The sequence below is a fragment of the Myotis nattereri genome, assembly GCF_964212035.1.
Source record: "Myotis nattereri genome assembly, chromosome: X".
Classification (NCBI taxonomy): Eukaryota; Metazoa; Chordata; class Mammalia; order Chiroptera; family Vespertilionidae; genus Myotis; species Myotis nattereri.
In genome coordinates, this window is record NC_138078.1 from 51,366,753 (window position 1) to 51,473,698 (window position 106,946).

General features: G+C 44.3%; 1 protein-coding gene across 4 annotated transcripts; it reads left to right on the forward strand.

Moving 5' to 3' along the window:
• Positions 1-1,414: 1,414 nt before the first annotated feature.
• DLG3 (discs large MAGUK scaffold protein 3) lies at positions 1,415-57,839 on the forward strand. 4 transcript variants are annotated; one of them, XM_081080847.1, is made up of 20 exons: positions 1,415-1,876; positions 5,176-5,226; positions 5,647-5,771; positions 5,985-6,154; positions 6,434-6,570; positions 6,911-7,055; positions 7,637-7,796; positions 9,397-9,553; positions 9,975-10,077; positions 33,173-33,287; positions 47,638-47,814; positions 48,058-48,133; positions 48,919-49,018; positions 52,855-52,896; positions 54,188-54,238; positions 54,808-54,909; positions 55,433-55,605; positions 56,018-56,127; positions 56,433-56,524; positions 57,569-57,839. In XM_081080847.1, exons 1-20 carry the CDS (start codon positions 1,520-1,522, stop codon positions 57,673-57,675), a joined length of 2,550 nt encoding a protein of 849 aa, XP_080936973.1. In that variant the 5' UTR covers positions 1,415-1,519; the 3' UTR covers positions 57,676-57,839. The 4 variants fall into 4 exon arrangements, with proteins under 4 accessions (XP_080936973.1, XP_080936974.1, XP_080936975.1 ...); XM_081080848.1 differs by lacking the exon at positions 48,919-49,018 and adding an exon at positions 51,108-51,153; XM_081080849.1 differs by lacking the exons at positions 48,919-49,018; positions 52,855-52,896 and adding an exon at positions 51,108-51,153.
• Positions 57,840-106,946: the final 49,107 nt, after the last annotated feature.

Genomic DNA, 106,946 nt, shown 5'->3' on the forward strand with positions numbered 1-106,946 from the left:
GAGTTAGTGTGCAATGATTATCTGTTGAACTGAGATCTAAGTTCTGAAGAAGAACCTTAGAATGGACCTGTTGTACTGGAGTGGTTTGGAGCATAGACTCTTGAGGCAAATGGCCAGGCTTTGCATTCTGATTCTGTCACTTCCAACTGTGGTACCTACCCGAATTAACACCTCTGAGTCTCAATTTCTCATTGATGAAATTAAGATAATAATAACCTTCGTAGGGTTTTTGTCTGCACGTGAAAAGCACTTAGGATTTTGTAAAGACTCAATACTTGGTAGCTAATGACAAAACAAGAACAGCAAAAAGATAGTCTGGACATGTCATCCTACTTCCATCCTCCAGCAGGCTGAGCCAGGAGAGGCTAAGGAGATTACCAAGTTCTTCAGACCCCTGAAATGGTTTCTCTTACTTCATATCTCTATTTGCTTTTCCTCCTGCCCTGTATTCTCTTTCCTCTTGCACCCTGAAGCTCTTTCCCCCATCATAACCATGAGGAAGTTGGGTGGAGGATACAGGAGGAGTCTGTGGGCCAGGGACAATAAGTTAGAGCTTTCTTTTCCTCCTGTTCTAGGCTTAAGTGCCTCACTGGTAATGGAAGCAGGTTAAGTGGGAGGTTACTGGCATTTCAGGGCCTAGAGATTGAGAGAACAATAGTACTGGAGAGGAGGCACTCACATGAGAGAGGCCTCCTAAGCTGCCCTCTGCCCTGATCCCCTGTTAGGAGAGAGCACTTCCCCAGCATCTCTTCAGTCCATTCTTCTACCTTAAGTCTTTATTCCTGGTGGCCTCAGCTCTGAGTAAGCCGGGGGACCCATTGAGCATCTTTCTGCAACTCCCTCTTGGAAGTGGGGTGGGGTGGAGTGGGCGAATGGGCTGAAATTTGGAACATGGGGGCATGAGATTGGGGGCTGAGCTCACCTATGGCCTAAGTCCTCTGCCTCAGCCGTAGGGTTGTCGGTACCCCAGTTATCTGGGGAGCTGGAGCTGAACCTGGGGGCGACACTGCCTCTGTTTCTTTAAGGAGCTGCTGTTTAGCATTCCTGCCGCTGCTGCTGCCTGACTCTGCACGCTGATTGGCTGGAATCAACTGAGAAAGGAGCCAGGGAGAGATGCTCTTGACTCCACTCAGATCCATCCTGGGGACCAGTGCAGGAGCGGTCCTCGCAGCACCCAGCCTCTGCCCAGGCTCCTGCTTCTTCTTTGCCGCTGGGCCTAGGCCCAGGAGCCACTACGGGCGACACGGAGCCACCAGTGCTGGAGGGGGAGCCGTGGGTGCGGGGCAGCGTGGGGGCAGAGGCCCCGGGACGCCCGCCCGGCCCCAGGCCCCGCTCCGCTCGGGCGCCCCCACGGGTGCCCCCCCCTTCCTGGTCGGAGCAGTGTGAGTGTGCCCGGGAACCTGGCGGCGGCGGTGGAGGCGGCGGCGGCGGCAGCGGCGGCGGCGGTGGCAGTGGCGGCAGCGGCGGCAGCGTGGAAACCGGCGTTGGCTGGGGGGTTCGGGCCGCGGGGGGCAGTGCCATGCACAAGCACCAGCACTGCTGTAAGTGCCCCGAGTGCTACGAGGTGACCCGCCTGGCTGCCCTGAGGCGCCTCGAGCCTCCGGGCTACGGGGACTGGCAGGTGCCAGATCCCTATGGGCCAGGTGGGGGAAATGGAGCCAGTACGGCATATGGGGGCTACAGCTCGCAGACCCTGCCTTCGCAGGCGGGGGCCACCCCCACCCCACGCACCAAGGCCAAGCTCATCCCCACCGGCCGGGATGTGGGGCCAGTAACCCCTAAGCCAGTCCCAGGCAAGAGCACTCCCAAACTCAACGGCAGCGGCCCCAGTTGGTGGCCTGAGTGCACCTGTACCAACCGGGACTGGTATGAGCAGGTATGAACCAGTAGGGGGGAGGGGAGGACGGCGGTGGGGCAACTGGGGGGGGGGGAGCGGCTGGGGAGTGAGGGCCTAGAGGCCTGGGGTGCAGCACGGGTTCGTGGGGCTCCAAACCAGTGGACCCTAAGCCCTAGCATTGCAGCTGGGCCAGGAGAGATGGTAGGAAATGTATGCTTCACAGTGTGTGTCTGTTTGGGGGTCTCCGTTTGGAGGGGGTTGTGAGGAGCTGTGTGTGTCGGGGGGTGAAGGTATGGCGGAGGAGCACATTTTCCTGTGTGGGGAATTGGGTTTGTCTCAGTGCGGGGGCTCAGCAGTGTCTCTGTGTCTGGCAGGGGCGGGAGGTTCTGCGGGAGCTGTGTGTGGTGTGTCTCCGCGGGAGGGGAGGAGGGGGCATGGTGCTCTGCGTAGGGGGGACATGTGACATGTGTGATGTGTGATGTGTGTGTGTGTATGTTGAGGTGTGTGAAGAAAGGCAATGAAGCTCCTGTGAATCTATGTAGAGCCCATGTGCCCAGCTCGCTGAGCTTCATCCCTCCATGCCATGAGTCCCTCTCCGTCCCAGTCCCTTTGTGTGTGAATGTGCACATGGACGTATGAGAATGTCTGACCGCGGAGGTGTTTCTGTATATGAGGCTTCAGGGACGGCTGTGTTTCCCCGTGTGTGTCGCTACATGTATATGTGTGTGAGCATGTGGCTGCAAGTGTGTGCACATATGTGCCTCTGTGTGGTGTGTGTGTGTGTGTGTGTGTGTGTGTGTGTGTGTGTGGTGTGTCCCTTTGAAGAGGTGCTTGACAGGCAAAGGAGGGGAAGGAGAGGAAGAGAGAGACACGTCCCAAGCAAGGCTGAGAGGATGCCGAGAAGGACAGACTCTTTTGTCCAAGCAGCTCTGAAGTGTGTGTGTGCTGGAGGGGGGACTGAAACAAGCTTCCTCGCTCCAGAACAGGCATGATGCCTGGAGCCGGGCACAAGACATCTGCTCTGGTGTAAGAACTGCCCCCAGTGGGGCATGCCCCATTAGGTACCCCCAGACGTGGGAGAACTTGGCCCCCCAGGTATGGCTTACAGCTTGGGAACCCCTGGGTGCAAGGCACAACTCTGTCTTCCACTCCCAGCCTAAACTGCCAGCTTAGAAAATGGAAGGAGCATCTGTGGGAGAAGCAGCAAAATGGAGGCTGGGCCGGCAGAGCCAGGTCCCTGGCACACATGGCGGAGGGCCTGCCTGGTTATTTGGCTCTGCAGTCCCTAGGGTAGAGAGAGAGGAGGAGGTTTTGCTGTCGAGAGCAGGTAGTGACCATTCTGGCCACCTCTGTCCTTCTCTGGGGATAGGATGTGCTCTCACTCAGAAGCAATGATGGGGACTTCCTGGGGAGAGGAGTCCTTTCTTGGTTCTGCCCTTCTGTCTGTCTACACTTACTATTTCTTGTGTCTCTTTCCTTGGCCCCTTGCCTTCTTCAGCGAGTCTAGCTCTCTCCTTTTCCTCTCTATCCAGGGGTCCTATCCTTGCAGACACTCTCTTACGCTTGTCCTGCTCAGCTGGGAGATGGGTGACAGTTGGCAATGTTTCTTTGCTGGGGCTGATCTCTGGATGCCTTTTGGCTCTGGGAGCAGAGTCCCTGAGGGGGGCAGTGGGAGGGTGGACCAGTTGGGAGCAGGAGCCTCTGGATCTCACTGGAGCTGGACTGGAAGCATGGCTTATAACATGTGGGCACACATGGTACCCCAAGTGCATGCAAGAGCTGCATGTGCAGTTCTTTCCGCTGCGTTTCTGTTGCATGGTACTTCAGGCAGCTGTGTTGGTTTGGGGACTCTGAAGAACCATCAGTTCCTCCTGGGATCAGGGACCAGAGTGGGGCTGCAGCTGGCGTCCTCCCACCAACTCCTAGAGCTGCAGGGCATAAAGTCTTGGAGTCAGGTCCAGAAAAGGTAGAGTCATGACTAGCCAGTCCTCTCCTCATCTCATCCTCTCTGCTTCTCAAAGCCAAAGGTGTGTGGGGTGAAGGTGGGAGAGAGAAGCAGAACAGGCATATGGAGGAACCCCCACCCTGGGTTCCCAGGTCCCCTTTTCAGAGGAGATTAGGGGTAAGGCAAGAGCCAGAAAAAGATGGAGAAGGACTGTCAGGTTACCTGGGGAGAGAGGCAAGAGGGTTTCTCCGTTTGGGGGGATGATGAGAGTGGGAGCCAGAAAGCAGATGCTACTTGTCTGTCCAGAATCAGATTTTTACTTGACAATGGCTATTAGTATGTGCCGTCTGGGAGGCCACCTCTGTGGGCTGGTCAGACTAACCCTGTGTTTCTGTCCCCTTCCCTTGTGTCTTCTCCCATGGCTATTGCATGTTGAAGGCCATGGACTTTGCTGCCAATCGGTCCATGGTCATCAGCTTCTCCCTCCTGGGGAATATTGTCCATTCTGCTCCTGTAGCATCTCTGGCTTTGCCTCTGACTCCCAGCCAGATCCTACCCTGGGCCTTCCTGCTGGGAAACACAAAGGGTTCCGTACTAAACACCTCTTGGTTGAAAATGGATTAGGACTTTCACTCCTTCTACCCATGTAGACTTGGGTTCCTGGGGACACATTAGGAGATGGAGAATGAGGGTTTATAAGGTACTCTGAAGGAGGCAACTTCCTTTTTCCCCATGAGCTCTGCTGGGGAAAGGGATAAGTGGCCAACACATCAGTGGCCTTGGCAGCTTGTTTTAATCCAGATTCTAGTCTCTGCTCTGCCACTAACTCCCAGCGTGCCTCTAACACAATCTGTGTCCTCTCTGAGCCTCAGTGCCACCATTTATCATATGAGGGAGATTGGACAAGATGGTATCTGCTGTCTTTCTACCTCTGACACAGTGGGAGTCTGTGATCTGCACCATGGAGAGCTGTGGTTAAGAAGGCAAGCAGGTCCCTGTCCAAGTCCTGGGTACCCCCATGGATGCTGGGCATGGCTTGGTTTATCTACCATGTTCCATTTTTGCCACCCCGCTCAGGCCAGCTCCACACCCCTCCTAGTGAACCACAAGGCCCTGGAGCCCAGTCTCTCCTTGAGTGCACCACTGGCTGGCTCAGTCCCAGACCATTGATCTGAGCTAAATGAACAGCTGAGTTTGGCATGATATAGCTGGAAGCAAGGTGAGGAGGTGGACTCCTCAGGGTCAGCCTGTCCCCATCTGTGGCCAATAGGTGTCTGGGATCTATTTGGGCTCTTCTACTCTGTGGGGAGTGTGGAGGAGCAGGTTGACCAGGGGGCAACTGGCTGGGGGGTGTACAGAAGGCATTTAGGGAACTGCCTGTGTCTTCCCCTAGGTAAATGGCAGCGATGGCATGTTCAAGTATGAGGAGATAGTGCTGGAACGGGTGAGTTTGTCAGTGGGATGGGATGAAAATGGAGAGGAGGGATTAAGTCAAGAGAGAGGAGGGCCTTGAACCTCACTCTTAAGACTCAGAGGGGGACCTGCATTGAGAGGATGGGGAAACAGCGGCACTCAGAGGCCACATCACTGCATCAATCAGTGAACCGACTAACAAATATTAATTGACCTTGCTTGCTGAAGCCTGGGGAATTGGGGAGGGGGTGGCTTTGCTGAGGCCTCTATGCCAAAATGATCAGCACAGGCTGGGAAGCCACCAGGTTTCTGACGAATGTGCCCTGGTCTGCCCTGGCCCCTTCTGAGGCCTGGAGCACCTGGCCTGGGGATTAGGCGAGGTTGGGGAACCAGGAACCCTTCCTCATGCCCTCTGAGTGAGCAGACTGTGCCCCTCCACTCCTTTCTGCAGGGCAATTCCGGCCTGGGCTTCAGCATCGCAGGTGGCATTGACAATCCCCATGTCCCTGATGACCCTGGCATCTTCATTACCAAGATCATTCCTGGTGGAGCAGCTGCCATGGACGGGAGGCTAGGGTGAGGTGGCCTGGAAGCAGGGCTGGGGGAGGCAGGGGGAGGATGGAGATGAGGGGAGGAGGACTGCCTGGCAGGATGGCCCTTTGGTTCAATCTGAGAGGAGGAGGGGGAAAGGAATGAGGAGGAGGAGGTTGGGGGAGAGGAGCAGAAGGAGGGGAGAGAGGGGTGGAGAGGTTGTGTCACAGTGTCATGCCTCTTGGGCTTCCCCCACAGGGTGAATGACTGTGTGCTGCGGGTGAATGAGGTGGACGTGTCAGAGGTGGTGCACAGCCGAGCTGTGGAGGCGCTGAAGGAGGCGGGCCCTGTGGTGCGGTTGGTGGTGCGGAGGCGACAACCCCCACCTGAGACCATCATGGAGGTCAACCTGCTCAAAGGGCCCAAAGGTGTGGCCCTCTGGGTTCCTATGCTCTGGCCAGAGGTCCCTGGTTGGCTATGTAGGAAATGGAAGGGAATAGCCTTACTCCTTGCCTGACTCCCCATACCAGCTCACAGCCTTCTTTCTTGACCTCATGTTTCACCCTACTGACCTCGGGATGGCAGCCTAGTGTTTGGGATCCCCAGGGGAGTGTGTTGGCTGGGGGCAGGCGTTGGGTTTTGGATTGAATTGACTGAGCACTCTAACTTCTGTGTCCTTCTCCCACTCCCTGCTGGTTCCTGCCCAGGCCTGGGTTTCAGCATTGCTGGGGGCATTGGCAACCAGCACATCCCAGGAGACAACAGCATCTACATCACCAAGATCATTGAGGGGGGTGCTGCTCAGAAGGATGGCCGCCTACAGATCGGGGACCGGCTGCTGGCGGTGAGACAGTCTTCACAGAAATGCCCAAATGGTAGGGTGGGAAGGTGGAGCTCTAGCAGCCTCTCACTCCACCTGAACCTCATTCAGGTATTAGGCATTGTGGGGAATTTCAAGAGCATCATCGGAGTTGGGTGTATCGGATACCAAGGCCCTACTTCTTTTCATGGCTGGGAGTCCCTTATCTTCCCTACCCCTATCCCAGGCTTCTCTGCTCTTCACAGCACTGTCCTTGGGTCTCTGTGAGAGCACTGTTGAATTTCACTGAAAGGGCCCCTCTCGGGAGTCCCTGAGATGCCCTTCCTTCTCTCAAGTGCTAGCCTGAAGGCCTCTCCTCTTCTAGGTGAACAACACCAATCTGCAGGATGTGAGGCATGAGGAAGCTGTGGCCTCACTGAAGAACACCTCTGATATGGTCTATCTGAAGGTGGCCAAGCCAGGCAGCCTTCACCTCAACGACATGTACGCACCTCCTGACTATGCCAGCAGTACGTACCCATCTGCCCTGTCCCTGGGCTGAAGCCCCTGCCCCTGGTTTCTGGAGGGGAAGAATTGCATACCCCTTGTTAATATGGAGCGAGAACAGAGGACTAGTGCTCAGGAGAACTGAGTCCACACCTTATAGCTGGTCCCTTGGGCAAGTCCCTTTCACCTGTCTTTAGTTTCCGCTTTGGCAAAAAGGAGCTAAGCTAATGATATGTGTGCTGCCTTCTTCATAGGCCTGCTGCAAGGTTCAAATGGGATCATGGACGAGAAAGCCCTTGGAAAACTGTATTAGGCTATAGAGATGTGAGGGATTATTATTAGTTACACCTCCAGTCATGCCTTTCTTTGTAGACTGCCTTGACTTCAGCTCTTTCTAAGACTCACAGGATTGAGCCCAGGATTCAGAAAGGGACTGTGGAGGAGGAATCCTTGGGGTGGAGTGGGGCAGAGAGGCCTGAGGAATCAGCAGCCCTTGGTGCTGAGGTGCATCTGAGGTGGGGTGTGAGAGACAGTCCTTGGGGAGGAGAGGAAGGTACCTATGTGGAATGGTCTCTGAAATTTTCTCGCCCTTTCTTGATTCCAGCTTTTACTGCCTTGGCTGACAACCACATAAGCCATAATTCCAGCCTGGGTTATCTGGGGGCTGTAGAGAGCAAGGTCAGCTACCCTGCTCCTCCTCAGGTTCCCCCCGCCCGCTACTCTCCAATTCCCAGGCACATGCTGGCTGAGGAGGACTTCACCAGGTGAGACTATCCCACCCCCAGTATAGGGGTGGGGAGGAGAGGAATCCGCTTCTGGCTGGCCACAGGCCTAGTGTAGTATGGCAAAGAAGAGGACAAGGCCCTCATCGCTCCCATCTTTGGGGTCTGAGGCCCTCTCTCAACCCTTGGGGCCCTAAGAAGGAACAGAAGAGACTGCAGGGACAAGTTCTACCATCAGGGGGAGTGCCAAGTGTGTGGCCCCGATCCAAAGTGCAGAGAAAGGGTGGGGTGGAGTGTTTTGGGGACCGAGGAGGTGGAGGCTGCGGGGTTCCTGTCCCGAGACAGTTGCCGCCCCCTCTGCTGCAATCATGAAGAATTACAGAAGAAAGCCGCGCGGCCAGTGGGGTTGGGTGGGACGCAGGGAGGCCGGCGGGCCAGGTGGCTTCATAGGGACCGGCCCCGCCCCACTCTGGCGGCGGCCTCTGTGGAACTGGTCAAGCCGGCCAGGGTTCCGGGGGACAGGTTTGCCGTGGGGTGGGGCCTGCTAGGCTGCTAGGCTGGCTGCAGTGGGGCCCCTGAAGGATAGGCGGACGGGGGAGAACCGCAGGAGCCATGGAGAGGGCGCTCAAGTTCTCCGGCTCAGGCTTAGCCCAGGGCTTGGGCTCGGCCTCAGCCTCGGCCTGGAGGAGGGCTTCGCAGAGGTGGGCTTGGCCGCTCCGCTCCCTACGACCTGGAGGGGATGCCAGGTAGGAGGAGAGGAGGGCTTCGAGCAAGAATATCCGGGACTCACTAAGGAAGCCTAGGGCCTAGACCTGGAGCAAGAAAGGAGGAATCTTGGACTTGGGGCTCCTCTGATGAAAGATGCTTAAAAGTGAATGTGGTGGGCCTTAAAGTGCTGGGAGTCTGTATATGGATATACCTGAGTGGCTGTTGCCCTCATCTGGTGACACTGTGACCATTTACTGAGGGATTTCTTACACATGGTTAGTTGTAGTCCAGGTTTTCTATGTATTTGTTCCCTTGCTTCAGTTAGGCTCTCGTGCCCCCTTGGGGGACCTGGGAACTCTTTATCTCTGTCTTCCACATCACTTAGCCAGGGTGCATAGTAATTGGTAATTACATCTGTTATTGGGGAAGGTAGGAGGGGTCAGAGTTGGGGGTGGAATTTTAAAAGAGCAGAGGAGCATGTGGAAAGTAAGTATGCACATTTTATGGATGGAGAGTGCAATCAACTCCAGAGTGATTCCACTGTTCCTAACTGGCTCCCCTTCTGTGGCCCCAGCTCCATCACACCAGTTGGTAGGATAGGAGAATCTGGGGAGGAAGAGGACCAGTGAATGGGCTCTGAACTATAGTGTTTAGAGTCCAGGCTAGGGCTTTGCTGACCTGAGAGAGTAGGGGACTATCCACTGGGGAGCTGACTCCAAGCCCTCAGGAATAAGGGAGGGAAGAGGAACTGAAACTTGGCACCTGGCAGAAAACAGCAGCCAAGCAGGTTCTAGGAGAGAAAGGGAGGAACAGGGTATCATACATAGGGACTCAAGTCCTTCTGCAGTGATATGGGACTTGTTCCAGACAGGCCCTCGTAGGGATGCCAGATAATATCTACCTTGTTCTGACCCTTCCACTGCTTTCCCACCAGAGAGCCCCGCAAGATCATCCTGCACAAGGGCTCCACAGGCCTGGGCTTCAACATCGTGGGAGGAGAGGATGGAGAAGGCATTTTTGTCTCCTTCATCCTGGCAGGAGGCCCAGCTGACCTGAGTGGGGAGCTGCGCAGGGGAGACCGGATCTTATCGGTGAGGAGACAAAGGCGAGGTGGGAGGATAGGAGCCGTGCCGGTCTAAAAGGGAGGAGAGGAGACCTTGCTTTCTCTAAGGAACACTTCTTGAGATGGATGAAAGGCTAAGAACTGGAGAAAACTTATATTTTCTTTTGTATGTCTTTAGTGAGGAACAGGGACTGAGATGAGATTTATCCTTGAGGAGGAAATGAATGTTCCTTTTATCTTAACCCTGGTTGGCATTTGACCTCATAAAGATAATTACTACACTAGGGATGCCATATCCTTTATGTCTCCTCTTAGGGGCAAGGGTGGGATATTGAGAAAGGCATCTGAGTAGGCTTAGGGATGGGTACCCATCTCCCTGTCCTAACTGCTATGACATAGGACTCTCGTTCTTGCTTTAGGGGTGGCTCATAGCTCCTCTCTTTCAACAGGTGAATGGCGTCAACCTGAGGAATGCAACTCATGAGCAGGCTGCAGCTGCTCTAAAACGGGCTGGCCAGTCAGTCACCATTGTGGCCCAGTACAGACCGGAAGGTAGGAGAAGGAAGGAGGGGCAAGATAATTTGAGGAGTTTACACTTTCAAGTATCGGCTTTTTGCCATCATAGGCATCAAAGCCACTAGCCAAGGTCCTTTCTGTTTTAGTGCAGTAACCTCTTGCTCTCTGGACAGGGGTAGGTTTGGGCAAGTCAGGGAGCATCTATGAAGGCTATATATACTCAGAACCTGCTGATCAGGGCTGCAGTACAACAGAAGGCCAGTAGTGGGCAGCAGCCTACGGGAGGAAGCACAGAGATTGGGGAGGCTGGAAAAAGGGGAGGGGAAGGAATGGGGCTCGGAGGGCTCAGAGACCAAGACACGGAACTGTGTGCCCTGGAACGGAGGAGGGTAGCTTGGTTAGAAGTACTTCAGGGAGAAGTGATCCGACTTAAAACATCTTGGGCCAAAGCTCTATGACCCCCCACACCCCGCCTTCTCTTCCCATATCAGGGTGACCATGAAAAACCCATAAGCGCGCCGAAAAGGTGATGCCAAACCCTCGGGGTAGGGAATCAGGAGTGGACCCTCTCCCCCTACGAGGGCCTTCTTTGTGTTCTCAGAGAGCTTCCCTGGGCTGGGGCGAGTGGGCGGGGCCAGATATGCAAATTAAGGCCTTTGATTGGCTAGGACCCACGGAGGCCCAGGTGCGGAGGTGAGCCTCTGGCCGGCAGGCGCGCCTGCCGGCCGGCAGAGTAGCCATTGGCTAGTCAAGCGAGGCCTCCAGCCGCACGCCCCTCCCCCTGACCCAGGCGGCGGGCGTCCCTCCTACCCCCTCACGCGCCTCAGGCGTCTCCTCCTCCTCCCTGCCGTCCCTCTCCCCCTCCTCCCCTCCTCCCCTCCTCTAGCGCGCCCCGCTTTGTGTCCGTGGTCTCCCGCGCGGGACGTAGGGGCAGCCGGAGCTGGCGCTTTCTCAGCACTAGACCTGGACTCGGACCGGCGCCAGGTGAGGTGGGGCGGACGGGGGCGGGGGTCAGGTCCCCTCCCTGTCCGCCTGAGCCTCTCTACGATTCTGTTCTCTGACTCTCTTTTCTAACACTGCCCCCCCCCCCTTTGTACTCTTCCCTCAGCCCCTGCGGGCACAGCTTGGGTCCCCTATTGGGGGTCCCTCCCGGGCCCAGGGAGCGACCCTCTCCCGTTCCCAGGCCCCTTCTACGGCATCTCTTTGCCATCACCTCTCCCAGCCAGTTCTGCCCGCTTTGTGCCTCAGGGCCTCAGCCCTCCCGTAGCAGCTCCCTAATCCCTAACCTCTGAGGAATTTTCTAAAGCGCCCCTCCCCCGCGCTCTTGAATCCACCAAATCCTGCTACCTCTGGGAACACCAGAGATAGACTTGGCCTTTTCAGGGCCCCCAACCCACGCTTTTGTTTGCACCGACTTCGTTTGCCTCCCCCTCCTCTTTGTTAGCCCAGCTTTTGTCTCTGAGGGCTGCAACTCTCAGGCTCTTCGGACATCTAGGCCCCATGGACCAGTTACTAAGGTGGAGGAAGGGACCTCTCCTGGGCAGGTGCGTTGGTTGTGTGATGAGAAAGGGAGAGGCTGGGAGCCCTATCCTCAAGCCCAGGGATCTAAAGCGCCTACCTTTGTCCTTTCCGCCCTCCCCCCACTCTGGTTCAGTACCTCCAGCCAAGAGCCTGAAGGGAAAGAAGAGAGGGGCCTGCACCTTCTGCACTAGTGTAGGGAGGTAACTAACAGGAGAGCTGGCTGGGTTGAGGTAATGGGAGAGATGCAGATGGACACTCTGAGTCATTTCTCTCCATGTTTGGTGTTCAGCTTAAAGATAAGAAACACACCTTAGGGTTATTGTTTTTATGATTTCTGTGTTTGCTGTTTGCTTCTTAGTGTAGAGCTAACCATCTGATTTTTATTAGCAACCGGTGTGTATCTATTTCATGCCCACAACTTTGATAATGTAGGTTCTGCAAAGAAAATGGTTTTGTCGTGTGTGTGTGTGTGTGTGTGTGTGTGTGTGTGTGTGTGTGTAGGAGAAATTGATGTGTTTCTTTCAGTTTTGCTCTCTGATGTTTGGCACATGGAAACAATACTGTGAATTTGTCTGGTGGTAGGGTGTTGGGAACTGGTGACGACATATTTTTGTGAGTTTTGTTGGGGGAATGTAACTGGTTTCCATACAAAGCTGCAAGTTGTCCAGGGTAAAAGGATTCCTGCAGTGTTTATTGCTCTCAGACTATTTCTGAGAGTGTATAATGTATGTTGAGGTGCTGTCTTATGTTAGGTCTCTCTACCACTTGCTACACAAAGCCTTTCTTCTCTTAGGATTCAGTTGAGCCATTGCTGTTAAAGCTCTGTCACCCCAATTTTCTTTCTTCGGTTTGGTAAATCCAACAGGATCCCAACATGCAAAAGCTCCTTTTTTTTCTCATTCAAAAATGAACCCTTGGAGACAAGTCTATAGGGACTATCAAGCATTCTGTGTTGGGCTCTGAATTTTCTTTGATAAAGTGGTAGTTTTTAAAAATATGGACTCCATGTTGATCATTTTATAAATATATTAAACACTGTTCATTAAAAGATTGTATCATATGGGCATTTACAAAATGAATAATCCAAACATATGTCTGTTGGCTAAAATGGCAGAGATCACATGTTATTGGCCAAGTAAGTGTTCATTTTTTTTTACATGGAATATGGAAGCTGGAAAGGATTATATAGTCCAAACCCTCATTGTGCAAACCGGAACAGCGACAGTAGCAGAGGGACTTGACTTGCCTAAGGTCATGAAAGGAAAGTTGCTGAGGGTCAGCAAGTGGGACCAATTGTGCTTGGGAATACCTGAGAGACCTAAGACCTAGCTAGAGCAGAGGAACACCTGGAAAGGAACTAGGGAAAGAGAGATGAGGGGAAAAGAATGAGGGAATGAGAGATGTATGCGCAAGGGAAGATTAATCTCCATTGTGGCTACTGAGGCAGCATTGCCAAATCAGTGTAGCCTTTAGCTAGATACCCTTTAGTATGAGAGCTTTGAAAAAATAGCTTTGACTAATTAGAACAGAATAAGAACAATTCTTCCTTTTTAAATGGCTTAACTGAGATATAATTCACATACCATAAAATTCACCCATTTAGGTGTGCAACTCAGTGGCTTTTAGTGCATTCACAGAATTGTGCATCCATGGTCAGTGAATTTTAGAACATTTTCATTACTCCTCTCCTTTTAACACATAGAGAGGGTGCAATTATTGGAATTGCCTGGACATTTAGAGGCTGGATGGCAGCTCAGTGGAAATGCTCTTAACTTTGAGATTTTTTCATATATCTGGGTTGCTTAATGTAAACCCATAATGAAGATAGAAACTGTGGCTATCTATTTGAACTTTGTACTGTGCCTAACATGGGTGCTTTACACGTATTTTTATGACGGAGCTTTGGAAAATACTAAAATAGAAGTACTGTGATAAAAGTGCCACAGTGAGAGATGCTGTTTAATAGTTTCACTCCTGATTGCTCTAAACTGTCGTGGACACAGCAATCCTACCTATTAGCTAAAAATACCACTAGCATGATGTTCTTGGGCATGTATAATCCTGCTTTAAATTCAAATTGAAAATTTAAACAACTGGCTCTTGGCAAAGGCTCTTTTCCAATCTATTCTAAAATGAAAAATATTTTTCTGTGACTTGTGGAATTGCTCCACCAAGGGAAGGATGGGATTCATGTTAATACATTTTGATTTAGAAACTATCTCCTGCATTTTCTCCTCTAGTTACTTGGTGATAGCCTCTGTTTATAAACTGAACTAGTGTTTTTCTGGAAAGCCCTTTGTTTATAGAGTAGAACCTGAACCCTAAATCAGGAGGTGAGCCAGAAATTGGTCACCAAGTTAGTTAAACTGGGAACTGATTCTTTGTGACCAATCTTTTCAACTGGAATATAAATCCAGAAAGGCTGGGGTTAACAGGGAGTAAGAGAGAATGAGAGTTTTCTATATTTATTTTAAAGTGCTGAATAAGCACACTTTCACCGTGGAAACATCTTCAGGTAAGGCCTGGAAGAGTTAAGAATCAGTGTTCATAATAACTTGAAAGTATAAAAGGGATATTTCCCCATAACTAATTAACCGTCAAGGATGTAAACATAGCTGCTACCCTATCAGTGAGATCTCTCTTGGGAGCACTGAGGTGAAAGTTTATAAAGGCAAAGAATAAAGTCTTGAACTGTCTGTTGCCGTCCTAAAAGAAGGCTAATGTGAGGAAGGAAGAAAATGAATGCCTGTTAACAGTGTTTCTATACTGAACAATTTGAAGGCAGCTGGTACTGTATTTATCTGTATCCCCAGCACCTAGTCCAGAGCATGGCTCGTGTTTTGTTGAATTGAATTATTGAGTATCTCTATGTTCCAGATGGCTTTGTGAGCATTTTGGATATCCCTGTGGGATAGACAGTATAATCCCCATTTTACAGATGAGGAAAATGAAGCTTAGAGAGGTTGAGAGACTTGCTCAAGGCCACACGGTCAGTAAGGGGCAGAATCAAAAATTGAAGTCAGGTTTTCTGAGAACTTTGGGTCCCAGGCTTTTGCTACTAGGTCACAACTACCACCCACCATAGCAGAGAAGCTGTGAGCCTCCCCCTCTATCTATCTAAATACATCTGGACATAGCAAAAGATACTGCTCTGAGACTCTTGAGGTGCCAGAGGCTGTTAGCAAATGGAGTAAAACCAACTCCCAAATGTCAGCGTTTTAGTCTTGATGGCTACCAACTCCTGCACCAAAGGAAGAAGTAACCTGGAGGTAGAGGGGCTACCAGAAGCCTGAGGGAGACCCCCTTCTCCTTCAAAAGGAAAGTGGGATTAGGAAGACTATCACAGCATAATACTGTGGGGGGAACCAGAGAAGGAGCCAAAAATTGGGAGTTGGTTTGCTTGACTTAATGGCAGAGTGTGCAGGCTTAAGAATGTTAATGTAGTAAGTAGGCATTTCTAATTTCTTCAAGTGAAATGGAATTGTATTTGTCACTCATTTGTTATGACCTTATAATTCACTCATTAAGGGTGCAATTTGGTGGTGTTTAGAATGTTTATAGAATTGTGCAACCGTCACCACAATCAATTTTAGAACATTTCCACCACCCCAAAAAGAAACTGCACCATTTAAGTGTCACCCTCCCATCCCCCCTCAGCACTAAGCAACCACTAATCTACTTCCTGTCTCTATGGATTTGCCTATTCTGGACATTTTGTATAATATGCAGGGGTGGGCAAAAGTAGATTTACAGTTGTGAGTATGGGAAACATAATTTATTCTTGTATTATTTATTAATGATTGTATTATTTTCCATACAGACAACTGTAAAACTGCTTTTGTCCCACCCTGTATGGTCTTTGTGACTGACTTCTTTCACTTAACATAGTGTTTTCAAGGTTTATCCATGTTGTAGCATGGATTAATACTTCATTTCTTTTTATAGCTGAATAATATTCTGTTATATGGATATATCACATTTGTCTATCCATCATCAGTTGATGAGCATTTGTCTTTTTCTCACTTTTGGAGTATTATGAATAATGCTTCTTATGAACATCTGTATGCAAGTTTCTGCATGGACATTTGTTTTCATTTCTCCTGGATATATATATATATATATATATATATATATATATATAATCATATGGCAACTCTATATTTAACCTATTGAGGAATGGCCAGGCTGTTTTCCACAGAGGTTGCACCATTTCACATTCCTACCAGCAGTGTGAGGTTTCCAGTTTGTCCACATCCTCACCAACCCTTCCTTGTCAATGACAGTCTTTTTTATTATAGCCATCCTGGTGGGTGTGAGGTGATATCTCATTGTGGTTTTTACTTGCATTTCCCTGATGGCTAAGATGTTGAGCATCTTTTTATGTGCTTATTGTTTGTCATTCAATTTTGTTTTGCTTGGTCCCCTAATTTGATTCTCATAGTTTCCAAATTGACTTGAGCCCAGAGCAGGCCAACTATGTTATTATTCAGGTGATTAGAGGGACCAAGAGGATAAGGGACGTTTTACTGTTAACACTGTGCTGGAGGGGCTTAAAGATTGGGTGTAGATAGATGACTTTAGCTATAAATGCTTACCTGATAAAAATGATAAAGCTCACCTTTTTTTGTTTTTTAAAAACAGCTTATTCACATACCTTACAACTCACCCATTTAAAGTGTACAATTCAATGGTTTTTAGATTGTTTAGAGTGGTGCATCTAGCTCCACAGTCAATTTTAGAACATTTTTCTCACCCTAAAAAGAAACCCTGTCCCATTAGCAGTCACTCCTCCATCTCCTCCCAATCCCTCCCCTCCCCTAGCCCGAAGCAACCACTAATCTTTTGTTTCTATAAAGTTACATTTTTCTGGATGGTTCATATAATTGGAATCCTACAACGTGATCTTTTGTATCTGGTTTCCTTCACTTGGAATACTGTTTTGAATGTGCCAGTACTTCATTCATTTTTAAGGCTAAATAATACTCCATGCTATGGATACACCACATTTTGTTTATCCATTCATCTGTTGTTGGACTTTAGGGTTGTTTTCACCTTTTGAATATTGTGAATACTGCTTCTATGAGCATTCATGGGCAAGTTTTTGTGTGGTCATATGTTTTCAATTCCTTTGGGTATATATACCTAGGAGTGGAATTGCTGAGTCATGAGGTAACAACATTTTCAAACTGTTGGACTTTTTCCCAAAGTGGCTGCACTGTTTTAGGCCCACTCTGTTTTTTAAACTTAGAAGAGAAAAAAATTAACCTTTTGTCCAGTTTTGCCTCCTGGGACTGAACTTCATATAAGTGGGTGAGCTGGCCTTTTGTGTCTTCCATGTAGCCCAAGGACATGGTAGCTAGAGTTGACAATGATTTCTGAACCTAGTGCCACAGATGCTTTCTTGTCCTTGTTAGGTGGTTTGAGGCAAAATCATAGGAGCTTTGGTGTCTGCAAAACATTGTTTCTCCTGAATGGTTAGAATAATGTATGACCAGGAGAATGAGTTATTTCTTATTTAGTTAGAGCAGGGGTCCTCAAACTTTTTAAACAGGGGGTCAGTTCACTGTCCCTCAGACCGTTGGAGGGCCGGACTATAGTTTAAAAAAAACTATGAACAAATTCCTATGCACACTGCACATATCTTATTTTGAAGTAAAAAAACAAAACGGGAACAAATACAATATTTGTATTTGCATGTGGCCCGCAGGCAGTAGTTTGAGGACCCCTGAGTTAGAGCTTTTGGGGATTTCTTTTTACTCTAATATGTTGCTTGTTGAAAACTTTACCCTTATATTTACACTGTTGCTTTGTTTAAAGTTTTGGACTCTTTTCCACAATTCTATGTTAGATAAGTGGAAGTGAGTTGTGAATTCAGTTTATTCAGTGTATAAGTTCCTATTTGTACCTAGACTGTTACTGAATCACATAATCTTGAACTAATACTAGTCTTGGTTTAATAGGGCCTTGTCTCCTTTCTTCCTGTGATAAGGCTTTCATCCTCTTGAAATGGACCTTTGTTTGCTTTTCACTGAATTTAGATATCTTAAAAAAGCAAAGGCCTTAGAGATTTGGGGATTTTTCTACTTGATAAAATTAAATGATAAAAAATTTTAATAGACTCATAGAAGAAGAGTAACATAATTTATCTAAATTTGTACATTAGGAATCCGGATACATGTCCTTCAAAAAGGATAAAGAGAATTTTTCAAATCCAGACTATATTATTAAGAGTTATTTGTAAACACTGAGAAAAAGAAGTGGTGAGCACAGGAACCAGTATTGGTTCACCAAGGTCAAACAAATCATGTCAGAATGAGCAGATTGCTTTCATGGACTGGTAGATCAGGGAAATATGGTAGATGTGGTATATTTAGATTCCAATAAGGCACTGCAAGGCTTCTTAGATCCACTCTTGACCAGGTGACAATAGTGTTGATACATTTAAGTGGATTTGTCTGTAACTGGTTGAATGCTCAATCCTAGAAGAAAATGCTGAATGATCCAGGAACAGTGTGGAGGGGAGTTTCTAGTACATGTGTGTCCTAGCTTTGTCCATGACCTATCTTGTTCATTTTGCCTCCCTACTCCCCTCAAGTTGTATTTATTTACCCCTGGATAGAAAAGTATTACATTTAGATTTGTATAAAATTGGAAAATACAGAAAAATACACAGTAAAAAAAAATTCAAATCACCTGTAATAATCTCCAGAAATAACCACTATGTATAAGACTTAAATTTTCTGCCAAATTTGTATAGTATATCATCAAGATTAGGATCATTGTATTTAAACAGTTTTATATTCCTTTTTAAAAATATTTTTATTGATTTCAGAGAGGAAGGGAGAGGGAGAGGGAGAGAGAAACATCAATGATGAGAGAGAATCATTGATCGGCTGCCTCCTGCACACCCCCTAATGGGGATCAAGCCCACAACCTGGGCTTGTGCCCTTGACTGGAATCAAACCAGGGACCCTTCAATCTGCAGGCTGACGCTCTATCCACTGAGCCAAACCAGCTAGGGCTCCTTTTTTTTTTTTAACTTAACATATGCCACAATTAAAATGGTTTTTTAAGCCTGGCCAGTGCAGCTCAGTGGTTGAGCGTCAACCTGTGAATCTGGAGGTCATGGTTCGATTCCTGGTCAGGGCACATGCCCTGATTTCGGGCTTGATCACCAGTGGGGTGCATGCAGGAGGCAGCCAATCAATGATTCTCTCTCATCATTGATGTTTCTATCTTTCCCTTCCTTTCTGAAATCAATAAAAATATATTTTAAAACATGGTTTTTAATAGTTATGTAATATTGCATTGTTGTGTCATAATTCATATAACTTCCCTTATTGGTGGACATTTAGGCATTTCCATTTTTTAAAAATCTTAAATAACTCTTTGATGGATGTTCTTGTATGAGGCTTTTTGTGACTGCTTGCTCAGAATGAATTCTTTGGAGTGGAATTTTTGGGTCAAAGGGTATAAACATGTTTAAGACTTAAATTTTTTTTTTATTAATTTTTAGAGAAAGAAGGAGAGAGAGGGAGGGAGGGGGAGAGAAAGAAACATTGAGGTGAAAGCCAAACATCGATAGGCTGCCTCCTGTACTGGGGATTGAGCCTGTAACCCGGCCACCCGGCCATGTGCCCTGACTAGGAGTGGGGGGCGGGGGGAAGGAGAGCAACAATGCCCAACCAACTGAGCCACACCAGCCAGGGTGTTTAAGGCTTTTGATATATTTGTTAAATTATTCTCCACTTCCACCAACAGTGTATATTTTGAGATTCTTGTTAACATGGAGCATTCTTTTTTAAAATCTTTACAAATTTGATAGGTAAAAATGTTATTTAATTTGTATTTTAATTTGTATTTCTTTGTTTAATAATAAAATTGAACATTTGTGTGTGTTTGTAAGTGTGTATATGTCATTGGTGATTTTTTTGTAAATTGCCTGATTATGTCCTTTCCCTGTTTCCCTGTTATGGTGTGTTCATCAGTTATTTTGTATTAAATATATTTTTGTTGATTTCATAGAGGAAGGAGAGAGAAAGAGAGAGAGAGATCAATGATGAGAGAGAATCATTGATTGGCTGCCTCCTGCATACCCCACACTGGAGATTGAGCCTGCAACCTGGGCATGTGCCCTGACTGGGAATCGAGCCACAACCTCCTGGTTCATAGGTCGACGCTCAACCACTGAGCCACACCAGCTGGACTGTTCATCAGTTCTAATTGATGTGTAAAAGTTTTAATGCAGTTAGAATATTAACTCTTGGTCAAATATACTGAAAAGATTTTTCCCAGTTTGTAGTTTGCTTTAAAAAATGTTTTTATGTAGCCAAATCTCTCATTGTTTTCTTTTGTGTATTATGCCTCTGCCCATAGGTTTGGAAGGGCCTGCCCTACTGTGGGAGCAAATAAATATCTGTCTTTGTTTTATGCTAGTTATTTAATGCTTTTATTTTGCATTTAAAAGCTTTACCTGCCTGGAGTTTATTTATGATATAAGGTAGGATACTATCTTATTTTTGCTCCAAATGTTTAATGAATCACCTCAGTAACATTTATTAAATATTTCCTTTTCCTACTGTTTTGAAGTGTCACCTTTATAACACACAGACACACACACACACACACACACACACACACACAATTTGGATTTTGTGTTTCTTTTTCTGTTCTGTAATATTTTACTCTGAGATTGTCAGTTACTGAAAAATGACCACAGATATTTGGACAAATAACAAGAAGAGTCTTTTCTTTCTCTAGGACCCATTTTCTGGGTTCCTTCCATGAAACTTTACTCAAAGGAGATTCAGTTGATAGCCCAATAAAGATTGTCAGATAATATATGATCCTATTGGAGTGACTACTGTGAAGAACATTTGAATCTAGACTTTCAACTGATGTGATAAAACATAGAAATTACGTTAACTCAAGTTAGCAAGCTTAGTCATAAGATGTTTCAGTCACTATATTGTGGCATCTCTGTTAAATGAAAATGATTGTTAGGAATAAGAGTACCCACTATCTTGAGAGCAGAGAAAGGTATAATTCTGTCTTCATTCCAATGTTTTCTGAATGAGCTGTTTTGTCTTGGGGTTAAAGATGCTAAATGGTTTGTTAATCTTGCATATGAATATGCTATATGAAATTCCTTTGAAATAGAGAAAAGGCCCTATTTGAGGCTTTTACCCTGATCTGCTTGGTGATCTGGAATTGGTGAGAAGAACCAATAGCAAGTCCTGTGGATAACTTTTTTTTAGCTTGATATGAGATCAAAGCATTTTTCATTCTATTTATTTCAGACCAGGTGGCTGAGTATAATGAAATCTGTATATACTATAGTATTTTTGCTCAGTAGTTCTTCCCACATCCTCACTGAGCTCTTGGGGGGACATAAATATCTCCCCAATAGGAATAAACTGGAATCTTTTATGGCATGCTAATCTGGCATGTCTTGTTTTCTGTTTCATTCCCAGTATCAGGGTGCTATCCAGAACCCAGGCTATGTGTGTATGGCTGAGGAAGCACATTGTGACAGTGCAGGGACCAGAACAATGACACTGAGGTTTCTGTTCTGGGTCAGTCAGAATTCCAAGCCCATTGTTCTAAAAGTAAAGCTGACATTATTTTTCTTCAAGCAGTATTTGCCCATATTGAGCCCTGTTTGTCACGCCTCTGCCCTCTCACATAGCCTTTAGAAATGTTTTTGGGTTGTTTTTTTTTTTTTTTGCAATTTATGCTCATTGATTTGGTATTTTTTGACCCAAAGAGCTTAGGATTATTTGCAGATGTGAGGATTTCCCTCTTCTAGATCATATTTTAAAAAATTAAGTTAGCTCTGGCCAGTTTTTGCTCAGTGGTTAGAGGATCCAAGGGCAAATACCTCAGTTGCAGGTTTGATCCCAGAATGTGCAGGAAGCAACCAATTGATGTGTCTCTCTCACATTGATGTTTCTCTTTCTTTCTCCTCCTCCTCCCTTCCACTCTCTCTAAAAATCAATGGAAAAAATATTGTCGGTGAGGATTAAAACATTTTTTAAATTAAAGTAGTCCTAGGTTTGATACCTTATGGAACTTAGAAATTGTCCAGTTTTAGATGTGTCAGAGTCTTTAAATTGTGGGTCCCATAATTAGAAACTAACCCAAGTGATACACTTCATATTCTTTTTATATAGATAAGTTTGTGATTTTTAGAAATGTTGTGCTATTTGGTGATTCATATACATATCTCCACACTGGCAGGTATCTTCTCGATGGACTCATTTTTCTTTCATCTCCATTTCTTTTGAAAACCTGAGCTATACTGTTGGGACAGATGCTTGTAATTCAAACACATCCTGAGGGTTTGCACTCCAAAAGGAACTATAGAAACCTTAAACATAATTCATACTCATCAAAATCTGTGACTCTCTCATGAGATTGTCACTTCATTTCCACCAGAGTTCTGTATACATTTTCACAGTGGTTGATTCCTTTGAGTTCAGGGCAGCTCAGCAATGGCAAATGAGGGCTGTATGGGTTTTGAGATTAGAACACCTGCACTTCTGTGAGAACAAATGAGTCTTTGGGCAACTATTGACTTCTTTTGAGTTTATAAGCCAACCCAGATGTGCTATTATTCAGGCTTGTCTTCCCTACTTAGTATTTGTGTGGGGACTCAAGGTCAAGAAATTAGATCTCTCTTTTTTTACTTTATTTTTATTTGTGTTTTCCCATTGTTTCCCTGTCACAATCTGTGTCTGAATTTTGTGATCCAGTTGTCTCCTCAGCTTCATTGTCATTTCCAAATTTGGTAAGCATAGTTTCATTTTATTGTGTAGCATTTCCCTTTTTTAAATCTTTATTCAAATCATTGGTAATCTGTATAGCATACAGAATACATACCCTTTGTTGCTACCATTTGTTTCTTATCTCTACAACATTTTCCTACCCAGAATTAAATAGGACCAAATAAACTTTATATGGGTTGAGAGCCTGAGTCTCTTTCATCTTTGTCAAAAATGACCGAGAAGTGTCACTTTTAATTCTGAGGAGACAGTTTTTTCTATCATTAGGAAGGTAGATAGATCTGAGAGTGGAGATGGATTTGGAGGCTTGGATGAGTGCCCAGTTTTTTTTTTTTATTAATTTGAGAGAGGAAGGGAGAGGGAGAGATAGAAACATCAATGATGAGAGAGAATCATTGACCACCTGCCTTCTGCATGCCCCATACTGGGGCTCGAGCCCACAACCTAGGTATGTGTGCTGACCGGTAATTGAACCGCGACCTCCAGGTTCATAGGTCGATGCTCAACCACTGAGCCACACCGGCCTGGGTGAGTGTCCAGTTTTTATTAGTGGACATTGTAGTTTCAGGCCCTTTTGATATGTTATTAGGCTATCAAGTGGTTTGTGTTTTTTTGTTCGTCAGTTTTTAGCATTTTGGGGGTGGATGGAAGGAGGAAGTTTTTTATTATTTTTTCTTACATTAGTTCATGATGAAGCAGAACTTGAGAATTGTAGTGTCCAGGTTTTTCCTGTAGGATCTTTATAGCAAGTTAACAGAGTCAATAAAAGTTTATTGACCCAACAGGCGTGCCATGCTAACCTTTGAGAAAGAAACAAAAACCACATCAAGGAGCTAATAGTTTTGTAAAGGAAATGACATCACCACAAATGCTGGGCACTAGATTTTAAAAGGATGAGGTAGTAGAGGATCTGGAAACCATGTTAGATGAAGATTGATTAAGGAAGTAGGAATATTTAGTCTGGAGAAGAGATAACTTATTTTGAGGATATGATGGCAATTCTGGTTAATCCTCACCTGAGGATATTTTTCCATTGATTTTTAGAGAGAGTGGTGAAGGGAGAGGGAGAAACAGAGAGAAACATCAATGTGAGAGAGACACATCGATTGGTTGTCTCCTGTGAACCCAGGACCCTTCAGTCCGCGCCTGACGGTCTATCCAATGAGCCAAACCAGCTAGAGCATGATGGCCATTCTGTATTATGACTGATGTTATCCTGCCTTTTCCTGGTCTTTTAGGAAAAACCTTAGAAGTTGCTTTTAGTCTTTTTCACCCTATATCCAATCAGATATAAAATTTTGTCTCTTTCTAGATCTAATGTATTTCTTGATTTTTGTCTCTTCTTTCTATTCTCAGTTGCTCCAATACTATGTCAGGCATCTGAAGTCATTGTCTGTAGTAGAATCGGTTCCTAGTCTCTATTTTCTTCATCTCTGTCCTCCATTACATTCTCAGAATAATCTTCCCCCAAACATAGTTCTAATTGTATCACTTTCCTATTTAAACTTCAGTGGTTCTATCTCAAACTCTTATAATCTTGCCCCCTCCCCTTCTCCTGTTAACACTTTACTTTTTAGTCAATCTTATTCAGTAGTCTTAGAACCTGCTCCAGGCTTTCTTAGTCCTTTAACCTTCTTTAAACTATTTCTTCACACTGTTATGAAAAAGAGAACCGATCATGTTTTATGTTGCTTTAGATACCAAAATTAGGATCAGCTGGCCAAAGAGCCCCAAAATTTTCTCTTGAATAGTGTTGTCTAATAATTAAAGGATAGAGAGCTTCCAAACATTGGACATACTTGAGTAGAGGCTAGGGAGCTAGCTGGTTTGGATGCAGTAAAAGCAGGGGTTACTTATTTTGGGGGCTATAGGGCCCAGACAGAAAGAGAAAGCATGGTTCTCTGCTGTCAAGGAACTTAAGTTTACATGTAAGGCACCACACTTATTTGGCCAACAATAGCCAAAGTGACACACACACACCTACCCACCCACCCTGATCATGTCACTCCTTTACTTACAATCTTTCAATGACTTCTTAGGATAGAAGTAACAATCCTTACTATAGTTCATAATCCCTTGCATGATCTGACACCCACCTACCTTCCTTGCATGATCAGCCAGTATCCCCTTTATTTGCCCACTAGCGGCCCGGTGCACAAAAATTTGTGCACTCGCGGGGGGGGGGGGGGGGAATGTGGGCGTCCCTCAGCCCGGCCTGTGTCCTCTCGCAGTCTGTGACCCCTCGGGAGATAACAACCTGCTGGCTTAGGCCTGCTCCCAGGTGGCAGAGGGCAGGCCCAATCCCTAGGTGCAGCCTCTGGTCAGGCTCAGAGCAGGGCCGATTGGGGAGTTAGGGCACCGCCCCCTGTCACGCACAGAGCAGGGCCCATCAGGGGGGTTGGGGCTCCGTACCCTGTCACGCACAGAGCAGGGCCAATCAGGGGGTTGGGGCGCTGCCCCCTGTCACTCACAGAGCAGGGCCCATCAGGGGGGTTGGGGCTCCGTACCCTATCACGCACAGAGCAGGGCCAATCGGGGTTGGGGAGCTCCCCACTGTCACCCACAGAGCAGGGCCGATCAGGGGGTTGGGGCGCCGCCACTGTCACACTCAGGGCAGGGCCGATGGGGAGGTTATGGCTCTACCCCGTCACACACAGAGCAGGGCCCGTGTGTGTGTGTGTGTGTGTGTGTGTGTGTTGGGGGGGTTGGGGCGCCACACCCTGTCACACACACAGCAGGGCTGATCAGGGGGTTGGGGCGCCACACCCTGTCACACACAGAGCCGCAGGGTGATCAGGGGTTGGGGAGCTCCCCCTATCAGGCACAGAGCAGGGCTGATCAGGGGGTTGGGGCGCCTTCCCCTGTCAGGAACAGAGCAGGGCCAATAGGGAGGTTGTGGCCCTGCCCCCTGTCACACACACAGCCTCAGGGCGATCAGGGGGTTTTGGCGCTGCCCCGTCACGCTGATCCCGGTGGCGGGAGGCCTCTCGGCGCCGCTGATCCCACTGGGGTGCCTGGCCAGCCTGGGTGAGGGGATGATGGCTGTTTGCAGCTGGTCACACACCCTTCAGGGTGGGGGTCCCCACTGGGGTGCCTGGCCAGTCTGGGTGAGGGGCTGAGGGCTGAAGCTCCCAACTGCTCCTTTTTTTCTTTTTTATTTATTCTGGGTCAGCTTTAGCTCTAGCTCCAGCTCTGAGGCCTCTGCTGCTGAAAGCAGGTATCTGGTTTGTTTGTGTTCTTTAATCGAAACAATGTATAACTCCAGCTCTGAGATCCCGGCTCTCTGAAAGCAGGTTTCTGGGGTTTTGTTTAGCTTCTGTATTTGTTACAGTGTTTCAAACTGCAGGTTCAGAGGCCGGCAAGGTAGGTGGGGAATGTTGGTTTCCTCCGTCACTGAAGCAAGCAAGCCTCATGTTAGTTTCAAGCTGCCTGGCTGCCGGCTGCCATCTTGTCTGGCAGTTAATTTGCATATCGCCCTGATTAGCCAATGGGAAGGGTAGCGGTCGTACACTAATTACCATGTTTCTCTTTTATTAGATAGGATGATCCAAATATTTTGTACCCTCACTGTGCTTTTATCCACCCCTCTTCCCCTTGCTAACTCCTCATCCTCAAAGGGTCAGCTTAAATGTAACTTCCTCAGGGAAACCTTTGTTAACATCTCCTTCAAGGCCCCCTCCCCCCCACCCCTCGCCACTCCACAGTAGGTTAGGCCACTCTGTTAGTTTCTCTCTTAGCATTTTCTTCATAGCATTTGTCACAGTTATAATTAAAACTAAAGGCCCGATGCATGAAATTCATGCAAGAGTAGGCCTTCCTTCCCCCAGCTGCCAACACCGGCTTCCCTCTGGCACCCGGGACCCAGGCTTCCCTCGCAGCCCTGGCTTCGTCTGATTAGCATATTACACTTTTATTATTATAGATTGTAATTAAAGAGTTGTTTGTTTCATGATTGTAATTTCTAGGAACTATTTTGATTACCATTATATATCCAGCAATTCTCACAGTGCCTGGCACACAGTGGACATTCAGTAAATGTTTGAATAAATAAATGAATGAATAAAACTTCTAGGATGAAAAAGGTGGTTCAGTGTCAGGCAGGGGAGAAAATTCTAGGAGAAGGTAGTAACAGGTAGGAATTACCACATCAAGAGTTTCAGTCAGAAAAAAAAAAAAAAGAGTTCCAGCCAGGCTAGCTCACAAGAGGATCTGTGTAATGAGAGATGGGATACAAAGGCTGGGAGTGAGGGGAGGATGGTTGTAGCCATCTTTAAAAGTTTAGTTGAGATATTAAAGTAAAATACTTCAGTTGCTGTTATTATAGATACTTGAACAGGGAGGCTACACGTTGAAGTTTTAGGAAGGCTTTCCAAATAAGAATCTAAGCTGTACTGGAATTTGAAGAGCCTGGGGGCAGAAGCCCAGTTCGGGTAGTACAGCAGTGGTCCAGAGAAGAGATGACACAATGTTACTTAGATCAAGGCAAGAAGGAAAATGAAGAGGCAAAATCAACATGAAGGCAAGGAGATAAAGTTAGAAATAGATGGATTGAGGAAGCAATTAGGATGCAATGCAGCAAAACTTGAAGAAACACTTGTTGTGCCCATTGTGCCCAGCGAAGCGGGGTGGGAGATAGAAGAAAGTGTCATTTACAGTAACAGGGAGGTTTGGCCTGAGGTTATCAAGTAGGGGGAGGCAGAGTGGTCAGATCTAGAAGTAGATATTTCTGGAGGAAGATGGAGTTACGTGTTAGGACAAGCCCTTTGAACCAGCAACTCCACCCACAGAAGGACCTTTTCTGTGCTTATGCAGAGAGAACATTTGAGGCTCCTCTTTGTCTTTGTCTACTCCAGAATACAATCTTGACTTGACTTTGTCATAACTAGAAGGCTCATTAGAGTGTTTTTCCCCAAACAATAGATCAATCTGTCCTCAAAGGTAAATTCTGCCTCCACTTCCTCAGAAATTCTAGGAGAAGGTAATAACAGGTAGGAATAAACAAGTTGTGTTCAAGAGTACTGGAAGTTTTAGAATAGCAGTTTATCCTCACTTCCAGTCATAAAGGTTACAGAATATTGGGGTTCAATGTGGTAAGGCCAATCAAATATTTTCATGTGAATATAATTTGACCCTGCAGTTTCACTTCTAGGAATCCATGCTATGATAATACTCAGAAATATATAGTGCAGCATTGTTAGTAATATAAAAAAATTGTAAACAATTTAAATGTGTGTCAGTTGGGATATGATTGAATAAATTATGGTCTATCCACAATATGGAATAAATACTATGCAGCTGTTGAAAAGAATGAGGTAAATATCTATGTACTGACATGGATGGGTTTCCATGACATATCAGAGTATAGAAAAAAATAGGTACATGTTGACCCTTGAACAATGCAGGGGTTAGGGACATATAACTTTTGACTCTCACCAAACTTAACTAATAGCCTTACTGATAACATAAATAGTCAATGAACACATGTTTTGTATGTTATATGTTTTATATACTGCATTCTTACAATAAAGTAAACTAGAGTAAAGGTTATTAAGAAATCATAAGGAAGACAAAACACACATATAGTATTCATTGAAAAAACTGTACAAGTGGACCTGTGCAGTTCAAACCTGTATTGTTCAAGTCCAACTATATATGGAAGTAAGTCTGGAAGGATGCATACGAAAAATACTAACTCATTACTTCTGGGTAGTGGGATGGGGAAATGATACAGGAGTTTCTAAAGAAAAAAGTTAAAGATTTGTAAAAATCATGTGCTACTTTTATAATTAAAAAATTGTAAACTCATTAACTTTCTTTGCAGGCACATTGGACAGAGGCCTGTTTAGCACTTTCCTTTCCTGTGGGATTTGCAATTATATTGTCAGGGTTGTGTGTTTTTTGTTTTTTTTTTTGAGAGGGTAGGGCAACCCTCTTGTCCTACCTTTTGAGACACAATGTACTTATCTTTTCTCTGAATACAACAAAACTCAATTTTGTAAGTCAAGACCAGCAGTTTCAAGCTTTATTGGGCATCAGAATCACCATATTTAATAACTATTAATGCTTGGTAAAAATGCAGATTCCTGAGCCTGCTCAGTAAGTTTTGAGTCAGTGTCTGTGGTAGAGTCCAAGAGGCACCCCAGTTGGTCAGTGAGAAACCCTGTGTTTGGGGAAATGACCACTAATTGTGCCCCCTCCCTCTCATTCTCTGTGATAAGCAAAGGGGATGAGGGATGCGATGATTCACCATGGACATCTTTGTGGGTCACAAATGATTGGGTTCATCTGAATGGGAAAAATGAATAAAACACAGTTAAGTAGTCGAGATTTTAGTAATAAGTGTTGTTTTAAAGTACCATATTTGAAGTGGGCCCTTTGAGTTGAGGCTGGTCTGGTGGGCTTCCTTGGCAGTGACTTTCACACCTTGGCAAATTGTGAGGCCTTAGAATTCAGATGATTTTTTTAAATCCTCACCTGAGGATATGTTTTCCATTGATTTTTAGAGAGAGTGGAAGAAAGGAAGGTAGGAAGGAAAAGGGAGAGGAAGAGGGAGAGAGGGAAAGAGAGGGGCCTTCTTTATCTCTTGCATTGCTGGTTTGGTTGTAATTCACCATAGCTAAGATTTGGAAACAGCCTAAGTGCCCATCAGCAGATGAGTGGATTAGAAAACTGTGGTACATCTACACAATGGAATACTATGCTGCAGTAAAACAAAAAGGAACTCTTGCCTTTTGCAACAGCGTGGATGGAAATGGAGAGCATTATGCTAAGTGACATAAGCCAGTCAATGAAGGAAAAATACCACATGATCTCACTCATTCATAGATAATAGAGACCATTATAAACTTTTGAACAATAATAGATACAGAGGCAGAGCTGCCTCAAACAGATTGTCAAACTGCAGCGGGAAGGCCGGGGAGGGGTGGGGTGCAGGAGGGAGGGGGGTAAGAGATCAACCAAAGGACTTGTATGCATGCATATAAGCATAACCAATAGACATAAGTCACTGGGGGTTAGGGGAGGCTAGGGGACTGTCTAGGGCGGGGGGAAAATAATGGACACATATGTAATACCCTTTATAATACTTTAAGCAATAAAAAAAAAGAAAGGGGGGGAGGGGGAAGGAGGGGGAGGAGAGAGAGAGAGAGAGAGAGAGAGAGAGAGAGAGAGATCAATGTAAGAGAAACATTGATCAGTTGCCTCCCATATGCGTCCTGACTGTGGATCCAACCCACAACCCAAGCATATGCCCTGACCAAGGAATCAAACTGCAACCTTTTTGGTGTACTGGACCCAGCTCCAACCAGCTGAGCCACCTGGCCAGGCTGAATTCAAATGATTTTTTTTAATATGCTGTTATTGATTTCAAAGAGGAAGGGAGAGGGAGAGAGAGATAGAAACATCCATGATGAGAGAGAATCTTCCATCGGCTCCCTCCCACATGCCCCCTGCTGGGAAGGAGCCAGCAACCCAGGCACGTGCCCTGACTGGGAATCAAACCTTGACCTCCTGGTTCATGGGTTGACACTCAGCCACTGAGCCACACTGGCCAGGTGAAATTCAGATAATTTTTAAGTGAAGCTTCTGTTCTTGGAAATGGTGCCTCTAAATCAGGGGTCCTCAAACTTTTTAAACAGGGGGCCAGTTCACTGTCCCTCAGACCGTTGGAGGGCCAGACTATAGTTTAAAAAAAACTATGAACAAATTCCTATGCACGCTGCACATATCTTATTTTGAAGTAAAAAAACAAAACGGGAACAAATACAATATTTGTATTTGCATGTGGCCCGCGGGCCGTAGTTTGGGGACCCCTGCTCTAAATATTAAGATGAGGTACTATCTAAAGACTATTTTAAACAGTTTTTTATGTTAGAATTGTTTTTTTCCCTTTATTATAAACAAACTCTCTTAATCAGATGCCCACTGTGGGTTATTAACATCTCAGAAGGATGTTTAGAAAACATCCCAATTGCTCCCAACAGTTAACCCTGGTAAGGAAGTAAATGGGAATACTTCTTAACTACCTTTCCAAGCCCTCAGTGAAGCTGGCAGCCATCAGTTAAATAAACCATTATGTTTATTAGTTTGAGAACAGAAGTGTCGACTTGGGCAGTTTTCTAATTTGCTCATTTACCCAACAGTCATTTATTCAGAGGCTACTCTGTGCCTACTAGACGTTAGATAACTCTACAAATAAAAGCCGAGACCATCTGAAACTCAAGGGGATCACCTGAATAGGAAAAAATGAATAAAACACAATTTAATAGACTTGAAAGCTTAGTAGCAAGTAGAAAACAGAAAGTGGATTCCTTAAAGCAATAGCCTTGTTCTCTTTCTGTAGTCTATTTTAAGTGGGCCCTCTGGCCCAGTATTATCAACCTTGGAGTAGGAGCTTTGAGGAAATGGTGGTTTGGTGGTTGTTGCTTTTTTTTAAAGGATTTTTTAAGTAATGTAGTTACTAAGCAACTGCCATGACCTGCTGCTAAGTTGGAGTTCAGCAGGCAAGTCAATTCCAAAGAAGGGAATATATAAACAAGTTGTGAGAGAGGGAAAACGGCTTAAGGATAGGTTTGGTGTATTTTTTTCTGGGTTCAAGGCATATTTCTGCCTTTTACTTATCTTCCTCAAGAAAGGGCTGCCTTGTCAGAAATCTCTTTGTCTCACCCGGTTCTCCTCTTAGACCATCAGTGAGAAGCACAGCCAGAAAGGAGCCAACTAGAGAGGGCCAGGATGGAGGGCCAAACCGTGGGATGGGGCCAGTGCTCAGGCGGCTCTAGAGGTATACAGTCCTGCTGCTGCGCTCTTGGGCAGTCCAGGGATTCTATGACAGATCAGTCACCACCCTCTACCTTTAGATTGGGATGCCTCATTGAAATTAATGTGTTACCAGGTAATCCTCAGAACAGGGACATTGTCCTGCTGATGTTTCTCTCCCCCCCACACAGCATTTAATGGGTGAGTCAGTGATTTAACTACTTCCTGTAGGATTTCAGGGACCGGAGTAGGTAATGAGGACAAATCACTATAACACCAGTGCATGATGAATGAAAGCACATGAACCTAAGCAGTTGGCTTCATTGGTATCAGTGTGAACAAAAAGAAACTGTTGAGAAGAGATTACTTTGAGAGTTAAAACCCCATTCCCTCCCCTTTAGGCTTTTTAACATTTCCCTTTATACCAGCGGTTCTCAACCTGTGGGTCGCGATCCCTTTGGGGGTCGAACGACCCTTTCACAGGGGTCGCCTAAGACCATCAGAAAACACATATATAATTACATATTGTTTTTGTGCTTAATCACTATGCTTTAATTATGTTCAGTTTGTAACAATGAAAATACATCCTACGTATCAGATATTTACATTACGATTCATAACAATAGCAAAATTACAGTTATGAAGTAACAACGAAAATAATTTTATGGTTGGGGGTCACCACAACATGAGGAACTGTATTAAAGGGTCACGGCATTAGGAAGGTTGAGAACCACTGCTTTATACCTAGCTGAAGGTCAGGTTGCTTTGCTGAGGGAAGTGGGGTGTCAGGTGTTGGAACAGGTGTTTTGTTTTCTGCAGGTACAGTCACAAAGACTACATGGGGGTGCTTCTTGCCAGCACTCCATGGTGCATGAAAATGCTTTTGTGGAATTTTCCCCCTCCACCCCCCGGAAATGTGTTTATGTTTTAGAGCAATTCCCCACCTTCAATCCCTAGAATAAATTTTGACTTCTTTTAAATTCAGCTGGTCATAATGAAGCATGCCTGTTTTCTACCATTTCCACAGCCTGTGCTTTATATATATCCATTTCATGTAGCAATTAAAGACTTGAAAAATGTTGTGGAATTGTGTGTGTGCAATGAGTATCATGATTTAAATGTATTAGGAAAATGTCACAGTAAGGCAGTCATATAAAAAAGCCTTTTATAATAAAGTTATAATGGCTATAGTTTTCCTAATCAGGTTTTCTTAAATTTGGTGTAAACCTATAGTTACTTTCACAGAGTGATAAGGTGGTTCAGTGGTTAAGATGGTGTCAGCAGTCCTCCAAGCTGGGCCTGTATTTATGATCCTACTGACTAGGTGATTTTGGAGGAGGGAGGTATTAGCAGACTTCTAGGATTGAGTGAATTTAGTTTTAATGTTTAATTGATACTGAAGCCAAAGCCCCTGTTTGTTAAATGGGAAATAACTAGAGAATTTGTTTTAATGTTTAATTGATACTGAGGCCAAAGACCCTGTTTGTTAAAATGGAGATAACTCAGGGGAGCTTTGTGATCTCCTTATCTGATTGTGAGGTTTGTTTGTTTTTACTTTGGCACAGGGTTCCAGTATTCCCCCTCAAAAAAGACACCTAGAAACAAATCGGCTCCCTTGCCTAACAATAATTTAATGGCCTCGGGTCCTTTCCAGCCCCTCCACCCTGCTCTCATGGCCATCTGTTCCCTGCAGTCCTCTTTTTGGGAAATTCTTTTCCATCTGCTCTCCTTGGGCCTTAGCGCCTGCTCTAAAGATTTATGAAAGCCACACTGGAACCTCCTTCCAGTTTTCATTTAAGGATTTCAAGGCAGATAAAAACCTTTTCCATTTGATACATCAAAATGTTACTCCTTTTCCGGGTGTGTTCTTTCCTTCTATGAGTGTGTAGGGTGGAGGGGAGTCTGCCTTTTTGTGCCTGGAGGAGGGACTCTGCCTATCCAGGCAAAGATTGACTGGGCTGGCTCTGGCTGCATGAAGCCAAGTGTCCTCTGGCTCGGGCCACGGGCGTGCAGGTTCAGTGCCTCTCCTTGGCTTCATTTTTTTCCTGCCCTTTTCCTTGTCTTCCTGACAGAGTACAGTCGCTTTGAATCGAAGATACATGACTTGCGAGAACAAATGATGAACAGCAGCATGAGCTCTGGGTCTGGGTCCCTCCGAACAAGTGAGAAGAGGTCCTTATATGTCAGGTGAGTCCCACTTCCAAGCCGTAGGCCTTGTGCTACACAAGGGGAGTCTGGTCCAACCCAGCCCTTGTTTACCTAGTGGGGTAGGGAGTGTGTACTCCCAGCACTACAACAACACTTCCAACTCTATGCTCAGATTGTGTACTTTCTGGCCAGTACTATCTCCTCCGGGTCAGGAGCTGGCTTGGCTTCTTTTTTTTTGTTCATGAATGACTCAGTATGGGAACTTTTTAGTGTGTGCCAATCAGAAAGGGCTATTGGGTGATTGTTGCTAGTCAGCATTCAAATAGCACTGGTATGTTCAAAGTATTTTGCTTATAATTTGTGATTTGAGGGGGAAACTTTGCATCCCTTCTCCCTTTCACATGTGCATAATACACCCCAGGCTTTATATCTGAGCGTATCAACTACCACTGTGTTCTGGTCCAGGGTCTCTTTTAAGAGACCAAGGAACTGAGAGGTTGTTGCATTCTTTTTTTCTTTTTTTTAATTGTGTTTGCTTGCTCCCTGCTGCACTGGTCTGCTGTATCTGAGTCATGGGACATGGGGCAGGATGGTGTGCATTCCCCAGGAAGGGCGGGTGGATGTGCAGCTTTGTGTGTATTGCTGCTGAAAATTATTCCAAGATATTGTCCAAGGTTGAGCTTCTGACCCTCAAGGCATATTGTCATACTTTGTCAGGTCAAAGTACAAACCTCCTGGGGAGTTGGACTGCTAAATGAACACTATGGCCTCCTGGTAGAATTAATTTCCTTCTTCCTGCCTGGGCTTCTTGGCAAAACTCCAATAGTTGGTGCAAATATGTTGTATCTCTCCAAGGTTAAACTCCTTAGAGAAAGAGATGGTGGGATTACTCCCCTGAGCCGGCTGCCTCCTTCCTCCCTCCCTGGGTGTTTAATACTTACATATGGGGTTGTATAAACCTCTTGGGTTGAACTTTTTCTAGTGGCCTCTGATACCAGCTGGGAGGTTAGGAGGTGAGGTTGCATATGCTAGTTGCCCGGCAACATGACAACTGTTCTGTGCTTGGGATTGGAAATGAAGATAGCCAACTGACAGAAAAGCTAATTGCAGCTCTTTTCAGGGTAGTTGATTTTTTTTTTCTTCAGTTGGTCATTTATCTGTGACCCTACTGCTAGGAGTGGGGCAGAGGGAGCCCCACTTTGAGCCTGAAGCCCACTAACCCCTTAATGGTTCTTTTCTAAAATAAGCACTTAATTCCACTCCTTGTGGAGCAGCTTTCTTCACATGTGCTGTGCTCACCTCCCGCTGAGAAAGGAGGAGAGCAGGAAGGCTGGAGCAGTCACCGTGATCTTTTCAGTCTCCTGACACTGGGGCACTGATGGGGAGGATCAGCAATGCACTGTGGCCCCCTTCCCGCCCCCCGCTAAAGGGTAGTACTTACGTGACTTGGTCAGGATTGTTCCGTTCTGTGCTTTCAGCCCCCACAGATGTGGCACTACAGAGTGCGTGGGAAGCTACTCTTTAGGCAAGACAGTTTTTTCAGAGAGCTTTATTTTTAGATTTTCCCTCTCTGTCTATCTTGTGCTAGAGCTCGCCCTGCCTGAGCAGGAGCAGTGGGGCATTAGCTCCCAACCTGGAAGACCTGGAGCCCTCTTTTCTGGCCCCAGCCAGGAAAACTCTGGGGAGGAGGGTGGAGATGCACTCTGGTTCTAGCTAAGCAGTTTATCCAGTTTACATAATCTGTCCTTAACCTTATCTTGATAACATTGTATCATCTGAGCAAAGCAAATATGGTTTAGGATAGTGAACATTTGTGATCACTAGATTTAATTAAAAAATAATGTTTCCTGGCTGAAGCAGTGACCTGAGGTCCTTCGCTAAGCTAACCCCTCTCCTGGAGCCAAGCTTGCTCTATTTCCTTTTGTGCTTGTTTTGAGCCTTTCACTCTACACTTGGTTCCCTTTCTTCCACATGTAAACATATTCAACTTTCATCCATTCTTAAAAGAAAAAAATTCCCTTGATAGCAGTTGTCCCTTAAACTCTCATCTTGTCTCTCTCCTTCTGTTTCCCACATTTATTTGCCCAATTCTGTGCTAGGAAACACTAGTTCCTGGAGAGGTTGGTAGTATTATGTAAAAAAAAAAAATGTTTCAGGAAGTTGAGCAAGTGCAGAATTAAAAAGAAAAATAGGATTCTTCTCTGTGATTAATCTCCAGGACAGACTTACTAGGCAGTTTCTCCAGTAGATAGGAGGGAGCATGAAAGCCTTATTTGGAGAAACCCGTCTTACCATGCAGGTTGGGAAGTGTTAGAGTCATCTGTCCTTGCTGCTGCTATTTCTCCAAATTACCTCTCTTTCAGTAGGAGGGGAAGTGTGCATCTGCTTTTCAGTTTGGTGTTGTGATCCCAGCAGCTCCAGCGGAGCAGATGCCCAGGTCTGTCAGGAAGCAGTGGTGACCGCTTAGTCGTCAAATTCAGTGACTGGTTTACTGATCCTCTGCCTTCTTCTTCTTCACCACATTTGTTTCCATGGCTTACTTGTTTGTTTTTTTCTTTTTTAAATATATTTTATTGATTTTTTTTACAGAGAGGAAGGGAGAGGGATAGAGAGTTAGAAACATTGATGAGGAGAAACATCGATCAGCTGCTTCCTGCACACTCCCTACTAGGTATGTGCCCACAACCAAGGTACATGCCCTTGACTGGAATCAAACCTGGGACCCTTGAGTCTGCAGGCCGACGCTCTAGCCACTGAGCCAAACCGGTTAGGGCTGTTTTTTTTCTTTAAAGGCTCTCTTCCTACCTCGCTGAGCATTCCTCAATCCTGTTCATTACCTCTGTCCCTAAATGGCAATGTCATTTACTTTCTTTTTTTAAAAAATTTTGTTTTATTACTTAAAGTATTACAAAGTATTTCACAACTTCAAATCATGTCATTGTGTAAGTGATGCCCCGGATCTCTTTACTGAACTGCAGACATGCATAGCAACTACTTGCCGGGCATAGGCCTGAACTGGCCCTCCCAGTGCAGGGTGTTCAAAATGGACCCCCCACCCCACTACTCCTCACTTACCTTATCTAGGTTAATTGCATCAGCCTATCATGTGGAAAAGGAATTAAATTTGTTCTGTCACCCAAGGCAGATCTCAGCTCAACAAGAGGAAGAAATTGCTAATGATTAAAGTTGTCTGCCAATGAATGGTCTGCTTCCAGAGATAGTAAGTTTGATCTTTTGTCACTGGAGGTGTTGTGGAATAGGCTAGGCAGCCATTTGCCTGGGTGTCCCAGAGGGACTTGAAGGTAAGGCAACAATCTGGACATGATCTGCTCAGAAGCTTTCAGTAGTTCCCTAGTGTTTTCTGGATAAAGGGGAACGGACCTTTAGAAAAAACCCACTACACATCAGGACCTTTGTTATTCTCTTGAAATTGCTTTTAAAATCTTTTTAATGATGTTACAAAATAGACATCATTATTCTCATTTTTCAGATGAGAAAACTGAGATTCCAGTTAGCCAAGCCCGGCCAGCGTGACTCAGTGGTCGACCTATGAACCAGGGGGTCACGGTTCGATTCCCGGTCAGGGCACATGCCCAGGTTGCAGGGTCAATCCCCAGTGGGGAGCATGCAGAGGCAGCCAATCAACGATGCTCCGAGTTAGACAGCCAAGAAGTTCCCAAACTGGAATTTGCCCCTGGTTGTTCAGACTACAGAGGGTAGTTCTCCCAGCATTTCCCAAACTGCTAGGAATCAGCTGTCATGCTAGTGAAAGTACAGATTCACAGGCTCCTCTCTGTCAATTGGATTCACCAGTTTGGGGAAATGTATGTTTTTAACAAGCAATCAGGATACTCAGGAATGACCACTTGTGTGTCACAAGAGACATTTATTTGTTTCACTCAAACTATTACACTTTCTTTAGCTCTTACTGCATGGAAAGTAGTAAATAAAGCACAGGGCTAAGAATATGGGCCTGGTTGTGGGGATAGATTCAAGGAGGCAGCAGCTGTGGTTCCTGCCCTCCAGCAGCTTGCTGTCTATATGGAAGGCACTGAGCCGCAAGTGATTTAAGTGAAGGAACTCTTTTCAGGTGGGGTTTCACCTCATTCTTCTTGCTGTTGTTTCAAACCCTTGTGATATGTTTCTCCTGCCTTCCCTTCCCCTTAGTCTCCATCTTCCTCTGGTGTGTATGGGGTTGCAAATCTGTTTTGATGCAAGTAACACCCTGCACTGAGACAGGTGAAAGCTTAGGGAGCTGTAGCTCTGTATGAACCACAGGGGAGACAGGATTTGGGAAGCAGGGAGAAGGAGGAAGAAGGAGAGATAATGGTGTTTGCAAAACAAAACTCGGTTTTAAAGTCACTAGTAACTTAATGGAAAGGCCTTTCCTACCCTTTACCATACTAGGATCATCTCTTAAATGATACAGGCAGATGAGCAGAGCCCCTCTTTCTGCACAGTGTAGGGCCTTTGGTGAATTTACCTTCCACACTGGAAAAGCCCGCAGAAATCTGCCTCTCTTGAGCCTCTTGCTCAGCAGCAGGGTGGCTATGTATTTAACTCAGGGACTTCCAGGGACTTCCAAATTCTATACTCATATTTTTTTAATTTATCTATAGAAGGAATGAATGAAAGACCTTGTACTCCAAAGGTTGCCAAAAGGCTTGGTAGTACATTTGTAGAAATAGCTTTTGAAAGTCTGTTCTGGCTAGCGTGCCTGCATTTTTGCAGCCACAGGACAGCATCAGGCATTTTGGGAATCCCGGCTGGCCATCTGCCATCCCAGTCTTCTTTCCACTCTGGGAAGGAAATCATGTTGGGGCATCTGTAGTCTCGAGTCAAGAAATAATGTCAGAAATATTGGCTCGATCATCAAAGGCAGCTAGAGAATGCTGCTTGTCAACAAGCAGACATGACTTGTGCAACTACCCTGTGCTTTAGCCCAAGGTGGTGCTTGGGGGAGGCTGACTTGGTGTTACTCATTAATGCGTTTCCATAGTGGATTAAGATGACAACAAGGTAATATTGGCAGGCTTCACTATCAGATAGGATTTTTGGGGTGATGGTGATATGCATCTGGAAAAGCCATAACCATTTAAGATGTACATGATTTTGAAATGTATTAAATGTCAAAGATAATAATTTAATCTCTTCTTTTGAGTTCTTTTTAGGGGGAGGCAACCCATTATCTAAATACATTGAAGAGGCAAAACTGGCTATTTATGTAGAGTGATTCAGACAACATCAGCTACCAGAGGGCAGGGCAAAGTTTCCACTATCAGCGATTCTGGAACTGCCTGTTGCTAAGTCATATACCCTAAATGCCGGTCCTAGACCTCTGTTTAGAATCCCCTTAGCTGAGTGCCCCTGTAACTTCAGAATTGCCCTCAGAAGTCTGACACTTTGAGACAGACTAAGGAGGTGTCCTTCCATGTTGTCCATGGACCCTTCCTCAGGGTGCGCAGAGAGGTGTGGTGTGCTGTCAGCTGTGCTTGCACCTCTTATGATGACCCATCTTGTGTCTACTTAAGTAGTCAAGTTTGGCCTTTTTGGTTATTGTTCAGAAGCTGCTGGAAATTTTAACTATTAACACTGAGGTCAGGGGTTGAGTTGTTGCTGCTTTATAGCTCTCTGCATATTTTATATTGAGCAGGCAAGAGAAGGGCTGCTCAGTTTTCAAGTAATATGTGCCTATTATCTGGTACTTTCTGTCTCGGATAGCTCAGGCCACTTTAACAAAATACCACAGACTGGGTGGCTTAGAGAACAGACATTTATTTCTCGCAGCTCTGGAGGCTAGGAAGTCCAAGATCTAGGTGCTGGCAGATTCAGTGTAAGGTTTGTAGATGGCCATTTTCTTGCTGTGTCTTCATGTGGCCTTTCCTGGATGTGTGTGAAGAGAGGGGGGAAATGGAGGGAGGTGGGCGGGGAAGAGAGAGAGAAAATTCCTGTCTTTTCTCATTAGGACACTAATATCATGATCAGAGCCCCTCCCTCATAACCTCATCTAAACCTAATCACTTCCCAAACGCCCCACCTCCTGATACCATCACATTAGGGACTGGGGACTTCAGCATATGAATTTTGGGGGTACACATTCAACCCATAATACTGACCAAAGGAAGAAAGCAATGTCTTAGACTCCAGCTGATAATGAGAGGGAAATACAGTGGGAGAACACTGGGAGGTTGTTCTGTGCCCCCCACCTCAGTCTGGTCTCATCTGTCATTTGGGAGCAGTAGATGCAGCCTTGGTCCTCAGAGGGCTTCTCCTTTGGTGATAAAATATAAAAGATTAAAAAACTGCAAGAGTTAAATAGCAATAAATGGAAAATAGAAAGGTCACTGCTAAATATATAGTATGAATTTGGAAGAAGGAAATTTGTAGTGGGTAGGGTCACAGAGAAAGGTGGGACTTGCATTGGGCCTCAGAGGAGTGGCTGAGGGCATGAGGGGACAGGCAGAGCCTCCCAGGCCAGGCAGAGAGCTAGAGCCACAGGCAAAGAGCTGGGCATTTTGGTGGTTGAGTGCATTTGAAGTAGCCACTTGGCCTTTGAGGCTGAAGGGCTCTTGTTTACTTTGCTTTGAGAAACCTGCCTGACCAGTTTTCTTGAGAGTTCCCATTTTCTTGGCATTCCTGTTCGCTAAGATACCAGGCTGTGCCTGATACTTGTGATTTCTTTGGATCTTGCATATCCATCCCTCACAATTTAGGATCAGAAGTGTAGAGACTGTGGCCTGGTAATCTATTTACTTTGAGCTGATTATATTCCTGCTTTCCCATCAGGCAGTGGGGTCCCAGTTAAAAGGAAGATTAGGCCAAGTGCCCCAGAGCACGTGCATCAGCCCTGTGAACAGGCACACAGTTCTTAGTGGATACTGTTTGAAGGTCACCACTTCAACAACATGTCTTGCTGCTTTCTCCTTGGGAAGACAGACAGCAATATTTACAGCTGCCATGCCGAAGCTTAGCTTGGGACCTCCAACCTGCAGACCCTAGGAAGAGCACATCTGCTTTTAGTGCTGCTGTGACTCAGCTCCAGATTGCCTACTTTCTCTTTGTTTTGACATGCCACGTTCCAAGAATTTCATGGAGGACTGGTCAGGTCTGAGGGAGCACTGTGTCAGGAGAGAACAAAGCGTATGGAAATATTACCGTCCACAGCCTAAGGTCACAGTGAGCGATTACATGAAAGATGATTGTCTAACCCTGAATATGTTCCTCCTTGGTTATGGCCATGCACCTCTGCGAAGCCAGGGAGAGTCAGATCCTGGGTTTTCCTGCCACTTCACAAACATGGTGGCTAGACCAGAAAAATACTAACTTATCTTAACAGCTGGTAATGATTAAAAAAAAAAAAAAAGCCAAGGCAATGAAACTAGTCACACAAGGCCTACTGAATGAATGCCAGACTTCTCAGGGGACTGAGGCTGTCCAGGTCCAGCTCGCCACTCTCCTGAGTGCCCTGCAGTACAGCCAAGTGCGGGCACTGCTGGCCCCGCAAGCACGCCCATGCATGCTGGCTCCTTGCCTTTGTTCACTCTGTTCCCTCTAGCCGGAAGGGCCTCTCCCTATCTCTATCTTTTGAAACCTTGAACCTTCGTTGAACTTCAGTTCAAAAGTCAGCACCTTATAGCGTCCCCAAGCTAGACATGATCTGTGCTCTTAAATGCTTTTAGGCCTTGGTTTGTCCTGCTTTGTGCCTTTCGCTACAATAAGCTCTGCCAGATAGCATACTCTGCAGGCCAGAGTCACTTTGCTTCTGGATCTCCCATCTGGATGGAACACAGTTCCCCCCACAGAGTGGACTCATTTAAATAATGGAAGAAAGGTATTTTCTAGTCATAGCCAAGTGGAGCATTAGCTTTATTTCTTTTTCTTTTCTTTCTTTCTTTCTTTCTTTCTTTCTTTCTTTCTTTCTTCCTTCCTTCCTTCCTTCCTTCCTTCCTTCCTTCCTTCCTTCCTTCCTTCCTTCCTTCCTTCCTTCCTTCCTTCCTTCCTTCCTTCCTTCCTTCCTTCCTTCCTTTCTTTCTTTCTTTCTTTCTGTCTAATTGTGACTGAGACCTCATGACATTTTTCTGAGGTTTAAGAGCCCAGGGCTGAAAATCACCTACCATCCAACTCTCCATGAACTCTCTAGGCCAGATTTTCATCATCTGTGAGGAAGTTTTCTAGCTCATCAAACAAAATTTCAGCAGGAAAAGAGACAAAGTAGGTTTAGAGAGAATCCATATCATGGATTTGGAAACAAATCAAAATCATGACAATGGCAGGACCAGTGAGGGAATTGGGAATGTTTAGCCTGATTGAGAAGAGCTAGGAAAGACTCAGAGACATTAAATGTTAGAGCTGGAAAGAAACTTAGAGAAGTTTAAAGGATTTCCTTTAATAGATAGGAAGTGGGACAAAGATGACCTCTGAGGCTCCAATGTTCTACAAAGCTCTTTTTCCATTTGCAGTTCTGATTGACAGAAAAGGAATATCTTGTTATTCATCTTCCACATTCTCAACTGAGAATGATCTTATAGTTCAGAATTTTAATTTTAAATATTATGCTGCTATGTCTTTGACAAAATCACAGTGTAAAAACCATTGTCAATTCTGTTGTTCAGTATTTCTTCTTCACAAATTCGTTAGGTAAAATCCAGACAGATTTGGGTACCACTTTTTAAAAAATATGTTTTTTAATTTATCTCAGAGAGGAAAGGAGAGGGAGAGAGAGATAGAAACATCAATGATAAGAGAATCATTGATCAGCTGCCTCCTGCACGCCCCCTACTGGGGATCAAGCCCGCAACTCCGGGCATTTGCCCTTGACTGGAATCGAACCTGGGACCTTTCAGTCCACAGGCCGATGCTCTATCCACTGAGCCAAACCAGTTAGGGCTTGGGTACCACTTTTTATTAGGAAATTGCCTTTTTGATCTTGTTTGCCAGGGAACTTAGACCGATATTTATTTCTCATCTGAAGTAAATGGCTCAATCCAGGTGCTTGGTATATCAATTTCTGCACTTTGTTTAAGTGCCTAGGAGAGTGCCTGGTCATATTAGATGCTCATATTTATTTAATTAATGAAGATCCTTAAGAATAGAATATTGTATCAATATTAAAAATATTAGTTTTAAGGAATATTCAATTATATGTGAAATATTAATGATATAATTTCAAGTGACAACTAAGGTTGCAAAATTATGTATGCACAGCATGTTTCCAACTTAGTGAAATATGTATTTTTTTGTTTGTGTTTTTATTACACAATATTACACGATACCACATAAATGTGAAGAGTGGTTATTTCTTTTTTTAATTTACTTTTTTTATTGTTTAAAGTATTATATATGTCTCCTTTTTCCCTGATTGACACCCCCTGCCACTCCCATCCCTGAAGGTAAGCCCCCACTGCCTCAGTGTCTGTGTCCATTGGTTATGCTAATATGCATGCATACAAGTCCTTCGGTTGATCTCTTATCCCCCACCCGCCATTTGTCTCTGGATCTATTTTTGTTCATTAGTTTACATTGATCATTATATCCTACATATGAGTGAGATCATGTGATATTTATCTTTCTCTGACTGGCTTATTTTGCTTAGCATACTGCTCTCCAGGTCCATCCATACTGTTGCAAATGGTATAAGTTCCTTCTTTTTTATAGCAGCATAGTATTCCATTGTGTAGATGTACCACAGTTTTTTAATCCACTCATCTGCTGATGGGCATTTAGGCTGTTTCCAAATCTTGGCTACTGTAAATTGTGCTGCTAAGAACATAGGGGTGCATATATCCTTTCTGACTGGTGTTTCTGGATTCTTGGGATATATTCCTAAAAGTGGGACCACTGGGTCAAATGGGAGTTCCATTTTTAACTTTTTGAGGAAACTCCATACTGTTTTCCGCAGTGGCTGCACCAGTCTGCATTCCCACCAGCAGTGTGCGAGGGTTCCTTTTTCTCCACATCCTCGCCACCACTTGTTGTTTGTTTATTTGTTGATGATAGTGATTCTGATAGGTGTGAGATGGTACCTCATTGTTGTTTTGATTTGCATCTCTCAGATGATTAGTGATTTTGAGCATGTTTTCATATGTCTCTCGGCCTTCTGTATGTCCTCTTTTGAAAAGTGTCTATTTAGGTCCTTTGCCCATTTTTTGATTGGATTGTTTATCTTCCTTTTGTTAAGTTGTATGAGTTCTCTGAGAAAGAATAACAACGTTGGAGGGATCACAAAACCAGATATCAAGCTATATTACCAAGCCACAGTACTCAGAACTGCCTGGTACTGACACAAGAACAGACATGTAGACCAATGGAACAGAACAGAGAACCCAGAAATTGACCCAAGCCATTATACCAGCCGTGGGCAAACTACGGCCCGCGGGCCGGATCTGGCCCGTTCGGCTGTTCTATCCGGCCCGCAGAGCCGAAAGAGCGGAGGGTTCTCTTGCTCTCCCCTCCGCTCCTTCACCAGCAGCAGTGTTAACATGGCAACGTCGGGAAACACAGCCGCAGCTCCTTCTTCTGAGTCCAGTTTAAGAACCCATTGTGGCCCTCGAGTCAAAAAGTTTGCCCACCCCTGCATTATACTCAATTAATATTTGACAAGGAGGCAAGAGGATACAATGAAGTCAAGACAGCCTCTTTAATAAATGGTGCTGGGAAATTTGGTCAGATACATGCAAAAAATGAAACTAGATCACCAAAACACAAAAACAAACTCAAAATGGCTAAAGGACTTAAATGTAAGATGGGAAACCATAGCCGAGACCGGTTTGGCTCAGTGGATAGAGCGTCGGCCTGCGGACTGAAAGGTCCCGGGTTCGATTCTGGTCAAGGGCATGTACTTGGGTTGCGGGCACATCCCTGGTGGGAGATGTGCCGGAGGCAGCTGATCGATGTTTCTCTCTCAGCGATGTTTCTAGCTCTCTATCTCTCTCCCTTCCTCTCTGTAAAAAATCAATAAAATATATTAAAAAAAAAAAAAGATGGGAAACCATAAAACTCTTAGAAGAATCCATAGGCAGCAAAATATCAGACATTTGTCGTAGCAATATCTTTACAGACACAGCTCCTAGGGCAAGGGAGACTAAGGAGAAAATAAACAAATGTGACTACATCAAAATAAAAGGCTTCTGCACAGCAAAAGAAACCACCCACAGAACAATAAGAAAGCCCACTGCATGAGAGAACATATTTGCCAAAGAGTGGTTATTTCTAAGTAATGTTAAATGTGATTTTTCTTTTCTTAGACCTGATATTTTCCTTACCTTTTGCAACAGCATGGATGGACCTGGAGTGTATTATGCTAAATGAAATAAGCCAGTCAGAGAAAGATAAATACCATATGATTTCACTTATATGTGGAATCTAATGGGCAAACTAAAACAAAATATGAACAGATTCTTAGAGAGCAGACTGACAGCTGTCAGAGGGGAGGTGGTTGGGAGCTGGATAAAAAAGGTGAAGGGATTAAGCAAAAAGAAATACTCATAGACACAGACAGCCCTTTATGATGATTGCTAGAAGGAAATGGGTGAGAAGAGGTAGAAGAGGGTATAGAGGGGATAAATGGTGGTAGGAGACTTGACTTAGGGTGATGAACACATAATACAATATACAGATGATGTATTATAGAATTCCTGAAACCTATATAATTTTATTAACCAATATTACCCAAATAAATTAAATAAATATTTAAAAATAGTTAAACAAGAAAAATATTTTAAAGTATACTATAATGAGCTTATTATTTTAATTTAACTTTTAATGAAATCAATGAACAGTTTAAAATCTCAAATATTATAATAGCATATATAAAAATATTAATTCCTTGCCTATTCACCCCTTTTCTTGTGCTTTAAACTTGTAGCCAGTAAACTCCCTTCTAATCTTCTGTAACCTCATCCCAATTTCTCTTTTTTAAAAAATATATTTTTATTGATTTCAGAGAGGAAGGGAGAAGGATAGAAACATCCATGATGAGAGAGAATCATTGATCAGCTGCCTCCTGCACACTCCCTACTGGGGATCAAGCCCAGAACCCAGGCATGTGCCCTTGGCCGGAATCTAACCTAGGACCCTTCAGTCCGCAGGCCAACACTCTACCCGCTGAGACAAACCAGCTAGAGCCCAATTTCTCTTTGTCATTTTAACATCTTGCTTTAGTCCCTCCCCAAACTAATTGGGGCTTCATCCAAGTTCTGTTGTTTTCTTTACTACATTTGTTTTGACCTTTGAAGCTCATAATGCCATTTAGTGTTTTTCATTGTCACTTAGAATAACGTCTTCACCGTGCTCATCTTTGTAGGAACAACTTCCAGAAAGCCTTCCTTGCTTCAGGAAATGCAGTCTCAAGTGTAGCACAAACACATTCAGATTTGATTGTGTCACACAGAACTCAGAACTTTGAAACAGAGCAAGCACCTCCTTCACCCTGCTGGCCTTGGCCTCTCTCCTTACTAGTCTAAATGTGTAACTTGACAAGGGAGATAAAGGGCTTTTCTTCAGAGTTTGGGTATTATCATTTTTAAATAATCTGACACTGATTTCTTTTTTTAAAATGTTTTTAAATTGATTTTGGAGAGAGAGGAAGGAAGAGGGAGAGAGAGATAGAAACATCAATGAGAGAGAAACATCATCAGTCACTGCCTCCGGCAGGCCCCTAGTGGGGATTGAGCCTGCAGCCCGGGTATGTGCCCTGACCAGGTATCAAACCAGTGACCACTTGATGTATGAACGATGCTCACCCAGCTGTGTCACACAGGCTGGACTTGACACTGATTTCTTAAGGATTCTGTTTCAAGAAGTTTCAAAAGTCAGTGGGTATTTCACTCTCCACAGTTTTTTTTACTATATTCTCTATTCCGTTTGGGCCTGCATGTGAGGAAATAGTGTGTTTTTCTTGGCAGCTTCCATCTGAGCCCTAGCATAACTTATTGCAGGTAGATGTCTAAGTCTTGGACTAGTTCTGGGAAATCCACCAGGCTGTGTGTGCAGAGGTGTTAATGGGAAAATGAAAAAGACAACCAGAGCCTAGGTTGCAAGTAGAAAAATACAAACTTCTCACTGAAGTCACCCATTTGTGGGAACTCCATTTGAGGAGAGATGCAGTGGAGGCTAAAAGGAGACACTTTCAGGCAGGTGAATTGTTCCCTGGGCAGGAGCTCTGGTGTAAAAGACCAGCTTCATCAGAGCCCAAGTCAGCTGTGGATCCTCAAGGATTGAGTTTGTAGCTTCAGTCTAAATTTGCCTTCAAATCCACCTCTACCCTGTTATCCCATTACATATGAAGTCAGATTTATGTTCTTAAGTCTGTCTTGAAGTATCACTTCCCTACTCTCAAATCTTCAGAGGCCTTCTAAAATGTGCCTTCGATCTTTATTTCCAACCTCATTTCCTATGACTTCCAGCTGCACCTCCTCTTTCTCAAGCCTGCATGGTATAGCTCCCTCCCAACCTTCTCCCATTGTCCCCTTTATCTCTTCGCTCTGCATGGCTTGTCACAGGACCTGACTTCTGTCCCACGTTAGTTAGGTGTGTAATCTATATCAAATTCTTCTTCCTCTCAGAGCCTCTATTTTCTTATATGTATATATCAGACAGAGAGACAGACTGAACTAGGAGACTTCTTCTTAGGGTACCTTTCAACTTTATCATCATGTGGGTCAACATCAGCCTTAACTTTTTCCTTGGCTGCCCCAGGACACAGGGCCCTTTTCTCATTTGTGTTTCTACAGCATCGAATACCATTCTATACCATTCATTGTTTTGGGTTGTAGTTAACATTTTTATGTCCTATCTTCAACTGCTTTTTGAGGATACATTTGTAAATAGAGAAAGCCCATTGGTAGAGCTAATTTGTTTCCCTAGGACAGTGATGGCGAACCTTTTGAGCTCGGCGTGTCAGCGTTTTGAAAAACCCTAACTTAACTCTGGTGCCGTGTCACATATAGAAATTTTTTGATATTTGCAACCATAGTAAAACAAAGATTTATATTTTTGATATTTATTTTATATATTTAAATGCCATTTAACAAAGAAAAATCAACCAAAAAAATTAGTTTGTGTGTCACCTCTGACACGCGTGTCATAGGTTCGCCATCATTGCCCTCGGATGTGGGTGAGGGAGAGGTCTATTGAGTGTCTTCTTGTGTCTAGAAGCTGGGAAGAGATGGGAGTCAGAAAGATTGTCCCATGATGGGGAACGAAATGTTTGTTTGAGAACCTGGCACATATTAATGTTGGGCTGACAGAAATAATTTTTTCTGGGCTACTGTGAGGCTGTTGGATCTGCGCTGACCCTATGGGTTGGCTTTTCAATGCCATCCTTTCAGAGTGTCGGCTACCTGGCATTGAGGGTTACAATGATCACTTCATCTTCCACTGTGCGTTTCAGGGCCCTGTTTGATTATGACCGGACACGGGACAGTTGCCTGCCAAGCCAGGGGCTCAGCTTCTCCTATGGTGACATTCTGCATGTTATTAATGCCTCTGATGATGAGTGGTGGCAGGCAAGACTGGTGACCCCACATGGAGAAAGCGAGCAAATTGGTGTGATCCCCAGTAAGAAGAGGTGAGTTGTCATGATCACAAGAGAGGCCTTCCTTATCCTTTCCTTGGTACTGATTTCTTTTTTGCTGATTATACTGTAAGTTGCTTGCAAAGGGTTTGCTTCATTATTCCTTTTTGGTAGAGAGTTGGTACTCAGGACATGGTTATGACTCAATGAACCAAAAGGTGGCTGCTGTGTCCATTGCAATCCACTGCTGAGACTATGCACTGGCAGTAATAGGACTTGTTTCTGTTTCCAAAACAGGGTGGAAAAGAAAGAAAGAGCTCGATTGAAAACCGTGAAGTTCCATGCCAGGACAGGCATGATTGAGTCTAATAGGGTAAGTGGGGATCCCCAAGGGAGTCAGCCAATATGTGAAGAGGAGTAAGAAGCTTGGAGTCTGTGTGGTGGATAAGAGAACTGGGGACAACAAAAGAATCCCTTTTTTCAGGGGCTGGCTCTGTCCTATCAGCATACTGACTGCTTTTCTGAGAACAGAGAGAGGGCCCTCAAACTCCCCAGCCTGTGTGTGTGCTCCTTTTCCCGGGGAACTGGTTCTTGATGTGGTGGAGTCGGAGTGTCTGCAAGGCTGACTGGCTTGGGGCACATGAAACAACTGTGGGTGTCTCCCTGGCTGCAGACACTGTTGGAGCTGTGGGGACCCTGAACAGAATCTGGCCTCATCATCTAGCCAGGGAGGCAGCCCCACAGCTCTGACTGCCCTTCAGACCAAATGAGGATCGAGGGCTCTTTCCATTCATTCCTGTTCTTCTATGAGCTTCACAGGCCAAAGAAGTTCCGATGGTAGCAGTAGAGGGAAGTTATCAGTAGCATCTTAGGGCATGTGTCCAGGTGGCTACAGTGACCTTTGTGCTTTAGGAAGTACCAGTGAGTGCTGTGAGTCTGGATTAGGTAGAAACGTCTAACATCCCTACAACATTTTCCTGTAAACATAATTTTCCTCTTACATCAACTTTCATTTAATCTCATAGACTCCATTTGTGAAAAATGGTCTTTTATTTAGCTCACCATTGTCTCCATTTTAGTTTTTCTTGCATGCTTTAAAATCCATTGTTTTGTTTTTCTTCTTCTGTCCTTCCCCTCCATCTTCATGTTCTTTCACAGTCGATCAAAACGAAACGTAAAAAGAGTTTCCGCCTCTCTCGAAAGTTCCCATTTTACAAGAGCAAAGAAAACATGGCCCAGGAGAGCAGCATACAGGAACGTAAGTAGCAGCAGGGTACAGAGAGCAGCTGGCGTGCAGCCCCGCCCTCTTTCTCATTTGCACCTCCCCTTGTGAGAGGACTGGGAACGTGTGTGTGCTGGCGTGTCCATGTGTGCATGCGTGTGCATGTGTACCTGCTTGTTGGCAGAGTCAGGGTAGCAGTTGGTCTGCACAGGGAGACATTGAGTCTTTTTGTCCAGCTCGTCACTCTAAAGGAATGTTGGAGGCTCTGAGTAGAAATGGTTCCAGGGCTGGCCTCCTAGAAAGTCCTGGTGCTGGTATTGGGAGTGCCAGGCTGAGCTCTGCTGTGGTGGTGATGAGCAGTTCTCAGCCACAATGCCAGCTTTGGAAAACTGGATTTTCAAGAGAACCAGGTCTAGGGACTCAGTGTTGCTCTCCTTGGCTTCCTCCTCTTGTGTTTTCTTTCCCTTAACTTCACTTGCCTATGCCAAGAGAAGAGCCTTTTCTTCGCTGGACACCTGGAATTGGGCCTACTTCTTGAATCACACACACGTGCATTCACACACAGGATGTCCACGTGGCTCTAACAAACCCATATTGTCCCAGAGTGATTACAAAGCCAGCTTTCAGAATAAAAACCTTCCTGAAGGAATTGACATAGAAGGGGGACTACTCAGCATTGTCCAAATAAAGATTTATTGAGAAATATGAATCTGCTTTGGTAGAAAAGACCATATAGCTGAGCTAAATGAACTTTAATAAAAATTTTCACCTGAGGATATGTGTTGTTGTTGGTTGGTTTTTTTTAATTTCTAGAGAGAGAGGGAGTGAGGGAGAGAGAAAGAGAAACCTTGATGTGATAGAGAAACATTGATAGGTTTCCTGCACGTGCCCCAACCAGGGATTGAACCCACACCCTTTTGGTGTAAAGGATGACGTTCCAACCAACTGAGCCACCTGGCCTGGGCTAACTGAACTTTTTATGAACCAGTTTAATCCTGAGAATATTCATATTCTGACATATGCCTTAGAAATTAACTGTTCTGACCTGTCAGGCTGGTGAAATATTTCTCATGTGGTTCATGGTGAATTATAAACCTCTCTTCTGCCTCACAAGGAGGGGTCTTGGGGTCCTGGGCTATTGGGACTGGCTAGTTCAGATAGGGAATGCCCTTTTTCTAGGCTAACCTGATTCATGGTCATGGTATATGTAGGTCATTGCCATCTAGGGTAGTTGCTAGGAAAGACAAGGACACCTTCATCCAGATGAAGGGGATGGCTCACAATCCCAGGGAGCTCAGTAAGAGCACTAGGTGTAGTTGGTTCTGCTTGTGAGCAGTAGGAAATGGTCACCACAGTTCATCAGATGAGTCCCAGAACCTCTGCATTGAGCCTGGAGGGGTGCACTGTTGAGTGGCCCAGCTGACGTGTAGTTTACCTGTTGGGTAAGAGATGAAGCTGCCTAGTGCTTATCCTCTGAAAGCTGAGCTCAACCCCTATGGTCTACACAACTCAGGTCAGCTGTGAAGGCCACTCAGACTGCATGAAGCTTTCCCTGAAGGCTTTGGGCAGAGGGAATCAGTATTGGGGGAAAGCTCCTTGGGATGATGACAATTCTGCCTGCCTCCCTGCCAAACATAGGTGTTTGCTCTTCATGCACTACAGAGGGAAATGGTGATTTCAGGGGCAAAGCAGAGACCTAACTCTATAAAGACAAATTTAGTTAAGGCATGTGCTCCAAGCCTTGAAATGTCACCTGCCCTGTTGGCCTGTAGGCTGTAGACCACCTGAGATAGTCCCCTCCAAGTCCCTCTAGCAGCAAATGAAGTCCAGGTATCTTATTTGACCTGGGACGTTCTTTCTATAGCAAAGTTCTTAACCTCACTATAGCTATAGGTCTTCATAGTGTTTCATACTTCTGTCACTAATGCTCACCTGGCTCTGTATTCTTCCTTCCCCTGTCTTTTTTCTCTATTTTCTCCCTCCCTCCCTCCCTCCCTCCCTCCCTCCCTCCCTCCCTCCCTCTCTCTCTCCCTCTCTCTCCCTCCCTCCCTCCTTCCTTTCCTCCCTCCCTCCCTCCCTCTCTCCCTCTTACCGCTCTCTTTTTCCTTGCTGTCTGTGAAATCAGGACTTCCCTGGGTTAAGTGACGATTATTATGGAGCAAAGAACCTGAGTAAGTCAAACGTACACACCGTATTCTGGGCATGAATGGTGATGCTGGGGTTGGGGGTGTAGGGGATGTGGGTGTGGGTGAGGGTGAAGGGTGAAGGGAGGGCAGTATTTGTGAGAACTCTAATGCCACAATAGGAGGAAGTAGAAGTGGCTGTGAATGTCATACTTCTACTCTGGGTCCCTGGTACCGTAATAAAAGCCTGTCATTCATGTCTGTGTTTTCCTTTTATACCTTGAAGTGGTGGGGAGCCCAACCCTTGTCATCCCACCTTGTAAGTGAGGTGGGCAAAAGTACTTCTCCAGGGTGATTACTCAGCTCATCTATAGCCTATTGTTGAGGTGAGGGATGCCTGCTGGTTGGCGTCTTCTCCCAGTGACCCAGCACTAAAGTATTGGGCTTGAGAATGAACTGATTCACTCTAACTAGGGACAGGAGCACTGTGAAGCCCTTTACCCAGTGTGCATCTGGGATCTTCCAGCTGGTCCAGGAACTCAGCAAACAGATGTAGGCTGGCTTTCTACAGAGCATTTTTAAGGGGCTGAACTGGAGGGGGTTGCAGCAGCATTTGCGGACCATCTATATCTAGTGCTTTAACTTGTGAGAATCCTGACTGGCCTCTCCTCTCTGAAAATAATTCTAGAGTAGAAAATGAAGGGATACAGATGGCAGGGCCATAGTGCCCCCACTGTGCACAGAGGAGCACATACATGCAGCCATGCCAGGCAGCTTCCGTGAGCATACCCTCTCCCTCAGTAAGCCCTAAAGGCGAGAAGGTGGAGGAGCTTCCTCAGGATTGCTCAGGAACTAGCTGTGGCTGCTGAGTCAGCCAGTCCTTCCTGGGGGCCACAGCATATCACGGTCTGGAAAAGTGTCATCTTGGCTGAAATGAGCAAAGTCTCTCTCCATAGTTTGTTGTGTCCATGTTTCATCTTCATTTGCCTGTTGTCTGGGGAGTGGTGGGTGGGCTTTGTTTGGGCCAGACTGCCTTGTGCCTCCTGTGTGTGTGCCTCTTCGCCCACGCCCGGATGTGGGCAGGTCCCAAGGCTCTGAGACAGGAGAGCTGTCTTGTCCTCCAGGTGTTTTTTGTTGTCTGTATTTTGCCATGTCTGTCGGGTGGATGGAGGAGCACCCCTCACCACTCAGGCCACACCCTCCCTTCTAGGTAGTGGTGGCAGGAGAGCTGCTGGTCCCACCAAGTGGTCAAAGCATTGTTACCTGGTGACTGTGCAGCCTGCCCAGTGCTTGGCCTTATCATTTAGGAGCACCGCGCAGTTCTGTATTTTGGGGCCTCTATCTGGGAGGAAAATTCAAGAGCAGCCTGGTCCCTGGACTTTTCTTTGCTACTGTCACTGCCTTTCCTTTCCTATTGGTAGCCTTGGGAGATACATTTTGACATAGGAGTTGGAAGCCATCCATTTCAGGTCTTTGGATTCAGATGAAGAGGAAGCTGCCAAGGAATGGAGGGCTTGTGGTGTAGAGGGAGGGACTTGGCAGACCAAGAGGCTCTGTGGACTAGTATGAGGTAGCCGGGCTCAGGGTTGGAGGTGTGCCTCCCAGTTGGTAGCCTGGATGTGGCAGGTCTCCTGTGGCCGATTAGGCTGATGGCTCAGTGTCTTGCTCCTGGAGCATTTGAGTGTTGTGCCACGTGTGACCTGTCAGGGGTGTGTTCTGAATCGGAGTCTCTTTCTTGTTGGCTTGCAGAGGGAGTGACATCCAACACCAGTGACAGCGAAAGCAGCTCCAGTAAGTGTGTGTCATTCTCCCCCATGTTGTGTTGCTCCACCATGTGTCCCAGCCACCCTCATTCCAGCATCACAAGGCTGCCGTTTCTGTTGAGAGGCTAGTGCTTCTTTCAACCATGTGCACTTTCAGATCCTGGACATGCTGTGGCCATTTTGTTCTTCTGGGATGGGCTTCAAGCCGCGGATTAAAGGAGATTAGAAGCCTGCTGTCCTACTAGGGACCTCACTTAAAGCATCCCTGGGGCCCTGGGAAGGGTGAGCTGCCAGTGAGGAAATCCCTGCCATGGGACATTATGGGCTGTAGATGCTGCCAATTTTATATCTTTGCTCAAAGACAAAAAAAAAAAAAAAAAAAAAAAGATGGCTCCTGTGGGATAGTGTCCTGAATTGCCTTGCCAGGTCACCAGGCCCTCCTGGGTTAAGGCTTGGTGTCCTTGCCTTTTAGTGGGTTAAATGATCAGGTACCTGTCCCATTTGCCTTCAGAGATTCTGTGACTAAGCTAGAGAAGCCACAGAACAAACTCCATGAACTTTAGGTGCACTGGCTTCTTGGCAGTTGTGGCTAGAGGCCTTGGACAATCTGCCCAGGAGACTTCAGCTCAGAGGAAGCCTGTGAACAGGCATCCTGGGCTTGATGCAAGCTTTGCTGCCTTCCCTGGCACTGCCGCCAGCTGCTTTGGCACCTCTAGGCACTCAGCACCCAGTGACTTGGCAACTGTTTTGGGAAAAGCTCATTACTAGGATACAGTGAGGAGAGTGCAGGCCTCAGCATGGTCTTAAAGGGCACTGGGGACCTTACCCCAGTCTTATGCCATTTTTCTGGATGCTTCTTCCAGTGATTGGGGCAATAGATAGACCCTTAAAAGGCCAAAGTTAGGCTGCAGCTCTGGGGACCTGCAGAGACAGGGGCAGGAGTAGTGTGTCTTGACCAGTTGTAGCTTCCCTGTAATTCTTATCAGAGCAAGAGGGCAACTGAGCACAGGTGACTGTCCTTAAGAACAGTTCCTGAAAACTTGGGGTGGTTTCTGGTGCAGGCTTCATGATTTCTGGGTCACGCCTCTGCTTAGCTATATTTTGCTGAACAAGAAGACTCTGGCTCCTGCCCTGGTGGTGAGGGCTTCCTGTGCTTTTTTTGCCAACAGGAAGCAGACAGACCCATGGGTCAGGTATGAGCAGGCACAACTTGACCAGGTTGTTTTGACACATGTAGGAGTGATGTGAGTGTTTGTAGGAAGATAAGGATGTGGGGAAGCAGATTAGGGAGTGTTAACATGTCTCCCTTTTTGTTGCAGAAGGACAAGAGGATACTATTTTGTCATATGAGCCCGTGACTCGGCAAGAAAGTAAGCTATTCTCTGAGAATCTTGCCTTCCAACCAGTCTTGGCAGATATGGGGCCCAACACAATGGTGACAGGGAAGAGTGTAGGGGAGCTGGAGGGCACATGTAGCCCCTGGGGTCTCGTCCTCTTCCCCTTCTTCCTTTGTTAGAGAAAGGGTGGCCTTCCAGTGTGCACACCCCCACCCCCACCCCGCCTCACCTGTGCTCGCTGCCAGGGTGCCTTCCAAAGGGTAGGGCGGATTTACAAGAATGGCAGAGGGAGATTTCAGTGGCTGTGACCGCTGCTAAAATGGAGGTCCTGGTCATGTCCCTTCGGTGGCTGCTCTGAAAGAGCCCTGCTCTGCCCATGCAGAGATTTCTCCTGAATCTGATGGGAGGGGAGGTGCCTCGGACTTAGATATTCTCAAAGTAAAGGCTCTTTGATGTCTTTGTAGTTAAAAGCCAGTGAAGGGCTGTGGACACTGCCCTGCCTGAGTGGTGGCTCCAAGCCTCAGTGTTATGGGCAGACTTGCAGGTAGAACAGGCCGTCCAGTCGGGGCCTCGCTCACTATCTTCATGCGCTCTCTCTCCAGTTCACTATGCAAGGCCCGTGATCATCCTGGGCCCAATGAAGGACAGAGTCAACGATGACCTGATCTCAGAGTTCCCACATAAGTTTGGATCCTGTGTGCCACGTAAGAGCCCAGGAAGACCGTGGGTATTGGTGTTGGTGCCCAGTGATTTGTTGCTCTGATGTATTATGGAAAGGGTGCATTGAATACCCTAGCAGAGATTAGGCAGCACTGGATTCCCCCAAAGCTGATGGGGTTGGGAGGACTAAGACGTCAGAGCAGCCTGCTCGCTCCTTTGGGAAATGGTTGAGTGCCAATGGTTAGGAATCATTGGACAAGCTCTGGGCCCAGCCCAAGTGGGTCAGCATGGCCCACTGGATAGCTTGTCATGTTCACTGGCTCCTGTACCACCTCTGGTATCCCTGTCGAGCCTTCATCTGAAAAACCCCACCTTTCTGGTCCAGTTGAACCTGAAAGAAATAGCCCCTTGTGTATGAGAGTTGAGGTTAGAGGAGAAGTAGGCAAGACAAACTTCTTCCCGCCTGCTTTCCCCACTCATCTTGCCACTGGAGTGCCCTCAGCACCCAGGTGAGAGAGGAGCATGTCATTCTCCTTGGGCTTCCCAGCATTTTCTTTCTTCCTTCAGATACTACGCGGCCTCGGCGTGAGAATGAGGTGGATGGGCAGGATTACCACTTTGTGGTATCTCGAGAACAAATGGAGAAGGACATTCAGGACAACAAGTTCATCGAGGCAGGCCAATTCAATGATAATCTCTACGGGACCAGCATCCAGTCCGTGCGGGCAGTTGCAGAGAGGGTAAGGGCAGGAGATGGCCCTGCTAGAGACGTACTGCACAGAGGGCGCACAAAAGGCTTCCTGCCACAGGTCCACTGGATCTTCCTCCCCCTGGCACAGGGCCCACCATGTGGCACTGTAACCAAAGCCGTACCCACCATGTACATTCCCATCCCCTGGATGGTGGGGTCTGTCTGCCTCCATGCAACTCACTCCATAGTGTCACCAACCTGAATAGGGCCCCCTCTGTGGACCTGGCCTTTTCTGGGTAGTAGAAAATGTGGCGCCTGGGAACCTCTGGGGTAGAATCTTCTAGGCTAGAATCTCCTGTCTTCCCCCCGCCAGGGGATGTTGCGGTTGCTAACTGGGTAAGTACTTGGGGTTGGGCTGAGACAGGGACCAGGAGCACTGATGCAAGTCATTGCTTTTCCAGGGCAAGCACTGCATCTTAGATGTTTCTGGCAATGCTATCAAGAGGCTGCAGCAAGCACAACTTTACCCCATTGCCATTTTCATCAAGCCCAAGTCCATTGAAGCACTTATGTAAGTATTTGCTGAGACTCACTCCTGGCTGGGAGAGAACCCTGCAAAGGAAACAGAAAATGAAGTGATTGGTCGGGCCAGTGGGTGCCCCAGTGGAAGTACAAAGGGAGACCTGCACCGCAGCTCTGGTCCCCAAGGGCTCCTGGTGTGAGTGCCCACGTGTGTGTTCCCAGGTGCACTTTTAGACCTGGAAGGTTTGAGGAAGATGTAGAGCCATGGGCCGTGCTGCTCTCAGAGGGCAGCTGAGCAGGTGTTCAAGGAGCCTGGAATTTAGTTCGGCACTAGATTTCTTCTGTCGTTGACAGGGAAATGAACCGACGGCAGACATACGAACAAGCAAATAAGATCTATGACAAAGCCATGAAGCTGGATCAGGAGTTTGGAGAGTACTTCACAGGTAAGGACCAATCCAGCTCATGTGGGACCAGCCAATATCTGTTCTAGAAGAGTCTCCATGAGGCTTAGTCACCTCACACAGAGTTTCTGGGGGCTTTTGAGCTCGTACCTTTCCAAAGTACTAAAGTGCCCTGCAGCCCACCAGAACAGTTAGCCAGTTTATAGTTTCCACCACCATCACCGATGCTGCCTTAGATCATTTTGTTCTTTTTGTCTTCGTGTGCCTACTAGAGTGGATGCTCCTTACAGTACTATGCTGCCCTCCCCCCACTTCCAGGACTTGGCCTTGCATGTTTTAGGTGCTGAAGAAATTGTTGTTGCTGAAGATTCCTTGGTGTGGTGTTCAAGTTGTCTGTCAGTGTGTGTGTGCATGTGGCCATAGAGGTCAGTTTCTCAGAGGTTGGCAGAGTGTCTGTAGCATGTTGCTTACCTTTTCACGTGCAGTGACATGTATGTGCAGGTTTGTGCAGAGTAAACTCTAGCAGGGACACTACTAGATGAACCAGGACAGGATCTGTAACTGTCCTGTCATCTCTTGGGTTTCAGAGCTCCCTTTACTGTGAGCATCTGTTCTGTGTGCTGTGCTGACCTCTGAAAGAGCAGATGTGACAGCTCCAGGAGCACTTTCTCTTGCCAGAAATAGTGGGTTCCAGCTCTTTCTCTGGATAACTGGGATTTCCCCAGTCTTCTGCTTATGACTGCTTGAGAACTGCCAACTGCTGGCCTCATGTGGCCAAGGGCAGCATGAGCTGCAACGCCTGGCATCTAATGGGCGTACAATGAAAGTTTGTGAGCAACACATTTTCCTATTCATTGCTGCTTAGTCTCACGTCTCAGCAAATTTACTTCAAGCCCTGGGCTTGGAGCACCTGCCAGTTTCCCTTGCTGCACTAGGCTCACAGATAGCGATATAGTGACACCAGTCCCATGGCCATGTGGTCGCTGCATGCCAGGTTGAGCTGTAGGCGTGTTGGGACAGGCCAGATTGCGGGGGTTTGGGGGTGCTGTGGACAACAGTAATAATTCTGTTTTCTCTTCACTTCAGCCATTGTACAGGGTGACTCACTGGAAGAGATTTATAACAAAATCAAGCAAATCATTGAGGACCAGTCTGGGCACTACATTTGGGTCCCATCCCCTGAAAAACTCTGAAGAAGCCCCTCCATCCTTTCTCTTGTGAACAGAAGAAGTCAAGCCCCTCTTCCCTCCTCCCTCTTCATTCCTGACCCCATGGGGAGAACAAATGACTACTGTTCTTGTCCCCTTTTTTAGATATGTCAAAAAAAAATGAGTTTTCTAGTCCTGTTCTGTTTTTTAAATTTTTGTTTTGTTTGAGTTTATTTTGGGGGGACGATGCCATCTCACTCATCATGTGACTGTGCCCATTCCTGCATGGACCTTTCCCAAGCGCTAGCACAGGTGCAAATCCTTCAGAGTCATTGTTTTCATAAAAATTGAGCAGACACGAAGAGAAGAGAGGAGAGGAGGACTGATGGAAAGATAGACTCTGGACAGCCGCACAGCTTTGACGTGAGCTCAACGCGCCTCGCGATGAGGTGCTCCTGGCATCTCTGCCTATCTGTACTGCTGCATGCAGTTCTGTATGGTGTGACATCATGGTGACAGAAAGTACCTTATTTATATACAGATATATATATATATATATATACACATATATATATATATGTGTGTAATTTATCTAAAATATACAGAAATTATATATATATATATTATACACTCAGATATATATATATATATATATATATATATATATATATATATATATATATATCTTACACCTTTGGACTAGAAAACCTATGGAGACTTCAGCAATGGTACTGTGCTATTAGAGAAATGCTTTAATTTTCATATTCCAATCAGATGGTATCTTATACCCCAACTGGTTGGGGAGGGATTGAAAGTGGTAGTAAGTGCTGTACCAAGGGCCCTCACACTTGGTCATTCTCTTGAGAGCTGGGGTTTTCTCTGCAGGGGACCAGTGGAGGCCTGCAAGAGAGGGCTTGGCCTGGGCCAAGAGGCCTGGAGACTTGACCGGGAAGCAGCTGCTGCCCCTGAGGAGCAGTCAGCACTGTGTATGGAAAGAGAGAGAATGGCTAACGATACTCCATATTAAATTGCCTATTGTTTTTGCCACCTGATGTGTCTGCATGAGAGATTTCCTTTTTGTTCATTTTTAAGCTGCTGTTAAACCAAAACCATGTTGTGCTACTGTGTCAGCCTTTTCATTATTCCAAATTTTGCTTTTACTATTTAAGTGAATGCGTAGAATCCAGTTTGACAGTGTTCTAATGGCTCATGATGTTGTAGAGTCGCCGGGGCCTTGTGACAGAGAAGGTGACTGGGCCATCAAATCAGCAGGTCAGGAAGTGGGGGCTGGTGAGAAGTGAGAGTAGGACCTGGGGCTCTGCATTGCAATGTGGCCCTTTACTCACCTGCCTGGGACATGGTGGGCTCAGCTGAGGCCCCCTTATGGGTCCACTGACAGGGATGGAGTTGCTTGCCTTCCCGTTCTATGCTGGGACAGCACCGGCCTTGGCCAGCCGTGTAAGGAGAAGTTGATTTGGTTTTCTTTTGCAGCTGCTTCATATGCTCTACTCTGGCCCCCTCACCCACAGCTGGTAGCTTACTGTTATTTCAAGGAGGAAGCCCACTTTCATGCTGTCACTTTGAGCTGGAGAGCCAAGATTCATTTACTGGCAACACATGAAACCTTGTTGCCCTTTCCCAGAATCAGATGGCAGTGATTGTGGTCAAGTTTTTCTTTGACCACAAATTCAGGTGACAGGTGTGGCTCAGGCCCCTCCCCACCATGCTCCTTTGAAGCCACCGTGCCTCAGTCACCTCCACGCTGGAGGCATGACACGGAGAAGAGAGTGAATGTGCTTGGCCCCTTAGGGTCTTGTTTCTAGGCCATTGTGTTATGAGCAGTGCAAATGACACCATGTTGAAGACACTTTGAGTGCTACCAGCCAAATTTAGGAAATATGGTAACAGTTCTCCTACCAGCATAATGAGGGTAACTGTAAAGTGTGGGGCCCAGATGAGGGTAAAGAAAGGGCAGCAGCTTTACTTGGGCCGTACACTGGATTGAAGGCAGAGAGGGTAAAGTGATGGCCGATTATGACTGATGAGGAGGGGTGAGCAGGGAGTGTTGATTTCTCTTATGTTAAGTAACTGATATAAGTTTGAATGATACTCAACCCTCTACCCCTCCCAGGGAAGAAAAGCAAAGATTCAAAGTAAGCATGACACTAGTTGGTTTACCAGTGTTCCTTCCAAGGAGACATATATTTTTTAATAAACGATAGTTGCAATGAACTGTGGCTCAGAGACCTTCTTGGAGTAGTTGGGAAGGAAGGGTTGGGGTCACAGCAGTGGGAAAAATGTCTCAAAACTTTCTTTGGGGGCCAAAAGGTTCTCTACTTAGTAATCATCAGCAGAACGAATCAGTTCTCTGGATGGTTCTAGATCCCAGTGGCCATAGCAGGTCCTTTGTGAAAGTTATATTCTCAGTCCTCCACACAGGCCCCCAAATACTGCTTCAAATAGCACTGCCCTTGGTGGTGAAATGCTGACATTTCCCTAAAAGTACACAAGATTGGAGATGCCTGCTTCAGCAAAGAGGTTTGTTAAAGAAAGCAAGGGCCAAGTTAGCAGCAGAAAACTAATATGGTGAGAAAAAGCTGGCATACCAGCTACCAGTGTGCCCAGAAAGCATTGACATCCAGGAGAAAATGAGGGGGAGGTGGGCCCAGAGGAGGCCCCAGCTGGCAGAGCAGGGTGGCTGTCATCCCTATAGCTCCAAAGAGAGGACGGGTGCTTAGATCACATATTTTTAATATATTTTTTATTGACTTCAGAGGGAGGGGGGAAGGGAATGAGAGAGAGGAACATCAATAATGAGAGAGAATCATTGACTGGCCTCCTCCTGCACGCCCCTACTAAGGATCAAGCCCATAACCCGGGCATGTCCCCTGACTGGGAATCCAACTGTGACCTCCTGGTTCATGGGTCGACGCTCAGCTGCTGAGCCATGTTGGCTGGGCTAGATCACGTATTTATGACATGGTTGATGTCACTGCAACTTGAGAGAAGCCTGAGGAAGTACTGTCTTAAGGTCAAGAGAGATGACTGACTGAGCAGTCCTGATGTGTGTGGGCTGGACCACACTAAGGATGATTATCCTTACCAGTTTGTGGTACTTTACAATTTGCAGGGTGCTTCCTTCCACACATTCTCTCATTTGCTAGAAGGCAGCCTGACAAAAGGGAGTCCCCAAAGTGCTCTGTGGGATCTAAGGAAATCCTGCTCCTAAGTGCAAAGGGAACAAAGAGCTGGCCTGTAGCCACACTGTGCTGAGACTCTTCACAGCTGCTGTCCCTCCTAGAGGAGACACAGGTGAAGAAAATAAGCCCCAGCAACTTACAACATTCAAGGCAGACATCCCCTGGTTAGAAGCTCTGCTGTGACCTGATGGCTGGAGCCCCATCTTCACACAACATCCACACTGGGGTCTCTCACAAGTTTTGCTGCTGACAGCACAGCTCATGGCACTTCAGTTTCCTCCTCTGTAACAGACCTTAAGTTACAGGATTCATAGGATGGTACTCATACCTACATATAATATCTGTTCAGGGGCAAATGTCCAACTTTATCCTATGGTGGGAGTTCTTTGAGAAATTAGCTAATGAATGCAAAATCTATACCCAAAACAAGTGTGGAAGCTCTGCTCAAGGATGACCCTCATAATGGATGCAGGAGAAAGTGGGAGTTGAGCTAGAGGGCTGGGAAGAGACTAGAGCAGAAAAGAATGGGGCTCCAGCAGCGGGTCAGTACTGAAGACAATGGAGCCCTTTCCATAGGGACAAGGCCTGCCTGGTAACAACCACTAGAAGCCCAAGATGTCAGAGAACCTTGAAGAAATGAGCTGAGTGGGTGTTGGAAGAGCTGTTAACTTTCTCAAGGCCACCCAGCAGGAGTGCTGGGGTGCCTGGCCAGACATCTGGGTCTTGGCAGTACTCAGTCACACTGTCTCCCCAAGTTTTGTCCTTCATCTTTGTTTTGACCTAGGATTGTATGGCTTTGATTCTATGAATCCTTTTATCCATTCAGTCATTTCCTTGTCACTTCTCGGACATTTAAATATCACCGCAAATAACTTTCTGGAGCTCAAAATCCAATTTCCCCTCAAAAGCCTCTTTCCCCATCTCTTCCAAGAAATAGCAGAACTGACTCCTGTAGACCTCAGTTCCTCCCCAACGAACAGGGTGCAAGTGCACGAGCCTTGCAAGAGCACAGAAGGACCTCAGCAGGACTTGCTTTGCACAGCTGTGCCCAGTGTCAGGATGATGCCACTGGTGCTTTGCACATATGGCCGGATAAACTACCTGCCTGCCCTATCCCTCCCCTGTCACTGGTACTCTAATCAGAAGTATCTAACATACTTCGAAGGACTGGAAAGGGGGTGGTTTGAGAAGAAGGGTTCAGACCTGCCTGCTTGCAGTGAAGAGCATGAGCAAGAGGATGTTTCTTGACTGGCCTTCCAGTGCCCACAGTCATCCTCCTTAGGATGGTCCTTCCTCCATCAGGCCTTGGCCTTTCTCTCTTGCTCATCTTTTTCTCTGTCCCCGTGTGTTCCTGCCACGAGTTTCCTGAATGCACCACAACCCTGTGTCTTTGCTCACACTTTATTTTCTGCCCATAAATGCCCTCACTGCCACCCCATCTTGCTTACCTGGAAGACTCCTCTCAATATTTTAAGACTCGATTCAAGAATTCTCCCTCCTGTATGGATGGAGCTGGAGAGCATTATGCTAAGCAAAATAAGTCAGTCAGAGAAAGATAAATATCACATGATCCCACTCATTTGTGGATTATAATGAACAACATAAACTGATGAACAAAAACAGATCCAGAGACAGAGAAGCATCAATCAGATGCTCAAACCTCAGAGGAGAGAGAGGGGGTAAGGGGGAAAGATCAACCAAAGGACTTGTATGCAGGCATATAAGCATAACCAATGGACACAGACACCAGGAGGGTGAGGGCATGAGCGGGGGAGGTAAGGACACATATGTAATACCTTAATCAATAAAGAAAGGAAAAAAAGGAATCCTCCCTCTTTAAAGGCTGCCTTTCCTGAAGCATCACTTGTCTTCCCTCCCACCCCAGAGGTTGAACTGGCATTTCCATCCCTTGTGTTCTATTAGACCATATAAGAACGTTTGCCATTGTTATTGTCAAAACAGCCCTATAACGTAGGTGCTCTTATTATTTTCATGTTGCAGATGGAGAAACAGGCACAAGGAGGTTACAGCTAAAAGCAGGCTGTCTGTCAAACACAGGCTGTCTGGCTGCAGCAGCTGTGCTCTTAATGGCTACACTGCGTTGCCTCTCACGCTGCCACACTCGGAGCTTTTTATTCCCCATCTCTACACGTGTCTTCCCCTCCTTGACTCTTCTGAGAGCAGAGACTATGTCGTATTCATCTTTGTGTCTCCATCATTTAGCACAGTATCTAGTAGATGACTAGTAAAAGGGAAGAGATGTGCTAGTCTTTGGCTCAAGCTTGGAGGGCAGAGATTTGATGAGGCCTAAACCTGTGGTGAATATGACTTTTTATTTTATGGAGAGCTTCCATTCTAGAATTCCTGCTATTTCCTCTGGGATCTTGCCCCATCAATTATGTCTCCTTTTCATTGCCAGCCACTTCTTTTAGCTTCTTCTCCTTTTCACTCTGCTGTCTACTCACCAAGAATTGTTTTGCTCCCACTCACTAACCATCCATTTGTTCATTCAACACAAGTTTATTGAATGCCCAAAGCTCTCAAGCATGATGTCCCAAACATGACATTCAAAGACCCCTTTCTCAGCCTTAATGGCATAGAAAGATGAAAAGGCCATGTCCCTGCTCTCACCATTGACTTCATTTCTCTTTGGGCCACTTCAGCTTTTCCTTGACTCCTTCACTCATTCTTCTCTCAACTCCCAAGGGTCACCATTTCCTAGTATCTTAAGCCCCAAACCTGATTCCTCTCCTTTGGTCATCATATCCAACCTCCTACCAAAGTTTGTTGATTATTTATACTGTCTGTTCAGTTTAGTCCTTTGTTTTCATTATCACTGCGCCTACCCTCATAATCACAAGAGCATGGCTTGGTGAGCACTTAGTGATAGGCATTGTGCTTGGTTTCAGAAACACAATAGCATATCGAATGAAGACAATCCCTGCTCTCGAGGACCTTACAGTCTAATGGTGGAGGGCAACAACTTAGTAAATGACTGAGTATATAATTGCACATTCTGCTACATGTTATGAAGGAAATAAATAGGATGCAGTGATAAATGATGACATAATGAGAGGACCTGCTTAGAGAAGGTGCCTAGGGAAGGCTTCTGTGAGGAGGTGACATTCAGGTTGAAGCTAGTAAGCCCAGTAGGGTCAGCTTGGTAGAGGAGCGGGTATGGGATATTGGGGAGGGAAGTATTTAACACCCTCCACTGGCCTAAATTTTCTTTTCCAGTCCACTTGCCTTTTACCTGTGACCAAGGCCTCTATGAAACCCTTCAAGCTCCAACTTACATGTCATTTTCCATGATGTCACTGGTCATTCCCTTCCCTTCTTTGCACAGCTCTAGCAGTTCATGCTGAACTTTTTCAGTTCTTCCTGGCATGGTAGCTATTTGTCCATAATATACTTTTGCAACTAGATGAAAAGCTCCTAGAAGGCTGAAATTGCATCCAGTGGATCTTTGAATCCTTCAGAGCAGCTAATACATGCCAGATGCTCAATAAATGATTTTTGAATGATCTTCCCCTTTCTGGACTTCACAGTCTTAATCTAAAACACGAGGAAGTTGCACAGATGATCTCCAAGGCATCTCCTATTGATGAGAAAATCTAATGAAGCCATGTACTATTGTGAATCTGCACCAAAAAAGACACAGTTCATGCCTTTTGTAAAATTTCAGTTCAAAAAAACAGTGATGCTGGTGACATAGAAGGCTTAAATGCAGCTGTCAAAGAACATGCCGCATAAGCAAGCACATTACGTTTATACACAATTAAACATTACTTGCGGACAGGGGCTAGGTTCCTGCTGTGAGGGAGCAAAGGATCCATAGGAGACATGTGGACTAGGACAGGAGACATTTCCTTTTCCCAGTTGGGCAGAGGGGTAGGATTCTAGGACAACTTAAAAAATAGAAAATGTTGTGATAAGAGCTTGCTGGTTCTGATGACTTATAGTTGGACAAAGAAATAGTGTTAGGGAAATATGGGAATGGATGTGCCAAACGTACCACCAGATGCCCTCAGAAGGAGAGTTCAGGTGCCCCTCTGTGGCAAATAGTAGTTCCTGGTGGTAGTTCCCAGCAAGAGCTCTGTGAGGGAGGAGGGGGCCATGGAAGAGCAGTGGGAACATGAACCAGGAGGCATGAAAACTGGCCTGCACCCTGCAGAGGATGATGTACCAGGTTTGTCTTTTAGAGAAATTGCTAGCTTTGTGTTTGTTAAATTCAAGCTTTTCAACTTTCAACTTTTCTTGAGAAAGTAAATAGGGTCATGAAGTACCTCTCTATTCTGGCTTATCGGAGAGATTGAGGGTATTATTCCTAAGCATAATAAGGGGGAAAATGAAAAAGAAATCAGGAGGTAAAGGTAAAAAGATCCTAAAAAGGTCAAAGGGGAAACCTGCTGTTGTTCAGTAGAGCAATGTCAATGAATGAGACCAAAAGGGCGTGCTGCCAGCTCTACCAGAGAGCACTCCACAGGGGGAAATTGATCATTCTAGAGAAGAAACAACAGAGAAGGTAAAAGGGAATAAAAATCAGGGTCATGTGGTCATGTCAGTGATGACAAGAGGGGTCAAGACTTAGTGGCCATAGGAAAACAACCCTGCCAGAGAGCAAGAGCTGAATAATAATAGCAAAGTTTCCAAAAGCACTTACTATGTATCAGACATCACTCTAAGACAGCCGTTCTCAACCTGTGGGTCGCGACCCCTTTGGCGGTCGAACGACCCTTTCACAGGGGTCGCCTAAGACCATCCTGCATATCAGATATTTACATTACGATTCATAACAGTAGCAACATTACAGTTATGAAGTAGCAACGAAAATAATTTTATGATTGGGTCACAACATGAGGAACTGTATTTAAAGGGTCAGAAGGTTGAGAACCACTGCTCTAAGAGCTTTGCATGTGTTTACTCATTTACTCTCTACAACTCTGTGACTGCTGTTATGGGCTTTATATAGATGAAGAAACGGAGGCATGGAGAGGTTAAGTAACTTAGCCAAGGTTGTACAGCTACGTGGAAGAGCAAGGACTTGAACCCAGTGGCTCCAGGGTATAGGCCACTGTGCTGTGCTGCCTCTACTAGTTCCCACTTTCCTCCTTGGCATTTCTTTGCTGTCTGGCTTTTCCCTCACTATTCCATTGAAATGTGCTCTCAGACATCAATATGGCTTCCAAGTCACCAGATTTTATACTTTCACAGGCCTCATACTCACCAACCCCTCTGACACATTTGATACTATTAAAACCTCTCCCCATCCAGACTTGAAACCTTTGAATCATCTCTGATTATCTCTCTATAGTAGTCCTCATTTTCACCATCACTGTTTTCACTGCTGTTATCCCAATTAACTTCTTCATTATTTTCATTCATTCAACAAACACATTATTCTATGTGTCAGTCCCTCAGGATATAATAGTGAAGCAAAACAGGATCTCTGCCCTTATAGAGCTTACTGTTGAGGAGAGGGTCAGCCATTAAACAATTATGTATTTACAAACTGACAAGTGCTATTAATGAAAATGTGGAGCTTTATAAACGGATGAAATATGGAAATTATAATGGCCTCCAAATTAATCTTTCTTCCTCCAGACCAGTGGTTTTCAACCTTGGCTGTACATTAGAATCACCTGTTTCTTTGTTATGGGGTGGGGCCACAACATTAGTAACAAAGAAATAAAATTTCCAGAGGATGAGGCCCAGAAATCAGGATTTTAAAAAGATTCCCAGGTGATTCTAATGCACAGCCAAGGCTGAGAACCACTGCTCTAGACTCTCCCTTTTCCAATCCTATTTACCCACTGTTGCCAGGTTAATGTTCCTGGTGTCTGTCTCTGACCTCACCGCTCCCCAGCTCAAATCCTTTCAATGGCTTACAGAATGAAGTGCAAACTCCTTAGCCAGATATCTGAAATCCTCTGTAATCTGGTTCCAACCAACCTTTTTTAGCTTGCCCCACTATTCCCCCTTCAAGCACTCTATCTGCAAATTAATGGAAAATACCACCATGCCTTTGCCTTGCTGTTATTTATTTATTTATTGGCCTAGAATACCCTTCCCCTCATCCCTTATGTCCAAATCCTATACATCAATAAAGTCTAGTTCAACCTTCTTCAGATAGCATCTCCTGATCCCCTACTTTGGAATCTTAGCACTTTCCCCAAGCTTTTTTGGCATTCGTGTTGTATCTTTAATATTGTAACCACTCTAATACAATAAATGTAAACCTAACCTCTTCCTTTATTAGACTATAACCTCATTGAGGGTAGGTGGTCTAAACCAGTTATTCATTTACTGGATGAATGAATGAATGAACAAATGCAAGAACAGATGAGTGTATGGTTGATGGCTTCCTGATTGACAATATGGAGGGGACCATCAGTATGCAGAAGTAATATTAATACTTTCTTTGATCATGTGTTTTCATTGTAGTTTAACAGAGAGCCATGGGAAAGCTATCAAACAAACAAAGGTTGCCCGTTTCCACCTTCTCCACCTCTTATTCTATCAGGTGCACCTCTGTAGAGTTGAGGGCCCCACCACAGGAGACATGGTAATGATCTCCAAGGACTATGAAGTTTTGGGCAGAAAATTCAAGGACTTGGGGATCAGGTGCTATTTTCTTCTTACAAACGAAAACTGGTGGTTTGGGATAAAAAATAATATATGGAAGATGATATGGCTGCCTATAGAGATGGGATTTTTGAATAGGATCTGTTTTGTTTAGACCATAGTTTAAAATACAGAAGAACCTTGTTGCTCTAACCTAATTTGTCACAGAAGGCTGTTTGAGAAGCAATTTGTTCGAAAACCAAATCATTTTTTCCCATTAGAAATCATGTAAATTGAATTAATCAGTTCCAGACTCCCCCAATGATGCCCTGTTTTAACCTTTCCTATGTGTAATGTACTGTTTAATTTATAAATAAATACTTCTTTTCTTAAATTTATCAAACACCCTCTACTAGCCTTAAAGGAATTTTTCATATATCACTGCCTTGGAAATACTAGCACCAGCTAACTGCTTTTCCTTTATCAAATCAACAACAGTTTTTGTACTTATTCAATTGCCTGTGATTGTTGTTTTGTGAGCACTTTCACATCCATGGCAATATTAGCACCTCTTCATATTTTAAAATTGTGCTAATGTTGATTTTGCAAACAACAAAAGCATTCTCTCCTTTTAAAATTTTTTATTGATTTCAGAGAGGAAGGAAGAGGGAGAGATAGAAACATCAATGATGAGAATCATTGATCAGCAGCCTCCTGCATGCCCCTCATGGGAATCGAACCTGCAACCCAGGCATGTGCCCTCATGGGAATCAAATCATGAATTCCTGGTTCATAGGTCGATGCTCAACCACTGAGCAATGCTGGCTGGGCTCCCCTTTGTTTTTTGCCTGAGAAACACTTTTTGTCATGCTGAGGTATCAGCATGAAAGGGCTGTCAGGTTGAAAACTGAAGGTTTGGTCGACAACCAAGACATTTCTCTGTGAACAACTTGGTCGAGAACTGGATTATTTGAGATGGGGAACATTTGAGAACTGAGGTTTGACTGTACTGGATTGCTGGGCTCTTGGCTAGGGACAGAGTTTGCTATGATAACTGGAAAATGTGTTTATCCAGAGCCTTGCTGATTTGATAGAGAGAACTTTAAATTGAAAATGGAGGGGAAAGGGGAAAAATACCCTGATAGTATTATAAAATCAATTACTATGGATGATATCAGATATGACAACAAGAACAGCAGTAGAAGAGGTACCTATTCAGTCATAGAAGAATACATCTGTGGAAAGAGTCAGAAATAGAATGTATGGCTTAAGCTGTTTCTGTATTAATGCACAGCACATGCATTGGGTTGAACCATACGAAATTGCCAATATTCAACTGTCTTTGACCAACAGAAAGGGCAACTTTAATTTGGTTCAACCTAATGTTATGAGGTAAAATTGAAATATTTTTTTCTTAACCCTCAACTGAAGACATGCTTTTATTTATTTGAGAGAGATAGAGATAGAGATCGAGATCAATTGGTTGCCTCCTGCACGTGCCCCAACCAGGGGCCAAACCCTCAACCTGGGCATGTGCCCCGACTAGGAATGGAACCCATGACCTTTCAGTGCACTGTACAATGCTTCAACTAATCAAGCCACACTGGCTAAGGCTGAACTTGAAATCTTAACTCAAGGTAGTAAATATCAGCCAAAAGGATCATTAAAACTGGGAGGAATGAAACATAGAACTAGAACTTGGCATCAGGAAGAGCACATTGTGAAGAAGAAAGATCCTCTTGAGAATGGGAGGTGACACTGTGCTATATGCTTAGAAATCCATGAACTTGAGGACAGAGATCTCTGCAGAGTTTTGGTGAAGTTAAAAGTAGAAAGAAACATTAGGTAGCTCCTAAAAATGCTATTCTATGCACAATGGCATTTAGCAGACGGAGCAGAGTCCATCATCTTGCCAGATTCACGCAGACGGGTCTCATTTGAGAACGATAAGCTAAATAGCTGGTGCTTAGAGACAAAAGTACTCTTAACCCGAGTTTCTTAACCACCTATATGGACTTCTTACTCTGAGAGCCTGTCTTCTCAGCCACATTATACCTAAGCTTTTAAATGCTGTAAAACACAGTAGCTAAAATTAAATGCCACTTCACTTTTTCAGAGATGAATTAATGGACAGTCTGGTCAAGTTCAAAGCTTTTTGATGTATAAAATTTTATAAATGGAACGATTGCATCAATAGGCAAAGTGTAATGAAGAACCTATCTAGATGGGTAGTATGTAATTTCTGCAAAGGTAGCTGTTTAGTAAACACATCACTGTATAATGGTCATGAATCTTGGTCCAAAAAAGGAAAATAAAGATTAAAGAAAAGGTAGAAAGAAACAGGAGTAATAGAGTGAAAATACATCACAAAATGGGGGAAATGGATGATATGATCCTGGTGCAGATCATAAAAGTGGCACAGGCAAGACCCAGCAGTGATAAGGGACTCTGTACAGGGTTGCTATCAGTTTCATTTGCCTAGAAGCAGAATATTTAGAAATTCTTTACTTGTCTTTCTGACAGTATTACCCCTCAGAAAGTAAAAAAAATCAACAAGAGGGAGTTTTTGCTCTTCATGACCTAATTCTGACCAATAATGAAGAACTGATTGGCTCGACATTTTTCTTGGGTTGAGCAAACCCCTCCATACAGCATCAGGCTGGGGGAATGCACTTCCCCACCCTGGAAAGCTCACACACTGCGGAGGAGTGTGGTGCCTGGGTCCCTAGTATAAAGGGCCAGGCAGACTCAGGAGGTGTCAGAATTTCTGAGAGCATAAGACTAGACATTAGGTATTTTGCTCTAGAGTTCAAGAAAGCACACTTCAAACAGTTCAGAGAAAAGAAACATAGCATGAGGACAAAAAGAAAAGGTAGGAGTTAAATAGATCCGGATTTATTTGTTTAGTTTTCAACTACAGTTGGCATTCAATATTATTTTCTACTAGAGGCCCAATGCACAAAATTCACAGCTGCAACGCCTGCCAGCTGCCTCGATCCCTCGCAGCCCCGGAGGCTGCAGCCCCGACTTTGTCTGGAAGGTCGTCTGGACGGTCGTTCTGCTGTTTGACTATTCAGTCGATTTGCATATTACACTTGTATTATAGATTAGTTTCAGGTGTATAACATACATAGTACTTAGATAATCATATACTTTACAAAGTGTTCCCCTCAATATTTCAAGTACCTACTACACATAGTTATTACAATCTTATTGAGTACTAAAGGCCCAGGGCATGAATTTGTGCATGGGTGGGGTCCAGCTGGTCCGGCCTCAATTGGGGTGGACCCTGGCTGGGCCTGTCAGGAGGAGGAGACTGCAGGATGGGGCCCCATCTGGGCTGGGCCAGCTGGGGGGAGGGGCCACAGGTGACTGGTTGGTGGGCCCTGCCCCTGATTAGGGTGGGGGGGCCGGTTGGGAGTGGGGGTGGCTGTGGGGAGGGGCTGTGGGTGGTGGGCTGGCTGGCTACATGCCCGAATGGGGTGGGGGGCCAATCAGGGGTCAGCAGCTGGGGGAGGGGCTGGGGGAGGTTGGCTGGCCAGCCCCACCCCTGATTGGTGTGAGGGGGGCCAATTGGGGGTGGAGTTGGTTGGGGGGAGGGGCTTCAGGCTGATCAGGGTGGTGGGGGCTGATCAGGGGTGGGGCTGGCCATGGGAAGGGGCTGTGGGTGGTAGGCCAGCCGGCCCCACCCCCGAATGGGGTGGGGGGCCGATCAGGGGCCAGTGGCCTGGGGGAGGGGCCATGGGTGGTTGGCAGGCTGGCCCTGTCCCTGATTGGGGTGGGGTGGTTAATCTGGGGTGGGGCTGAATGGGGGGAGGGGCTGCAGGAGGTTGGCTGACTGGCTCCACCCCTATTGGGTTGGGGGGGAGATCAGGTGTGGGGCTGGCTGGGGGGAGGGGCTGCAGGGGAGGTTGGCCGGCTGCCCCGCCCTCAATGGGGGTGGGAGAGGCCAATCAGGGTCAGGGCCGCCAGGGGGAGGGGCTGAGAGAGGTTGGCCGCTGGCCCCACCCCCTGGTCCGGTGGGTTCACTGGCTGCAGCGGGAGTCATAGCAACTGGTTGTTTTGGTCGTTAAGGTGTTCTGGTCGCTGGCTTTTTATATATATAGACTATAGGCCCAGTGCACAAAATTTGTGCACTAGAGGGGGGTCCATCAGCCTGGCCTGACCCTTCTCACAGTCTGGGAGCCCTCAGGGGATGTCCTACTGACAGCTTAGGCCTGCTCCCTGCAGTCTGGCCTCCCTCTGTGGAAGGCGACTAGCTGATTAGGGGAAGGCACCGCCTCCATCACCCCCTCACTGCTGCTGCCTCTGGCCTGCAGGAGGCGACCCTGTGATCAGGGGAAGGCGACGCCCCCCCATCACACCTCTGCTGCTGCCACTGCTGGCCATGAGGCTACCTGAGCCTTGGCCATTGCAGCCACTGCAGCTTGCTTGAGCCTCGCTCAGGCCTCATTGCCTGAGCCTCAGGCCCTCAAAGTGGCAGTGGCCATCAGCAGCTTGCCAGAGCCCTGGGCCATCCCTGGGCAAGTGACAGTGGCCATTGGCAGCTTGCCGGAGCCCTGGGCTGGCCTTGGGCAAGTGGCAGCAGACATTGGTGGCTTGCGGGAGCCCCATGCCAGCACTGGGCAAGTGGAAGTCACCATTGATAGCTTGCTGGAGCCCTGGGCTGGCTCTGGGCAAGCAGCAGTGGCCATCGGGAGTGCTCACAGCCACCGCCACCATGTGTGGAGTACAGGCAGCCCTCTGCCAGGCCCCGCCTCCCCCACTCCATGGCCAGCTCGGGGCAAGTGGCAACAGCCATCAGCAGTTGCCTGAGCCCGGGGCCAGCCCTGGGCAAGTGGCAGCGGCCATTGGGAGCACTCACAGCTGTCGCTGCCATGTGGGGAGTATAGGCCACCCTCCACCGAGCCACACCTCCCCCGCCCCCGTCCCTGCTGCCTCTTGCCCAGCAGCTGCCATCACGTCCCCAACGCTGCAAATCCCCACCCCTGTCCCCAACTCTGCAAGTCCCTGCTTACCCGCTGTGCACGCAGCTTGCTGATTGGTTGTTACTGTGACGTTGTCCCAACCAATTTGCATATTACCATATTATTAGATAGATATTCCCTATGCTGTACTTTACTATTCTATAATGGACAATTTGTACTTCTCAATCCCTTCAGATCTAGCTTTAAATCATGGCTCTGAAATTTCCCAGCTGTGTGACCTTGTTTAAGTTATTTAAACTCTCTGAGGTTCAATTTCACACAGGAACAACAAGGGAGGGAGGGAGAAAGAAAGACGGAAGGAAGGAACAATAGACACCTTCTACTTGCTGGGTTTGTTAAGACAATTACATGAGGTAGCACATGTGAATTGGTTCGCCACTTAGTAGGTATGCATTACTTGTTAGTTTTCTTGTACTTTCTACTTGGCAACCCTCCCAAAAGGGTTGAAAGGCTCTTAGAAACTAAATTCTGACCATATAACTGTAAAGTGCTTTAATGAAGAAATAAAAGGAAAGGTATCTAAAGAAAATGATGTAAGTATACAGAGTTCTTTGATAATGAGACATTAAAAAGGTAGAAAGAAGGTCATCTGGCCTGGCCAGTGTGACTTAGTTGGTTAGGTGTTGGCCCATGCACCAAAAGGTTTCTGGTTTGATTCTCAGTCAGGGCACATGCCTGGGTTGCAGCTGGATCCCCAGGAGGGGGTGTGCAGAAGGCAAGGCAGCTGATTGATGTTCCACTCTCACACCAATGTTTCTTTCCCTCCCTCCTTCTCCCTTCCTCTCTAAAAAAAGAAAACAACACATTTTTTAGCCTTTTAATTGCTTTTATTACTAAAAAAAGCTTCATTTAAAAAATTTATTTAACTTTCTGACTCTGTGCTTGTTGCCTTCAACACTTTCACAGAGATTTTCTGCTCCTCAATAAGGAAAGCACGCTTGTTCCTGTCATGGACACATTTAGCACACATGGATCCACCGTATGCCCTGCTGACATGTTGTTTCATTTTAGACAATATCATTAGAACTTTAGGTCTCACAGCACGAACCTGTCCACAAAGTCAGCCTGGGTACATGGCACATACAGATTTTGGTGCTTTCCCAAGCTTCTTGGTATAAAGGTAAACAATTCTATTACCAGGGTTTTGGGACAGCTTAGTTTTTTTTTGTTTTTGGTGTTTTTGTTGTTGTTGTTGTTTTGTTTTGTTTTTTAATCTCAGAGAGGGAGGGAGAGATAGAAACATCCATGATGAGAGAGAATCATTGATTCTCTCCTGCACATCCCCTATTGGGGATTGAGCTTGCAACCTGGGCATGTGCCCTTGACTGGAATCGAAGCTGGGACCCTTCAGTCCACAGGCTGACCCTTTATCCATTGAGCTAAACTGGCTAGAGCTGGGACATCCTAGTTTTGTTAGAGGCTGTATTGTAGGGCAGTCACTGACGGTATATAAAATGCTGGACCATGATGAATGCTTGAAGTCACCATCTCTGGAAAAGCAATAAAAATATCTTTAAGTCCCCTCAAGCTTTGCCTGCCTGGAGCTCCCCTGCTCCTAGCAGCCATAACCCAGGGAGTAGAGCAGCCCTTGGTTGCCCAGAGACAGGCAGCTTTGCCTGTCCTGGCGCCACGCAAGGCACAGACGCTATGAGGGGGAAAAATCTTTTAAAAAAGAAGAATGGCATCTGACCAAGGATGAATATAAAATAGTAACATGGAACTGCCAAAATCCTATCAGGAAGGCCAGATCCTAAATGAACTAATTCTAGGAGTAAGAAAAATAGGCTTTTTTTTTCAGTTTCATTTGCATCAAGAAGCAAATGAAGGAGGTCTTAAACCCTGCATGTTGGAGCATATAGTTTTTAAAAATTCTTTATTGTTGAAAGTATTACATATTTCCCCTTTTCCCTCCAATGTTGTATCCCAGCCTGCCCCCGCCCGCCAGTCTCGGCCTTCATGGACCCCAGTGTCTGTATCCATTGGTTATGCCCATATGCATACAAGTGCTTGATTAATATCTTACCCCCACTCTCCATCCCCTCATCCCACGCCCACCCATCCTCCCCTGCCTTGCCTCTGAGGTTTGATGGTCTTTTCGATGATTCTATGTCTCTGGATCTGTTTTTGTTAATCAGTTTATGTTGTTCATTATTTTCCACAAATGAGTGAGATCACGTGATACTTATTTTTCTCTGACTGGCTTACTTGCTTAGCATAATGTTCACCAGGTCCATCCATGCTGTTGCAAATGGTAAGAGTTCTTTATTTTTTACAGAAGCATAGTATTCCATTGTGTAGAATTCAGTGGTTGGCAAACTCATTAGTCAACAGAGCCAAATATCAACAGTACAGTGATTGAAATTTCTTTTGAGAGCCACATTTTTTAAACTTAAACTATATAGGTCGGTACATTGTTATTAACTTAATTAGGGTACTCCTCAGGCTTAGGAAGAGCCACACTGAAGGGGCCAAAGAGCCGCATATGGCTCGTGAGCCGCAGTTTGCTGACCACGGGACCACAGTTTTTAATCCACTCATCTGCTGATGGGCAATTATTTACATTTTTTCCTAGGTATCTTAATTTTTTTGTTGCAATGGTAAATGGGATTGTTTTATTAGTTTCTCTTTCTGTGAGTTCATTATTGATGTACAAAATGCCATAGATTTCTGGGTGTTAATTTTGTATCCTGCTACATTGCTGAATACATTTATTAAATCTAGTAGTTTTTTGATGGAGTCTTTAGGGTTTTCTATGTACAATATCATGTCTTCTGTGATTAATGACAGTTTTATTTCTTCCTTTCCAATTTGGATGCTTTTTATTTCTTGTAATCTGATCTCTATGGCTAGCATTCCAGTTATATGTCGAACAGGAGTGGTGAAAGTGGGCATCCCTGTCTTGTTCCTGCTCTTAGGGGAAATGCTTTTAGTTTTTGCCCATTGAGTATGATGTTGGCTGTAGGTTTGTCAGATAAGGCTTTTATTATGTTGAAGTATGATCCCTCTATTCTCACTTTGCTGAGAGTTTTTATCAAGAAAGGGTGTTGGTTTTTGTCAAATGCTTTTTCTGCATCAATTAATATGATAATGTGATTTTTGTCTTTCCATTGGTTTATGTGATGTATCACGTTTATTGATTTGCGGATATTGTACTAGCCTTGCATCCCCAAAATAAATTCCACTTGGTCATGTTGTATGATCTTTTTAATGTATTGTTAAATGTAATTTGCTAAAATTTTATTGAGGATTTTAGCATCTATGTTCATCAGGGATATTGGCCTGTAATTATCTTTCTTTGTAACATCTTCATCTGGTTTTGGGATTAGGGTAATGCTGGCTTCATAGAAAGAGCTTGTAAGTGTGCCTTCCTCTTGAATTTTTTGGAATAGTCTGAGTATATAGGTTTTATTTCTTCTTTGAATGTTTGGTAAAACTCCCCTGTGAAGGCATCTGGACCAGGGCTTTTGTTTGCTGGATTTTTTAAAATTACTGCTTCAATTTCCTCAGTAGTTATCAATATATTCAGATTTTATGATTCTTCCTGATTGAGTTTTGGAAGATTGTATTTTTCTAGGAATATGTCCATTTTATCTAGGTTGTCCAGTTTGTTGGATTAGAGTTGTTCATAGTATTTTTTTTACAAACCTTTGTATTTCTGTGGAGTCAATTGTTACTTCACCTCTTTCATTTCTGCTTTTACTTTTTTGGGTCCTTTTTCTTTGTTTCTTGGTGAGCCTAGCTAGACTTTATCCTTTCAAAGAACCAGCTCTTGGTTTTATTGATCTTTTGTATTTTTTGTCTCTATGTCATTTATTTCCAATCTGATCTTTATTATTTCCTTTCTTCTACCTACGCTGGGCTTTTCTTGTTGCTCTCTTTCTAATTCTTTAAGTTGTAGGATTAGATAACTTATTACAAGTGTTTCTTGTTTTTTTGAGGTAGGCCTGTAATGCTATGAACTCCCCCCCCCGCCCCCAGCACTGCTTTCACTGTACCCCATAGATTTTGGATTGCTCTGTTTCCATTGTCATTTGTTTTCAGGATGTTTTTTATTTTTTCTTTGATCTCTTTGGTAACCCAGTCATTGTTTAATAGCATGCTATTTACCTTCAAATGCTTTTTCTATTGTAGTTGATTCCTAATTTTATACCATTGTGATATGAGAAGATGCTTGATATGATTTCAATCTTCTTGAATTTGAAGAGACTTAACCTGTGTGCCAATATGTGGTCTATCATTGAGAATACCCCATGTGCACTTGAGAACAATGTATATTCTGTAGCTTTGGGGTGAAATGTTCTGAAGATGTCAATTAAGTCCATCTGATCTAGTGAGTTGTTTAAGATTTCTGTTTCTTTGTTCATTTTTTGTCTAGAAAATGTATCCAGTGATGTCTATGGGGTAGCAAAGTCCCTTACTATGATTGTATCGCTGTCAATCTCTCCCTTGATATCTCCCAGGAGTTTTTTTTTTTTATGTATTTGGGTGCTCCTGTATTGGGTGCATATACATTTATCAGAGTTATATCCTCTTGTTGTATTGATACCTTTAGTATTATGAAGTGGTCTTCTTTATCTCTTGTTATGGCCTTCACTTTGAGGTTTATTTTGTCAGATATAAGTATTGCTACCCCAGTTTTTTTTTTTTTCATTTCCATTTGCCTGAAAATATTTTTTTCATCCCTTCACTTTCAGTTTGTGTGAGTCCTTTGTTTTGAGGTGGGTCTCTTGTAGACAGCATATATATGAGTCATGTTTTATGCATTTAGCCACCCTATGTCTTTTCATTGGATCATTAATCCATTTACATTTAAAGTTATTATTATTTTTTTTAAGTTCTTTTTTTTAATTATTATTAGTTAAGGTATTACAAATGTGTCCTCATCCCCCCCATTAACCCCCAACCTCCCTCCCCACCCCGCACACTCATGCTCCCATCCCCCTGTTGTCCATGTCCATTGGTTTGGCTTATATACATGTATACAAGTCCTTCGGTTGCTCTCTTCCCCTTACCCCCGCCCTCCCCTACTTTCCTTCTGGGGATTGATAGCCTGATCGCTGTTTCTCAGTCTTTGGATCTGTTTCTTTTCATCAGTCTATGTTGTTCTCTATAATCCACAAATGAATGAGATCATGTGGTATTTATCTTTCTCTGACTGGCTTTTTTCACTTAGCATAATTCTCTCCAGTTCCATCCATGCTGTTGCAAATGGTAAGAACTCCTTTTTTACCGCAGTGTAGTATTCCATTGTGTATATGCACCACAGTTTTCTAATCCACTCATCTGCTGATGGGCACTTAGGCTGTTTCCAAATCTTAGCTATGGTGAATTGTGCTGCTAAGAACATAGGGGTGCATATATCCTTTCTGATTGGCCTTTCTGGTTTCTTGGGATATATTCCTAGTAGTGGGATCACTGGGTCAAATGGGAGTTCCATTTTTAGTCTTCTGAGGTAGCTCCATACTGTTCTCCACAGTGGCTGCACCAGTCTGCATTTCTACCAGCAGTGCAGAAGGGTTTCTTTTTCTCTACATCCTCTCCAACACTTGTTGTTTGTTGATTTGTTGATGATAGCCATTCTGACAGGTGTGAGATGATAACGCATTGTCATTTTGATTTGCATCTCTCGTATAATTAGTGACTTTGAGCATGTTTTCATATGTCTTTCGGCCTTCTGTATGTCCTCTTTCGAAAAGTGTCTATCTAGGTCCGTTGCCCATTTTTTTTATTTGATTGTTTATCTTCCTTTTGTTAAGTTGCATGACTCCCCTGTAAATGTTGGAAATTAAACCCTTTTCAGTGGTATCATTGGCAAATATGTTCTCTCATGTAGTGGGTCTTCTTGTTGTTTTGTTGATGGTTTCCTTTGCTGTGCAAAAGCTTTTTATTTTGATGTAGTCCTATTTGTTTATTTTCTCTTTAGTTTCCATTTCCCTAGGAGCATTATCAGAGAAGAAATTCCTTCGGCATATGTTTGCGATTTCGCTTCCTGTGGATTCCTCTAGTATTTCTATGGTTTCCCGTCTTACGTTTAAGTCTTTTATCCATTTTGAGTTTATTTTTGTGTATGGTGTGAGTTGGTGGTCTAGTTTCATCTTTTTGCATGTATCTGTCCAATTTTCCCAACACCATTTATTGAAGAGACAGACTGTCTTGACTCCATTGTATGCTCTTGCCTCCTTTGTTGAATATTAATTGGGCATAGTGGTTTGGGTCGATTTCTGGGGTCTCTATTCTTTTCCATTGATCTATATGTCTGTTCTTGTGCCAGTACCAAGCTGTTTTAAAAACTGGCTTTGTAATACAGTTTGATATCTGGTATTGAGATCCCACCTACTTTGTTCTTCTTTCTCAGGATTGCTGCAGCTATTCGGGGTCTTTTTTTTATTCCAGATGAATTTTTGGGATGTTCGTTCTAGATTTGTGAAATATGCCACTGGTAATTTAATGGGGATTGCATTGAATCTATAGATTGCTTTGGGTAGTATGGACATTTTGATGATGTTGATTCTACCAATCCATGAACACGGTATGTTCTTCCATCTGTTTATGTCTTCCTCTATCTCTTTTTTCAGTGTCCTGTAGTTTTTGGCATATAAGTCTTTTACCTCCTTAGTTAAGTTTATTCCTAGGTATTTTAATTTTTTTGGTGCAATGGTAAATGGGATTGCTTCTGTAGTTTCACTTTCTGTAAGTTCATTATTGGTGTAAAGAAATGCCATGGATTTCTTAGCATTAATTTTGTATCCTGCTACATTGCCGAATTCATTTATTAAGTCTAATATTTTTTTGATGGAGTCTTTAGGGTTTTCTATGTACAGTATCATGTCATCTGCAAATAAGGACAGTTTTACTTCTTCTTTCACAATCTGGATGCCTTTTATTCCTTCTTCTTGTCTGATCGCAACAGCTAGTACTTCCAGTACTATGTTGAACAGGAGTGGTGAGAGGGGGCATCCCTGTCTTGTTCCTGTTTTTAGGGGGAATGGTTTTAGTTTTTGCCCATTAATTATGATGTTGGCTGTGGGTTTGTCATATATGGCTTTTATTATGTTGAGGTATGATTCCTCAATTCCTATCTTGCTGAGAGTTTTTATCAAGAAAGGGTGTTGGATTTTGTCAAATGCTTTTTCCGCATCTATTGATATGGCTATGTGGTTTTTTTTCTCTCAATTTGTTTATGTGATGTATCACATTTATTGATTTGCGGATATTGTACCATCCTTGCATCCCTGGGATAAATCCTATTTGGTCATGGTGTATGATCTTTTTGATGTACTGCTGGATCCGATTTGCTAGGATTTTGTTGAGGATTTTGGCATCTATGTTCATGAGGGATATTGGCCTATAATTCTCTTTCATTGTATTGTCTTTATCTGGTTTTGGGATTAGGGTGATGTTGGCTTCATAGAATGAGCTGGGAAGTGTTCCTTCCTCTTGGATCTTTTGACATAGTCTGAGGAGGATAGGTTTTAGATCTTCCTTGAATGTTTGGTAAAACTCCCCTGTGAAGACATCTGGAAAGAAATCAAGCTTTTTGATTACTGCTTTGATTTCCTCCATAGTTATTGGCCTATTGAGATTTTTAGATTCTTCCTGATTAAGTTTTGGAAGGTTGTATTTTTCTAGGAATATGTCCATTTCCTCCAGGTTGTCTAGTGTGTTGGAGTAGAGTTGTTCATAGTATTTTCTAACAATCCTTTGTATTTCTATGGGGTCTGTTGTTATTTCTCCTCTTTCATTTCTAATTTTGTTTATTTGGGTCCTCTCTCTTTGTTTCTTGGTGAGCCTGGCTAGAGGTGTATCAATCTTGTTTATCCTTTCAAAGAACCACCTCTTGGTTTTTTTGATCTTTTGTATTGTTTTTTTTTTTTTTTTGGTCTCTATGTCATTTATCTCCGCTCTGACCTTTGTTATTTCCTTCCTTCTGCTTACAGTGGGCTTTTTTTGTTGCTCTCTTTTTCTAACTCTTCGAGTTGTAGAGTTAGGTCATTTATTCTCATTGTTTCTTGTTTCTTGCAGCAGGCTTGTAGAGCTATGAACTTCCCTCTCAATACTGCTTTTGCTGTGTCTCATGGGTTTTGGGTTGTTGTGTTTTCATTGTCGTTTGTTGCCATGATGTTTTTTATTTCTTCTTTGATCTCACTGGTAACCCAGTCGTTGTTTAATAGCATGCTATTTAGTCTCCATGTGTTTGATTTTTCTGGATTGTTTTTGTTGTAGTTGATTTCCAGTTTTATGCCTTTGTGGTCTGAGAAGATGCTTGATATGATTTCAATTTTCTTGAATTTGAAGAGACTTTGTCTGTGACCCAATATATGGTCTATCTTTGAAGATGACAAATGTGCACTTGAGGAGAATGTATATTCTGTGGCATTGGGGTGAAATGTTCTGAAGATGTCAATTAATTCCATCTGATCTAGTGAGTCATTTAGGATTGATGTTTCTTTGCTGAGTTTCTGTTTAGAGGATTTGTCCAGTGGTGATAATGGGGTGTTAAGGTCCCCTACTATGATTGTATTGCTGTCAATCTCTCCCTTGATCTCCTCCAGAAGATTTCTTACGTATTTGGGTGCTCCTGTATTGGGTGCATATATATTTACCAGAGTTATTTCTTCTTGTTGGACTGCTCCCTTTAATATTATGAAGTGGCCTTCTTTATCTCTTTTTATGTCCTTCACTTTGAGATCTAATTTGTCAGATATAAGTATTGCCACCCCGGCTTTTTTTTCACTTCCATTGGCCTGAAAAACCTTTTTCCATCCCTTCGCCATCAGTCTGTGTGCGTCTTTTTTTCTGAGGTGGGTTTCCTGTAGACAGCAGATATATGGGTCATGTTTTCTTATCCACTCATTTACCCTATGCCTTTTGACTGGGGAATTTAATCCATTTACATTTAAAGTTATTATTGATAGAAACTTGTTAGTCACCATTTTTGTTCTGTACTGCTGCATTCCTTCTTTGTTTCCTATTTTTTCTATTTACAGCAGACCCTTTAGCATTTCGTGCATTGGTGGCTTGGTTGTAATAAACTCCCATAGACCGTTTTTGTCTGTGAAGCTCCTGATTTGACCCTCAATTTTGATTGATAGCCTCGCTGGGTACAGTATTCTTGGATTCAGACCCTTCCTTTGCATGACTTTGTATATTTCATTCCATTCCCTTCTTGCCTGATGTGTTTCTGTTGAGAAATTGGTCGCTAGTCTGATGGGGGATCCTTTGTAGGTAACTTTCTGTCTCTCTCTGGCTGCTTTTAAGATTCTTGCTTTGTCATTGGTGTTTGCCAATTTAATTATTATGTGCCTTGGCATTGGTCTTTTGGGGTTCATTTTGTTTGGGACTCTGTGAGCTTCTTGGATTTGTGTGAGTTTTTTCTTCCCTATATCAGGGAAATTTTCTGTTCTGTTTTTTCAAGTAGGTTTTCTATTCCTTGCTCAGTTTCCTCTCCTTCTGGCACCCCTATTATTCGGATGTTGCTTCGTTTAGCGTTGTCCCAGAGTTCTCTTAGGCTCTCCTCCTGCTTTTTAATTTTTTTTTCTAGAAGCTGTTCTGTTTGGGTATTTTTTCCTACCTTGTCTTCTAGCTCGCTGATGTGGTCCTCTGCTTCTTCTAGTCTACTGTTGATGCTTTCTATTGAGTTCTTTATAGCAGTGATGTCATTTTTCATTTCTTCTTGGTTTTTCTTCATTTCCTCTTGGTTCTTACACATATTGTTGAATTTGTCTTCCATTCTTTTCATCCACCTTATGGCTATTTCTCTGGATTCCTTCTCTGACAGGTTGCTTGCCTCCATTGCCTCCATTTTGTTTACTTCCTTTTCTGATGATGCCTGTTTTTCTTTCATATGTGGGTTGGTTCTTTGTTTCACCATGAACTCTCTTCTCCAGGTGTTTGGTTACGTAGTTCTCTCTCTGCTTTCCATGAGAAGAAGCAGTGCTCGTCTGAGTTCACGCAGTCACGCTGCTTGAGATCCCTTGTTTCCAGGTTAGTAGCTGATCTCTGGATGCCGGTAACAGCCACTCAGGATGGCGCAGTCTCCGCTGCTGAGCTGGAGCACCGGGAGAGGTTTCAGCCGCAGTCTCCAACCGTCCTTTTTTTTCTGGGAGTTCTCGGTCTTTCCTAGCTGCAGACAGTCTCTCAGCTGAATGTCCTCTGCCTATTCGGGCTGTATGTTACTTGTTTCAGCTGCTCACCCTTATCTGCTCCAGGGCAAGGCACAGGACATGTCCGTTTATACCTCCACCATTTTCCAGAGTCTAAAGTTATTATTGATAGGTACTTGTTCATTGCCATTTTTATTCTTTATGCCTGTGTTCCTTCTTCCCTTTCTATTTCTGATTTTTACAACAGTTCCTTTAGCATTTCTTGCATTGATGGCTTGATGGTAATAAATTCCCTTAGCCTTCTTCTGTCTGGAAAGCTCCTGGTTTCACCTTCAAGTTTGATTAATAGCCTTGCTGGATAGAGTATTCTTGGATGCAGTTCCTTGCTTTGCTTTACTTTGTATATTTCATTCCATTCCCTTCTGGCTGATGTGTTTCTGTTGAGAAATCAGTTGATAGTCTAATGGGAGATCCCTTCAAGTTAACTTTCTGTCTCTCTCTTGCAGCTCTTAAGATTCTGTCTTTGTCATTAATATTTTCCATTGTAATTATGATGTGTCTTGATATAGGTCTTTTTGGATTCATCTTGTTTGGGACTCTCTGTGCTTGTGTGACTTTTTTCTTCCCTAAGTCAGGGAAGTTTTTTGTCATTATTTCTTTTTTTTTTTAATATATTTCATTGATTTTTCCACAGAGAGGAAGGGAGAGAGACAGAGTGCCAGAAACATCAATGAGAGAGAAACATCGATCAGCCGCCTCCTGCACATCCCCCACCGGGGATATGCCCGCAACCCAGGCACATGCCCCCGACCGGAATCGAACCTGGGACCCCTCAGTCCTCAGGCCGACGCTCCATCCACTGAGCCAAACCGGCCTCGGCTTGTCATTATTTCTTAAAATAGGTTTTCTATTCCTTTCTCCTCTTCTTGTCCTTCTGGCACCCCTATTATGTGGATGTTGTTTCATTTCATGTTGTCCAAAAGCTCCCTTAAACTCTCCTCTGGCTTTTAAATTTTTCTTTCCAATTGCTGTTCAGATTTTTTTTTTTTCTACACTGTCTTCTAACTCACTGATTCAGTCCTCCACTTCCTCTGGTGTTTTGTTGAAACCTTCCATTGTGTTCTTTATTGAAGCTATGTCATTCTTCATTTCTTCTTTGTTCTTACACATTTTCGTGAATTTCTCATCCAGATAGTTGAGCATCTTTATAACCATTACTCTGAATTCTTTCTCTGACATAATGCTTGCCTCCATTTCATTTAGTTTCTTTTCCAGCAATTCCTCCTTTTCTTTCCTTTTGGGATTGTTTCTTTGTCTCCCAATATTTTTAAATATATATTTTTATTGATTTCAGAGAGGAAGGGAGAGGGAGAGAGAGATAGAAACATCAATATGAGAGAGAATCATTGTCCGGCTGCTCTTACACACCCCACTCTGGAAATGGAGCCCACAACCCAGCCATGTGTCCTGATCAGGATTGAACCATGACCTCCTGGTTTATAGGTTGATGCTCAACTACTGTGTCACGCCAGTCAGTCTGTCTCCCCATGTTTTCAGTCTATTTCTGGCCCTGAGCACCCTACTTTGGGTCTGAGAGGTTGAAGCCCCTGTCGGTACAATGGTCCAGGATTCTTTAGCCCAGTGGCTGGGTCTGCCTTGAGTCTCATGTCTTTATTGTCTCTGCTCTGAGGTGTATCCCCTTCACCCACAGATCTGGTCCCTCAGCTGTCTGTTTCAGATGCTCAGGGAGGCAGGGTTACATACACAGTTCCTCTGGTGTGAGACTCCCCATGAGGACTCACTGTGTGGCCCTGGCCCCCATGTCAGGGTGGTGCCCTAGGTCTCTCTGGGAGAGCACTTGCAGTGTGGTCCTGTGGCCGATGGCTGGGTGCACTGGGTGTTTCCATGCCACAACAGCAGCCTTGTCCCATGGCCTGGAGTGGGGTGCATGCTGAGTTGCTCCAGGTCACCCCCATAGCACTGTATGTGGCTCAGAGTGGGGTGTTCTCTGGGTTGCTCTGGGTTTCAAAGGCAGCACTCTCCTGTGACCTGGCATGAGGTGTGTGCTGGGTTGCTCCGGGTCACCCTGAAAGTGCTGTTCTGTGTCCCAGAGTAGGATGTGCACCAGTTTGCTCCTCGTTGCCCTGGCAGCATTGTCCTGGGGCCAGGATGTATAGGGTGCTGGTTCACTCTGGTTGCAAAAGCAGCACTCTCCTGTGTCCTGGAGTGAAGCACACACTGGGTTGCTCCAGGTCACGTCTGCAGCACTGTCCTGGGGCCCAGGATGGAGCAGGCACCGGGTTGCTTTGGGTCACAAAGTCAGAAGTCTCCTGTGGCCTAGTGTGGGGTGTGTTCTGGGCTTCTCTGGGTCAGACTGGCAGTAGTCTTGGGGCTCTGGGAGGTGCCGGGGTCCCCCTAGCTTGCACTCACAGTGGGGTCCTGGAGTGTGGGATGCTGTGTCCCAGTTTTTGGGCAAGGAGGCATGGTGTGGGAGTTCTCTCTGGCAAGCACTCACTGAAGATATCTGGGAGCCTGTGGTGAGGTACTATGCCACTCACTGCTGGTTCAAGGTCATCTATATAGTTTTGTTTTACTTAAAATTAGTTTTCAAAATTATAAACATAATATAAGTACATGTAAAAAGAATTCCAATGGTATCCCAGGGTAGAAAATGAAGAATGAAATGGTATGATGTTGCCAGACAACATAAAGAGGACCTCTTTAATTCCTACTTTTTTTTTAAAAAAAAATTCTTTATTGTTTAAAGTATTACATGAGTCTCCTTTTCCCCCATTGACCTCTCCCCCGCTACCCCCACCCCCAAGCACAAGCCCTCACCACCTCTACTGTCTGTGTCCATTGGTTTTGCTCATATACATGCATACAAGTCCTTTGGTTGATCTCTTACCCCCTCATCCCCTGCCTTCCCTCATAGGTTATACAGTCTGTTCGATGCTTCTATATCTCTGGTTCTATTTTGGTTCTTCAGTTTATGTTGTTCATTATATTTTTCTCTGTAATCAGACTGGAATGGGTCAAGCAGACAAGAGGACCATAATAAGAACTTGTAAGAAATCATCAAGGTTCTTTAAATTATTTTGTCTCTTGGCCCAGACAAATTATATTTCAGGATGTTAGGAGAACCTGTAGATGAGATCTATGCACTGGTGTTTGTAACCTTTGGGGAACCATGAGTTGGAGACAAGACTGAGTTGTGTGGCTCTAGGACAGGGAGTCACTTTTCCCTTCCATGCCCAACTGGTGCCACCATTCCTGTGCAAAGCCTTTCTTTCACACAGCCAAATCTTGGTCTGTTTGGGCTGATGAACTCTGCTGGCTTCACTTGACAACTCCCTGAAACCCTGCCCCACCACAAAGGTTTATGGGCATATGGCAGGTGGCAGTTGGCCTTGGCATACCCTAGGGTTCTTGCTGAGTGGCCTCAGACCCAGCACTAGCACCAAGATCGAATCTATATCAATTTGAGAAACACTACTCATGTACAGTCAGAGGCTCTTTCAGTGATTTAGCCTAATAGGCAGTCAGCAAGTGAAGGTAGGCAGAGGCAGATCTCGAAGTGTATTGGGCTTTTTGCTGACCTACCCCAGGCTTAATGCTGCTGGAAGCCAGCCTTGGTGTGCATCTTGATGCTTCCCATGCATACCCACTTCTAGCAGAGGCAGTGCCACAAACTGTGGATTGCTGTGTAGCTCCAAACAAATGGCCAGGGCCAGCCACAGCAGCATCTGACATTGAACAGCATTGGAGTCCCCACAAGAGGTCCCAGAACCAACACACCTGGTGGTGGGCTTCAGATCACATCAGAGCAGGATCCAATTAGTTTCACAAGCAACATATCCAAAGGTAGATCTTGGCAGGCATCACAGCCTGCTGAGGTGATTTCTGCTTGTGTGGTCAGCATCTGCACAGCAGTGGGTCAATCCTCACAGTGAGCCAGCTGAGGCTCAATCCCAAGCATGCAAGGGCCATCATCAATAAAAATTTAACTACAAGAGGAAGAGTTGCATAACCCACACAAGGTAAATTCCCAGAGCACTCAGCTCAGGTAACCAGGTAGACTTCACCACTAGGTTCCACAGGACACATATTACATAAGGCCACCCTACCAAGACAGGGAGACATAACAGATCTACCTAATACACAAAACAAATACAGAGAGTAGGCCAAAATGAGGAAACAAAGAAACATGTGAAAGTGAAAGAACAGGAGAAATACCCAGAAAATGAACAAAATGAAATCGAGGCAAGCAATAAACCAGATACAGAGTTTAACACAATGATTATAAGGATGCTCAAGGAACATAGGGGAAGAATGAATGAACTAAGTGAGAACTTAAACAAAGAGATAGTAAACACAAAAAGGACATAGAAACCATAAAAAGAACCAATCAGAAAATAAGAATACAGTAATTGAAATGAAGAATACACTAGAGTGAATGAACAATTAGGTTAGCTGAAACCTGGGTTCAAATCAGTTATTTGGAAGACAAGGTAACAGAGAACACCCATTGAGAGCAGCAAAAAGAAAAAAATAATTTAAAAACATGAGAATACTCTAAGGGACCTCTGGTACATAAAGTGTAATAACATCTATGTCATAGGGGCATGAGAGAGAGAGAGAGAGAGAGAGAGAGAGAGAGAGAGAGAGAGAGAATGAGAACCTATCTGAAGAAATAATGACTGAAAACATCCCTAACCTTTTGAAGATGTCACATAGACCCAGGAAGCAGAGAGTCCCAAACAAGATGAATCCAAAGATGCCCACACCAAAATACATCACAATTAAAATGCCAAAGGTTAAAGACAAAGTGAAAAATTTTAAAGCAGCAAGAGAAAGTTACCTATAAAGGAGTTCCCATAAGGTAGTTAGCTGAAACATGTTAGTCCAGAAGGGATTGGCATGATATATTCAAAGTGATGAAAAGCAAGGATTTAGAGCCAAGACTACTCTACCCAGCAAGGCTATCATTTACTAGTATAATTGAAGGAGAAATAAAGAGCTACCCAGACAAGAAAAAGCTAAAAGAGTGCATCACCATAAGACCAGTATTATAAGAAATGTTAAAGGGGTTTCTTTAAGAAGAAAGAAAAAAAAGAGGAACATAGTTCTGAAGAATAAAATCACAATACATACCTATCAATAATCACTTTAAGTGAAAATGGCTTAAATGCTCCAATCAAATACATAGGGTTCCTGAATGTATAAAAAACTAACATCCATATATATGCTGTCTACAAGAGACCTACCTCAGAATGAAAGACACACACTGAAAGTAAAGGCATAAAAAAATTGATGCAAATGAAAATTTTAAGAAAGCTTGGGTAGCAATACTATATCTGAAAAAAAAAATGAACTTTAAAACAAAGGTTATAATAAGAGACAAAGAAGAACATTATCTATCTATATAAAGAGCCAGGGTTCACAACGTCCACAAGGACCAAGGCTGGAGGAACACTGACTGCAGCCAGTGCCAGTGCAGTGACCCAGCACTGACTGCTGAGGGGGCTGCGGATCAGGCCCGGAGAGAGGCCTGCAGAAAGAGAGGAAGGGTCTGATCCCCAGCCTCCGTGGCAGGTGTTGATCAGCCGTTGCCTCTCTCTTTCTCTCCCCACTTTGCCAGCAATTATGCCTCTGTTTCTCTGCAGGCCTCTGGGGGTGGGGGGGGGGGGAGAGGTGGCTGATCAGCCCTGCCTCTTTGGTCAGGCCCAGAGATAGGCCCAGAGACGCTGACTGGCATAGAAACCAACCAAACGAAACCAAATCTGCGTGAAGTGCCAGGAGCCAACGGCTGCCTCGGAGGCAGAGCTTTTGATGCTGACTGGCATAGAAACCGACCAATCAGAACCTAATCTGGGAGAAACCAAGATGGCGGCATAGGTAAACACTGGAGTTTGCTGCCTCGAACAACCACTTCAAAAATACAACTAAAAGATGGAACGGACATCACCCAGAACTGCAGGAAGGCTGGCTGAGTAGAAGTTCTACAACTAGGAGGAAAGAGAATAGCATACCTAGACTCAGAGGAGGCGCAGTGCTGAAGTCAAATACTAAGGTGCAGAGGTGCATGCGGAGCGGGCTGGCGGCTGAGGGCACGGTTGTCTGTTTCAATTGGGAGGGAGTCTCAGACTCTGAGCTCCAGAACTGGGTGAGTCTCTAGGGACCCAGACTCAAACGGGAGAAGCAGGACTGTCTGGCTTCGGTCGGAACTCGAAGGCAACTTTCTCTCCGAGGTATGCAGTGGTTGCTGGGACTCTGAGAGGCAGAGCCCCTGGGGATAGGACTGAGAGCAGCCATAACTGCTTGCTCCGCCTGCCCTGTAGATCCCCTGGGACCCGCCCCATCCAAGCCCTGCACAGAGGCATTTGCCAGATAGCCTCAGGCAAAGGCTAGATTAGCACCTCCCTAGAACACAGAAGTTCTCTCACTGCAGACACAGCTGATTCTCACAGCCACTTGGCCTGAGGGCAAATCCCCCCTAGTATTACCTACAACAATCAAGGCTTAACTATAACAAGACTGCGCACAAAGACCACTAGGGGGCGCACCAAGAAAACATAAAAATATGCGGAGACAAAGAAACAGGACGCAAATGTCAGAAATGGAAGATATAGAGCTCAAAACCACACTTTTAAGATCTTTCAATAATTTTCTAGAAACTGCCGATAAATGTAGTGAGATCCTCAAGAAATCTAATGAATCCCTCGATGTTGTGATAAAGAACCAGCTAGAAATTAAGCATACACTGACTGAAATGAGGAATATTATACAGACTCCCAACAGCAGACCAGAGGAGCGCAAGAATCAAGTCAAAGATTTGAAATGCGAAGAAGCAAAAAACACCCAACCGGAAAAGCAAAATGAAAAAAGAATCTGAAAATATGAAGATAGTGTAAGGAGCCTCTGGAACAGCTTCAAGCGTACCAACATCAGAATTATAGGGGTGCCAGAGGATGAGAGAGAGCAAGATATTGAAAACCTATTTGAAGAAATAATGACAGAAAACTTCCCTCACCTGGTGAAAGAAATAGACTTACAGGTCCAAGAAGCGCAGAGAACGTCAAAGAAAAGGAATCCAAAGAGGACCACACCAAGACACATCATAATGAAAATGCCAAGAGCAAAAGACAAAGAGAGAATCTTAAAAACAGCAAGAGAAAGAAACTCAGTTACCTACAAGGGAATACCCATAGGACTGTCAGCTGATTTCTCAACAGAAACTTTGCAGGCCAGAAGGGAGTGGCAAGAAATATTCAAAATGATGAATGCCAAGAACCTACAACCAAGATTACTCTACCAAGCAAAGCTATCATTTAGAATTGAAGGTCAGATAAAGAATTTCACAGACAATAAAAATCTAAAGGAGTTCATCACCACCAAACCAGGATTATATGAAATGCTGATAGGTATCCTTTAAGAAGAGGAAGAGGAAGAAAAAGGTAAAGATACAAATTATGAACAACAAATATGCATCTATCAACAAGTGAATCTAAGAATCAAGTGAATAAATAATCTGATGAACAGAATGAACTGGTGATTATAATAGAATCAGGGCCATAGAAAGGGAATGGACTGACTATTCTTGGGGGGGAAAGGGGTGTGGGAGAGGCGGGAAGGGACTGGACAAAAATCATGCACCTATGGATGAGGACAGTGGGTGGGGAGTGAGGGCGGAGGGTGGGGCGGGAACTGGGAGGAGGGGAGTTATGGGGGGGAAAAAGAGGAACAAATGTAATAATATGAACCATAAAGTTTTAATTTAAAAAAAAAGAACCTAATCTGGGTGAACTGCAAAGGCAGAACCTAAGGTGGGGGCAGAGAAAGGGGTTTAAGGGCAACAGCTGTTTGGTGTAAGGTGTAAGAAAGTGGTTCAATTTTTTAATGACCGGTTTCGCAGTATATGCATATGTCTGGCTATCAGTCCAGATATAGGGATTATGTGTTTTTGTCTGCCAAGAGCATCTCCTGCTGAAAAAGGCTCACCCCTATTTAAGCAATCCTATCCTATATAATCTAGCTATACTACTAAAAGGGTAATATGCTAATTACACGGGTCAACTGGCCATCTTCCAAATGTCCGACTTCCTTCCAGACAAAGCCATGGTGGTGGGGGCCGAGGCCGAGGCAGTTAGGGGCAATCAGGCTGGCAGGGGAGATTACACAATACACAAAAATAAACTCAAAATGGTTAAAGGACTTAAACGTAAGATGGGAAATCATAAAAATCATAGAAGACTCTATAGGCAGCAAAATATCAGATATCTCTCGTAGCAATATCTTTACGGATACAGCTCCTAAGGTAATGGAAACTACGGAGAAAATAAACAAATGGGACTACATCAAAATCAAAAGCTTTCGCACAGCAAAAGGAACCATCAACCAAACAACAAGAAAGCCCACTGCATGGGAGAACGTTAGCTAATGCTATCTCTGATAAGGGTTTAATCTCCAAAATCTACTGGGAACTCATACAACTTAACAAAAGGAAGATATACAAGGAAGATATACAAAAGGAAGATATACAAGGCCAAGAGACGTATGAAAACATGCTGAAAGTCGCTAATCATCCAAGAGATGCAAATCAAAACACAATGACCACCATCTCACACCTGTCAGAATGGCTATCATCAAATCAACAAATGACAAGTGCTGGTGAGGATGTGGAGAAAAAGGAACTCTTGTGTACTACTGGTGGGAATGCAGACTTGTAAAGCCATTGTGGAAAACAGTATGGAGATTCCTCAAAAGACTAAAAATGGAACTCCCATTTGACCTAGTTATCTCACTTCTGTGAATATATCCCAAGAAACCAGAAAAACCAATCAGAAAGGACATATGCACCCCTATGTTCATAGCAGCACAATTTATGATAACTAAGTTTTGGAAACAGCCTAAATGCCCATCAGCAGATGAGTGGATTAAGAAACTGTGGTACATCTACACAATGGAATACTATGCTGCTATAAAAAAGAAGGAACTTTTACCATTTGCAACTGCATGAATGGACCCAGAGAGCATTATGCCAAGTGAAATAAGCTTGTCAGAGAAAGATAAGTATCACATGATCTCACTCATATGTGGGATATAATGAACAACACATACTGATGAACAAAAATAGATCCAGAGACAAAGAAACACTGAACAGACCGTCCAACCTCATAGAGAAGACAGGGGAGGAGTCGCGGGGTGGGTGGGATAAGAGATCAACCAAAGGACTTGTATGCATGCATATTAGCATAGCCAATGGACACAGACACTGGGGTGGTGGGGGCTTGTCCTGGGAGGTGGAAGTGGCTGGGGAGGGGGCCAATCAGGGGAAAAGGAGATTTATGTAATACTTTAAACAATATAAAAATAAAATAAAAAAGAATATTGAACAGAAAAAACACATTCAAAGAAGAACTAACACCTATCCTTCTCAAACTATTCCAAACAATTGAAGAGGAGGGAAGACTCCCAAAACCATTTTATGAGGCCAGCATTATCCCAATTCCAAGACTAGTTAAAGACACTACAAAGAAAGAAAATTATAAGCCGGTATGCCTGAGGAACACAGATGAAAACTCCTCAACACAATATTAGCAAACCAAATCCAGGAATAACTTAAAAAAATCATACACCAAAATTAAATGAAATTTATTCTTGAGATGCAAGGTTCCTATACTATCCACAAGTCAATAAATGTGACACACCACATAAATAAAATGAAGGATAAAAATAATATGATCATATCAATAGATGCAGAAGAAGCATTTGATAAAATCCAGCACCAATTTATGATAAAAACTCTCATGAAAGTGACAATAGAGAAAACTTATCTTAACATAATAAAGACTAAGAACACAGCTAACGTTGTAGTAAATTTGGAAAAACTGTTTCCCTTAAGACAGGGGTGGGGAATGTCTGGCCAGCAGGTCGTATAAGGCCGGCAAAATCATTTGGTTTGGCCCTTTAGGGGTGAGTTAATTGAATACTTGACCAAGTATAGCTGGCTAATTTTTAAGTGGCTAATTTTGTATGGCCTGTGAATGATTTTATAAATATTCAAATGATCCTTGGCAGAAAAAAGGTTCCACCCCTGCCTTAAGATCAGGAAAAAGACAGGATTTACAACTTCCACCACTCTTATTCAACATAGTACTGGAAGTCCTAGCCACAGCAATCAGACAAGAAGAAAAAATTAAAAGACTTGCAAATTGGAAAGGAATTGGTAAAACTGTCATTATTTGAAGATGACATGCTACTGTATATAGAAAACTCTAAAGATTCTGCCAAAGAACTAATAGAACTGATAAATAAATTCAGTAAAGTAGTATGGTGCAAAATAAATATTCAGAAATTGGTTGCATTTTATATACCAATAATGAACTATCAGAAAGGGAAACTAAGAAAACAATCCCACAGTTGCTTAAAAAACACCTAGAAATAAATTTAACTAAGACCTGTACTTGGAAAATTATAATACAATGAAGAAAAAATTTGAAGAAGATGCAATTAAATGAAAGCATATATTGTGCTCATGGATATGAAAAATTAACATTACTAAAATGTCCATACTATCCAAAGTAATCTATACATTCAATTAAGCACAATTTCTATCAAGATTCCAATGGCACATTTCACAAAACTGAGCAAATAATGCAAAAATTTATATGGAACCAGAAAAGATCCCGCATAACCACAGCAATCATGAGAAAGAAGAACAAAGTTGGAGGTATCACACTACCTGATGTCAAACTATACTACAAGGCAATAGTAATCAAACAGCATGGTACTGGCATAAAAACAGACAGATAGATCAATGGAACAGAATGGAGAGCCCAGTAATAAACCCACACCTTTATAGTAAACTAATATTTGACAAAGGAGACAAGAACATACAATAGGATAAAGACAGTCTCTTCAATAAATGGTATTGGGAAAATTGGACAGACACTTGCAAAAACAATGAAACTAGACCACCTTCTTATACCATACACAAGGATAAATTCAAAATGGACTGAACACTTAAGTGTAAGACTCAGAACTATAAAACTCCTAGAAGAAAACATAGGCAGTAAAATCTCATTTTTCTTAGCAATAATTTTTTGTCTGATATAGCTCCTTGAACAAGGAAAGCAAAAGAAAAAATAAACAAATGGGACTACATCAAACTAAAATGTTTTTTCACAATAAAGGAAACCATCAACAAATTGAAAAGACAACCTATTGAATGGGAGAACATAATTGCCAATACATATCTGATAGTGAGTTAATATCCAAAATTTATAAAGACCTCATACAACTCAACACCAAGAAAGTAAACAATCCAATTAAAAAATAGACAGAGGATCTGAATAGACACTTCTCTATGAAGGAAATACAGATGGTCAGTAGACATATGAAAAGATGCTAAACATTACTAATCATCAAATAAATGAAAATTAAAACCTCACACCTGTCAGAATGGCTATTATTAATAAATCAGCAAACAATTTTTGGCAAGGTTGTACAGAAAAGGGAACCCTTTTGTACTGTTGGTAGGAATGCAGGCTGGTGTAGCCACTATGAAAACAGTATGGAGGATAACCTAGATGGCAGCATAGGTAAACACCTGTACTTGCTGCCTCTCACAACCACATCAAAATTACAACTAAACGTCAGAAAAACTATCATCCAGAACCGCAGGAAAGCTGGCTGAGTGGAAGTTCTACAACTAAAGAGGTAAAGAAGAAAGTGCATTGAAACTGGTAGGTGGTGAGGAGGTGTAGAACGGGCTGGCACATGGGTGCGCTGCTTTTTTAATTGGGAGGAAGATACAAGCTCCTGCTTGCTCTGAACTCCAGTTCCAGGTGAGACTATGGGGTACCCAGACACATACAGGGAGAAACTGGACTGTTTGGCATTGGGACAGGAACGTGAGGGTGGCTTTATTTCAGACAGAGGTGCTCGCAGAGGTCATTATTCCTGCACTGGGACCTCTCCGGTGCAGGGCTCACTGGCAGCCATTGCTGTTTGCTCCGCCCTGGTGATTCCCTGAGACCCCGCCCCACCCAATTTACAACCCCACTGAAGTTGTGCACAGTGGCTTTTGCATATGAATGGCCTGTATTTTCTCAGCCTAAAACCTGTCAAACAGGCAGCAGCTGGATCAGAGAGCCCCAAAGCAATCAATCTGGCAGCAGCAACCTGCCTTGCTACACAGCTGAGCCTCGTCTGGGCACTTCTAAACCCAATACAAAGAGGAGGAATCTGAAGATCTCTCTGTAACTCCTGCTGGGCAGCCCAAGCAGTGGCTGACTTTGCACCTCCTTGGAGATCCAAGAGCCAGTGTACCCAGTGGTCAGTGTGAGACCATACCAGATGACAACTCTTCACATCCATAAGCAACACACTCAAGGGGCAGACTCAGTGAGCACCAAATCCCCACTGAAGCAAGTCCTGCCCCATAAGGGTGTCTCCTGCACAGCAGCTCTTCCATTGTAGACACAGCTGGTCCTCACAGCCAATTGGCCCGGAGGTCAATGCATCCCAGTGAGACCAACAGCAATCAAGGCTTAACTGCGAAAGAACCAAGATGGTGGCATAGGTTAACGCCGGAGTTTGCTGCCTTGAACAACTACTTCAAAAGTGAAACTAAAAAACGGAACGGACATCACCCAGAACCACAGGAACGCTGGCTGAGTGGAAGTCCTACAACTAGGAGGAAAGAGAAACGCATACGGACACTCAGAGGAGGCGCAGTGCTGAAGTCAAATTCTGAGGTGCGGAGTGCGTGGAGCGGGCTGGCGGCGGAGGGCGCGGTTGGCGTTTTCAATCGGGAGGGAGTCACAGACTCTGAGCTCCAGATACAGGCGAGTCTTTAGGGACCCAGACTCAAACGGGAGAAGCGGGACTGTCTGGCTTCGGTCAGAGCGAGTGCAGCTTTCTCTCTGAGGTTTGCAGCGGGTGCTGGGACTCAGAGAGGCAGAGCCCCTGGGGATAGGACTGAGAGCCACCATAACTGCTCTCTCCGGCCCACCCTGTTGATCCTGTGCGACCCGCCCTGCCCAAGCCCTGCACAGAGGCATTTGCCGGATAGCCTCAGGCAAAGGCTAGATTAGCACCTCCCTAGAGGACAGAAGTTCTCTCACTGCAGACACAGCTGATTCTCATAGCCACTTGGCCTGGAGGTCAAACCCTCCCTGGTATTAGCTACAACAATCAAGGTTTAACTATAAGACTGCACACAAAGACCACTAGGGGGTGCACCAAGGAAGCATAACAAAATGCGGAGACAAAGAAACAGGACAAAATTGTCAATGGAAGATATAGAGTTCAGAACCACACTTTTAAGGTCTCTCAAGAACTGTTTAGAAGCCGCCGATAAACTTAATGAGATCTACAAGAAAACTAATGAGACCCTCGATGTTATATTGGGGAACCAACTAGAAATTAAGCATACACGGACTGAAATAACAAATATTATATAGACTCCCGACAGCAGACCAGAGCAGCGCAAGAATCAAGTCAATGATTTGAAATGCGAGGAAGCAAAAAACACCCAACCGGAAAAGCAAAATGAAAAAAGAATCCAAAAATGCGAGGATAGTGTAAGGAGCCTCTGGGACAGCTTCAAGCGTACCAACATCAGAATTATAGGGGTGCCAGAAGATGAGAGAGAGCAAGATATTGAAAACCTATTTGAAGAAATAATGACAGAAAACTTCCCCCACCTGGTGAAAGAAATGGACTTACAGGTCCAAGAAGCGCGGAGAACCCCAAACAAAAGGAATCCAAAGAGGACCACACCAAGACACATCATAATTAAAATGCCAAGAGCAAAAGATAAGAGAGAATCTTAAAAGCATGCCCTGAACGGTTTGGCTCAGCAGATAGAGCGTCAGCCTGCGGACTCAAGGGTCCCAGGTTTGATTCCGGTCAAGGGCATGTACCTTGGTTGCGGGCACATCCCCAGTAGGAAGTGTGCAGGGGGCAGCTGATCGATGTTTCTCTCTCATCGATGTTTCTAACTCTCTATCCCTCTCCCTTCCTCTCTGTAAAAAATCAATAAAATATATTTAAAAAAAAATAAAAGCAGCAAGAGAAAGAAACTCAGTTACCTACAAGGGAATACCCATACGACTGTCAGCTGATTTCTCAACAGAAACTTTGCAGGCCAGAAGGGAGTGGCAAGAAATATTCAAAGTGATGAATACCAAGAACCTACAACCAAGATTACTTTATCCAGCAAAGCTATCATTCAGAATTGAAGGTCAGATAAAGAGCTTCACAGATAAGGAAAAGCTAAAGGAGTTCATCATCACCAAACCAGGATTATATGAAATGCTGAAAGGTATCCTTTAAGAAGAGGAAGAGGAAGAAAAAGGTAAAGATACAAATTATGAACAACAAATATGCATCTATCAACAAGTGAATCTAAGAATCAAGTGAATAAATAATCTGATGAACAGAATGAACTGGTGATTATAATAGAATCAGGGACATAGAAAGGGAATGGACTGACTATTCTTGGGGGGGAAAGGGGTGTGGGAGATGCGGGAAGAGACTGGACAAAAATCGTGCACCTATGGATGAGGACAGTGGGTGGGGAGTGAGGGCGGAGGGTGGGGTGGGAACTGGGAGGAGGGGAGTTATGGGGGGGAAAAAAAGAGGAACAAATGTAATAATCTGAACAATAAAGATTTAATTTAAAAAAAAAGGCGTAACTGCAACAAGACTGTGCACACAGCCCACAAAGGGATGCATCAAGAGTGTCCACTTCAGGTGACTGGGGAGGCTGAGCCACTGGGCCCTATAGGACACCTACCACACAAGGGTACTCTATCAACTCAAGGAGACTTAGCAGCTACCCAATACATAGAAACAAACACAGGAAGCAGCCAAAATGTGGAGATAAAGAAAAATGTCACAAATGAAAGAAATGGATAAAAGAAAAATATGGGATATAGAGTTCAAAACCACAGTTATAAGATTACTCAAGAATCTTCTACAAACCTCCGAGGAACTTAGTGAGAGCTTCAAGGATCTTAGTGAGAATGAAAAAAAAAAAAAAGAAAAAAAAAAAAGGAAAAGGACCAGTCAGAAATTAAGCATACACTGACTGAAATAAAGAATAATATACAGGGGTTTAACAGTAGACTAGAGGATCCCAAGAATCAAGTCAAAGATTTGAAATATGAGGAAGCAAAGAACACCCAACCGGAAAAGCTAAAAGAAAGAAGAATCCAAAAATATGAAGATAGTGTAAGGAGCCTAAGGGACAACTTCAAGCATATCAACATCCAAATTATGGGGGTGCCAGAAGAAGAGAGAGAGCAAGATATTGAAAAACTACTTGAAGAAATAATGACAGAAAACTTCCCCTACCTGGTGAAAGAAATAGAATTACAAGTCCAGGAAGCCCAGAGAACCTCAAACAAAAGGATTCCAAAGAGGACCACACCAAGACACATCATAATTAAAATGCCAAGAGCAAAATACAAAGAGAGAATCTTAAAAGAAGCAAGTGAAAAACAGTTAGTTACCTACAAGGGAGTACCCATACGACTGTCAGCGGATTTCTCAACAGAAACTATGCAGGCCAGAAGGGCGTGGCAAGAAATATTCAAAATGATGAATGCCAAGAACCTACAACCAAGATTACTCTACCCAGCAAAGTTATCATTTAGAATTGAAGGTCAGATAAAGAACTTTACAGACAATAAAAATCTAAAGGAGTTCATCACCACCAAACCAGTATTATATGAAACGTTGAAGGTTATTCTTTAAGAAGAGGAAGAAGAAGAAAAAGATAAAGATAAAAATTATGAACAACAAAGTGACAGCAAATACATACCTATCAATAAGTGAATCTAAGAATCAAATGAATAAAAAATCTGATGAACAGAATAAACTGGTGAAGGTAATAGAATCAGGGGCATGGAAAGGCAGCGGACTGACAATTCTCGCGGGGCAGGGAGTGTGGGAGTGCAGGAAGAGATTGGACAAAAAGCTTACACGTATGGATGAGGACAGTGGTGGGCAGGGGTGAGGGCCTGGGGTGGGGGGGAACCAGGTGGAGGGATGCTGTGGGGAAAAAAGAGGAACATCTGTAATAATCTGAACAATAAAGATTAAAAAAATAAAAAATAAAATAGTAATAATAAAGAAAAAGAAAAACAGTATGGAGGGTCCTAAAAAAAAATGCTCTAGCTGGTTTGACTCAGTGGATAGAGCATTGGACTGCGGACTGGAAGGTCCCAGGTTTGATTCCAGTCAAGGACACATAACTGGGTTGCGAGCTCTATTCCCAGTAGGGGGCGTGCAGGAGGCAGCTGATCAATGATTCTCTCTCATTATTGATATTTCTATCTCTTTCTCCCTCTCCCTTCCTCTCTGAAATCAATAAAAATATTTATTAAAAAATTAAAAATGGAACGACCTATGACCTAGTGATTCCACTTCTGGGTTTCCAAAGAAACCCAAAAACATTTATTTGGAAGGAGTGCAATGCAGCCTTATTTATAGTAGGCCAAGATATGGAAGCAACCCAAGTGCCCATCAACAGACAAGTGTATAAAAAAGTTGGGGTACATATATGCAATGAAATATTACTCAGCCATAAAAAATAATGAAATCTTACAATTTGTGACAGTATGGATGAACTTAAGGACATTATTCTGTGACATAATTCAATCAGAGAAATACAGATACCGTATGATTTCACTTATAAGTGTAATCTAAAGAACAAAATAAAGAAACACACAACATTAAAACAGACTCATAGGCAAAGAGACCAGACTGGCGATTGTCATAGGCGAGGGGAGTTGGGGCACTGGCTGAAAGATGTGAAAGGATTAAGAAGTAAAAATTGGTAGTTACAAAATTGTTACAGGAATGTAAAGTTAAAGATAGTCAACAATATTAAGATAACTATGTATGGTGCTAGGTGGGCACTGGAAATATCAAGAACACTTTGTAAAGTATATGTTTGTCTAATCACTATGCTGTACCCCTGAAACCAATACAAAATCACACTGAAAGTAAAGTGTACAGTCAAACTTGGTTCTCAAACATCTCTCATCTTGAACAATTCAGTTTTCGACCAAGTTGGTCATGGAAAAATTGTCTTGGTTGTTGAACAAAATTTCGGTTCTTGACCTGACAACCCTTTCATGCTGATACCTGTATGATCAGTCATGTGTCTCTCAGGCAACAAACAAAGGAGAGAATGCATGAGTATGAGTCAGTTTACTGCTAAACCATATGTTGTTAACATTTCAGGAAGTTATGCTGTGAATATTTTCATTACTGGTGAAATATACCACTAGCACAATTTTAACACATAAAGAGGACATCAAAATTGCAGATGTTACAAAGGGTAACAGGCAATTGGACTGTTATGATCACAGGCAATTCAAGAGGTAGAAAAAAATGTTGATTTGGATAAATAAAAAGCTGTTAACTGATGATAGCATTTCGGAAGCAATGACATGTGAAAATGCAAAGGTACTGCATACTGACCTCCTGAAAGACATCCCTAAAACAAGTGCTGAAAGTGATTCATTCATTTAAGGCTAGTAGGGGTGGTTCGGTAGATTTAATAAAAGAAGTGTTTGTAGATCAAACAGTACATTAGATATGTACTGTATATAAGAAAAGTTAAAACAGGGACTCATTTGGGGGTCTGGAACAGATTAATTCAATTTACAATATTTCCAATGGGAAAAATGATTTGGTTTTCAAACAAATTGCTTCTCGAACTGTCTTCCAGAACAAATTAAGTTTGAGAACTGAGGTTCAACTATAAGTGAAAAATTAAAAATAAATATTGGATTTATAAAAAAATCCCTGGAAGTACAAGCAGAGACATTAATTAATGGCAGTGCGTGTGAAAATAATACTGAGAGGCTTTCATTAATTCTTTAAAAAACTATCTATTGAAAGTGCCAGGCACTGTCCTAGAGCCTGGGGGTATACAGTAGTGAGCATAACATACTGTCTGCCCTTACAGAACTTAAAGACTATTGAGGGAGATTGATATTCCTCAAATTAGTCCACAAATAAGTATATAAGTATACAAACTGTGAAAAATAAGACAGTGCTTAGAGAGCATATAACAAGAGAACATGACCTGGTCAGGGAAGGATTCTGTGAGAAACTAAAACAATCTTCTCAAAGCTAAGTAGATATAAACTAAGGTGAAGGCAGCAGAGAATTAACAATAAGTACAGTTAGAGAACAATATGAAATGCCCCGTTAAATGCGAATATGGTCCCTTGTCCTTCCCCTTGCCAAGGGCTCAGATAGGGACTCAGCTTGCTTGCTAGCTCGGCTGGGGACTCAGCTCATGACTTGGACAGACTGTCAGGGCTTGGGGCAGAGGGGCAGTCCTCCTGGTCACTGTGGGGTTAGGACCAAACAGACAGCTGCATGGCTGGGAGATCATTCTCAAACAGGGATATGGAGAAAATAAGTGAACATTTGAGGTTAATAGGATCAAAGTTTCTTAATATTGGAAGAGAGTTACAAATATGGAAAGAGAGGAAGGCTAGCATAAACCTTCTGATGTTAGATTGGAAATGATGTATTAGTAATGAACTTGGTTGTGTGTGTGTGTGTGTGTGTGTGTGTGTGTGTGTGTGTGTATGCAAGTACCGGTATTTCCTAGTTCTGTCCACTGAGAAGTCATAGAAACAATGGCACTCCAGTAGCCATGAGTACAGATCTTCGGCACTAACTACAATTCTCCATTAAAAGGATTCCAGTGCTAGGGCAGGGAAAATACAAGATGAGTCTGGGATATCTGATGGTGTCACAAAGTAAGGAAGTGTTCAAAGAATGAGAAGCACATGTCAAAAAGACATGGGAGCCAGCTTTGAGAATCAAAATAATTATAATAGTGGAGCACTTCCTGATCAAGAATCTAAGGTAGCTTCCTACCGCCAGATGAAAGCCACCTGAATCTCTCAGCCTTTCCGAAATTTAAGCCCTTCCTATCTCACCATTTCAATAAACAGATGTTTGTGCCCAAGAGCATAATGCTTAACATTATGACCACTAGAATGTAAGTTCTCTGAGTGCAGGGACTTTTTTTCCTGGCTTTTTCATTGCTGTATTCCTAGTTGAATGAATACATGAATTTTGGATTCTGACTTTTCCTGAGAATTTTCTGAGATTTCCTTCACTTGGAATTTAATTCCCTTCTTTCTAAATACTAAAATATTAAAAAAACATAAATAAATAAGTGGGGGAGAAGTAAATGCTCCACCTAACAAATGCCAACTAATAAAGAGAGAATGATGGAAATTTGAAAATGTACATTTAAGCAACCATCACAGTAAAAATTAATTCAGGCAAGAATCATCAATGGATGCTAAAACTAGTGAGTGAAAAGTTTAATGAGAAACAGGATATTTAGTCTCAAAGTATCTTCCAGAAAGTACTTCAAAATTGCTTATCAAGTACTAGGCACTTGGTAGACACCATGTTAACTTTAACCAGTAATGTGACAAACTGACCTTATGAACCTGTTGGTATGCTGCACTGAGAAGAACATATAGCTTCTGTGGTATGCTTACTCAAAATGCATCAACTGAATCTAATCATTAGGAAAGGAAACATCAGATATATCCAAGTTGAGGTTCCTGCTACAAAGTAGTTAGCCTGTACTCTTCAAAAGTATCACGTTCAACAGAAGAACCCAAATGGCGGCATAGGTAAACACCTGAACTTGCTGCCTCACACAACCACATCAAAACTACAACCAAAAGACAAAACGGATATCATCCAGAACCATGGGAAGGCTGGCTGAGTGGAAGTCCGGCAGCTAAAGGGAAAGAGAAAAGCGCATCTAGACTGGTAGGAGGTGCAGATGTGGGGAAGAACGGAGGTACGGAGACGCGTGAAATGGGCTGGCAACTGGGTATGCTGTGGTCTTTTTCAATCCGAAGGGAGATACAAACTCCCAACTGCTCTGAACTCCAGTTCTGGGTGAGACTCTGGGGACCCAGACTCATATGGGGAGAAACCAGACTGTTTGGCATTGGGCTGGAACACGAGGTCGGCTTTCTCTCAGAGGTGTTCGCAGCGTTCATTGTTCCTGCACAGGGCCACAGGACACAGAGACCCAGGGACCTATCTGGGGCAGGGCCGACGGGCAACCATTGCTGTTTGCACCACCCTGTGATTCCCTGAAACCCACCCTACCCAATTTACAACCCCACCTAAGCTGGGCACAGAGGATTTTGCATATGAATGGCCTGTTCTTTTGCAATCTAAAACCTAACAAACTGCAGCTGGGTCAAAGAACCCCAGAGCTTCCTAAAGAAGGCTTAAGGCTGGTCAGCAGTCTGCATTGCTTCATAACTGTGCCTCATCTGGGCACCTTCAAACCCCAAACAAAGAGGAGGAATCTTCAGATCTCTCTGTAGCTCCTGCTGGGTGGCCTCAGGCAGTGGCTGACTTTGCACCTCCTTGGAGATCCAAGAGCCAGTGTACCCAGTGGTCAGAGTGAGACCACACCAGATTACAACTCTTCAGATCCATAAGAGACACACTCTGGGGGCAGACTCAGTGAGCACCAAAGGCCCACTGAAGCAAGTCCTGCCCCATAAGGGTGTTTTCAGCACAGCAGTTCTCCCATTGTAGACACAACTGGTCCTCACAGCCAATTGGCCTGAAGGTCAATTCATCCCAGTGAGACCAACAGCAATCAAGGCTTAACTACAACAAGACTGTGCACACAGCCCACAAAGGGGTGCACCAAGAGAATCCACTTCAGGTGACTGGGGAGGCTGAGCCACTGGGCCCTATAGGACACCTAGCACACAAAGCCACTCTATCAACACAGGGAAGCAGCCAAAATGAGGAGACAAAGAAACATGTCACAAATGAAAGAAATGGAGAGATGGAGAAGATGGCTGCCAATGGTAAGGCAGACTGCAAGATAGTGTGTGAGAGAATGAAAGGAGAGGGTGTGGATGTATGGAGAGTGTAAATTTGTGGGTGAGCAATAGCTATACTCCAGGGAACTGTTGGAGACTTCCAGACTGGGCTCCCCTAACCAGGCAGCCTCCACTGCTGCTGAAATCTCTCCTGGAGCAGCCAGCTCTGTTGCGGAGACTGCGCCATCTGGAAGGGGATAGTGGTTGTTATCAGAAGCATATACATCTAGGGACCCTGCAACCATAGAACCCAGGGACCAGCTATGAACACAGAAACACTGGATCTCAAGCAGTGCGAATACATAGACTTGGATGAGCCCTGCTCCTTCTCACGGAAAGGTCAGATTTCACCTAGGGAAAGGTGAGGTCTGCAATCCAGGTTGGAGAGAGGAATGTGCGTGGGGGAAGACTGCGCCTCACAAAGTCCGCAGCCATTGGGGCCAGCGTGAAACTGCGAGTGTGGAAGGGGATCCGCAGGGCTGCTGGCAGAAGGGAACTCTAAAAATCAGCTCATAGCTGGACTGGGCGCAAAAAGGCAGCCTCGGATTTTACCAGTGTGCCAGCTGCTTAGTGCCAGGGGAAATAGGATGTGCGGAAGAGACATTTGGAGAATTGTGTGCAGAGCTGGACGGTAAAAGTTGTGAGCTCGAGCACTAACTCTGGCTCTTTTTTTCTCTTTAAATCCTTGCTTTTGATTACTAAACCCAATACCTAGGATCACCCAAACGGGGACACTCTAAGGGACTGCAGGGGAAAGTTGTTTTTGTGGAACCTGGGGATCAGAGCAGGGAGTAATAATCAGGGAACTAGGACTGGGGCAATCGATTCTCCCAAACCAATATTAAGTGTGACAGGGAAAACAGAACCTAAATGCTGGCTAGAGAGGACTTATAGCCCCGAGGTCAATCCAAAAACACTGCCACCCAGGGACTGAATCACAAATTGACTCTTCTGTAAACACAAATAGAGGCAGTCTGGGAAACAAAGAAATATTGCCTGTTTGAAAATCAGCACTGTGGCTTACAATACAGAGGAGCAGTGGAATGCAGGGAACTTCAATACTGTGATGACTACCTGAAAGGAAAAAGGCGTGCCAAACAGAAGAGTAGAGGAAGTGAAAGACTTTCACGACTGCATTTTTATTTTTTCACCTTTTACTTAAGAACCTAATTTTTAACTCACTTTATTTTACCTTTTTAATTATTATATTTTTATTTTTAAATTTTTTTAAAATGAAATCTTTATTGTTCAGAACATTACATTTGTTCCTCTTTTTCCTCCCCATAACTCCCCTCCTCCCAGTTCCCACCCCACATTCCACCCTCACTCCTCACCCACTGTCCTCATCCATAGGTGCACGATTTTTGTCCAGTCTCTTCCCACACCCCTTTTCCCCCCAAGAATAGTCAGTCCATTCCCTTTCTATGTCCCTGATTCTATTATAATCACCAGTTCATTCTGTTCATCAGATTATTTATTCACTTGATTCTTAGATTCACTTGTTGATAGATGCGTATTTGTTGTTCATAATTTGTATCTTTACCTTTTTCTTCTTCTTCCTCTTCTTAAAGGATACCTTTCAGCATTTCATATAATCCTGGTTTGGTGGTGATGAACTCCTTTAGCTTTTCCTTATCTGTGAAGCTCTTTATCTGACCTTCAATTCTGAATGATAGCTTTGCTGGATAAAATAATCTTGGTTGTAGGTTCTTGGTATTCATCACTTTGAATATTTCTTGCCACTCCTTTCTGGCCTGCAAAGTTTCTGTTGAGAAATCAGCTGACAGTTGTATGGGTATTCCCTTGTAGGTAACTGAGTTTCTTTCTCTTGCTGCTTTTAAGATTCTCTCTTTGTCTTTTGCTCTTGGCATTTTAATTATGATGTGTCTTGGTGTGGTCCTCTTTGGAATCCTTTTGTTTGGGGTTCTCTTCGCTTCCTGGACTTGTAATTCTATTTCTTTCACCAGGTAGGGGAAGATTTCTGTCATTATTTCTTCAAGTAGGTTTTCAATATCTTGCTCTCTCTCATCTTCTGGCACCCCTATAATTCGGATGTTGGTACAGTTGAAGCTGTCCCAGAGGCTCCTTACACTATCTTCGTATTTTTAGATTCTTTTTTCATTTTGCTTTTCCGGTTGGATGTTTTTTGCTTCTTCGCATTTCAAATCTTTGACTTGATTCTTGCGCTCCTCTGGTCTGCTGTTGGGAGCCTGTATAATATTCTTTATTTCAGTCAGTGTATGCTTAATTTCTAGTTGGTCCTTTATCACAACATCGAGGGTCTCATTAGATTTCTTGAGGATCTCACTATATTTATCGGTGGTCTCACCAGTCTTTTTGAGGGCCTTACTAAATTTATCGGCGGCTTCTAGACAGTTCTTGAGAGACTTTATTTTTTTTTAATTAAATCTTCATTGTTCAGATTATTACATTTGTTCCTCTTTCCCCCCCCCCCATAACTCCCCTCCTCCCAGTTCCCGCCCCACCCTCTGCCCTCACTCCCCACACACTGTCCTCATCCATAGGTGCACGATTTTTGTCCAGTCTCTTCCCGCATCTCCCACACCCCTTTCCCCCCCAAGAATAGTCAGTCCATTCCCTTTCTATGTCCCTGATTCTATTATAATCAACAGTTCATTCTGTTCATCAGATTATTTATTCACTTGATTCTTAGATTCACTTGTTGATAGATGCATATTTGTTGTTCATAATTTGTATCTTTACCTTTTTCTTCCTCTTCCTCTTCTTAAAGGATACCTTTCAGCATTTCATATAATCCTGGTTTGGTGGTGATGAACTCCTTTAGCTTTACCTTACCTGTGAAGCTCTTTAACTGACCTTCAATTCTGAATGATAGCTTTGCTGGATAAAGTAATCTTGGTTGTAGGTTCTTGGTATTCATCACTTTGAATATTTCTTGCCACTCCCTTCTGGCCTGCAAAGTTTCTGTTGAGAAATCAGCTGACAGTCGTATGGGTACTCCCTTGTAGGTAACTGAGTTTCTTTCTCTTGCTGTTTTTAAGATTCTCTCTTTATCTTTTGCTCTTGGCATTTTAATTATGTTGTGTCTTGGTGTGGTTCTCTTTGGATTCCTTTTGTTTGGGGTTCTCCATGCTTCTTGGACCTGTAAGTCCATTTCTTTCACCAGGTAGGGGAAGAGTTCTGTCATTATTTCTTCAAATAGGTTTTCAATATCTTGTTCTCTCTCATCTTCTGGCACCCCTATAATTCTGATGTTGGTACGCTGGAAGCTGTCCCAGAGGCTCCTTACACTATCCTCACATTTTTGGATTCTTTTTTCATTTTGCTTTTCCGGTTGGGTGTTTTTTGCTTCCTCGCATTTCAAATCATTGACTTGATTCTTGCGCTCCTCTGGTCTGCTGTTGGGAGTCTGTATAATATTCGTTATTTCAGTCCGTGTATGCTTAATTTCTAGTTGGTTCCCCAATATAACATCGAGGGTCTCATTAGTTTTCTTGTAGATCTCATTAAGTTTATCGGCGGCTTCTAAACAGTTCTTGAGAGACCTTAAAAGTG

Excerpts from the sequence above, each read along its gene's own strand:
- DLG3 (XM_081080847.1), top strand. The coding sequence starts at position 1,520 with ATGCACAAGCACCAGCACTGCTGTAAGTGCCCCGAGTGCTACGAGGTG. Across the intron at positions 5,227-5,646 it reads AGGAGATAGTGCTGGAACGG|GGCAATTCCGGCCTGGGCTT; the intron begins GTGAGTTTGTCA and ends TCCTTTCTGCAG. Across the intron at positions 54,910-55,432 it reads GTTTGGATCCTGTGTGCCAC|ATACTACGCGGCCTCGGCGT; the intron begins GTAAGAGCCCAG and ends TTCTTCCTTCAG.